Source organism: Nuphar pumila, chromosome 4 (assembly GCF_984573655.1).
Source record: "Nuphar pumila chromosome 4, dmNupPumi1.hap1.1, whole genome shotgun sequence".
Classification (NCBI taxonomy): Eukaryota; Viridiplantae; Streptophyta; class Magnoliopsida; order Nymphaeales; family Nymphaeaceae; genus Nuphar; species Nuphar pumila.
Window position 1 is genome coordinate 37,223,139 of NC_143252.1, and position 116,681 is coordinate 37,339,819.

A 116,681-nucleotide genomic window follows, 5' to 3' on the forward strand; every position below is an offset into this window, starting at 1 on the left:
TTTGGCCGTGGCAACGGGATCTGTCGGCTGGGTGCGCCCACTTCGGACCCGGCCCACCCTCCCACTCTATGCCGCACTCATCCTGCTAGAGTCCCACCCCCACTCAATACCTTTTCCACTGTTTTTAGGCCTTTTCTTGTTTATTTTTTTAATTAAACTTTAGTGTTTAGTGGGCTGCTAATCATTAATCGCCGGATTAGAAAAGATACCGCAATGGAGTTCGGCGTGAAAGCATTTTTTTTTTAATATTTTTTATTAAGGGCGTCAAGATGAACTCATCTCCCTCTCTCTCTCTCTCTCTCATGGAGAGGTGTCAAAACGAGAACAAGTGTTGGATTAATACGAAGGTTTATTCCTAGTTTGGGTATTGAACGAGAGATGGGTTGGTGTGGGGCCACGAGCGCACTAGACGAGGGCTGCCTTTTGGATTGGATATATATATATATATCCAATAAAAAACCACTCAAACCTACCTAATAAAAAATATTTATCAGTTTTTTGATATTTTTTCAAATTCTGACCTGACCTATGCACTTGTTTTTATAAGAATCAGTTCTTGGAGCATTTGATTCCTACTCATGGATATTTTTTATAAGGTTTCAAAAATCAACACCTTACAATTTCATAAATTCTATAGCCTCCAAATACCATTTTTTTTATCCAAAATGCATGATCTAAGTATTGAAATCAATCATACTTAACACATATGTAATGTCAAAATAAATAAAAAACAGCAAAAATCTGATAAATGCTTCTTATTGAATAGGTTTGAGAGGTTTTATATTGGGATCTCCCTATATATGAGTCACTAGAATACAATAAATGGAAATATGAGAACTAATGTGTGAACCGCGATTCTCATGAATGTTTTGTTTTTTTCTCTTGAATCTAACTTTACCAATGTGATCTACATGATTGATTTTATAAGAACCCACTCTTGAATCATCAATTTTGATGTATAAACAAGATTTTTTAAGGCTTTAAAGTCAATGGCTCATAATCTTCATAAATATTCTCATAATCCCCATAAATATTCAAGCATTCAAAAATCATATTTTTCATAAAAAATGCACAGTCCAATGGTTGATTCCTAGCAAATTCACCATGACATCACATCCACATGGTTGGATTTGAAAAAAAAAGTGTTGAAAATGCCCATATTTTGAGTTCTCATATTCTAGTTATCATATTTCAGTTCTTATATTCTAATGATTATATATATATATATATATATATATATAATATAAGAAACTGGAATATGCTTACCAATCAAATATGTTTGCTGGTATGAATGAAGATTTTTATAGGTTTTTTTGAAAATCTAACCTTGCATATGCATTCAACATGGTTCATTTGCTAGAAATTGATTGTTGGATCATCATAATTGGATCAAGAAATGTGTTTTTTCTATGCTTTAATATTTATGAAATTTCTGAGTCATTGATTTTCAATCTTTAAAATATCCTTCTTATACGTTTTAATTGGATGAGCTAAGAGTCTATGTCTATAAAACAAAGCCTCTAGATCACATCTGTACAGTAAAATTTTCGAAAAAAATAAAAAAGCTTATGAAAATATTGGTTCATATCAGTAAACATATCTCACTTACCCATATATCCTATATATTTAGTGTTGTATCTGTTTCTGTCTAAGAATATATATATATATATATATATATATATATATATATATATATATATATATATATATATATATATATATATATCTTTTATCGGAAAAAACAAAGGAAATGAATGAAAAGTGAGATGCAGTCACACCACCACCATTGCCTGCCTTTTTTTTTTCTTCCTGAATGCCGTGTACATCGCGGATCTCCACAACATCTTGGGCCTCCTATCATGTGATTTACGACTAGGGATGGCAGTGGGGCGGGGCAGGGAACAAGGTCTCCACCCCCGCCTCCATCCCTGGCGGGGAATGGATTTTATCCTCCATCCCCGCCTTCATCCACGTTTCATGTCCTCCATCCCCGGTTCAAACGGGGATGAGGCGGGGCGGGGCGGGGAAAAGTGCACGTCCATCCCCGCCTCCACCCCCAGACGGGGATGGATTTTAACCTTCGTCCCCGCCTCCATCCCCATTTCATACCCTTCATCCCCGGTCCAAATGGGGCGGGGCCCCACTTTCCCCTGGTCCACTGCCATCCCTATTTACGACAAGTGGTTCCTTGACACGTACGCGTGCTCTCTCTCTCTCTCTCAACAAGATCTACCTATCTGGCTACGTGAGAACATGACGTGCAATATGATTGCACAAATATTTGTGCATTAAGCATCCTCCATCTTTGGGACATGCCTGTTAGTTGTGGGGCCCAAGGCCTGATGAAGGGCAATCAGGTGCTTAATGCACAAAATTTGTGCCATGTGATTGCACCTGATCCGGATCCTCTGGCTACCCAGCTTGATCCAACAACCAAATATTGTGTACATTATAAAATCAATTCCAACCGGCTACCCTGTTTGTTCCAAGAACCAAATACTTAACATTATAAAATCAATTTCAATATGGGCAAAGAGTTAAATTAAGCAACGCATTACATTCGAGTCCGAACCTATCGTGTGCTCACGGTAACAAATCTGGGTATTCGGAATTTCTTGACAAGAAAAAGGTCTTGTGATAGATTAAATTATTTTTTGAAAAATATCCGCAGTCAAAGAATAATGAAAAGGGTTCTTTTTTTGTCGATAAGCTAATGAAAAGGTTGAGACTATAAAGAAAACCCCGATAAAATCACTTCGCATTGACACTGAAAGATGGAGATTTTTTCCATTTGGTCTATTTTGAGATTTTATCGTTATAAAATTGTGATAAATTCAAGCTATTGGTGTTTTTTGTGATCTAGATTGTATTAATTTTGATTATGATGAGCAATACCCACATCTAAATCAAATCTAAGTCGCTTAGAGCACTACAAGAAGCTGGCAGTTATCGTAGCATCCAGACCGTTCAACTGGGCATCTGCAGCATCTAGATCGACAATCAATTATCCAATTGTTTGGCTTGATCCAGCTGAAACAATGCAGGTTGGGATGGAAAAGGAAAGACTAGATGGAGTTACTTCAGTGTCCTAGGCTGGACCTCTCATTGCCCAAGTAGAGTTTGTGGCTAAAGATTGCTTGTCTAGAAGTAGAACTGTTCATCCACCTGTTTTCTTGTTCACTGGAGTTGCAAAATAAAGAACATTTTGTTAATAAAGATACCAACATTTATATATATATATATATATATATATATATATATATATATATATATATATATATATATATAGAGAGAGAGAGAGAGAGAGAGAGAGAAATGGGTAGGCAAAAAATTGATACTTGCTAAATGGGGTTTTCTGCAATTTTGGTGTTTTTTTTGCAGTTTCGACCCCATAAATGTATTGGGCATGGTTGACTTACGAGGAATCCACACCTGTATCATGTGTTTTGGATGGAAAAAATGATATTTAGAGCCTCGAAAATTTATAAAGACTTTGGACCATTGATTTTTTGAACATTATAAAAACCCACCCATGTATCAAATTCTTACACTTCAAGAGTTGATCCCTATAAAATCAAGTACATAGATCACATCTGTATGGTCAAAATTTAAAAATAAGACAAAAAAGCTCTGAAAAACTCATTTAGCACCTATCATTTCACACATACCCATTACTCTCTCTCTCTCTCTCTCTCTCTCTCTATATATATATATATATATATATATATATATATGTGTGTGTGTGTGTGTGTGTGAACCAACCAAATATGTAAACTCGTATGAATTGAGATTTTCATAAATATTCAAGCATAAAAATTCACATTTTTTTATCCGATTACGATGATCAAATAGTCGATTCCAAGCAAATGGACCACACCGAATGCATCTTCATGATTAGATTTAAAAAAAACTATAAAAGTTCCGATTCATATCAATTAAGATATTTTTTGTTGTTGTTATTGTGAAACTAACCTTGATCTACATGTTTACTTAGTGAGAACCTGCTACTTGAATGTACGATTACAACACTTTGGCAGGCTTTTATAAGGCATAAAAAATCAACAACTTACAATGTGCAATACTTTTCTAGATCATAAAATCATAATTTTTTTGTCAAAGAAACATAATCCGAAAGCTGGTTGGATTCAACATAATCGAATAAACTGGCACAGAGATTTTTCTAGTTTTTTTTATTTTATTTCACCATACAGATGCGATCTAGGAGGAGGGTTGCGGTAGGCCTGTGACAGCCAGCATAAAAACTGTCATATCCTATGAAAATGAACCAATATGAGAATTTCGTTGGGGCGTTCCCTACTGAGCGACGCGCTGTACTCTCTAGGCCCGGAGGCAGTGATAAATGTGCAAGGGTTGCTAGGTCGTCGCCCAGAAGCGACGCGTCACACCGGCGCCCGGGTGTGGTGTCAAATAGGCAAGGGTTCCCTCACTTTGTTGGACGGGTGGGGGTAAAGAAGTTAGTCCAAGACCATAAAATTAGGTTAGCCACTTGGAACATAGGGTCTTTAACTGGTAAGTTGGTAGAGTTAGTAGATGTTATGTGTAGGAGAAATATTGATATTTTATGTCTTCAAGAGACCAAATGGGTAGGTGAGAAAGCTAAAGTGATAGAACCTTGGGGATATAAGATTTGGTATACAGGAATAAATAGGAATAGAAATGGAGTAGGGATTGTTATGAGTCGTCAGTTTATAGATAATGTAGTTGAGGTCCGTAGGAAGGGTGATAGAATTTTACTTATTAAATTAGTATTAGGTACGGATATTATTAATATTATTAGTGTTTATGCACCTCAAGTAGGTTTAGACGATTCCATTAAGCATCAATTTTGGAAAGATTTAGATGGAGTAGTACAAGAGACATCTTATGGAGAAAAGCTTTTCATCGGCGGTGACCTTAATGGACATGTAGGCATTAGTAGGGATGGATTTGAGAATATCCATGGAGGCTATGGTATAGGAGAAAGAAATGAAAGTGGAGAAAGGATTTTAGATTTTTGTTTGTCCTATGATATGATCTTAGCAAACACTTGGTTTAGGAAGAGGGAGTCTCACCTAGTAACATTTAAAAGTGGGGTTAATACGAGTCAGATAGATTTTTTCCTATTTAGAAAGAGAGATAGGGGTTGTTGCATCGATTGTAAGGTTATACCAGGAGAAAGTGTAGCTACACAACATAGAGTCTTAATTTTAGATCTTAGAATTAGACAATGCCGCAAAAGGGATAGACATAGGATAGATCCTAGAATTAAGTGGTGGGCACTAAAAGGAGCTAAACAAGGAATGTTTGTAGAGCAGGTAGTTAAGGAAGTTGATTGGTGTCTCGAGGAGGATTCAGAATCAATGTGGAATAAGATAGCGGGTGGTATGAGAAAAGTAGCTAAGGAGGTATTGGGTGAGTCTAAAGGCAGTGCACCACTAGGTAAGGATACATCATGGTGGAACGAGGATGTCAAATTAGCTATTAAGGTTAAAAGAGAGTGTTATAGAAATCTAAGTAAGAGTCGTGATAATGAGAATTTGGAGAAGTATATGATAGCAAAGAAGGAAGCTAAAAAAGTTGTTCGAAACGCGAGGGCTAAGGTATATAAGGAGGTTTATGACAAGTTGGATACCAAAGAAGGCGAGAAGGATATTTATAGGCTTGCAAAGATGAGAGATAGGAAATCGAAGGTTTTGGGTATGGTTAGATGTATCAAAGATGAAACGCAAAGGGTTTTAGTCAAAGATGAGGAGATTAAGGAGAGATGGAAAGATTATTTTGATAAGCTATTTAATGATAGTCATGCTCAAGATCTTGGAGACTTCTCCATTCCTTTTCATGAGATAAATCGTGACTTCATGCGCAAGATTCAAAAGAAAGAAATTGCAGAGGCTTTGAAGAAAATGAAATCAAGAAGGGCAGTTGGCCCAGATGGTATACCTATCGAGGCTTGGAAATGCTTGGGAGAGAAAGGTTTAGAATGGTTGACAAATCTTTTTAACTTGATTTGGCGAACAAATAAGATGCCTAATGAGTGGAGGAAGAGTACTTTGGTGCCTTTATATAAGAATAAGGGTGATATACAAGATTGCACAAACTATCGTGGTATAAAACTCATGAGTCATACTATGAAACTTTGGGAGAGGGTGATTGAGTCTAGGTTGAGGAAGGTTGTCATGATATCGGAGAATCAATTTGGTTTTATGCCTGGAAGATCAACTATGGAAGCTATACATCTTCTTAGACAACTTATTGAAAGATATAGAGAGAGGAACAAAGATTTGCATATGGTTTTTATTGATTTAGAGAAGGCATACGATAGAGTACCTAGGGACGTTCTCTGGTGGACAATGATGAAGAAAGGTGTTTCTCTCAAGTACATTAGTATAATTAAAGATATGTATGAAGGAGTAGTAACCAATGTCCGCACTTGTGGAGGGGTGACAACCAATTTTCCGATAACGGTTGGGTTACATCAAGGATCTGCTTTAAGCCCTTTCCTATTTGCGATAGTGATGGATGAGCTTACGAGATCAATTCAAGAAAATGTACCGTGGTGTATGTTGTTTGCTGATGATATTGTTTTGATTGATGAGTCTAGAGCTGGGGTTAATGCTAAGTTAGAATTATGGAGACAGACATTGGAAGCTAGAGGTTTTAAGTTGAGTAAGAGTAAGACTGAATATATGGAATGTCGGTTTAGTAAGCAATGAAGTAGTGATGGGAGTGTAGTGAAGCTTGGTGAGCAAGATATACCGGTGAATGATTATTTCAAATATTTGGGATCCATCATTCAAAAGTATGGAGAAATTGATGGAGATGTAAATCATAGGATAAAGGTTGGGTGGATGAAATGGAAAAGTGCTACTGGAGTGTTGTGCGATCGTAGAATGCCATTGCGGTTGAAGGGAAAGTTTTATAGGACGACTATTAGACCCGCTTTACTATATGGTACGGAATGTTGGGCTGCCAAGAGACATCATATTCAAAATATGAGTGTAGCTGAGATGCGGATGCTTAGATGGATGTGTGGAAATACAATAAAAGATAAGATTCGGAATGAAGAGATACGTAAGAAGGTAGGTGTTGCACCCATTGAAAATAAGATGCGAGAGAATCGTTTACGGTGGTTTGGACATATTCGGCGAAGGCCTAATGATGCTCCAGTTAGAAGGTTGAAGAAATGGGAAAATATATTAGTTAAAAGAGGTCGGGGTAGGCCTAGGAAGAGTTGGATGGAGATGATAGGAAAGGATATGAATGCTTTGAACCTCACCGAGGACATGGCGTTGGATAGAAATGATTGGAGGAAAAGGATTCATGTGGAAGACCCAAAATGAATTTCTTTTTTGGTTCATATCGCTGACCCCAATTGTTTTGGGATGAAGGCGTAGTTGTTGTTGTTGTTGTATACAGATGCGATCTAGATACTTGGTTTTGTAGAAACAAACTCTTAGATCATCCGATTACAAAGTATAAGAATGATCTTTTTAGGCTTGAAAATCAATGGCTCAAAATTTTGTAAATATTCAAGCATACAAAATCATATTTTTTGATCCGTTCACAATGATCCAATAGTCGATTTCAAGCAAATGGACCACGTCGAATGCATCTGCAGGGTTAGATTTGCAGAAGACCCTATGAAAATCTTAGTTCATACTAGTCTCTCTCTCTCTCTCTCTCTCTCTCTCTCTCTCTCTCTATATATATATATATATATATATATATATATATATATATATATATACCCATTAACCCTATCTTTTTAAACTTGCTATAAGTCAGGCATGGGAACATTGAGAATAGGGCCCATTGATATGTGCGATGGGGACTTGGTGTAACTGAGTCGATTATCAGTATAATCCGATTATGCCCTCAGTTGCATGAGGTGCATGCTTCACACTAAAATATCGAGACCAATGTTTTCATAATATTATCGAATCGGTCTTTTGTTTATTCAATCTTTTGAGGTCGATTCAGGCCCCCTTACTAATTCAGCTGATTAACTGTATCAGGCTGAATTATCCCATATATATGTTTACTTTTTACTTTCTTGGTTTTTGAATTACAGATTCATTTGTTCAAATAAACCGATATAAAATGATTTGCTTTGATTATCAACCGATTCAGGCCTTTTTCTTTTTTTTATGATGAGAACCTTCACTGAGAACCGGGTCACTTAATGGGTTCGCCCCCCCCCCCCCCAAGTAAACTAGTTTTGTCAATGACACTCAAGCCCTTAAGAGGCCCCAAGTTAAAGACACCCCCACACCCAGTGAGATTCAAACTTGGCACGAAGGGTACATCACCTTCTCCTCAGGGCCTCAGGCATGAGGCCACTTGGGTCCGGTCACGGGCAGGTGTGATTCAGGCCTTTTTCCTTGAAAACCAGATTCTGACAACATTGGACAAGATTCATCTCTCTTTCTTTCTTTTTCTGGGTAAGTTGGGTGTCTCCAAACCAATGTTATCAGTATCAGTGCTTATCGGCAGAATTTGATCTATACTGCTAATATTTAATAAATATAAAAAACAAAAAATTGTTTTAATATTATTTTAAATTTATTTTAATGGTTTTAACACTTGTCACGTAATAAAAAAAAAAATTGAGCCAATACAGAACGATTCAGGGCCGATACTGATACTGACAACATTGCTCCAAACACCCACTTGTCCCAAAAAAAAAAAATTCTAGATTCCGAATGTGCAAGAAAGAAGTGCCATCAAAGAGTCAGTGCACTGAATAGATGGATTAGGACACTGACATGCTTGGATTTACGAGATTTGATTGATGACAAGCAAAAGGTACCGATTGGCCTTCAAACGCAATCGTTTTTATTGAATTTTCGAGATCATGGCCACTGATTCTAAAAATTGATGGCATGGATACATCTCAGTGAATTATGACCACAGGATTTTTATCACATAAAAGTACACTAGATAAATATCTATAGAACCCTAAACCCTAAAGTTGGCAACATAAATTTCCCCACGAACAATGATTAACATAGCACGCCTTCTTTGTCATTGCATAGCTTGAAATGGCCAACCAACACCAAATTCAGCATCAACTAATGGCTACAAGTGTTTGTGCTCAGTAATGATATATAAGCCATTCAATAAAGTTAAAACCCCCACTCACTCCAACGGATAAATTCGAACACTTCAATTTTCAAGATATATACAGTGCTGCCCCTTTTTTCATTAGGTTAGGTCACCCTTTGGACGTTCCAAAAATCATAGTTTTATATGTTTTATACTATATTTGAACCATTAATTAGATGTGTTTATTATTGTTTATTCAATAAAAAACATATTTTTAATGAAGCATCTTTATGTTCAAAGAGGTAAAAATAATCAATGGTTGATATGGAACTAAAATTTGATGATAAAATATTCACATTTTGACATCAAATCAATTAGAAACAAAGCTTATTTCTTGATAAATAAGCAATGATAAACACATCTAATGGCTCAGATCTAGCATAAAATGCCTAAAAACTATGATTTTTTAGAAGGTCCTAACAGTAACCTAACGAAAAAGGAACAGCACAATCTCTATTCCCATATATACAAGAGAACTGAACATATTAGGCCCTCTTTTCTGGTTCTGTCCTGTTAGGCCCCATAGTTTGAAGTGTTTTACGATAGATCTGAACCATTAGATGTGTTTAGCATGCTCAATTTAGTGGAAATCTACTCTTGAATAATGTTTTTCTAACAAAAAATGTTTTTTTTATGAGCCTAAAAAAATGATGTCTTCGTAACCATTGATTTTGGGTCACCAGAAAAACTTGTATACCGGTCAGATTCTGGTGATCTAAAAATCGGTTTCCACTAAGCAAAACCTATAGATCACATCTATGGCGTTAAAGGTGAGAAAAAATACCAAAAAGTACCATTTTGAAGGAGCCTAACGGGGTAGAACGAGCGCATTACTATATCGATTTTGAAGGGTCATTGACCATAGGATTGTGCACTTTTTAGTAAATATACTAAAGACTACCCCCACCATCTTCATGATAGTATCTTGACGTTGCTGTGACGATGAGGACAAGAGAAGCGTAATGGGGGCAAATGTAAACAAGAAATGAACAGGCCCTGGCACCCCACTTAATCCTATTAGCCACTGCCAGCTTTTCAGTACTCTTCCTGTCTCCCTTAATCAAGATAGACACCACCACCACCACCACCACCACCAGAAATTTTCTGTTTTACAGTCATCATTGAGCTTTAAATCGCCAAAAAATCCTTTACACAGGTTAGATCCTGGACTCAAATGCTGATGTTCACTAAATGAAGTATATAGATTAAATCTATAGGGTCAGATTTGATCAAAACAACTTGCAACAATAAGATCTCAATTGAAGGCACCTATCAAACCCCGCTGGTGCAAAGGTGTGTCTGTTGCTTTCAGAGGTGGGAGACGTAAGGCAGGGTGGTCGTGGGGCCTGCTTCAGCGAGGGTTCCTCGTCATAAAAAGAGAAAAAGATCTCAACGTGGCGTATGAAGATAAGGATGGCATAGGGGATGAGTTGAATGGAATTGCAATCTTACTCCTCGTTACCAACCAGCCTATCTCAACTTATCTCTAACCATGTTCTCAGACCCAGCACAAACTTCTAGGCTACATCAAATCCCTTATTCTTCCTCAAACCCACCAAGAGAGAGAGAGAGAAGGAAAGGGTAAGTTCAACAATTACAAGCTTACGATGACTTTAGTTAAGTTACATAAATAGTTTTTATCTCCCCAGAAACCTGATATAAGTCTTCACAGAGAGAGAGTGGCGGGGAGGAAGAGTTTTAGAAAGAGACAGAGAGAGAGAGGGAGAGGCGGGGGTAAGTTCTACAATTACAAGCTTACGATTTGAGTTGATCAAGTTGAAACACAAATAACATTGTTTTGATCTCCCCAGAAACCTCATATGAGGAGAGAGAGAGAGAGAGAGAGAGAGAGAGAGAGAGTTCTACAGGTACAAGCTTAGGATGACTTCATTTGATTAAGTTGAAAGCTAAGGACACGGACAGCATTATTTTAATCTCCCCAGAAACCTCCAGTAAGTTGACTTACCATTTCCTTTCTTTTCACATTTTCACACAGTGCTAGGGGATCCGAGCCGCAGATCCCGATATTGATACATCTCCCTTTCCGAGTCCCTCCCCCTCTCGCTTAAATTTGCCAATCAATTATGATGCCACTCGTGATTTAACCGCATAATCCTCCAATCCTATCCTTTAAAATTACCTAAGATGGTCACTCTGCCCAATCCTCTTTCAATCCAGCACATGACTCTCTGCTTACTTTAATGACACTACCACATGCATGGAGAGAGAGAGAGAGAGAGAGAGAGAGAGAGAGAGAGAGAGAGAGAGAGAAATATGGTGTAAGGAATCCATAACCTAAACCTGACTATGAATCTACAGACCTACGAGCAATTTGGTCCTTTAGTTTCAGATTTATTTTTGCACTAGTGGCAACGTGAATGGAAATGCGGACATTGTCAGTAATGTAAACATTTTGCATTTAGTTTTAGATTTGTTTTGCACTAGTGGCAATGAGAATGGAAATGTATGGGAATAGACTTTTTTCAACAATCTAAGCAATTGCAGGCAACTTTTTTTCATGGGGGGTTGATCAAGAATCATGTGGGCATGCAAAACCATGAGTAAAATAGATGATGGTGCTGTCAGATGCCTGGCTTTATGAAAACATGTCATGTGAAGATGGCGATAAGTAGTCTTTTTGTCGATTTTGAGCATGGTAGAGACAAGAATCAACAACGGGGCTGCGAATTCCGGCAACCTTTCAAGTTCTTTTGTTTGTAAGCGACATAGGTTTATGCCCCTATTAGGCCAGGTCTTTCTCATTTGGCTGCATCTCCAAGTGGTCCTAGCCCCTAAAACTCCATTGCCAACAAAGAGTATATCCCTGTCCCTATACCTAGAGGGCAGATGGTCCAAGTCCTACTATAGTTGAAGGCCTCGCAAACGACCCCAAATGATATTAGTATCCAGACACCACTGGCCAAGTTCTAGTTATTAGATAAAACTGTTGGTTGGGACTACTCATTCTATAACTGGAGACATAAAGAAGCCCTTTGGTAAAGTCCCACACTATAGGAATTCTTATGATTGGAATGGTAATGCAAAAACAAAAACAAAAACTGTATGGTAAAGACAATAGAAAGCAATCATGGAAAGTTTTAAAATATGATTAATGCATGTTTGCTTAGTGTTAAAGAAAGCATCCTGATCATAGTCGTTTGTGTGTTTACACAAGCATGTGTTTCCTCCTGCACAGGAAGATCACGTGCTGCTTGATGGTGTTTTAACCTTTTAAGACAGTGGTTTTCTGAGCACCATGAATTTAACTAAGGGGGGCAGGACATGCAGGAAAGTAAAGAAGGTGATTATAAACTATTTCTTTTTTCCAAATTTTTACATTTCCGTACTCCAAGTCCTCGATGAAGACCAGATTTCTTAAGTTGAAACTTCTGATCATGAATAGGGTAAAAAAGTCTAACGCATTCAATGTGTTCCATAGCAGAGTTATGATCCGATAATATTGATAATTTATAACCCAAAACACTGCATTTCGAACAGTTGCATTGCAGCCTTTGGTGAGAAAAGAGCTGCACTATCTAATTTGTCACCAACGTCTGTTTAATTATGTCAACAAATTAACACTCTTTTTTCACGGTATATGTTCTCTCTGCGTAACAGTAGAAAACCAATTGTTAGTGTGAGATGATCATGATGGTCAACCGTATTTATCTGTATGTGGATGTACATTAGTCAAAAATGTCATCACATCTTTCACCGTCGCTTTCACATAATTCTAGTCCCTGCATACGACACTTAACACTGAAAACCACGTCTTTCACCTTGGGTCCCAACCTAAGGCTGTGAACGGATCCAGTTTGTATATGGTATCCGAATCCGACCCCACCCAAATTCCCAGGTATGGGCATGAAAAGTGCTGACCCGAGTAATATAATCAGGTCAACCCGAACCCGAACCCGAACCCGAACCCGAACCCGAACCCGAACAGACCAATGTGCTGGCCGGATTTGAGTCATGATTTTTGCCAGGTACCAAACCCAACCCAGCTCTTTTTACCGGGTACCCATCACGACCAGAGTATTTTACATATATTTTTAATAAAATTATGTGGGTCCAGGTTTCCCATTCTATGTTGGTGACCTCACAAAACCCAAACCCGGTTATTAGTTATATGGGCGGATCCAGGTCAACCCTGACCCGACCCGTTGACAGCGCTCTCTCTCTCTTTGGCGGAGGTTCATCGGGTGGACGTGGTTGCTTACTTCTTGGTGGTTTGTTTGAATGGCGCGAAACGATGTCCATTTTCGTCAAATTTCAGTTAAAATTCTAAACCTGTGCATAAAATCTTGGTAGATGTTTATGCCATCTTGCATATGCATCTTAGTGATCTTCCGCTCCCTCCTGCTGACGCTACCTCTCATTTGCCGCATCTAGGCAAACGGCTCCGGTGTGAGCCCGTTTTATCTGTCTGATGTTCTTTTCTCTTGTGCTTTCTTTTTGTTTTGGCTTTTGCTCTTGTTCAGTTCATGAGTTCAACATTTTGTTGATCTTCATGAGTGATAATGTTGAATTACTTTCCTCTCTCTCTCTCTCTCTCTCTCTCTCTCTCTCTCTCTCTCTCTATATATATATATATATATATATATATATATATATATATATATATATATATATATATATATATATATATATATATACATGATTTGTCTTCCACCGGTCTGCTACACCCGATTAAATACAGGGCATTTTCCATCTTTTCTCACCAAAATATCGTTTTCAAGAACCAGGATGAGGCTTTAGCACTAAGGCTTTCCCCCTAGTGGGGGTTGGGAGTGGGAGGTGAGGTTTAGTCATGGGAAGGTCCCAACTCCCAACTAGAGAGAAATACATGTGGAGCAGATACCTTTTTTGTGTGGTCAAAGATGAAGCACGTAGGGGAACCACCGATGAAAGAGGTGGGCCTCTGGACCTTAGAGTAGGTGGGGGCAATCAACAATGCATGCTCACTGGCAGCAGCAGTGCCCTCCAACATGAGGGGCCTGCCCCCTCCCTGCTACTATAATGACAGGTAAAGGAGTGGGGGGGGGAAGGCTTTAATGCTGCCCTGGCTTTTTACAAATTGTGTGGAGCCTCGCATTTAGGCTGAGCTGAGCTGTGCTTGCTAGAGACAACCCTCTCGCATCGTTGTTTTCAGGGCCAACATTTTGTTTGTGAACCCCAATATGGGAAAGCAAATCTAGGTGGGTTTTCCATGGGGGAGGTGGAGACTTTAATGGGGTCTTCGGCTCGGCTGTATGGGTCTGGGGTGCCCCAAAAGTCTCGCAAGCTTTTAGGATTCCCCTGTAAGTGGCACGGCACGACACGACACGATACTAAACAAGTTATGTACTTGATTGACATTATGTTTTAGAATAATTATGGATAGTTAATATAATTCATATATAAAAAATAACAAAATACATCTTTATCAATTAAAATTTTTAAAAGAAAGTGGTGTCATCGTGTCCTGGTTTTCAGGAAAACAATTTGGGTGTTCCATGTCGTTGTTGTGTGGTGTGTGTGCATGTGTACACGTCTGTAAGTGTGGGTGTGAGCATGGGCACCCCCTCCAACTATGTCACAAGGATACGGGTATTTAAGGTTGGGAAACTAGATGAGCCACTCGTTGTTGGGGTTGGGGTTCAGGTTCGGGTTCGGGTTCGGGTTCGGGTTCTGCTTGTAAAGACCTCATTTGAACCCTTGAAATAGTCTCGTTGAGCAAAACACGAACAACGAGTATTAGGCTTGGCTCAGCTCATATAAGCTCCTTAACTAAGATGTAGGGATGCAAAGGGTTAGGTCCGGAACAGCTAAATACATAGAAAAGTCGGATCTAGTGAACCAGGTTGCAACAGCCAAAAAATCATAAAATGTCCATACTGGATCCGGTCAATTTGTATCCCTATTTAGATGGTTGAAGTGTTTGGTGTGTGATAGGGATGAAAGCAGGTCGGGTTTCAAATCCCAAAATACATTGGGGAGTCAGGTGGGTTCCGATTCGGGACAACCAAATTTTGTGAATTTCTCTTCCCGGAACCGACCCATTTGCAACCCTAGTGTGCAAGCAATAATTTTAGAGTTCAAATCTTATTATTTATGACTTTAAAATAATGTACTTAATGAGCCAATTTGAGCCAAGCTAATTAGGTTTAGAGTCTGACTTCCATTTTTTTTTGTTTTAAACAAATATTTTCTTTTGTAAACAAATTAACCAGCTCAAGCTTGGCTCGTTTAACTCGGGTTCGATGTGAGTTTGAGCTTAGCTCAGCTCGCCACGAGAACAGAGAGCTTAAGTACCCATGTTTGGTTGGTTTGTTCGGCCCATTTACCTGCCACACAGGTGTGTCCCGACCCTTGATTCGAGTACGAGCTCAATTTTTTTTTTTTTTTGGAAAATATGGCATGATGGTGTGTCCCAGCTTTTTAATTTTTCAAACTAATAAAAAACTATTTTTTGATATTTTAATATAAAAGTATATGTTTATTAAAAAATTATTAAAAACAGTTAAAAGATATTAAAATATTTTCTTATGTCTGCCGTGTCAAAGCATGCCCACCTTGTGTCGCTGAAGGCACATCACCAAAATGGCGTGTCCCTGTGATACAGTTCTTCCGGCCATAGCCGGAGACAGACATTCCGTAGGGGATATGGGCCCCCGATCACATCACGTGTGCCTTAGACAGCTGAGATACAAAAACTTTGGCAATGAGGCAGGCACGTGAGAGGCCCCACATACCACACGTATGGGGACCCTGCCTCTTTTGAGTGGAGGATCTGGTGTTCCTTTTTGAGATGATCTTCAGATATCCATTTGGGATTGTTGTAAGTTTCCTTCTCTTTGTGCTTTGGGGTTGTCAACGGACCTGGTTTCCCTGGACCAAACCTTATAGGGTCCGGGTACGCTGATAAATAAGAAGACCCCATTAATACCCGGGTCTGGACCCAAAGGTCCATTTAATACATGGGCCCGAGTATAGTTTGTGAAATTTTATACCAGACCTGAACCCGACCAGAGTTTCGATTAAGACCAGCAATTTGTCAATGTAAAAATGAGAAAAAAATATGGTTTTATTGGGTTTGGTTCGTGTAGTTCTTATGGGGTCCGAGTATGGTTGTTGCTATAGTGGACTTGATTAGACCCAGATCTGAACCCAATACCATATTAAAAAATCTGGTCCAAGTCTGGTTCCACCTGGGTACTAACCAAACCCGACCAGTTGACACCCCTAATTGTGCTGTGTGTTTTCCCATTTTCTCTATCAACTTTTTTAAAACACGTTTGGAAGCAAGAAAAAATCTCACTGAAAAAGAAAATTTTGCCTGTAAGTTTTGATATGATAACTTTTCTAAATGAAAAATTTTCACATCTTTTTGTAGCATGAGAAAAAGGAAATGGACAATATGAGAAAAGTGAGAAAGAGAGGAGAGACGATCAGCTCTTTTCAGAGAAATAGAGGATTGACCCTAGAGAAAAGGTCTATCAGCCATCTCAGATAGAAAGAGAGGTGGTTAGAGCATGAGAGAGAGAAGGTTGATTACACCGATGAGGAAGAGAAGGTCGATCAGCCCTTTCTCATATATATATATATATATATATAGAGAGAGAGAGAGAGAGAGAGAGAGAGAGATGGTTCGAGCATGAGAGAGAGACTTGAAAATGGCGGTGGGTAGAAGGAAGATGAAGATAGAGGAAGTTCTTCTTGTGACAGTCTATATATGATGAGATGTGTTGGGGATGAATTGTTGTCATAATCAAAAATAATTTTTTTATAAAAAAATTTCTCCACCCCTAAAGTGCAGGAATTTTTTCTAATAAAAATCAAACTTTTCTTTCAATAGTTTGGAATGGTTAGAAAAGTTGTCATTTTTTATTTTCTACTGGTAGAGCCACACTCTATGTGACAACCCACCGACATTTTTCTTTTTCTTTTTTTTTTGCTTTTAATTTTCTTTGCTGTAATTTCTTGAGCAATTCAAGACAGAAGCTTAGACGGGTGTGACGGTGAGTAATGACCAGCTAGAGTGTGGGGACCCACGTGCCCACCTTGACAAGAGTACGCAGACTGAGACTTTACCTCTCACGGAAGGAGAAAATATTTGCCAACGCCCACCTCAAGAAAGCTTGGCATCAGACTTGCTTTGTTCGTGGCAGATCCAGTGATCGGGCCCGAGTACTTTCCCGGGCAGCAGATAGCGATTTTCTGTGTTTTTGTGATTGACACTGCATCTTACTCAGTTTTGTTTAGAGCAGATCCAGCGACCGGGGACCGATTACTTTACTCAGACTACTAGTAGTTTTCTGTGTTTGAGTGTTTTGCACAAAAAATAATTAAACGTGTTAGCAATTTTCTGTATTTTGTGTAGCTTTAGTACTTAGTAAGGTACTTAGGTCAAGGGAAATGATCGAGTCTATTTCCCATCTACCAACTCAATATGCGAGTCATGAGATCTTAGTTCTAGGTGGATGCATCTGAGACGCTTGTGGACTGAGTTTGAGCTCAATGTCAGACAGTTCCACGCCAACTGCACCTGACAAGGCTCAATAGGGCCAAATCACAGAAAGACTTGGCTGCACTTTCCTGAGCTCTCCTTACTATTTACTTACTGATTGTGTTTTTTTTCTTCTTCATGATTGAATTTGTCATCAGAAAGGGATTGATGGAAACTAAGGAGATTTGGTCAAGTGGATAGAGTCCAATTATGTGCACAAACTAGAGTTTAAAAGGACATTGCTACTGTCTCTGTAACTTCAGCCGCAGCATTAATCTCAAACTTTGGCATTCCTACAGTAATCTCAGTTGAAGTCATCACATTGGGGTAACTGTTTGGTAGGACCTAGCTGCTACAGGACCAACTGGGCATGGACACGGGCCAAACGGCCAAGTTAATAGGTTTATTTGACTATGACTGGATCCAGTTCCTTGGGAAACATACAAAGCCAGAGTCGAGCATAATATATTTCAAGTTCTTACACTAAAATATAAAATGAAGAAACAGCAAACTGAGTGTCCCTTTTTTACAGACTTGAATAAAGATAATTCTGGCCGTCGGGTTTCTGTGAATTGAAATTACAGTAACTGAGCTTGTAGCTCCATTGAGAACACAGGGAGATCTGTAAAATATGTGGCTATTTACTTTTTTACAGACTTCAAAGGGGACACGGGCATGACTTAATGTCAGGCAGCAGAAAGAGAGACAGATAGAAAGTACTCATGATAGTTAAATAATTCAGTAAGAGGGAGAGTGTGTTTTTTTGTTTTGTCTATTTATATTACAAAGTATAAAAAGATGAAATCTTCTTTCTCCTGGATGCTACCAAGAATAGGTCGCTATTTATTAGAGATCTCTGATCAACGATAGAACAAGATCCATTTTTAATCATATCTATCGGATTCCTTGGTTCAGACCACAGAAGTAATGACACTCGATCATTATCAAACTTCATTTTGTCATCCCACCAGAGTGCTTACTAATAGGCCATGAACCAGTTCAGAATTATTATCAATGAACCTATAAGAAGTGATCCAATTGTTTTATCAGTACTAAGTGGAGACCAGAGATCTTGAGCGACGGATCCAGCAAAGCAACTCAAAAGATGTCTTGATCACAACCAACCTACTTGAAGACACGATTCAAATGCTTTAAGAGTGCATTTGTCACCCCTTCCACATTGATGGCGTCTCTCCTCCATCCCATCATTCATCTTGTTCATGTTCAAATTATTTCACCAAGGGCAGAAGTTTAACCTGTGGGCCCAAGCCAGCGTTGCAGAGGACTCAGTTTTGTGTTGGGGTCATGCTAGCGCTCGTACATCAATCGAGCCACACAAAAATCCACAATAAATTTGGTCAGGCCTGCACATTGACTTGATTAACAGTGGCACAATTAATTCAACCTAGATCGGTGGGACCTCGGTGGTTGAGTGACTTTGACATGCAGCTATCGAAAAGGATCCCATTCTTTGACATAGGACGGGCTCCTAGCTAATCCAGCTGAAGCATCTGGACAGTTAAGATCAGTTCACATTCAGATGAGAATGTGAACTAATCCTAGCTGTTGATTGGATGGCTAGGATTGAATGTAGGATGAAACCCATCCTATGTCAAATGTTGGGATCCGTACTCTGCAGTGATCAAGTAGCACCAAGTGGATAGAAGTTTACTTAATTTGCAATATATCACCAATTGGCCCAACACATAGATGCTCGGTTTCAGCCACAAGACTTTCGGTTGCTGCTTACCTTCTTGTTGGACACGAATCTTGCAATTCGAGACTTTCAGACTTTCGAATTTCGATAGATGAACCCGTCCGGACCATCATTTTCAAGTCAGATCTGAGAGTTTGAATCACTGGACACGCTGGGCAGTGTTTGTCCAGGACCTATGAGTCGCACCCATAGGTTCTACCATCCCCTGATGAAAACAAGCAGGCAGGGCATTGTTTGTCCTGTCTGGGACGGACACTGCACTGCGTATCAAACATGGGGCATCGCCGCAAAAGGAACCGGTCTGTCCTGCCATTCAAAAACACCCTAAGAGTTTTGAGTGATGACAGAACACGCTTAAAATCACATTCGTACATCACACACAGGAGTGCAAAGCTGATAGAATTCGCCTCGTTGCTCTGATTTTTTCTCATGTTGCTGAATTAACAAACCAACCTGTCACAGGACCAGTTTACGGACCAATGGTTTCTTCATGCTCGCTTTATTTCACAGCTTACAAAAACGAAACACCTTTTGTAACACAGACTTCGATGATTGAAAAGAGCCTAAAGTTCCAAGTGAAATTAGTTCATATAAAAGAGCCGAGACCAACCTCTTAGTTCTCAGTTGTTTCAGCATACCTTATTCCTGATCACCAATCTCTCTCTCTCTGAAAGAAGAGACTGGTTCATACTTCCTATTGTTCTCACTGGTCCATAAGACATCGCCCATGCATCACGACCGACCATGTAAGCAATGATCATTCGACTAATTCACCCAGAAGATAGATTGACCACCTCTTGGCTGATAAATAGAATTTAAGGATTTCTCAAGATTAATCACAAACTTCACAGACCAAACAAGTGTTTTGAATCAATCCAAATGAAATAGCACTATGAATTGGTCCAAAATGGAATGACTTTTCAAGACAACTAACTTTTTTATTTATAAAATTACTATTTAGACTGAGAACAAAGGGAAACTAAAGCTTTATTTAATTGGTAGTGGCAAGCTATAATAGAATATATCTAGAAAAAAGAAATGAGGCCATAACAATAGGGCAGTCTGGTATACAGGAAGGAGAGAAAGAAACTATAAAAGCAAAATATAAAACATCACCGTAAAAATACCAGAACGACTTCCACTTAAATTTAAGTAATGCCATAGTAATTTTCTTTTCCTTTCAATATTCACTGTCATTATAGGGCAGTCAAAATCATTTTTTTCTATAATCATATCGTAAATATCTTTTTCAATAATGCTATGGTTGAAATGTGAGTTTTATTTGCTTGTATTATGCATTATTATTTTGGCGTCCAATTCAATCATATATAAAAAATTATCAACGAATTCACCTGATCAATCTGGAATACCAATTGAACAGATTCACCAAAAAAGTTGAATCTCCAAGGTTTGGCTGATGCTCATCCCAACTGAAAACGACTGACCATGGTCCATGGATGATGGTTTCCATTGATTACTGTGGACCAGGAAGCCACCATGGGTATATCAATTATCATGATATTCCTACTTAAGAGCAACGCCAAAAAAAACTTGACCGTTATGGTCATAAACTATAGCCATTTCTCTCCAGCATAACACGGACGTGTGCATACAAGACCCAACGTTGGTTGCTATGAACCGGTGCTGCTAAGTTACCGCAGAGGACTGATCCCCAGTTCTATTCAGATCAAAATCCAAGTGCTCAATGTCCGCACCATACTCCGATTTGCAGAGAAACCTTGTTAACAAATGATGAGCTTACAAAGACAACTTTCTCTAACGTTAAATAGCTAATCATCTTTAAATAACAAAGTTTCCAGAAACCAACAAACCGCACTGTGACACCCAAATCACCATCTACTTGGAAGACGGAGATGAGGAACACGAATCACTCACCTAGCACAAAAAGCACTAGGACGCAACAAAACCAACTGGTCAGCAGCTGCAAGTTCGCAGAAATAATCCAAAGAGATGGTCAGGCTCTTACGACATAAAGCATCAAAGTTAATCTGCCATCTCAAACAGGGGCATGTGATCTCCAATTGTTGCCCAAGGAGGTAAAACAGTTGGTTGTTAAGAACACTTGATAATCCATACAGGAAACTCTACAACAACAGCAGCCTCTCTATTAGGGATCCTATAAAGGCCCTTCACCTCAACCAGAGCCTTGAGCTCGACAAATCTCTGTCAACAGCAGCTCCGTGACCAGCAAGTTTCTGAATCTGTGATGAGAATTCACCAGCCTGCAGGAAACAGGTAAATTGTTAGTAGTTAAAAGAACACTTGCATCACAAGAAATAAGCAGCAGGAAATCCGTAGACACAATAAACTCCATCCAGGACACCAAAGTAAGCACAGACTACCAGCCACTTGATGCTGATTGATCTGAGCAGTTTGAGGAGGATATGGGCAGCCTGGCATAAGATTGATTGAATAGCATGTTGCATTAAACTACCATTACAGTTACTATTCATTCATGAAACCCTGCATGAAGACTATGCAGGTTTTGCCCCATAAAGGCATCATAAACATTACTTAGAAGATGTGACGAAGACTATTTTACTTGGACACTTACATGAGTGTCGGTGTCAGATACTGGAAGAAGTGTCGGACATGGCAGGTCATAAAAATCTAGACACTTGGACACGGCTATATATATATATATATATATGAGAGAGAGAGAGAAAAGAGATTTAAAGAATTATGCCAACAAAACAATAAAATATAAAATGCACATTCTTTTCTCATTTGCAATTTGAATATCTGATCCTTGTTGATTTACACAAATGTCAATGATATAATATGAACATGTAATATTTGAAGTACAAAAAATCTGTTAAATAATGTATCAAATATATAATTTTTATTTTCTTTTTAGTATTTGTTGTATAGGTATTTTTATCTTTTTTATTTTTCATCTTTTTTGGACACTTTTGGGTGGTATTTGACTAGTCAACTGTTGACTAAGTCAAATACCAAAGAGTCATTGAGCTCCCAACGCTGTTGGGAGCCCAACGACTCTCTCATTCTCTTGCTCCTCTTGTGCATATAAATATGGGGCATTGCCCCCTCTAAAATGTATTATTTGTGTGTAATTCACAACAACAACTACGCCTTCATCCCAAAACAATCGGCAATCAATAAAAATCTTTTTGTTCTCATATTGTTGAATACCCTTTTTGGGTATTTTGTGTGTGAACCTCTTGGTTATTGTGAATGTTCTTCTTCAATATTTTGATTGGAGCTCATTTTCTTACATGGTATTAGAGCTTGGTGATCAAGCTAAGTTTGTGCTCGGTACATTGAGAAACGTGTCATTCAAAATTTGAAAAAAAAAGGTGAAGCTCTTTTGAAATTTCTAATAAAGTGTGTGTGGAATCGTGATCGTGTAAAAGCTTGAAAGAGTGCTCCTACTTGTTATCGGTGGTAGAGTATTCATTATCTTCACTTTCATTTCATCTCTTCTTCTTCATTCTTCCTTTTTCTTCTCAAACCTTGTAAAATGGGTGACAATGATAATGTCACCATTAAACCCATTAAGCTTAATGATTCTAACTATGTTAAGTGGGCTTCAATTATGAACCACCTTATATGAGAAAAAGGGTTGTGGGGATTAGTGGATGGAACCGATTCAAAACCCAAACTAATCCTTACAAAGAAAGGTGAGAAAGAGATACATCTTATGGAGGTTGAGAAAATAAAGTCATTACCACTTACGAAAAAAAAGTGGAAGGAATAGAGAATGGGACATGCCAAGATTATGTCTTGGCTTATTAGTAGTGTCGATATCAAAAAATGTTCAAGTCTTGCAAAATTTGAACATGCAAACAATGCATGAGACTATCTTAAGAGAATGTATTCTCTTCCAGATATTGCACATGTTTGCCACTTACAAGATAAAGTATAAAAATATGGTTCAAAGGAAAAAGAACATTAAAGAATACTATAATAGCTTGTCAAATTGTCCGGAAGACATAGAACTCCGTCAAAATCAAATAAATGTGGGGCATTTTTTTCAATTCATTAATGGATTGAGATCGGAGTTTGAATCAACCAGATCTATTTTTCTTCATTGAGAAAAAGTTCCTTCAATAGAAGATATGATAGAAGAATTAAGCATGGAGAAAAATAAGCTTAAAAAGAGAATTTTCAAGTGTGATGATGACTCGGTCCTATCTGTATCTAGACCGGAAAACTGTGTTCGAACCTACAAACCTTTACACTATCAGAGGGCAAATGATGAGAAACAAGGAAATGAATTTGAAAAAAGAAAAGTCATTTGTTACTATTATCGTAAACCGGGACATACATATTGTCCGAAATTGAAGAAAGCCTATGAGAAGAAGGTTGCCTCTATCGGACCTCCACAAGAATCAAGTGAACCATCCATTAGAAACATGTCCTTAACTCAATTAGTGGTGGCACTTCAACCTCTACTCAAAAGAGCATCTTCATCCACAGAAGTCGCAGTCCCTTCTTTTGGCATTTCCGATCCTGGTAAATCTCTTTTGGTTCTTGACTTAAGTGTCTCTTTTCATATGACGCCAAATATTGATATGTTATTCGAATGTTATAACTCAAATGAGTCAAATATTTTTATCATTGATGGAACATCTCTTGAGATAAAAGGAATATAAAATTTTGAAAATATTTCTCAGAACTCAAAAAGATTTTGCATTCCTCAAATTAGATATATCTCTAAACTTAACCTAAATTTTTTATCTGTTTCTCAATTACCTGACCATGGATGTAATGTTTTCTTCTCCTCTCGTTCAGTCAGGGAAGTTGATTGGAGAAGGGTATAGAGAAGAAGGCTTATACTACATGAATTTTTTGGAAATACCTAAGAATACATTTTGTTGTAATGTTCAGAAAGTATATTTGGATCTATGGCATAAAAGACTTGGCCATCCTAGTGTATCCAAAAGCCTTTTTTTCGATGGAAAAAAATTAATTTTGAAAAATTTACATGTGAAAATTGTATGCTTGGTAAAATGAAGAGATTACCCTTTAAAGAAAGAAGTTTTGTTCCTTCTCGACCACTTGAGTTGATACATTTGGATGTGTAGACCTGTACATTTTATATCAAAAGGTGCCTTTATGTATTATGTAATTTTTGTGAATGAATTTTACAAGACATACTTGGATCTATTTTCTTAAACATAAATATGAAGTTTTCTCACACTTTCAAATCTTTCACAATCTAGTCAAAAATCAATTTAAGAATGATATTTCTATCTTTCGCACTGATTCAAGAGGAGAGTTTTTATCAAAAGAATTTAAAGATTATCTAAATTTAAACGGTATCATAAATAAAAAATCATGTCTCAATACCCCTCATCAAGATGCTTTAGCTAAAAGAAAGCATAGACATATTATAGAGACAACAAGAACTTTACTTATTACAAATCAAGTGCCTAAGTTTTTTTGGTTGAAGTCAATCTAACTGCAGTTTATCTTATTAACAGAATGCCATCCTCTTCTTTAAAAAATATTTCTCTTGTTGAAAATTTTTTCAAACAAATTTAGAATTATTCTAGGTTAAGGGTTTTTTAATGCAAGTGTTTTAGTTATTTATTTTTTTGATAAAAATGATAAACTCTCTCCATGTGCTATCCCTTGTGTTTTTCTAGGATATGCAAATTATCAAAAAAGCTACATCTGTTTTGATTTTAAAACTAAAAAGTTACATGTATCAAGGAACGTATCCTTTTTGGAAAAGAAAAGTTTTTTTGAAAGTGAGAACTCTAAGGAAATAAATGAGTATTCTTTCTTATTGGATTTAGTTCAAAAGATTGATGAATGTGATATTGATGAAAGTCAAGAAGATAAAAATGACATGATAAGTACATAATCATTTTGTGATAAACAAGATTGTATTAAATACTCTAGGCAAAGTAACTTAGAACAACCATGTGCTCTCAAAAAATATACTAGTAACAAAGAACAAGAAGCAATGCAAACAAGGTCATCTAGAATGTCAAGTTCCTGAAAAATTTGTGTCCTATGAGTCCTTTTCACCTAAATATCAAGCTTAGGTTACATTAATACATTCCTACATATAACCCTCTAATCATGCGACAACAAAGGAATATTTTGAATGGGTAGAAGCAATGACAGTGAAATTAAATACCTTAGAAAAGGCGAATACCTGAACTATTCAAGATATTCCACTAAGCAAAAAGCCTATAGGTTGTCAATGGGTGTATAAAGTCAAAACCAAGAGTGACGAAACTCTTGAAAGGTATAAGGTCAGGTTAGTTGCCAAGGGCTATTTTCAAGAGTATGGAATAGACTATAAAGAGACCTTTGCTCCAGTTGCTAGAATGACCACAATTAGAACCTTAGTAACTCTTGCCTCCGTAAAAAAATGGCATATATATTAAATGAATGTCAAAAATGCATTTCTCAATGAAAGCTTAACCAAAGAAGTATATATAAAATCGCCACCTGGCATTAATATTCCTAAAAGAAAATCCCTTTGTTTAAATAAGGCTCTGTATGGCCTTAAACTAACCCCAAAAGCTTGGTATGACAAATTTAGTCAAGTTATGCTTAACTTTGGTTTTCAATCCTGTCTTATTGATATAGCTTTGTTTGTTAAGACTTCTGATGTATGTATTATTATCTTGCTTCTCTACGTAGACGACATGATCAACACTGGAAGTGATAAACAGAAAGTTGAACACATTAAAAGATTTCTCAAAATACACTTTGAAATGAATGATTTGGGTTTTTTTTTTAAATCTTGGTATAGAAGTTGCTTATTCTTCTAGAAGCTATTTACTGACTCAGTCTAAGTTTGCTCTAGATATTGTTGACATGTCTGGTATCTCCGATAACAAAAAGGTCGACACTCCCGAAGTTGTTAATGTCAAAATGAAGATTGATGATGTGAAGCCACTTGAAAATCCAACACCTTAAAGACAACTTGTCGGGGTACTATCTCATTTCTCCATTACAAGACCTGATATTGTGCATGTTGTTCACACAGAGGGTCAATTTCAGCATGCTCCTAACACTATTTATATAGGAGTTGTTCTACGTATTATTAGATATATTAAAACCTCTATTTTTTGAGGACTTTTCTTGTCTACTTCATCTTTAGATTTAATTGTTTATACTGATGCAAATTGGAGAGGAAATCCAAATAACAAACACTCAACTAATGGTTTCTATATATTTTTAGGTGAATCATTGATTTCTTGGAGATCCAAGAAGAAACAGAAAGTCTCTCTCTCATCAACTGAAGCAGAATACAGAGCAATGGCTACAACCACTATGGAAGTAGTTTGCCTAAGGAAGTTGTTGCATGACATGGATGTTCAAAGTATAGGGGCATCACAATTATATTGCGATAACAAAAGTTATATTTACATTGTCAGCATCCGGAGATTCCACGAACGAACCAAGCATATTGAGATGGATTATCACTACGTATGAGAGGAATTCCTACACGTACTATTGATCTTCCCTATATTTCTTTAGAATATCAATTCGCAAATTTCTTTACCAAACCTCTCGCAGCTCCTCAATTTCACTTTTTCTTGGACAAACTTTCGGTTAGTCAACCATAAGTTTGAGGGGGAGTGCTAAATAATGTATCAAATATATAATTTTTTTTCTTTTTAGTATTTGTTGAATAGGTATTTTTCTCTTTTTTTATTTTTCAGCTTTTTTGGACACTTTTGGGTGGTGTTTGACTAGTCAACTATTGACTAAGTCAAATACCAAAGAGTTGTTGAGCTCCCAACGACTCTATTTAGAGTCGTCGACTCTCATTCTTTTGATCCTCTTGTGTGTATAAATACGGGGCATTGCCCCATCTAAAATGTACTTTTTGTCTGTTATTCACAATCAATAAAAATCTTTTTATTCTCATATTGTTGAATACCCTTTTTGGGTATTTTGTGTGTGAACCTATCTTGGTTCTTGTGAATGTACTTCAATATTTTGATTGGAGCTCTTTTGAGGTATTCATTGTTGGAGCTCATTTTCTTACAAAGTCAACAAATCATCAAGAGTAATGGGAGCGTTGAATGCTCGATGTTGGCATGACGGATACTTCCCAGATAAGCATCTTCCAACTCTAAAATACTCAACACTTGTTTAACAAGTGTCCGCAAAGTTGTAAACTTGTCTCTATGATACCCAACACTAGATAGGGGTATGACCAGTGTTGTGAAAAGCGTTGAGGTGTAGCGAGGCGCTCCATCAAAAACCGAGGTGAGGCGTAAAGCGTAAGCCTCAAAAAAAATTAAAACTTTAAAAAAATTTATAAAAAATCTAAAAATACAAATAAATAAAAAATGCTTTATTGATGAAATAACAACCAATAAGAAATAAAAAATCTCAAATAAGTAATAAAAAATATAAGATTAACATATAAAAGTAACTAAAAATTGATTATATAACTGGAAAATATATGAGATTAACCAACAAAAATTAAAATATACTAAGAAACTGATTACATAACTGAAATAAATGGAAAATATATGAGATTAACCTACAAAAGTTAAAGTATATGAGATTATTCTAAAAAATATGTGATTAACTTATAAAAGTAACTAAAAAACCGATTACATAACTGGAAAATATATGAGATTAACCAACAAAAGTTAAAATATACTAAGAAACTGATTACATAACTGAAATAACTGGAAAATATATGAGATTAACCCACAAAAGTTAAAATATATGAGATTATTCTAAAAAATATAAGATTAACATATAAAAGTAAGTTACTTTTATATGTTACTTTAAGTAACATATAAAAATTGATTACATAAATGAAAAAATATGAGATTAACCAACAAAAGTTACAATATACTAAGAAACTGATTACATAACTGAAATAACTGGAAAATATATGAGATTAACCTACAAAAATCTTGTTGATTATGTCTTAGAAATCTTTAATAATAATAATAATATATTTGTTTTGCGCCTTGAGGCACAGAGGGCCCCGCCTCAAGGCGAGGCGTGCCTTTTGCACGTCAAGGCGCGTTTTGATAGCATTGGGTATGGCACTTGCTGGAGGCGGTGTGTCGAGACACCTTTTATGGGGTAGGACACTACTGGACAGGCGTCCAAACTTTTGGACGCACCTAATTTTAAGAATGAAGTGTTGCTGCCATGTCCAAGAGTGTCGGTGTCGGAAAGTGTCTGGCGCCAACACTTCAGCCTAGGTGAAGTGTCCATGTAACATAGGAAGAAGGTACACATAAGATAAGTACAGACAATATGCATTTTAAATTCCAAAAAAATATAAAGGAAACACAAGAAAAAGAACCAAACTGACCTTCTCATCAATCCATGTCAGTGTGCTCAATTGATTGTTCAAAATTCGCACTACTACATCTATGGGTGGTATACCATCTGTAACTTCAAGGTCACCACCCTAGAGCAAATAAACGTCAGCAACCACAGTAATATGCACCCCCAACCAAACCAAATCATATAATCTCATACCTGATTAGCATTCAAAGTCTGTATGATGGATTTAATCTTTTCTGCCATTTGTTCCATTTCCCTTTCTATGAACTCAGCCTGCTCATACCTGAAATTACAAATAGCCCATAAGTAGTGACATAAATGAATATTTAACAATAAAAAAATGTCCAAATTAGCTACTTAAAATCCACATAATAGAAAGAGAACAGCAAGGATTTTGATATACAACTAGAGTCGATTAGACTGCTGGGGATGATGAGTGTCCCACATAAGAAACGACAGATTGGATATAGCTTTAAGACAAAGACAATAAGTGCATAAGCTAACCTCAGATGCAGCTATAAATGAACTCAAAAGAATTTTCAACCTGGGATAGCATGATAGGAAAAGTAATATGAAAATATTCTGTATACGCACAAAGTGTAAGTCACATACCTGCTTCACCTGTAGACCTCCTAAAACTCACTGCAACTGATGAACTTATGGACAGTTTGATAAAAAATAATGTCTGAAAAGTATCTAAAGAATGGACAATAGTTTCAGTAAAAGTTCTCTCCTTTTTATGGTTTCCCATTATGCTTCTAATGGAACCCCTGGCTACTGCCAAGTAATATAAGCTATCTTTTAGATGATAGCATTTATAATAGTTATGTCATAATCAGGCTATCTCAAGAACTTGTAGACAAAATTGTTCATTGTTAGTTCCAAAAGGATTAGCTGCTAGTTAATACTTTTCTTTCAACTAGAAAAGGAGAGCGCTCTATTATTAGCACCTCCATATTGGATATCGCCATCTGGTTTTCTGTGAGGTATGTTGCTTAATTGGATAGATTCTGCAGTTGTAGTTGTTATAAGTTCATTTTAGATTTTCTGAACCTTGGATGTTACTGATGGAGTTAACAATTGTGGCATCTTAATGAATGGATCTTAGGCAAAAATTGACATTTGACAACAGAATAAACTTCTCAAGAATATATCATAATGATAGATATTTTCCAGTTTGTGAGTTCATTCTTGTATGGGAGCTGGGCCTGAAATCCTTTCTGCTTTTTCTAATCCTTCGGCAGAATTCCTGCCCATATGTATTTGTATACTCACATAAATGCACTTTGAAAGATTGGAAAGAAAATGTACGATGAGGTCAGCGGTAATGTATCAATCTGAAGACTGTTTAATAGTTTCTCATCAAGAAAAAGATGCACTATATGCCAAGGTACATGTACTTAAACCAGATAGTTGTTCAAACCATAAACAGCTGACCACAGAACGTTTCAACCCAAAGAAAGGTGATGTAAAAGAGAATTTCATCATGCTAGGGGGATAGCCCCTGATAAGATTTGTCCTCATACCCATAGCACAACTCTATTGATCCAGATACCACAGCCGATCCAATCAAATGCACTAAAGTTGATACACGAAAATGGATTAGCACATTGGTGAAAATACTCACATCGAGTCCCTTGTAGAAGCCACATCATCTTCGAGGAGCAAACCACGTTCATCTTGGTAAATCTGTTCAGTTTCTTCCTCCACGCTTTGCAAAGCCTTGTCAACCTATGGAACAGAAGAAGAATATAAATAAGAATCGGCACAACAACTACGGGACATTGAAGTTGCACTATCATAACAGAAGGATCTCAGGTTCGAATGCCACAGGGGCATTCCTGACTGTGCTTAGAACAACAACCAATTATGGTGGACAAACCAAAATATCAATTGGAACTGTAGATGGCAGCAACAGTTAGCAAAGTTGGTCAAGATGACAGTCGCTCTGGGTTGAATACAGTGACAACCCAAGGCACAGTTTCATTGTCTTACCAATATAGTTGACAGGCCCTCTGAAGGCCCTTGAGTAATGATAGTTCCATACCACAAAAAAAAAATCAAAATTACTAGGTGAACTGAAAAAAATGAAATTGCAATCACAGGACTGTGGATCTTGACAACCTCTCATCACACAAGTCCACAGCATAAAGACAGGATGTGATCTGATTGGGAGCATGCAGTGAATAGCAATAGAATGACCTAGATTGGTTGTTTTTACCAAATACATCTCATCTCTCTCATTGTATGCTAGCTCTCCATCTCAGGCGTGTATCTCCTCACCCTGATTTTATGCCAGCACTCCAACACATGCCCATGCACACACTCCCAAACGCACATGGATGCACGCACACATGGGCTTCTACTTTGTACAACACATAGTACCATATAATCTAGTAAGCTCCATTGATCTTTTAACAATGTAGTGCATGTTCACGATCAGACCCTATAGATGTGATCTCCATAGTTTATATTGCATAAACATGTATTAGATCAAGAAATTTTAGTGCTTAGACAAATCTTTGAAGAAACTTAAAATCAGTAGCCCATATTGCACCAAAAACTTCATCCAGAGAAAAGCTTTTTAAAATGGACTAATTTGGTCCAAAGCATGTTTCTACTAAACAAACAATCATAAACACATCTGCAGGGTGTGATTAAGTAAATAATAGTTGAAAATATGACTATTATATCGTATGCTACCATCTATAGTACCATATATGTAATGGAAAAGGGCAGATTTATTAATTCCAAACATCATGTAAGAAAGCAATCTGTTCATTGCAGTGCAAGCAGTGGCAAAGCCGAGGTTTTTTTTTACCAGAGGAAGGATAGGGCCTTGAACCATAATCAACCCCAAATATATTGGACATGGTGGGGAGTTCTGGAGCTATCCTATGAAGTCCAGATCCAGTAAAAGGGCTAAAGTACCACATTTTACAGCTTCTACATGTGAATTTGCCAGATTCAGTTCAATATAAAAGTCTAAATGTGAAAAACCCTAGACAAACCATGGTCTGGGTTCAATCAACATGAAGTCCAACCTGATTCCAACATAGATAAGAAAATATACGGAGGTAGCTTCTGTTACAAAACCTATTCCAATGTGCACCAGGAAAGCGTGTGGCAAACAAGAATTTCAATTCAGTGAAACATCTAGACATGCATGAAGTTTAGAGGTCTCCAACACAAGACAGTTAATATAGTAGTAAAAAGAGATGTTACTAAAATGAAGTTGAGAAAATGAGTTTCTACATGCAGTGTAGATGAAATTGAAATGAAAATGTGAAACCAGACACCTTCTAACCTTTTTAAGGTAATCAACACCATATAATTTCATTCCAACTCTCCATGGGGCAAGATGAAACAAAATATACACTAGAAATTTGATAATCTATTTCATATGTTAATTGGTCAAACTCCCATGTTCTCTCTGCCTATGGGCACAAGGTATTGCCAACAACCATGTTCTACCTCTATCTAATATGTAAATTTTGCAGCCCACCCAACCAAAAAACTTGCATAAAGCAAGATCAGCATACGGTCATTGGATGTTGGCTCATTCCCATTTGACCATGATAGAGATTGATAATTGCATACAACAACAAACAACAACAACTACGCCTTCATCCCAAAACAATTGGGGTCAGCGATATGAACCAAAAAAGAAATTCATTTTGGGTCTTCCACATGAATCCTTTTCCTCCAATCATTTCTATCCAACGCCATGTCCTCGGTGAGGTTCAAAGCATTCATATCCTTTCCTATCATCTCCATCCAAGTCTTCCTAGGCCTACCCCGACCTCTTTTAACTAATATATTTTCCCATTTCTCCAACCTTCTAACTGGAGCATCATTAGGCCTTCGCCGAATATGTCCAAACCACCGTAAACGATTCTCTCGCATCTTATTTTCAATGGGTGCAACACCTACCTTCTTACGTATCTCTTCGTTCCGAATCTTATCTTTTATTGTATTTCCACACATCCATCTAAGCATCCGCATCTCAGCTACACTCATTTTTTGAATATGATGTCTCTTGGCAGCCCAACATTCCGTACCATATAGTAAAGCGGGTCTAATAGTCGTCCTATAAAACTTTCCCTTCAACCGCAATGGCATTCTACGATCGCACAGCACTCCAGTAGCACTTTTCCATTTCATTCACCCAACCTTTATCCTATGATTTACATCTCCATCAATTTCTCCATACTTTTGAATGATGGATCCCAAATATTTGAAATAATCATTCACCGGTATATCTTGCTCACCAAGCTTCACTACACTCCCATCACTACTTCGTTGCTTACTAAACCGACATTCCATATATTCAGTCTTACTCTTACTCAACTTAAAACCTCTAGATTGATAATTGCATGACACTAATAAATCAAAAGCTCTCTTACCCATGACGTTCTCCAAAACAATGAAGTGGCCTTCAATGCTAGTAGCCACCAGAAAGCAAACTTTGGTAATTTACTCAAGCTCGCCAAAAGAACCAATCGGTCTTCAATGTCAGCAGCCAGCCAAAAGATAGTTTGGGTAATTTTATTTTAGTTCGCAATATAATGAACAACATGACAAGTGGCTTTTGTTACCTCTTTTGACCTCGTCAAGGCACCAGGAGGTACTTTAAAGGAAAATAACAATGTAAATTTAAAAATTCTCAACATGTCATTGCTCCTAACAAGTTGCTGATATGAAGATGACAGAATGAAAAAATACAAAACGAAATATGTTTGAACATGAAATTGTAAACCTCATGTTGATGTGTTTCAATTAACTCTAGTTGGTTCTCCAAGTAGTGCTGAGTTTCCACAACTTTAGCCACCTCCGCCTGAGAAGAAAACAAATTACCAGAAAAGTAAATTATCAACAATCTCAAGTAGAAAAGATCTTTAGCCTGTAGTATTTTGAAACAAAAATGACAAACACGAAGGATGTCAGAAGCATTACACAAGAAAAAAGTCCACTGCAGGGCAGTACAATTCAAGGATCAAAAAAGCAGGCAAACATATGTATCAGAATTTTAAACTTATTCAACTTGCAATTAAAAATAAAATTACTAATAGATACTTGCACTGCATCCAGGGTACAACATCACCACCATACAAACCATGATCTTTTCCAAGAAGTTTCTGCAGGCCATTTTTGCCCAAGTTATGTACTGGTCCAATAACCATCAACTAACTAACTCAAAGTTTTGATCATACCGAAAATTGAGATTCTAAGGTATCCTGACCAGATCATAGACAATATATGAAATACACATATGTAGACGCATTCTTGGACAACCATTTCTCTTGCTTAATAGCTGCATTCGCTTTATTAGTCATTCTTTTTTATTGTAGTTACTAACCTACTCTGATCTGTGTCCACTAAGAACTGGACCAACAGATAGTCACAATATATAAGATAGCCATAAATATCTTGAAATGAAGTTAATGGAACGGTAACATTTGTTACTAGATTTACTTTCACAGCTTGAAAGCAAGAAATACTTAAACTGAGATAAAAAGTTCTGAAGTAGGCAGCTATCTGGTTTGGAATGGTATCATGTGTATCTTTTCATGAATGAATGAGTCTCAGACAATGTTGTCAGTATCGTATCATATGATGCAATATATCGTATTAGCGGAAGGGGGACAATACAATTTAGGGGCCATATCATATTTGGTATGAATATTGTACTGATATGACATGTACTGTGCGATACACAGGTGTATCATACCGTATCGTACGATACACCCCGTATTGTACAAGTCGATCCCTCCACCCTTTTTTACTTTTCCAGCACCGGAAAAGTGGCGACCGGCCACTTATGGGGGCCATTTTATAACCTCCAAAGGTCATTTTCACACTGTTTTTCCATGTTCTCTCTCCAAACCCCTTTTCTAAGTCTACCCACCCCTATGTCACACAGACACTCCATTTTGCCCTCTGTACCCGTGTCAACAAGCGTCGACACCTGGACAAGCTATTTTACCCTCCATACATACAAGTTTGTATTTAATTTATAATTTTATTTTTCGTATATAATATATAATTTAGATATAGCATATATATTTAGATTATATTCAGTTTATTTTGTATTTATGTTATATTTAATATATATATATATGCCCCTGTACCAACATTATTTGGAATGGTCATGTTGTACCCTCCATACCCGTACCCACACCCGCACTAAGGTGACATAGACCCACCCTATTTTGAGATCAAATTCACCCTAAAAATTGGAACTTTTGCTAGATTGAAGCCCTAGAAGTGTGGTTTACCTCAAATCTCATCCATTTCCATCATATACAACCTTTTTTTGTCCTTCTAACCCTCAAAACCGAACCTTAGAGCCCCTCTTTTACCCTAAAACTCTTCATTTCCATCCTATATACTCGTTTTTGGCTTCTAACCATCAAAACCGAGTCATTGTGGTGTGATTTACCCTAAATTCACCAATTTCCATCATACATGCATTTTTTTAACTTCTAACCCTCAAAATAGAGCCCTAAGAGTTTGACTTGTGTAACAATGAAGCTGGAAGAGGGCTCCAACCATCAAAACCAAGGGATAGTCCTTTTGGAGTCCTAAATGTGCTGTTGATCTTAGTTTTTTAATCTTAAATAACATCTTTTTTTTGTATTCTTAAATATCAAAATCATGCCCGAAAAGTAGTAGATGGATTGTGGAGGATGTAGCTCAAATGATCCAGTATGAAATGTTGTAAACCGATGAATGTAAGGATACCTTTAAAAGGAATAGTAAAGTATAACTTTTGTGGTTTTATAATGCATAGTGGATTGTATAGATTTAAATGTCACATCATAGGGCATCACAACTCCACTTTACGGCTATGTACTCATCGTATTCCTTCTGATGTTCGTATCAAGATTCTTAGGAGTATCATAGAAGATGATAAACAAAATGCACGAGTAGATGCAGCATTCATTGGAGAAAAATTGCCAAAAGTTATACTTGACTCAGAAGATAGAGAAAAACCATCAACATCTCCAGCTAGGGAACGCTTACACTGCAGAAAGCGAAGAAAATCATTGAGTTGATATATATATATATATATATATATATATATATATATATATATATATATTGTATCTTTATTTTGTAGCCTTGTATAACCTTTCTTGATATTATCTGTTATGTAAAGTTGTAAACCTTTTGACTTTGGTATGCAGTAATATTTCATTTTAAGTTTTAATTATTTGCATTCTTGATAAATTGATAATTAGATTTAGCAATGGCTAGATGTGGATCCGGTGTTGCTGTTTTATGAGATTGCCGACAATTTCAGGATGTGTAATCTATTGAGATGCAGATTTTGTTGTCGTGCATTAATTAATGGAGGTACACATCGCATGAAACAATACATTGTTTGAGAAACTGGTGCTCCAGTGCGACCATGCATGGGAGCTCCAAATGATGCACGTGGTATAATATTTGTCAATCTTGGTGAGATATATAGAAGCAAGACTACAAGACTGCGCAAGGCCTTCACGCACTGGCACAACACAATGAATAACTTGATTCAGATGAAGAGCAACAGGAGGCACAAGCCTCACAAGCGTCAGCTGCCCCACAACAAGATGTAATTTAGAATCATGAATAAGGAATGTTTGATAACGAAGATGACTGATGAGTCTTGTAGTGCATTAAGCAGTTGTAGTAAACTTTTCAGTCTTTTCACTTTTTTAGTCATGTAGTCAACTATGTAGTTGTAGTGAACTTCTATGTTATTGACTTTATGAGTTTATGTAGTAACTTTTGAGCATTTTGACTTTTGTAGTCATGTAGAAAACTATGTTTTTATGTTGTATCAAGTATCACTATCATCAATGTTATTGACTTTATCTAATGAATTATTGAACACTTTCATGTGAATGGCATGTCAATAGTTTACTATGTTTATTTTTATATACTTATTTGTTTTTAAATTTTGTACTCATTCTTGTTTATTTGTTTTTTCTTGTGTTATATATTTTACATTTTTTCACAAATTTTTCTGATTTTTTGTGCATAATGCATTAATTATGGAAGAAGAAAAGACACCAAAGGAGGCGAATACAAAAACTATTCTAGTCACTGTAACACAGAAGCATTAAAAAGTTCAAATAAAACCAAAGGTGAAAACACAAAAACGTGACCAACTTCAATAAAAATCTTATGCTAAAATGCACACAAACAAAGAGGACAAACATAGAGACAAACACCACCCCAAAAAGAAGAAAAGAAACAGATGATGCAAAATAGGGTGGATAAATTGTCCTATTGGTTCATGTGGCTGGATAACAAAATTTATTGGAGTTCACTAGACTATAGAAACAAAAGCAACAACAGACTTCATTGATAAAGATAGTCAGAGAACAAATAGAAACAAAAGACAATTCTTTTTTTCTTAGGATAGAAAATTTCATGTGGCACAGTTCCCTGCACCAGCTCTATGTTACTGCGACACGGCACTTAGGGTGCCGTATCCGTGTCAGCATGAGTACTTGTACCTGGACACGACATTTGCTGTGTCCTATATTATATTATATTTTCAGTATATATTTTAGATATATATTTAGCCCCGTCCCCGTACCCACATTTTTTGGAATTGCCGTACCATACCCTGCATACTCGTACTCGTACCCAGGTGACATAGCACCAGCTGAATCCAAGCCATGACAACGTCTTAGTCCCTATTCGGAAAGAAGTAGCCCAAACTGCATAGAGGGCAACTGAAAATCTTGTCGGAATCCGGTAGTATATGGTACTCTGTTGCCTAGAAAGTATGTCAAATGAGGCTTCTTGCTTGTCAGATCAGCAAGGTCACCCCAGAGAAGACCAGATCATATGACATTAAGGCGTTTGGGTGTTTAAGAAGAAACAGAGAGGTAGGTAGTGCATGATCAAATTCTCTCAAGGGTGCTTTTGCAATGCCCTCTGAATCTTGAATTTTCACAGCTTCCTGTGTCACAGCACTTTCCGAAGTTATATGAAACATGAGAAAGTGCAAATCGTAATTGTGATTCTCACTTGAGAACTTCAAGCTTGAATCCTCTAAAAGTTAGTCATATGACTGACCTTGTGATGAACAATCACAGCTTTCTGATTCTCAGCTGTAATTGCTCATCCCACCTGTGACCAAAGCAAACACATCCCTAGTTGGCTAACATTCGAAATATCAATATTTGATGGATATGTGACATTATCAATCTCATATCTCAATCTAGCTCTATTTTGTTCTGCATAGTGTATGATTCTTTGATTATGTAGCTTATCAAATATCAATATAGAACATCAGAGACCGCCTGTACAACACAGAGCTGTCAACAAGTCGGATTTGTATCGGATCAGGGTTGGACCAAACCTATGTCACCTGGGTACGGATGCAGGTACAGAGGGTATGGCATGACACTTCCAAAAAATGTGGATACCACGAGACAGTTATATATATATATATATATATATATATACAAAATAAATTCAAAATAAACAGAATATAATCTAAATATATATAATATATCTAAAATATATATTATATACTGAAAATATAAAGTTATAAACTGAAAATATAATTATAAATTATAAATTAAATACAAATTTGTATGTAGGGAGGGTAGAATGGTGTGTCCAGGTGTTGACACGAGGACACACATGTCGACACGGGTACGGAGGGCAAAATGGAGTGTCCAGGTATCATAGGCACAAACTCACCAAAATAACAATCAGCCAGGTTCAGGTACCTGAACAGAATTATATCGGGTCACGAAAATGAATCCCAAACCTGACTCACATAATTCAAAACGTGATTAAAATGTATATTTGCACTAAAAACTATACATAAAATACTCAGTAACCTGGCCCATTGAACAACACATGATCTAAACAAAGGTTGATATTCTATGTCACATGGGTGCGGGTGCGGGTGCGGGTGCGGGCGCGGGTGCGGGTGCGGGTGCGGGTGCGGGGATTCGGCACTTCCAAAAAACCCGGGTGCGGGGGTGCGGCAGGGGCAAAAATGTAATAAGTAATATATATATATATATATATATATATATATAAAGGGGGTTGGGGAATAGGCGGGGTTTTTTTTTAAAAAGGGGGTTGGGGAATAGGCGGGGTTTTTTTTTTAAACTTTGCAGCTGACAGACAGCTGCTGCAGCTGTGCTGACAGCACAGCTGACAGCTGCTGTCAGCAGCTGTGCTGACAGCTGCTGTCAGCAGCTGTGCGTGAAAACTGAAAAACTTACTTTATGCTAGGCAGCTGACAGACTAGCATAAAGTTTTTTAAAAAAAAATTCGAAGCCCATTTGGGCAATTTTTTTTTTAAAAATGGACATTAATGAGCCTGGGTGCGGTCAACGCACCCAGGATCGAGTTGACCGCACCTGGTGCGGCACCCGCACCCGCGTCGAGTCGCGTCGACGCGGGTGCGGCACCCTCCTAGCCGAATCCCTGTGACATAGTTGATATTTTATTAGCTCATTTTAATCCCAAACTCCTCAACATAAGCAGGTCTAAGATGTAATCCATTAAATATGCATAAATCAAGTGTATGCAGAATGCTGTTGTTCAATTCCAAATAGCGACAGATCAGTCCTCAACTTCATGGGAATAAGTTGTGGAGGCTAAAGTTGTTTATCAACTGAGGAAATTTATGTATCTACAAATTTTGCAACGTTAAAGAAAGACATGGCAGAACTGAAGAATTTTCTTTACAGCTTCTCGTCATATTCGTGAAACATAATACAACTCAACCATAAAGGATGACTTCTTGAGAATGATAAACTTAAAGAGCTTGTGCACAAAGATTAATGAAGGTAAAATCTAAAATCTACCAACAAAATTTCTAAGATTACCTTCCAATTTCTGCAGATGAAAATTACTCATTCACAAATCTGATCCGTCAGACTACTAATATTTTCAAGTGACTCCTATTTTTGCATGATGAAATTAGAGATCCAGAATAAGACATCCTAAATGATGCCAATGGTCCACAGTCGGAAATTATGCATGGTTGCCAGAAAAATAATGAGCTCATGACATAGATTATAGAACACAGAGAGATGACCAAATAATATGCATGATATATCCATAGTGAATTGACAAACATCCATGCAATGATAATTTTGGAATCCATGGATTGGGCTTTTTTAGAACTTTAAAAGAAGAAAAAATCCATGCGTTTAACAATATAGGGCAATTAACAGATACTAGGCAAATAGTGCATAGAAGGTAAAGAAAGTACAAGACTCCTAGGAGTAAAAGCATTCATATACAGAGCCTTTAGCACATGCAAACTTCTTAAATTTTCAAAACACCCACAAATAAAAGAAAAAAAGATGAAAGTAATCAAGAAAAAAAGTTGAAGATACACACCTCAAGCCTAATAAGAACATTCCTATTCTGTAAAATCCGCCTGTCCCACTCAGCTATAGCAGCAGCTTGCTTCCTAAACTTGTTAGTGCGCTCCTGTAGCTCTGAGTTCCAATCTTTCACAATCTGCAAGTGTTACCATCACCACAAAACTTAAGTGATGTGGTAGATGTGGAAAGGAACATTTTTTTCTGTGAAGTTTTAAGCAAAGTTGATGTTGGAGACACTGTACCAACATAATGACATTTATCCACAAGCATGATATGACCAAATAAGACAATAGTGCCTTATATATCATACTAGGAGAAGAACATGGCAATCTGAAAAAATATCCATATTCAATGATCCAGCAAGGACACAGATTGGCTTAACAGGCCAATATAGGGAAGCTAAAACTCGATTTAGCTACACTAAACCAATGATAGAGCTGGGCTCGAGCTTGACACTGCTCAACCAAATATGCTCATGCACCATGTAGGACCTTGTCTCTGGTTGCCTTTTTCCCCAAACGCTTACAGAAAGAATGGCAACCACAGTGATAAGAGAAAACGATGGACGAGATCAATTGAATTCCATCCCATTCAGTAATACCGAACAGGCTAATAAAAACAACAATCAGTAATAAATAATAATAGTAACAACAAAAACAAGGCAGAGCCCAGAATTTCTTGTTTAAGCAACCAATGTGACCAGATCTAGATTATTAAGTTAAATCCCAGATTCAAGTAAGCCTGTATGCTAAGCTTCAGTTGTTTACAAGTAGTTCCGTTCTTTTATCAGCCCTACCCTCACATTCCCAATTCAATTCAGATGTGCACGATGAAGTCATTCAGCGAGCTATTTTGTTTTTTGTTTTTTTTTGAAAAATTACCACACTAGAATTTGCATCACTCATGAATCAATGTATACTAACTTGGGAACTTGACTTGCACTGTTGTTGAAACAATAAAATAAATGGTAAAGTATGGAATCACTCCTTGGGAATAATGACATGTAAATAGAAGTTTACCTCTTCAACAGTTTTCCCAGTGATTTCCGATGGTAATTTAGGAGTTGCACTGACTGTAGAAGATGAAATTCTATAGTCCCAAAAGAAGAAAAGAAACTCAGCAAAGTCACAATCTTAACATCCTTGATAGAACAACCAAGTAAAAACTGATGCAACCGGATATGAAACAGTTCAAGCTGCTAAAGACAAACCCGCTGCTGCTGCTAGCACTGGAAGCAGATGTTTGAGCTGGAGCCGATACACCACTAAAACTGAATTTTGTTGCAGCATCAGACGATGTCCTTGCAGGTGTTGATCCAGGAACTCCTGGAGGAAATAGTTGAATGGAGTCACACAAACCAATGACCACAAACCAACCAGATTCCATCTTAACAATATCCGTATCAATGTTAACAATCAAACTCAGATACATCTTTCAAGAACATGACTCGTCTAAACCATTCCTAGAAGCATAATGGACTTTGTAGGCATATCAAAGTGAGGCTAAGCAAATTCCGTGCAAGTCAACTATCTCAAAAAGTATGAACTAGAAAATGCACGCTGTAAGATGCTCAAAAATTATTTTTATGGTAGAGAAGCCATCAATAGCCTGGTAAACTTAATACCATTAGTTAATCAACTGTTTAGTTCCATGACCACATAAGCATTCCAAGCTTGTAAGGGTAAACAAGATTTCAATCAAATAAGAGCAACCAACAGGCTGGAAAAAACAAGACAGAGAAAATAAATAGTAATAACAAACTCACAGATTTTTTTCCTGGATGATAAGCGTTAACAAAACAGTCATGACGTGAACCCGACTTACCAAATGTGGGAGCAGATGTCGTTGATGGAGTGGATGATGTTGGTGTTTTGCCAGTAAGAGAGAAGCTGGGGAATGCACTTGTTGTAGCAGATGAATCAGCAGTCTGTGAGAATCCAGGAAAGGCACTCGTCGTAGTGGTAGAAGCAGCAGTGGCTACTGAAAAGCTGGGGAACGCACTAGTAGTAGCGCTAGTAGTTGCAGAGACAGATGGTCTAGCAGTAGCAGCAGTCGTTGTGGTGGTGGTGGCGGCAGCGGGGATTGCAGCAGCGGTGGTAGCAGGGGTTGAAGAAGGGGTGGACAGACTGAAAGATGTTGCAGAAGACGAAACAGCTAAAGTGGAAGCAGAAAATGCACCGAGTGGAGAAGACAATGCAGAGGAGGAGGACGGTGCGGCAGTTGATGAAGTGAGAAGTGTAGCAGCTGGTGCAGAAGTTGTTAGCGGGAACGACTGGGATGGAGTACTAAAATCAAAAATAGGCTTCGACGCCGCAAACCCCACTGTCGCAGAAGCAGCCGATGAGCTCAAACCGCCTAATCCAAACGATGGTTGAGAAGACGAAGATGAGGATGGTGTCCCAAAGGCAAAGCCGCTTGAAACGGATGATGATGATGACGACGACGATGATCCTGAAGAAGCAGACTGAGAAAAGATAGAGGAAGAAGAAGAGGAGCTCGTCAAAGATAAGGAGAATGCAGGTGAGGAAGAAGCTGAAGCAGAGGCAGAAGTTCCAAATGCCTTGGAAGAGAACAGCGGCGAGTTCCCAAAGGAGAACGATGATGAAGACGACGAAGAACTAAGAGAAAAAGGAGAGGGTTGAGAATAAGCAGACGAAGCAGAAGAAGCGAAGGGCGAAGAGAAAGCAGACGATGAAGGGACTCCGAAAGACGGAGCAGAGGTCGCAGACGAAGAAGGGACTCCGAACGAAGGAGCAGAGGTCACAGACGATGAAGCGGCTGTGGTCGGGAATTCGAAGGAGAAAGATGAAGCCGAGGCGGAAGACCCCAAGCTCAATGCCGTTGCCCCAAAAGCAGGGCTAGGGATAGAAGAAGGCGCAGACGAGGACGCGAACGAAAACGAAAACGGCTTCGGTGCCGCAGACGATTGGGCGGCAGAGAATGGAGAAGACGACGTCGCGGTCGACGACGAAGATCCGAAGGGGAAATTAGGGTTTGATCCGAAAGATAAAGGCGAAGGGGATGATGAGGAAGCGGGCGGAGTTAAGGAAAAGGGGGAAGGAGAGGAGGAGGCAGGGATTCCGAAGGAGGGTAATACCGAAGGGGAAGGAGATGAAGAGGAAGTGCCGAAAGAGAAGCCCTGCGGTTGAGAAGAGGGCGCGGCGGAGGACGACGAGAAGGAGAAACTGAAAGGGGAAGAAGAAGACGCCATCGAGTGAAGGAAGAGCGAAAGAGAGAGGGAGGGCGCGGGTTTCTGGGGGTTTAGGAAATTAGGATTCGAAACGCCGCTCGCGGTACTCCTTCGTATAAATCTGATGAATTCGGGGCTCCATATCGGGTTAGCACGATGCAAAATCCCAGATTATCCGATTTTTCTGGATAAATAAGGCTTCAAAAATGTGTTTGGTCAAGTGCTGGGGAACGAGACGAGCGGCTCGGCTCAGTTCGTGAGAAGCTTGGTTTGATTCAAGCCGACCTATGAGCCAACTCGTTTAGGTAAATGAGCCGAGCACCGATATGTCAAGAACGGCTTGGTTATATATGTATTATATATATATATATATATATTTACATATATTAGATGTTACATACATAATATGTATATTATATGTGTTTTGTATATATTTTATATATTAGCAAGCTTAGAAAACAATTAAATAAATTAATCAACTCGTGATCGGCTTGTAATCATCTCATGGTCATCTCGGCTCATGATGAGCTCACAAGTGGAGCCCAAACAACCCAAGACCGGCTCATTTACCAGCCCCGTTTGGGCCGCACCCATCGGCATGGAGCTGACAAGTTTGTGCATTCTATTGTGCAGCACAATCTAAGACCCCGACTTACCCAAAGTTATCTGGATAAATGGGTACATCCAAATCCTAAACAAGTTCTAAAAGTGTGGGTTGATTCGGAGGATTCATAAAATTAAATTGGATTTTGGTTTCTCTATTTGGATTCAACTGCGAAATTGGAATCCAACTATGGGTGGTGTTTGAGAGGTACAGATGTGAGGATTTTGAGGTCCTTGGTTTTTTAGTCTGACCGCCACTCCATGAGATGTTGTGGTGCCCAGCCATCATAATTTATGTTTACTTGATTTAAGCATATCCAAATCCAATAAGCAAAAATTAACCTTTTGGATCATGTTTAACATGTTCTCCATTTACTATTTTTATGTCTTAAAGTTGGCTCCAACATCATGTTCTTAGCCATTTCAAATCATCTTTGTCTTTGCAATTTGTAAATCAATAATTTTTTACCATATTAAAAATTGAATTTTATAGTATATTGAATAGATAAACTTACTAACACGTTAAATAAATTATGTTGTATTTAACATTCGGTGCCAAAATCCATGCAAACAAGAATGTGTAGTGCATTACAATACCGTAGTTTCAAACCACCGTATATTTTCTTTATAGAATATATACAATATGAGTAAGAAAGATTGTATATATATATATATATATATATATATATATATATATATATGTGTGTGTGTGTGTGTTTTTTTAATCTAACCTTACAGATATGATGTACATAATTTGTTTACTGAAAAAACATGATTTAGTTTATGTAGTTGTACCAAATAATCAAGTTTTGCATGTAATTAAATATTAGTGATTCACAATATACTAAAATTTTACAGTTGAGCCTACAAGCTCTCCACCTTCTTGGTTAGGGGCCACCATGGCTTGTTGCTTTGACATGGGATGACCACAGATCGAAACACAGGGAAAGCATCAATTGCCGCGAGGTTGAAGCTGGGCATACTCTCTGGTTGGAGGGAATGGCGGTTCCCATTTACCACAAAGAAAAAATATCCAGATATTTTTATGTCAAAAGGGCCGATTCCTACTATTCTGATCATGATGAACACGAGCAAATGCCTAGATGTTTAGAGAATATTCTATCATTTTATTTTAAGGTGAAAAATATTATGGTTGAAGTGGTTGATTGATCATCTTGCAAATCTTTATGAATGTTGAAAGTGAAACTTCATTCAGTCACCCAAAAAGACATGCAAAGAAGAGGCTGACAGGACATCACCTTGATTAATTTCATTTTATTAGCATTTCATGTGAAATATTTCCAAATCCCAACCGGGCACCTGCTTGGTTCAGTATGTTGACCAAGAAAAAAACCATTTGCTAACAAAGTAACAAAAGTGTGCCATCTCGATCGAGTCAACTTCATAGGTAAAATATTCATACCCGTTTAACCTGAATGTCACTAATCTTGTGACAATCAAACTCAACCATGACAACTTTTTGTTGTGTCAAACTTTATTTTTTGGTATTGTTGAAAGCCAAGATATGGCAGGCTTCCTTGATGGGGAATAGCCCACACTACCTCAATATATGCATACTGGAATGGGTATTGCTATGAATCCTGAATACATGGCATGGAGAAAATCAATTTGTTTATTGCGATGATGTATCACTAGTACTCTTGCATAAGAAGTCCTTGAAATTGTTGTTAGAAACCTCTCGAGAGGTATGGAATGCTCTAATAACCTCCTTTGCCCATGTATCTAAATAATGATATTTTTTGTTGGTTCAAAAGTTGCAACTGCATCGAAATAATGAAATGCCTATAGTCGATTATATAAATAGCTTTCAAAATATATGTGATGAGCTTGCGGCCATAGGCAAGCCTATTGGTGTTGACACAAAGGTGTTTTTTTATTGAATGGGCTTGGAGCTGGTTATGAATCATTTGTTACAATCATGCTAAAGCCACCAACTCCATCATATGAACAAATCGACGGGTTGTTGCAAAGTCATCAAACCATATGTGATCTTTATGAATAAGTGAACAATCACTCAACATCTTTTAGTGAACAAATTGTAAATAAAAAATATTGAAAATTCCACCGAGTTTCACTTTAAAACGTTGAAAAGAAATTTGCGATATATTCATGGCACCATTGATATGAAACTCGGTTATTGGCTAATACTTCAATTTAGTTATATGATTTCTCTAATGCATATTGGGCCAGTTGTCCTCTTACCATAAGGTCCACTATAAGTTTTTGCACCTTCCTTGGTGTCAATTTCATATATTGGAGTGCTAAGAAACAACACACAGTGGCTCATTCTAACACTGAAGTTGAATACAAGGCAATGACGTCGACTGCAGTAAAACTTATATGGTTATCATTTATTCTTTGAGACATTGGGATATATTTCTCTGAACTGCATAATCTATTTTGTGACAATATTTAAAATATTCACGTGACCATTAAACTCACATTTCATTCTCGTATGAAGCATGTTGATATTGTTTTTCACTTTGTTCAGGAAAAGGTAGCTCGTGGCAGTCTTATCACTAAATTTATTCCTTTGTCACAACAAGTATCTGACATTTTGACCAAGGCTCTCCCTTGGATTATCTTTAATGACTTCGTAGCAAACTTGGGCTGTGAATTCACCCCAACTTGAGTTTGAGGGGGAATGATAATCATATGAAGATGCTAAGGCAAATGGAGTCTCATAACCGAATATGTGATAAGGAGGATCACAATGAGGTGGCTAAGAGGCTAAGGGAAATGAAGGTTATCAATAATGAGTCTCTTGATAACCAAATGAAGGTTATCAATAATGAGTCTCTTGATAACCAAATGAAGGTTATCAATAATAACCAACTCCCAAGAGGAGCTCACGTTAAACATAGAGAGAGAGTCCAAATATTACGAGAGGAGTTAACGATATTGATAGAAAGAGAAAGAGAGTTACTTGTAAAAACTATATAAAGACTCTCAATAATGCAACCTACTCAAGTCATCAAATTGAGTAGGGTATTTGGCACATGGATGTAAGTGATCATAAACACTGAACCATGTAAATCGTGTGTAGTAAGTTGCACTTTCTATTTGTTCTCGTTTGTTTTTAGTCATATGTATTTTATAAAGTCATGGTGTTTGAGGTTGCTAATTAAGAATGATGAGTAAAACAAATAACATACTGATGAAACAGGAGTTATAAAAAGAGAATTTAAGCATACAATGAATCTTAAGCAGATAATATATACATCACAAGTCAGGGATCCTCTAGTACTTGTCTGCTAAGTTGATAAAATGAGATGGAGATGTCTTTGCAAATCTTCCTCTCATCAATTAATTTGTTGCTTCTGAATAAGTATATCCGTGTTTCTCAATGTGCTAGAGAAGGTAACATACCGTTGGTAGTTCTTCAAATATATATTTTTTCCTTTAAATCTGTCATTTTTTTTCCTGATTAAATAGCAGAATTGTAATCGAACTAGGCTACTAGGTAGAGTTCCAAAACGTTTTGTCATAATTCCTCATTTTTTGGGCTATCTTGCTTGCTTACTTTATGTCTGCCTGTATCAATATTAATGATATCTTCCATTCTCTCATTATGTCTTTAAAATTCTAAGTTTTTTCTGCTGAACTTTTATAAAGGATTCTCCTTTATTGACAGACGAATAAGATTATCAATAGGCCACTTGCTGGGACTGCTAGAACAGGCAAGACAGAGAAGGAAGATGAAATTTTAGAATATCAACTACTAAATGATGAAAAGCAATGTGCTGAGCACATTATGCTGGTTGATCTGGGAAGGAATGAAGTTGGAAAGGTAACTGATATCACTTTGGGCATATTCCACATATTTTGTTCCGCATGTGCCACACATTCACATTTGTATGGTTGCCAGTATTTGTATATGTAATATCTTTGAAGAATCTAGAAAAGCATTTGGTGATTTTGAGAAAAGCACGAAAACAGAACTAAATGTGTTGATGTTTTTTTTACGTAATAAGAAAGAATATATCTTAGTAGGAGGCATTTTATTTGAAGGTGAAATATTTTAACACAAAACTGTCACTATAGTTTTGTAAGAATGTCTCACTATTTTGAAATTTTCTGAAATTAAAAAAAAAATCATGATAAATATTTCCATTATATTTTGTGAAAAATTCATGATAATGTTTCAATTTTGAACTCATTGGAGATACATGCATGTACTTTTCATTATTAGCCGCTTTGCTTAGTAGTGGCTGTTAAATCTCCTGAAGCGATGTGAGCTCCGATTCTTTCATGAAAGGAACTTGATTTTAGAATTACACAATGATGGACTCATTATATGAAATGTTCTTCCGATACAAAAAAGTATCATGTTTCTTGTCAAATCAAGCAAATATTTTTGAATAGCTTATGGTGGTAATATTCAATTTATCTGAAATAAATTTTACTTTTATTGCTGACGTTATTAATTAAAGACATACTGTATTTAGTTACACAACATGATTCAATAGCAGTTATGGATATTATTGGAAAACATCTGTATCCTTCTTTTCATGCTTCATGTGTTTTATATCATTCATATCCTACCAGGCTACAAGTTTATTGCACCACCAATCTGTTTAGTAATTTATATCTGTTACCTAATTCCTCGGACAGAAATTATGCTCATCTCTATGGTCAATTACTTTGATTTGGTCGTGAATGAAGTTGAATCGTCAGATAATATCTTTTCTATTCTTTGTTCATTAGCTCTTTTTCAAAATGAATGTTCAATTTAGCTATAGACACACATATCTGAAAAGGCTGAGTTGCACAATAATTTTATGAAAACTCATCCTGGACATGCTGCATATCGGAGTTGGCAAACTCGCCCTGGAATGACTGACTTCGGAAAGGACGTGTTTACGACCAAATATTAGTGTCAATTCATGAAGTTTACCACTTTACCCTACGGAATGACTTCCAAGTGCTTCAAAGCAACCTTGTGATTGGTTCACCCATTGGCCAACATTCCGGAATTGGTCAGTGAATCCGTTTATGGTATCTTGTTCCTGCACCACTTGTTTCTCAAGCATCAGAGAAGAAGATATGTGGTATACCTTATCATCTACTAGAATATATGGGCTACTTAAAAAGTAAAAAACTGAATAACTTGGTGTTGGAGTTGGAAGTTCAATAACCATAGATTAAAAACTTGCCAGGTCAACCTAGTGACTCGGCCTGGATTGCCTAGTCACTGGGTCAAATATGAGTACGTTCGAACTCGTTTTGAACAAATCTGGGCTGAGTCACCAAGTTGACTCAGTCGAGTCAAGGGCGAGTTTATATATATATATATATATATATATATATATATATATATATATATATATATATATATATATATATATATAGAGAGAGAGAGAGAGAGAGACGAACTATAACCATCAACATTACGAAACGAAAACAGGTTCAACCAACATTGAACCTACCGAGAAACCAAACACGGGCCCAAGACATGCCAAGGAGCCCCAAAAAAGGGAAAAAAAGAAAAGGAGAGATGCAAGGAGAAAAGGAAGAAAGAAACAAGAAGCAAATACAGTTAGGCGACGAGCATCACCCAGGATCATGAATGGTCCCTGGAGGCAGATGGTGTTGCAGATCAGGGATGTTGATGCGGAGAATGGCGTATACGTCCGCCAAAATAAGGTTCACCATTTTGTTGAACACTGCCGGAATATGCCGAAAAATAGCATTGTTGCGAGTCATCCATATGGCCCACCATGACGAGAGAAGCCAAGTTCGCCAAATAATACGCCATTTGTTGCAATGACGAACTGGTTGAGGACCCCACAACAAATCATTGGCGAACGATTCCTGACGCACGCTGACCCCCGGCTTATTCCAAGTCACCTTAAAGATGTTTTGAAAAACAGAGCACTCCCAAAAAAGGTGAAAGGTAGATTCTTCAGCCGCCTCACACAACAAACATTTACTCGACAGATGAAAACCGATGGATTTGAGGAAGTTGTCAGTCTGCACCCGATTGTGTAAGATTAGCCACGCCAGGAAACATGATCTCGGAGTGGGACCCTTGCCCTAGATCAGGTTCGTCGGAAACCGGTCCACCCCCGACGGAAGGAGAGCGAGGTAGCCTTCTTTAGAGCGGAAAGATCCGTTCGGAGCAAGGTTACGACCAAAGAACAGAGACTGCGATTCAACATTGCCATTATGAGATAGAACTGCAGACCATGCTTGGATCCATGATCGTCGAAGCTTTGACATAGATCGCTGACGCACGCTTGTGACCCCCACCAATGATTCCACACCACCGTATTTAGCTAGAAGCACGCTTGCACACGGAGACCCAGGTTGGTGTGCAAGCCAGCTCTGCTTCACGACAAGAATCATACTTTTCAGCCGGGGGTCCTTGATTCCCAAACCCCCCCTATTTTGGGGTAGTCGAAGAGTGTCCCACCCTATTAGGTGGCGCTTGTTTTTGTGACCACGCCCAGACCACAGGAAGTGCGTCACTACCTGAGCTATCTTCTTACTAACCCCCATGGGCATCAGGAACATAGACATAAAAAATTCTGGCATAGCAGAAAGAACGTGCTTGATGAGAGTTAGTCTACCTGCGATAGAAAGGTAGGACGCTTGCCAGCCCAAAATTTTTTTCTGAACCCTTTGGATAGTGGTGCTCCAGGCTGTCGTTGATACACGACTGATTTGTAGCGGCAGACCCAGATAAGAGAAAGAGTTATCCGAAACCGAGCATCCGAATATCCGCTGGCCCAAGTCCAACATTGAAGCAGGGGCGTTGACCATGGAAAGACAACACTTCTCGTAGTTCAAGGATAGACCTGACATCGATTGGAAAAAAAGAAGGACAAGCTTGAATCTTAACATTTGTTGGATGGAGGCCCTTCCAAAGATAATTATGTCATCAGCGTATGTCAGGATCTGACTACGACACTCTTGAATACCGAGAGATTCAATTAGATCACCCTCCACTGCCCTCTTAACCAAGACCACCAGGCCTTCAGAGACGACATTAAAGAGTAACGGATACAGAGGACATCCTTGTCGAAGACCACGACCAAGTTTGAATTGTTTTCCCTTGACCCCATTGATCTAAAACTGAGATTGGGCATTGGTTACCAGCTCATGCACCCAGCTAGAGAAACGCCTACCGAAGCCCAAGTTTGCCAACATGTTGAAGAGGAACGGCCAATGAACCGAGTCGTAGGCTTTATGAAAGTCAAGCTTCAGAGTGAAAAAGGCCCCCCCGCTGATCTTGAGAGAGTGCAACACTTCTGTGGCCAAAATGAAGGAATGTTGAAGTCTTCTGTTAGGAATGAAGGCAAACTGAGCCTCTGAGAAAATCCTAGGAGCAATTGAACGCATCCTGTTAGCTAAGACCTTGGCGATAATGCGATATAAACTGCCTAACACTGATATAGGTCTAAACCGCGAGATATTCGATGCGGCTTCCTCCTTAGGAATAAGCGACACAATTGCTAGGTGAGAATGAACCGGCAATCGGCCATTTCGATGAAATTCGGCGAAGACACTAAGAATGTCACTCTTAACGCATTGCCAGAATATGCGAAAGAAATCCACAAGATAGCCATCAAATCCTAGAGCTTTCTACCCAGACGACTCTCGCACCGCCGAGACGATTTCTTCTTCGGTGAACAACCCCTGAATCGAGTTGGCTAGCGCTCGATCCATGGTCAAAAATAAAGTTGAACCCATATTGCCACCTGCAGGAATACAGGTTATAAAAATAGTTGGAGACAGCATTGAGTACCTGATCGCCCGAAAAGGAGACACCATTGATATACAAAGTGTGAATCACATGTCTTCGATGTCTGTGAGATGCTAACGAATGAAAGAACCTTATATTCTCGTCACCCGCTTTAAGCCAATTCACCATTGACCGCTGCTTCCAACGAATTTCATCCTTTAGACGCCACGATTGCACTAGAAGAGTCAGCTCGGCCGATCTAGCATTAAGACATTCAATATCTGATGCATTCATATAGGACATATCCAAGAGAGATTGATTGATAGAAGCCAGCGCTCGCTCCCAATCCCCCAGATTTTAGAATTTACTTATTCTATTGGAGATAAGCCAAGATTTGATATCGCGGGATAGACGAAAAAGCTTAACCATGCATCTTGTAGCCGCCCGGACAACAAAACAAGGTCTACTCCAAGATTGATGGACTAACGACTCGAAGCCCGCCTCCTTAAGCCACCATTGCTCAAATCTAAAGGATCTATTGCCAGTGAAGCCTTGACCCCATCGGATAACAATCTGACTATGGTCTGAGACAGATGGTGGCAGAAGACAACAAGAGATGTCATTAATAGAACTCAGCAGCTCTGACGAAACGAGCACCCTGTCTAGCAGACGGAAGCACGAAGTAGATCGTCGATTGGACCACGAGAAAGCTTCACCAACATGGGAAACGTGGTACAACCGGTTCATCTGAATAAAATTTTGGAAGCCCCTCATTGAAGCCGAGAAATTAACCGGAAAGCTAGAATCGATAGGAGACATAAGGCAGTTGAAATCTCCCATGATAATATGATGATCCCCGAATGAAGCAATTACCCTATTTAAGTCCAACCAAAACTCCTCCCGACGGCTTTGACGGTGGGGACCATACACCATAGTGACCACAACTGAAATAGTCTGAGTAGGTAAGGGAAGAGTGATGGATATGGAAAATGTACCTTCGTCCACCTGTTGAAAGGCTAGAGAATGCTTCCCGAGGATGAGGATGCCTCCCGCATATTGAGTCGCAGGCTTGAAGAAGGAATCTGCACCACGCCAGATTTCGGAGACGACGGAGCTCGAGATATCTGCCATCTTCGTTTCACAAAGAGCAATAAGATCGAGCTTTTCTTGACGAATCCAACTCGCCAGGAAAAGACGTTTGGTGGGGCAATTTAGTCCCCGAATATTCCAACACAAGATCTTCATAACTGAAAGTCTGAAAATACCCGAGGAGTGCGGATCCTCACAGACCGCCTAGGAGAGACCCCAGACTCGCCGGATGGAGATAGCGAAGGTCGACGACGTCTCCTAATAGGGAGACCACCCCACCCAGGAGGAGATAACCCCTCGACCGAAGGAGAAGTGGTGTTGATGAACGAGATACGCCCAGCATCCGCGACCATGGACGGTAAACGGTCTGCGATCGCGGCCAAGGACTCACGCATAACAGAATCGACGTTGAGGAGCTGGGCTTGGGAAAGCGCAAGCTTGAGCCGCCGAGCTGCATCGTCCACAGACAGACCCAAAAAGGATGAGAGTTGACCACTCAAAGATGACGAACCCGCAATTGACGGATAGACCAAGTTTGGGGAGCCCTCCAGGCCTGCGAAGTCGCCCTCCCGGATGAAAGAGGAGGAGTTCAATGCCAACAGAGTCCTGCAAAACACGGCTAACAGAGGGGCACTTACCAAGCTGATGGAGACCAGGCGAATCGGACATACAATGCACTTTGTTGAGAAAGACGAAACCAAGACTGAAAGGCCATCAACCAGCTTGAAGAAGAAACACTGTCGGATCAGGACTCCGATAATAGGCGACCTGTGGGCTCGAGCAAGGAGAGAGTCCTCCGAGAGATGAGATCTGTTACGCGAGAAAGACCCAAACTCATATGCTCCATAGGTCGAAGCAAACGAAATATAGGATGTTGCAGCTGCCGAGTGGCAGAGAGAATCCTTAGACGCCAAGGCGACACCTGACGGTACCCGATCCCCATCAAGCTCGAAGAAAGGATCCACCAAAATGTTCCGCAACAACATAGCCCAAGACTCAGACCACCCGGGAAGCCACGACAGCCAACATCTTCTTGACCGAGGCCAAGATGCGTCGTCACACCCGCCATACCACCTGAAAGCCCGCCCCGCTTCTAACAACGAGCACAAAAAGGAAAATACTACAGATGATGATGATGCGAGCAGATTCGCACCCCGAGGCTGCAAAACGCCCCCTGCCGACACAGAGACACAAACACCGCCAGGGAGCCGCGGTAGCCCAAACGCCAACGCCCCCGAAGGAGAGCAAGATGACGACAACGGACAAAGAGAATCCCTGCTCACCCAAGAAGACCTCGCCACTTCGCTAACGGGACCCACTGTATCCACCGATCTTCGTACGGCTTGAAAATCGAGTGGCCAACACGACCACCAAGACAAGGAGAGGCGAGATCTCGATAATTGAATCGGGGAGAGCCTGCTTGCCTCACCTCTGGCCATAACAACTCCTCGCACATCAAAAGGAGCGAAAGAAGAGAAAAAGTACCTTCGTCGACCAGAAAAAGGAGAATAAATCGAAGGCACCCCCGAGCACGCGACCTGCATCCTCGATCTACGCCGAGGAGAAAAGGACGGATAAAACGCAGGCATCCTCGAGCAAGCCACCTGCACCCCCGAGCATGTCGCAAGCACTCCCTGGCTGCAGAAGTCACCAGACGCGGAACCCTCAGAGACAGAGGCAGCACAAAGGACAGGCGGGCCCGACACAGCAGAGCAGAAACTATCCCGACCCAAGATGGCAGGCGAGCCACAGGTACGGTCATGACAAAGATGGTTAAGATTGAAACGCTTCCCTGTGAAAGACATCGGAGCAGCCGTAGACGGTCGCATCGGCACCCAAACAGAGCCGATCTTGAATCCCAAAAATGACGATGAAGGATCTTCCAAGATACCGATCTGGACCCAAGGCGCGAAAAAGGCTTTGCGAGGGCGGTGCATACCTCGCGAAGAGGCTCGTCCGAGGGAGGGAAGAGGGACTACCGCCCACGAGTGCTTCAGCACTGGGTGCCGCCGAGACCTGAACAACGAGGCACAATGGAGGCAAGCACGACGCCTGCAAAAGTTGAGTGAAAGGCAACCCGCGCACCACCAGTCACCCGGCTTCGCCTGTGAAAGACGAGAGCGAAAAAGCTTTTTGGAGAAAGACCGCTGCCAGGTAGCTTTCACCTCCTGACAGCCCCGACCGTCGATCGAGCTGGGCGGCCTACGAAAGAAAAACGGAGCCCGAAGAGTGGCGCCAACAGAGCATGCCTGAAGGGATTCCACCCTGACAGCTCTAAGAAATCGCCCGACATCACGGGCCAGCAGTGAACCGGCGGCGAGACAGGACGCGAAGGCCTCCGATAGAGAGAAAAACACACGAAAAGATAAGCGGAAAGGGAGAGCAACAAAAGCACCTTGGCGGCGAAGGGCGAAAGCGAGTCCCCAATCGTTCAAAGCCTCTAGGATAGAGGATAGAGCATGTTGGTTGGTCTGCAGGGAGTTGGAGGCTCCTAAGCCCCAAAAGAAGAGGGATGAGGGAGGCATGTGTCCCACCGTAGGATTGACGATGGAGGTTGGAATCCTTGACGCTGATGGTCGAAACCCCTTACACTCGGGAGACTTGGAGCTTGGTGGAGGACTACTTCTAGATGCCGAGGACAAAGGAGTCGGTGCCGTGGACGCCCACCGCCGTGATTCCCTATCGGACGGCCTCCAGCACGAACTCCACCTCCCGTCGTGCATCGCTGAGAGAAAGAGACCGAGTAACCTCCCTCAATCGCTCCTTCACGCTGCTTTGAGACAGCTGTAAACCCAATCACCGATGCAGAGGAGGAAGGGGGCTGGACCACCCAAAAATGGTGGCAGAGGGGTCGTAAGACGCGAAGGGTCGGAAGAGGATGGACAACAAGATAGAGGTCAGTGAGAGTCACTGTTGCTGGAAACTCAAATGCTGATGCGGAGGCCGAAAGGGGATGGACCACTGAAAAATGGTGGCAGAGGAGTCGTGAGATGCTGAGGGCCCTATCGACGGGCGCACACAACAGAGGGCATTAAAGAGCATCCGACGGAGGGCATCCGACAGTGACTGCACTGACTGGAAATGAAAAGAAGAAGGGATTTGGGGTTTTGAGGATTTGGGGTTTGAGAGAGAGAGAGAGGACCGTATGCTCTGAGACGGTGGTGGCTCTGCAATGGGAGAGAGTGAGAGAGGTGAGAGTGCTGTGATAGTGGTGGCTCTGAGACAGTGGAAAATCGCCGACGGTGGTGGCTCATAGAGAGAGAGCGATTGTGAGAGAGAGGAAAGAGGAAAGGACTGCCATCTGGTGGGAAGGCGGGGCTGCCATCTTGTGGGGGCGGCAATGGTGGTGGTGGAAGAAGAAGGAAAGGTCGGTGGAGGTGGAACAGAGAGAGAGAGAGAGAGTCACGGGTATAAGGTATTAAAGGGGGTGTCTTTTGTCAAAGCTGGGTCAAAAGGCATGGTGGGGAGCAGAGGACGCCGAAGCTAAGGATGGTGGGGAAGAGACAGTGTAATACCCCGGTGGGAGCAGAGGACGCTGGAGCTAAGGATGGTGGGGAAGGGGAAAAGCCATCGGGATGGGGTGGAGGTGTCAGGGTAATACCCCAGTGGGAGCAAAGGACGCCGGAGCTAATACAGCACGAGACCATTGAGGTGGTATTCCATCAGAGAGAGAGAGAGACAGAGATGAAGATCCATCAGAGAGAGAGAGAGAGAGAGAGAGAGAGATGACAGTGGACTGGGAGGAAGTGAGGCTCTGCCTCACGCTGTTTGGACTGCGGATGGAGGACATGAAATGGGGATGAAGGTTAAAATCAAAACCCATGCAGGGATGGAGGCGAGGATGAACTTATGCTTTCTTGCCCCGGCCCGCCCTGCCTTGCCCCATTTGGACTGGGGATGGAGGTCATGACACAGGGATGGAGGTTAAAATCAAAACCCGTGCGGGATGAAAGGTAGAATTTTGAGACGGGGCAGGAGAGGAGACCTTGTCCTTGCCCCCACCCTGGTCCACTGCTATGTCTATATAAAAATATGATTATACATACATTAATAAAATGATACATTAAATATATTATAAAAAATATCATATATTGTATATTATATATAATATATTGATAAAATATTTAAAAAAAATAAATATATATATATATATATATTTATATATTTTATATAAAATATAAAGTTAGCATGACCCGACCGGGTCATTGAAGGACGAGTCAACCAGTTTTAAAACCATGCATAAAACAATATACTTTCCACTGCTAAGGGTGTCCAGGGATGAAAACATATTTGCATCTTTGAACTGTATTTGCTAAAACTGAGGTTATTGAAATGCCAACTTCTTGGGTGCATACTCGGCGTTAGCTAAGGCTCCATTCATTTGCATTTGGGAAGGTTTTAGCTTAGGCTAAATTGAGGAAATTTTATAATAGGCTATTTTATTTATGTTATTTTAAATGTTTAAACTGGTATTTGAATGTTTTTGTTTTTAAATTCTAATCTTTGCAACTTATTACTAACATGAATAGAAAGAGCCCAATTTCTAAAAAATAGGTGGGGCTTTTTCCTTTTGCTTCTTTTAATTTTCTATCTGGCTCCTGAAACAACAAAATGGATGCGTTTACCATCTCCATTGACCTCTCCACCATTGATGACCCCTTCCCAGTAGCTTCAGTGGCAGTCTCACTCGGTAGTTCCCGGGAAGTCCTACCCTGCAGTCTCACTCAGTATGCAGGGATCGGGATGGGTATGGGGTGGGGCGGGGCGGGGCGGGGGAAAGCGTAAGTCCATCCCTGCACTGCTATGGATTTTAACCTTCATCCCCGCATCCATCCCCATTTCATGTTCTTCATCCCCGGTCCAAACGGAGCGAGGCGGGGCGGGGGAAAGCGTAAGTCCATCCATGCACTGCTATGGATTTTAACCTTCATCCCTGCATCCATCCCCATTTCATGTTCCATCCCTATTTAAATTGAATTGTGGGTGGAGTTTGCATTTTTTTTTTTTTTGAAACAAGATGAAGTTGGCAACTTAACACAACATTTCAACAGTGTTCACTTAATGATATTTTTGACAACTCCATTTCCAATACCATGTTGTGCCAACGCATGGAAAATAATGTTTCCGTTCCGATTCAAGTCTCAAAATTTTGAAAAAATGTCAACGATTAGGATAACCGATTAGGTGATCCATCAAATCACATCATCTTCACCGTCCATTGCTTCATCCCACAAAGACTCCACGGTCTTTATGCAATTTGTGGACGGTGAAGATGCCAAATCACATTCCCTAAAGTGATTTGTCTTGTTACCTGATCTGCTCTCACGGGCTAGGGCTGTCAAAGGGTCAGGTTTGCGTAGGATCCAGATTTTCCCGAACTGCCCAAATGACCAGTCAGGTTTGGGTTATGTCAGTCATGAAAATGAATCAATATTTGCACCAAAAAATACGTATAAATACCAGGGTCAGTGGGTTGGGTTGGATATCCAAGCGAACTTATATTACAAACTTGACTCCATGCTGCACGGGTCAGGTTAAGGTCGACCTGAACAAGATTCAGGTCAGGGTTGGGTTTGGGTCGACTTGGATAACATTCGGGTCAAAAGTTAATTTTCAACCCCGTACTCGGGTGTTCAGGTTGAGCTACACCCGATACGTCTCAACACGACCGACTCGTAGTTGTAACTGAACCATCATCACCGCAAGAGAACTGGCGGGAAGATAAAGATCTGCTCTCCGGAAACACTTGTCACATTATGATTGGTTTGTCCCCTGCCGCTTCGGTGGGATATTCGCCGTTACGAGCCGCGGATAATTCCCGCCATGTCCCTTTAAATTCTCCCCCCACCCCAAGCCCTCCGGTGACCGCAGACGGTGAGCCAGCCGGAATATCACCCGAGGGCGATTCTGCCGACGCCATGAGAGCAAGAAGCTCGGACGCTTAGGGAAACTTTCCGGCGATTGGAGATGAAACCTTATACTGCTTTTGGAGAGAAGCTTCCGACCTTCGTTCGCTCCACCGCTTGCTATGGCTGCTGTATCTCTCCGATCCCTCCTCCTTCCGTCGTTGCTTTCTGTGGTTATTCGAGAAGGAAACCGCCTCAAGTGAGGGTTAGGGTTTCTGATCCGCGAAGGAAGGCCGATACGAGGTCAGTTTTATTCTTTTCGGGCGAATTGATCGGAATGATACTCGTATTCTCTCTTGCGAGTCGATTCAGCCGTCGGAATCCTTTTAGGTTGATTTGTTTGGGATTTTGATTCTAGGCCAGTCTATTTGGGAAGGCGGATTTTGATTTCTCGTGCGACGTCGCCGGACACGGAGACGGAACCGGAAAGCAATGACGAAAAGGCAAGCATTTGGGCCTTTTCTTCTCCCTGTATTTCTTTCCCTTTCCTTTGAGTGTGTTTATTCTGTTGTTAGGGTTTCATGTTTTCTGTGTTTTGTGTTTGCATCCGTGTAATCTCGTGGTTTGTTTCAATTAATACCGATGGAGTTTCGTTTATCCGAATGAACTTTCGAAGAATTTGTTGCGTGGAATTGGCACTGCAATTCTGGTCTCCCTCTGTAAGAAAAGTTTCCTGTTCCTTTTGTTCACAAAGTTGAGTACTAAACCTCTCATCAAATGCCACTCATGAGGTAAGAGCAGCTCTGGGGCTGTTGTGCTGTTGTTTATGCACCGTTTATGAGAAGTCTGTTCGAACAATTAAAAAATTTAGCCAGATAAAACATGAAGATGGAACCCATGTTGTTTGTTATTTCCCTAAGAATGCAAAACTCTTGCAAGCCCATAAAACACAGAACATGTTTGTTGACCTAGTGAAGACCATCCTTATGTTTTTCTCTCATAAACACAGAGAATGCAGAATCTATTGGTTGACCTAGCGAAGCCTATCTCTACATTTTTCGCACAATTGGGTTCTATAGCTGTTAGTCATACTTGTCAAGAAACGTAGTGCTCCAGTGTTTTATTTGCAAGGGGTTGAACATATGTATGGGTAAGAAATGCAGAATTCATTGTACTCCACTCCTAGGACTGCAAAGAAACCAAGCCTAGTCTCTTTGAGCTTGGTTCAGTATGGTGTACAAGCTGCCACTTATTTTATTTTTTTATGTACAGGCTCAAGCTCAGCTCAAGCTCAAGCTCAAGCTCAAGCTCTAGCAGCTTAAAAGCATACATTGAAGCTTAGCTTGGTTGAACTTGGCTGAGCATGATCTTATCTTAGCTGTTCCAGAATGCTGGAATCTGTCCTTTCCAAAGTTGTAGTCTCCCTCTCTAGCTCACTTTCAGTTCCATGTTTGCATCTTCTGCTAGTATATATCTTCTCTCTTTGATCCCACCTTTCTCCATTAGTTCTTATTTCGGCCCTATAGTCTATTTCTCATTCTCAAATGTCAAAACCACTTGCCGATTAATCCCTTTTAAGAGCTGACATTTTTTAATTCCTTGGTCTCACCTATTTGCTTTCTTTATTTTATTCTCGATGGCCAAGGTGGGAGATAACATTTGATGAAATCTGAACCTAATATTCCGTTTGTTAGAGTTTCAGCTCCTTTTCATCCCCCATTTACTGGTTTAATAATGGTAACAGGATGTAAGCATGACCCCTTTTTCAGTCACAACCACACTATTATAAGCAGCATGACCCTTATCCATAGGATCAGTGTGATTCCTCCATAATAAATTCTCTCTCTATTTTTTTATTCCGCGCAGAATAGCAACCACACTAGTATAAGCAACATGACCTTTATCCATAGGATCAATGTGATTCCTCCATAATAAATTCTCTCTGATCTATTTTTTATTCTGTGCAGAACATCAACCACACTAATATACGCAACATGACCCTTATCCATAGGATCAGTGTGATTCCTCCAGCAAGTGTACTGGTCATGGAAGACCTACAATTGAAGTGTGTCTCCACTACTCCATGATGTGACATTCTAGTACAATGTCCTCTTTGGGGGGCTTCAGCCTGAGTGATAGAAAGGTTTTCTACTCGCATGACCAGTGTCCAAGGACTTTGTACAGATTGCGTTGTTGCACATGCTAAGTTGTGATGAAATTACCACATGCTTGCAATTTTAAAAAAATACTAATAAAACACTTGCCATACACACAAACACACACATATGCAAAGACGATACCGATCCCTAGAAGAGAAAGGATCACATGAAAGTCTTGAGCAAAAGGGTGTGAGATTCATCTGATCTGTGAAATTGATTCCTGTTGTATATGTTGATGGAGACAAGATTCATCAGATCTGTGAATTTGATTCCCATTGTATATGTTGATTTATTTTTCTCAATTTACATTGGTCATGTATCTATAGTTTTGAAGTCTAAAGCTGCATTTGCACTTCTTAATGGCCATTCAAATTGTTTTTGCTTTTATAATTATCTTTTATTTAGCTGTGGGTCTGATTTCAGGACAAAGAACCACTCATTGTTGGACGATCACCTTCTTCACCTGACCCCATTCGACAAACTGATGATCAATCATCCACCAATCAGGTAATCCCTGACCACTGATTCTATTTAGAAAATGGAAATCTGTAACTTAAGTTTTAAATCCACCTGGTTTGGGACTTGAAATTGTTCTGATCTGGACCAGATTGATCTTTGGTGTCTTTTTCCTGTTTCATATCATTGCATGAGGCCAGTTAGCATTGTCACCGTTTAACCTGTCATTCACTCAGATGCTTTGCTTAGGTCGGTAGGTAGATAACTGATGGAGGTGTCATGAGTCAAGTCATCTGAATCTTTGTCTAAGTTATTTGAGTCAGATCCAGTCAAATACCCAAGTTACAATGTGGGTCACTGAATCTCTAATCACTTATTTAAAGCATGTTCTGCATCATCCTCTACATTTAATTATGCTGTTTGTACTTTCACCCTGCAGATGATTGAAACTTTTGTGCATCTACCACAGAACAATGATCAATCTGAAGAGAAGGAAACACTCAATATGAGTGACACATATGACAAGAACACTGGGGATTCCAATGCTCAAGCAGGAAATCAAGTAAATTTTGGTAGATAGTGCACACATGTGTGTGTGTGCACATTTTATGTATATTATCCAGTAACATAGAGCATTTATTTATCCTCCTCTATGCTAAAACACCATTTTTTATGATCACTCTCCCTTAGGGTAAAGATGATGCTGTTGAAATAGCAAGTGGATCCCCCTTGCCAGGGGTGAAGGTAACTCTATTTGCAAGTCTTTGTTTTGAACTCTGTGCCTTTCGTTAAAGCTGGGAAATCTTTAAATTTAGTGCAATCATGTGGCTCTTTTACAATCTTTTCTTTTATGTCACTTTTGTATTGCATGTGTTATGGTTCTCCCAAAACCTTCACTCCAGCAAGTTGGTGAATTAATCAGAATTCCAAAGGCATCCATAGATATTCTCAGAGATCAAGTGTTTGGCTTTGATACTTTCTTTGTCACAAACCAGGAGCCATATGAGGTGAGCACTTAGTGTGATTGTTTCATGTGCTACTAGGTCATTTTTGCATGTACCAACCGTGAAATGACATCTATTCATGATTGTCACTATGCATATACTTCCCGAGTCTATCTGCAATACCTCGTCGATGGAAACTATTTTAAGTTTCTTTTAAATGTTGCGTCTGCTTCATTAGATAGGAGCTTGTTTCCATCTATAGACTTGGCTTTCTGTCTACAGTTGGCACTGTTTAAATGGATTCATTGTGCACACGCAAACTCATGCATCTGTGCCTTACGTGCAGAAGAATTTACTTATGCTGGTTTCCTTTTCTTGATGAATAGCTTAATGCAAAGTGTCTGTTCCACAATGTTTTTCCCAGGGTGGAGTACTTTTCAAGGGGAACTTGCGAGGGCAGGCATCTAAAAGCTATGAGAAGCTAACAAAAAGGATTCAGGTGCTTTCTTTATGTCTGACCATGCTGAAAAACTCAAGTTGTAAGGCAATTTAATCTAAATTTTTTCACATCTTATAATTACAGGATAGATTTGGGGATCAATATAAACTCTTCTTGCTCACCAATCCAGAGGATGATAAACCTGTAGCAGTAGTAGTTCCTAGACAATCTTTACAACCAGAAGCCACTGGTACTGACATCCTAATGAATCTTTCAGTTCTTTTTTTTAAGTATAAATTTCAATATTTGCTAATAATATATGTCATCCCTACAGATCTTTCTGTTTGGAAGTAAATTGTGTCAGCATATTAGTGAATATTCGGCGAGTGTAGTTAGATGGCATGAATGGTATTGCTCAATAATAAAGCTGTATGTTCTTTTGCATAACCATGGTCAGGATGATTTTCTCGCTGCAGCTGTTCCTGAATGGTTTGCGGCTGGTGCATTTGGATTGGTGACCATTTTCACTTTGCTTCTTCGAAATGTACCTGCACTCCAGGAAAATTTGCTGTACGCATACTTCTATTGTCTTTCCCATTTCCTCCAAAAGTTAATTTAAAGTATAAGATGCATCATTTATTGTGATTTGTCAATGGTTTGAATACATTGGATCTGTGTCGTAATTTTGGGCTGATGATCCTTTGTCTATAAAAAAATGAGCACTGTAGAGAAGTTTAACTGGATTGATGAAAAAGAGATATTCTTGCTGGAAAATTGAGTCTTTTCTTAAGGAGAAGATTGAATCCATTGCAACACAACATGGTTATGGATAGGGGTCGGAAACGGGCCGGGCTGGCCCGCTAATGGATTGGGCCGACCGGGTCAGATTGGTCAAAGCCCGGCCCATCAATTGACTGGCCGGCCTTCTGGGAAAACCCCGTCCCATGGCCTGAAGCCCTAATGGAACCGGGCTGAGCCTATTATATTATATATAATATACATATTATATTATATATAAAAAATATATTTTATGTTATATATATACACACACACACGGCCGGAGCCAGGCCAAAATCTCGGTTCGGGCCGAGCTTGGGCTTACTTTATAAGCACAAGCCCGGGTGACCCATTGCCCACCTCATGGAAAAAAAGAAGACAAATAGTAAGGTCAATATCAAGGTGTCATTGATCTCAAATTTGGTTCAGATTGATGCATAAATAATATAAAGAAAGTATGTAATTTTGGAATATTGATCAAATCATTAGGAAAAGAGTTGTTCTTGCTACTGAAATTTATGCTATTAACCATTCTGCTTGTTTTTGTACTTAAGTCAATAGAAGACTAATAGTTTGTCATATTATCCAGTGACGGTTCACTCAATACATGAAAATGATTTGGTGGCCTTTTGGGAATTGGAGAGAGGTCTGGGTTCTACAGCTCTCTCATTCTCTTGTTTGGCTGGGGGACACATTAATGAGGAAAAATTTGGCAGTGGAAAGGGTGGGGCTTGTGTTTCCTTTCTTTCTCTATTAAAAGGAGGAGCCTGCAAATCTGTGCTAGAGAGGAGATATTTGTCCATTGGGCTTCTTTTGCTGTCTCCAGTACTCAGTATCCAAGTCTCCTTATGGCCTTCCCTAAACAGAGCCAAAAAAAGAAAAAGCACCTACTTCTTGATAAATGGACACAATTGAGTTGGTGAATTGGTTTAATACAAGTAGTGATGGTGGTGGTTGTGTTTTTTTCCAGGCATAGTTTGAATTATGCAGTCATGACCACTGGTTTTTGGTGCACCTATCCGATTGAAGTTTGGTTATTCTTTCATTCTGTACAACTAGGACATGTCTTTTTAATTATGGTATGCTTGATAACATGGAGAGTCAGCACACTTTTGAGAAAGCTTCTCTTTGTCAAATTCTCCCAGCTGCCAGCTTCATATTTTTATAAAGCCATTTGAAGAACTACTTGACTTGAAAATAAGGGTTCTCCTTAGTCCCTCCCTGTTACTGCTTTACAATGAAGAATGTCCTGGGCAGAAGGCTGCCACTGTGATGAATAAATCCCCCAATTGGATCTCAATTTTTTTTTACTTTTGCCAAAAAAAACCTCTTTTGCTTTTTTCTTGTATATTTATTTTAAAAAATGCTGTGATTTTCCAGAGATTTATAGGAAATTTCCTTCTTGAGATGTATCTAGGGATGTCAATTTCTCAGATATGTGTTAGGTATCTGTGTAATATCGCATATTTTTCGCACTTAGTCATTTTGAGATTTTCGTCGAAGGCCTAATGATGCTCCTGTTGGAAGGATGGAGAAATGGGAAAATATATTAGTTAAAAGAGGTTGGGGTAGGCCTAGGAAGACTTGGATGGAGATGATAGGAAAGGATATGAATGCTTTGAACCTCATCGAGGACATGGCATTCGATAGAAATGATTGGAGGAGAAGGATTCATGTGGAAGACCCAAAAAAATGATTTTCTTTTTTGGTTCATATCGCCGACCACAATTGTTTTGGGATGAAGGCGTAGTTGTTGTTGTAGTCATTTTGAGATTTTTTGAAAAATTGGCTAAGTATAGAAGAAAAATCAGTAGATTCTCAATTTTAGGTCGATGCTTTTGAGTATGGGCTTGGCTCATGTCTCATTGTCAAGGCCTAAACGAGCCATCTAAAACGTGAGAAAGAGTTTTATTTTCAACCTTTGAATTCAAGCAAATTTGAGCAAAGTTCGGGTTATTTTTGGATGAATTTTAGAGGCAAAATTCAAGTTATATATCGTTGGATGCGTCTCGAAATTTTGAGCGTAACGATATTTTACTTTTTCAGATTCAGGATACGGTTGACCCAAAATTCACGTTTTTTTTAAAAAGGACCGCCTCAATGGCTGGGGTCCGGATTTGGATCAGACTGGATCCAATGAATTTGATCCAAATTAATATGGATCTGGACTCTATCCAAGACCCATATTAATCTAGATTTGATCCAGCCCTAGACCCATTTGGATTTTGGAGATGGATTTAGATCTTAGATCCAGATCCAGATCCAAATTCATGCCCAATGAAATTCCAACTTTAAATTCATTAGATACCTTTAAATTGAAATTAATTAGTGTTAAGAAGTCTCCCAAATTGATACAATAACTTTTATTGAGAATGAAGTGTACGGGTCTGGTTCTAGATCCAAATGTTTTCTTTGTATGATATTTACAGGTTGATGTTATCGGATCTGGGTCGACAAACCCGATCCAGTTTGTACCTTATATAACTCTAAATATAGGGCACGATATCTCATAAGAGAATCGTGCCAGTCATTGAGGTCTCTCTCGTAAATCTCTTTCCCCTCTTAAACTCATGAAAGTCTCGTTGGAGATGCGTGACGAAACAAAGGTGCGTGGCTTCTAATATGGTATCAGAGCAGGTCGAGAGGTAAGTACCAGGTTGATATTCCCTTCTTCCTCTTCTTGGTCTTCTTGGTCTTCCTCTTCTTCGTAATCGTCTATTCTGAAATCGACCAGGTCAATATTCCCTTCTTCCTCTTCTTGGTCTTCTTTGTAATCGTCTATTCTGAAATCAATTTCATCGTATTAGGCTAATTTTTTTCTTTCTTTCTTAAATCCTTAGGCATCTTCCTTCCTTCTCACGACTCAGTCTCTCAACATTGATTCTGGTCATGCCAAACAGTCTGGCCACGCCAAACAGTCTAGCCACATCAAACTAGATCTGTTTTTTTTAAACCTAAAACTCGGTTCTTAGTTTCTTCCCTAATGTTGGATCAGATCATTCCATATCTAGTGCTTTCGTTTCAAGCCTGATTAAATTAAATTAGGTCGTGACAAATTGATTTCTCTCTTCAGCATTGTTAAATCGAATATGATCGTATTAGATCAGATTTGTGTTTCCTTCTAAATCTAAAATTTCTTGTCTTTCAAATCAATTCTTGTTCTTCAATTTTTTTATTTTATTATTCCTTTTTGTTCAGATCTGAATAAGATTTCAACCGCTTAAGCTGAAATCTGACCTAATCTGTTTATTTGTCCTAACGTGAAATTTCGTTTCTCATCTTCATGTTTGATACTTTAAAAAAAAAGAAACTAATCAAAGTTTCGATTCAACGAAAATTTCATATCATTATCCTGTCTTGTTCTACTGATTACTTCTGACTATTTGTAGCAATATAATTTTTTGCAGCAAAAAAAAAGAGCGAAACAAATTTATATTGCTGGAAAATCAAACTGCTAGTCAGAGTGTTCTCTTCCTATCGTTCCACATGGATTCTCCTTCCCTTCTTTTCAGTTTCCTTGGACAACTCATATATGAAAAATTAAACAATTCAAAATACTTGACCTGGAAGTGACAAATTTTGCCTTTTAAAGAGTTTGGATCTCTCTGGATATCTTGATGGAACAATTCATGCACCACCAGAATTCGTCTTGCAGGAAGAGCGAGATGATAAAAGGGGAGGTTTCAAATAAATTGGTTTGTAATTCAAAGTTTCCAACATGGAGAAGAAAAGATCAGGCGATTGTGGCTTACATTACCTTTACGCTTTCCCAAGAGGTATTAGTGGCCATCCCAGATGAGTGTTCAACCAGAGAGTTGTGGCAGATATTGGCTCAGACTTATTCACAGATTTCAGAAGCAAAGATTTTGCATTTAAAGAGAGAATTTCAGCTCGTCAAGAAAGAGAGTTTATCAATTACAGAGTACATGAACAAAATCAAGAGTATCACAGATCAACTAGCTATGGTGGGTTACGTAATTCCTGACAAAGAAAAGGTTCAGCAGACACTGAATGGTGTGGGATCTGACTACCACATGTTAGTCACCTCTCTTCTATGCCTTTCTTTATTACCCAGTTTTGAAGACCTACGGGCTAAACTACTGCAATATGAAGTTACCATTAGAGGTGAGGAGATGGCCCTGAATTCCAACAATCATGAAATACTTGTCATAGGAATAGCGCTAGGGCGAGGACGTGTGAGTTTTCAAGGCGGGCGTGGACACAAAAGAGGTAACCAAGGAGGCCGTTGGTTACTTCCCACACCCAACATGTCACCTAACTCGTATCCAGGGAACCAATATTCTAGAAATATACCGACACGTTTTCAGTGTAATAAAAAGGGGCACATTAAAGCAAATTGCTGGCATAATCCGCAAAACAAAGGAAAATTTAGTGGTGCTGGGCCTTCTACTAGAGGATAAGCAGGGGACGACCCTAAAGGTGATGAAAAGAAAAATGTGAAGAATCTCCTGATTTCTGTTCTTTCAGAGTTGAGCTTAAAACAAACTGAGCAGGAGACTTGGTATATTGATTGCGGGGCTACTGCACATGTGACAAGTGATGTTGGTAAGATTTCGAAACCTATCCCTTATCGTGGTAAATTTAGTATTAAAACTGGAGATGGTGCCCTTCATCCTATCTCTCATGTTGGAAATATTTTCCTTCCTCTCCTCGACTCCTCATTACCTTTATCTGATGTTTATCATTCTCCTAGCATTGTTAAAAACATTGTTTCTGTTTCTAAACTTGTCGATGATACTAATTCTTCTGTCAAATTTACTCCTTCTGTATGTGTCAAGGATCTTCTTACGAAGAAGACACTCGTTGAAGGAGAACGACATAAAAACATGTATGTCTTCAAGGAGTCTCTTATAGTTCGTGATGCATCACTTAATTCACAGCCAGTTCGTCTAGTGTCATTCAAAAATTGTTTTAGTCTATCTTAATGTAATAAGCCAAAGATTTGGCATCCTCGTCTTGGTCATTGTAATCATTCATTTATTGAGAAGCTTGTGTCCAGAGGTCTTGTTCCGAAGTCTAGTTTGAATGTTGAGGCTGATTTTCATCTTTGTTCTAGTTGTCAATTATCTAAGAATCACGTTCTTCCATTTTATTCAATAAATCAAAGAGCTTCTGTGCCTTTTGAAATTGTTTATTCTGATGTTTGGGGACCTGCCCCGCAACCTTTTTTATCGGGCAGTCGTTATTATGTTATCTTCGTTGACAGTTACTCCAAGTACACTTGGATTTATTTTATGAAACATAAATCTGAAGTTTTCAAACTTTTTTGCTCGTTCTGTGCTTTAGTTGGTAATCAATTTTCAACTAAAATTCAATATTTTCATTGTGACGGTGGAGGAGAGTACTAATCGAAGGAATTTACTGAATTTCTTCAAGATAATGGAATAGGTCGTCGAATATCTTGTCCACACACACCACAACAAAATGGTGTGGCGGAAAGAAAATATTAACACATTGTAGAAAGTGCGCTGAGTATGTTACATGACACTCATATTCCTTTAAATTTGTGAACGAAAGCTTTTCATTCAGCTGTTTATGTCATAAATTGATTGCCAATGAAATTGCTAGCAGACCAATCCCCTTATTTTACAATCTTTGGGATTCATCTTGACTATAATGAGTTGCGTGTGTTTGGCTGTATATGCTATGTTCACATTGACAGTTCTCAACGTCATAAGTTTGAGAACAAGGCATGCAAGTGCAAGTTTGTTGGATATGCTGATCAATATAGAGGATATCAGTGCTATGACCCTACTACCAGTCGCATCAGAGTTTCACGGAATGTCGTGTTTGACGAGACTCATACTGTTGATTCAGGAAGTACAAAGGGGCACAATAAGGATGTTGAAAGTTATCAGCCATAGCTTGTTGCTGAGGTGTTTGATCAAATGATGACACATGACGTACCCTCATGTCACACTCTATCTGCAGAACGTCATAGTATAAATGTATACCCAGAAAAGGAAAGGCCGATAAACACACAAGATATTACTATGCCTGGCAGATGTTATAAAATTTCAAAGGATTACTTATGTGCGGCGCAACAAAGACAATGTTCAACGATCGATTGTGCAACCCAGGAGGCCAGAGAGGATTTACCATCCTATTGAAAGATGGGTAAGTTATAATAACTTCTCTACAGACTTACAACTGTTCATTTCCCAGATTGAAAAGCATGATGAACCTATTAGTTTCTCACAAGCATCCATGTCAATCAAATGGGTTGAGGCCATGAATGAGGAAATGAAAACTTTACATGAGTTTGAAACTTGGGAGATTGTTCCTAGACTATCAAACAATAATGTTGTAGGATCTAAATGGGCCTATAAAATCAAGTATAAACCTGATGGATCCATTGAACACTATAAGGCAAGGCTAGTAGCAAAAGGGTTCATTCAAGAATACAGGCAAGATTATGATGAAACTTTCGGTCCTATGATTAAGATGGGAACCATTTGATTAGTTCTGTCCTTATCAGTTCAGTATGGATGGACTTTAAGCCAACTTGATGTCAAAAATGCATTTTTGCATGGCAGTCTCAAAGAAGAGGTGTATATGGAGCAACCCTCTGGTTATACAGAACATAGCCCCAACACACATGTTTTCAAGCTACGAAGAGCCATTTATGGGCTAAAACAGGCCTCCCACTCATGGTTTGATAGTTTCTCTGTTGAAGTTCAGAGACATGGGTTCGTTCGATCTCATCTTGATCATTCGCTTTTTAATTTTCGAGATCGTCAGGTACACACCTTGATTCTTATATATGTAGACGATATTATTCTTACTGGAAACTCTGATACACACATAGAAGCTACCAAGATTTTGCTAAGTCACCAGTTTAAAATGAAAGATTTGGGGGTTTTGCGTTATTTCTTGCGGGTTGAGGTGGATAGACAGGATTAAGCACTGTCACTAACCCAACACAAATATACTTTAGACTTATTGGACAAGGCAGACAAGAAAGATTGTAAACCACTATCCACTCCTAGTATCCTTAATCATAAACTCGATTCCCAGGATGGGGAAGTATATGAAGATTCCAAGTAATATCAGAGTCTTGTGGGTATGCTTCAATATCTCTCCTTTATTAGACCTGACATTGTATATGCAGTGAATCAAGTCTTTCAATTCATGCATGACCCATGAACAAAGCATATGAATGCTCTCAAGAGAATCCTTCGATATTTATTAGGAACTCTTCGAGATGCTCTAGTTTATCATCAGTCCAAGTCCAAAGGGGAATATCGACTGGATGTATATACAGATGCAGATTGGGCTGGAGATCCAGATGACAGGCGATCGGTTTATGGATATTGTGCCTTTCTTGATGGGAACTTGATAGCGTGGAGCTAAGTCACACAGACTCGGCTATAAGGTCGATGCACCCGCGTCGACACGCCTCGACACGGGTGTGGCTTTAGACACGGTCAATGCACTGGGACCGAGTCCGTTCATATTTTAGACTTGGTTAACTTTGATCGAGTCTATTTTTGTCCATTTTTAGGGCAAAAGACGTATAAAAACAAAAAAAAATCGATCTTTGTTATATATATTTTAAAAAAAATATAGTTGAGTCTTATTATTGTTATATATATATATATATATATATATATATATATATATATATATATAGCTGTGTCCCCTAATGGACACAACTTTGACCAAGTCCAAAATTTTTGAAATTGCTTTGCACTCGTGTCGCACCCGTACCTGCACCCATGTGACATAGGCATGGAGTAGCAAGAAACAATGTGCAATTGCACGATCTAGTACTGAAGATGAGTATCGATCTATGACAGCTGCTACAGCAAAGGCCACATGGCTGAGACATCTTTTGACTAAAGTCGGAGAATCTATTCTACCCACCACTCTCTTGTGTGATAATCAGAGTGCCATACAGATTGCCTTTAATCCTATTCACCATAGCCGCACAAAACATATAGCGATTGATCAACACTTGATTCGACAAAAGATAGAAGATAGAGAAGTTGATCCTTCTTATGTTCCTACGGCTGATCAAGTGGCAGATTTGTTCACTAAGGGTCTTACCAGTATGCGTTTTTGGTTCTTGAAGAACAAGTTGTCCATGGTACAAAAACATGCACAACTTGAGGGAGAGTATTGAGAATGAAGTGTACGGGTCTGGTTCTAGACCCAAATGTTTTCTTTGTATGATATTTACAGGTTGATGTTATCGGATCTGGGTCGACAGACCCAATCCAGCTTGTACCTTATATAACTCTAAATATAGGGCACGATATCTCATAAGAGAATCGTGCCCGTCATTGAGGTCTCTCTCTCTCGTAAATCTCTTTCCCCTTTGCAGCTTATGAAAGTCTCGTTGGAGATGCGTGACGAAACAAAGGTGCATGGCTTCTAATAACTTTTGGAAGCTTCTGAAAAATTATTTATTATTTATTATTTAATAATTAATTAATTTTATTTAATTCCAAAATTTTATTTTGGCATTTGTTTAAGACTTTTAGTAGAGTCCTTAAACACATGTAGAAGAACTTAAGAATGTTTGAGAGACTTAGAGTCCAAAGGAATTAAAAATTTGAAAAAAGTCAACTTAAGAGTCCAAAAATTTTTGGAACTCTAAAGAGAGAAAAGAGTCCAACCCATCTAGAAAGGGCTGGAGAAGGGGGGGGGGGCGTCACCCTCCTCTTTGCCTATATAAACATCAAAAAAAAGAGAAAGATAAGGAAAAAGGGAGAAAGAAAGGAAAAGAGAGTAAGAGGAAGAAGAAGGGAGCTTCTTCTCCAACCATCCGACGTTTTCCACCATTGTTTTCTTGTTTTTTTTTATCTACGATCAAGGTACGGGTCTTTCTCTTGTTTCAAACGAGAAAAAGAGCATGAATTTGATTTCCATGCAAGATTTTAGTAGAAATCCATGTGAAAAGAGTAAATCTGAATATTTACTCTAATATGGGTTTTATGTTCCTCTTTTTCGGGGTTTGTTTTGGGGAAAATACACATATTAATGCTTATTGTATATGCATCTCATTATGTGTCGTGAATCCCTAAATCGAGACAGATTTGCTATGCTTGAAACATGTGCAAATCTGACCCAGTTTTAGTGCATGAAAAATCTTGAAAACAGGATGTAAAAATAAGCATATGCATGTATTCTTGTAAATGAATTGGTTGTACCTGCATACCCAATTGAAGCATAAGCATCCTTATTGTTTTTTGAGTATATGCAAATCTGAACATGCTTATATTATTGGTGTGAATATGCATATGAATGCATACTTGAAATATGAAACTGTACATGCATGTATAACTGAATGAAAATATGCATGTTCGTGCATACGTGAATTGATATGTTTTTGCATGGGTTCATGTTAAATTAGTAGGTTTAGTTGTATGTTCTATGACCATTATTTCTATACAGAATTCATGTGAAAACTGAATGAAAAACTCAGCATGTGCATGTATATATTGCAAGCGAATTTGTCTATATATGCATATCAGGATGTGATTATGCATAAGTGTGCTCACTTGTTAGTGAATCTGGATATACAGGTATATCTGAATGGAAAATTTCATGTACATACATGCTAGATTTTAAATATGCACATATATGCATACCTGTGTGATAAACTTGCACACACATGCATACTAGAAAGCATATATATATAGTTTTTTTATGCTGTTGGCAGGCCCAACAATCCAAGCAGTCGGCTAGCTGGTGCAGACCTGACAGCCCCTGCCAGGCTTACTAGGCCTAGCCCAGTGGGGCTCGGCTGGGCAGGTCCTGAAAAAAAAAACGTATAAAATGCATTTTGAAAAGAAGTTTTGAAAAAAAGGGGCGGTTGGCTGTCAGATCAGCCAGGCCCTCGGGCCCAGCCGAGCAGTCGGTTGGGCCGATACTTAAAAAAAAACTTCAGTGTTTTCTGTGTGCTTAATGGAAACTGGAATGCAAGTTCATGTAGTCACATAAATGTTGGGTCTTGTTTATGAGATTAGACATAGTTGTGTTCATGCAAAAGAATGAAATATTCATATGCTTACACTTAGTATCTAATGCTTAATTAAAATATTATTGCATAGCTGTTTTCATGTGCATATGCATACATGAAATGGATATGTTTTGCAGATAAATGATTGGATGAGTGTTCACATGTTTAATAATTATGAGTCATAATGAAACATGTATTTGACATGAATATGTGAACTGAATGAAAGCATGCATTTGGCATGAATGTGCGAACTCATGCACATGCATATGAATATTGTTGGTTCATGCACCCCTTTACATGGTTGTGCGTTGAAAAGCATGTGAAGTGTATGCATTGTTAGCATGTTCCTTCTGATTTTTTGCATATGAATGCATAAATGATCAAAATGGATCATCGTGAGCCGTGTGAGCCTTGAGCATGTGTTGTTTTTTGTTTTAATTGTTCTATGCATTGTAAAAATTAAATTTGATATTATTGTTCTAATTGCATTGTTCTATGTTGCCACAGGCTGTGGTCTCGTGAATAGCTTCACATATTGATTTGCGAGCCTATGTTATTAAATTTTCATGTTGAATCGCAAATTAAAGAAGAATTAATAACAAGATAAAAGAAATTCAAAAGAATAGTGTAATCTACGCTTCCTTGATGTCCCTTCTATAGTATGAGAATCTTAGAACATTGCGGTTTTGGGAAGTCATGAAGATACTAAAACTCCGTGTGTGTTGTGTTCTTGAACTCGATATTGAGGTTCCTCTTCTGGCTATGATTTTAGAGATAATCCGCCACTTTGCCTGGGGGTGGTGTGTAGATATAACTGTTGTTTTGATATACCAAGAAAGTGACATTATGGTTGTTGATTTCCATAGTGTCCCGACATTAGATGTTGATTTTTAATATTTCGATGGATGATGTTGATTCCTGATATTGGTTGAGGGTTGAGTGTGGAACCCAGTAATAAAATACAAATTGTGTGCTAAGTTACAACTGAGAACCTAACTTGACCTTGAGAAACTTTACCCGTTTGGAGTATCTGTGGACAACAATAATAAAAAGATGAACTTAAATTGTGTGCATTTAATAGGGACATGCATATGAAAAAAAACTCTGATAAAAAATAATAATTTATTCATGCATGTGCACTAAAATCATGCATATTTCTGTTATGCATTAGATCATGCATATTTACTTGTTCCCTTGTGATATATTGATGATTGCATGATATGTGCTTTCTATTGCATGCTAACTATCTTTATTGCATAGTTGATGTTCCTTATTGATAATAATTGTTCCTTGATTCCTATTGCTTAAATGATTATTTGAATTATGTATTTGTCATAAATGCATCCTTTTAAAATATTGTATGAACCTTATTTGTATTCTTTTTACTTATTTGTTTTATTAGAGAAATTCATACATAAAATTCTTTGGATTCTGACGCATACTTTTGTGTTTTTAGTCTCTGAAGCCCAGTGAAGGGATTTGCTTTACGAGGAACTATGAGGGCTATGCAACTACTTGACAGACTTTTCTTGGGACAACATGACTCTTCTTTATGCTTTATTTATATTTTATTTGCTTATATCTCAGACCCTATGAACTTTAATAAATAAAGTTGGTGGTTGGTTTGGATGATGGGTATAAGATCTCTTATGGTTGTGGTTAAACTGTGAAGGCCCCGAGTTTCTGGGAATGTTTATGCAATTGTTTTAAAAAAAAATTGCACTTTTTCACGAGTATGAATTGAAGTTGTTATAATCTGTCCTGTTCTAACCTAAATTTCTGGCACAGGCATAAAATGCCAACCCGAGTATTATTTAGGCTGTCCTCAGCCCACCCAAAAAGCTGTCATGTTTGAGCTATGTTTTTTGTTAGATTCTGGCCTGCATTTTTAGTAAACATATATACATGTATATATATACTTATTGTTTGCTTGTATATATATATATATATATATAATGTAATAAGTGAAACCCATTAGAGGTATTTTGGTCATTACACATTATGTAATTAGTAGTGTTCTTAGAGGGCATTTTAGTGTTTTTCTTTTTAATGTATTTTAGTCTTTTCCTCAAGGGCAATATAGTACTTATAATGCCCTTGGAATAGAGTTGTTGGGAGTGCTCCCAACAACTATATTTCTAGTTGTTGGGAGTGCTACTAGCTGTTGGGAGCACTTTCCAATGACTCTTCTTTGCTTTCTTTTGTGTATAAATAAGGGGTGTAACCCCTCTTGTATGTAAACTTATTCAGAAGCATTCTCTTAATGATATTCTTATATTTATTACTTATGTTTTAGCCCCTAAGTGGCTTGTGTGGTTTTGCTCTTGTGGTCTTGATTGTGTATGTATGCCTATAAGAGGCACCCACTTGTACTCTTTTTGTATTTTCATTACATGGTATCAAATCATTGGTTCTCTTGGGTTGTATCTCATACATGAGATCAAGAAGAATATTGTGAAGAGTGGTGAAGCTTTGGTTCGTTGGTTTGTTGCCTTGGGAAGTGTGCCATCAAACTTCTTAAATACATTTCTTGCCTTTCTCTTTTCTTCTTTTCTATCTTTTATCTTCCTCTACTCTTTCTTTTAGTAGTTGATAAACTCATTTTTTAGTGACATTATATATAGACAAGATATGTTTATTCACACTTTTGTGTGTTTGTTTAGCCCATAAATGACATTGAGATTATACTCTTGTTCTAGTAGCTGGTACGCTCATTTTGAGTGTCATTATATGTAAACAAGAGATGTTTATTCACACTTTTGTGTGTTTATTTTGCCCATAAGTGACATTGAGATTATACTCTTATTCTAGTCATTGATGCACTTGTTTTAAGTATCATTTTATGTAGACAAGAGATATTTTTTTAATGTAGTGAGTTATGTGCACCCATTGTACTCTTGATCTAGTCGTTGATACACTTGTTTTAAGTGTCATTATATATAGACAAGAGATGTTGATTATTCATACTTTTTGTGTGTGTTTTAGCCCATTAGCGACATTGCGGTTATGCTCTTGTTGTAGTAGCTGATATGCTTGATTTTTTAGGTTTGGAGGTTTAGTGAGATGATTGCTTGTGGTGGTTAAACTATTACTAGGATTTGCTAATATTATTCATTGTATTATATGAGATTTTTATATCTCTTTGTAATTTTTCTAAACTCATTTTTTCTTATAAAAAATTGTTATTAAAGTATTTTCATTCATTTTGCATTAAATGTGCTTTAGTTGCATGATCAAGGAATATTTTAAATGTCCCATGATTGATTATCTTACGTGTTTTGCATAAGTTTAATTAATGCTTTCTAAGCATTTGTTAATGAAGGATATATTATTTTTACCTTGTGAGTTGTTGGTGTGTATTTTCATTATGGATTTTCCCTTGGTCCATAAGTGACCACTATCGTATTAATATCTCCTTATAGTCTTTATGGCATTTCTTTGAGATATCATTTGTTTCATTAGTTAGTTTTCTGAGCATGTGTTCTTGAAAGATTTTCATTGTTATCTCTTGAAAGGATTTATTAAAATTAATGAATAAGTAAATTTTTTGTTGATTCTAAACTATTGCATGATTCATTCATATATGCATTAGTTGTGTAGTTAATATTGCTTCTAAAATGCAATCACTTTTCTTAAATATTTATTGAGTGATTGAAATCATTTCTTATCTTTCGCTTTGTAAAAATGATTTGTTATTTATATTTATTTGTGTGTTATTTATTTGTGGTATTGATAATGTTGAAAATACATACATATTATGCATTAATGTGCTTTTTGTGATAGATATATGTGTGCATGATTTTCATGAATGATTAAAATGATTAATGACTATCATGTTTGAAATTAATGATTTTTCAAATTTAATTTTTTTAAATAATTTTGCAAAATGTTAAATTGACTTATTAAATTTTTTTTTATATATTGTATGTTTGTGCTTGGCTATCCTCTCTCCATAATATATAACTAATCTAGGTAGCCTTTGAAATCTTCTTATGATATATATAGTTGGATTGTTTTGTTAGATCTATTTACAAGTTTTCAAGAATGGATGATATTGAAGGTCTTCTTTGTAATGGAGCATATGATTGAGCACCCTCTAAAGAAGCATTAAATGGAAGAACATGATGAAGTCTATGGGGACATTTTACACTGTAAGTTTGAGGGGGGTGTTAAATGTTAAAGTGTATATATATATATATATACCCATTAGGAGTATTTTGGTCATTATACACTGTAATTAGAGGTGTTCCTAGAGAGTAGTTTAGGGTTTTTGTTTTTGATGTATTTTAGTATTTTCCTTAAGGGCATTATAGTTCTTATTAATGCTCTTGGAATAGAGCTGTAGGGAGTGCTCCCAACAACTATATTTTTAGCTGTGGGAGCACTTCCCAATGACTCTTCTTTGCTTTCTTTTGTGTATAAATCCAGGGTATAACACCTCTTGTATGTTAAGCTTATTCACAAGCATTCTCTTGATAATATTCCTATATTTTTTACTTGTGTTTTACCCCCTAAGTGGCTTGTGTGGTTGTGCTCTTGTATTGACTCATAAGTGGTCTTGATTGTGTATGTTGTGTTCTTGTATGCCCATAAGAGACACCCACTTGTACTCTTTTTGTATTTTCATTACAAGACATGCATATATAAAGACTCTAAATTATAGAGATCAGATTTGGACCTTGATTTTGTCAACCGAAGATAGCCCAAACCCATGTTATTTCAGTGGGTTTGGGTGCACCCTGATGGTTTGATACCCAACCTATTGACAACTGTCACAGGGACTCGGGAAACTGTGTGCCGCACCCACGTTGATGGTGTAATGAAATGGTGGTCTTCAACAAATGCACGAATAACTCACAAACAAGTGTCTATTGGAGACACTACAAGCATGACCCTTGAAAGGGTATAAAAGGAAGAACACTTGAAAAATAAATAATACTTTATTCATGAACAAAATGCTTAAGAAGCATAATAGTTTACATTGAAGGGGTTCACCCCTATATATACAAAAAAAGTGGAAGAGAGAGGAGACCTCATTTTGAGCTCTCCAAAAGAGACGTTGGAAGTCCAACGTCTCTTAATATAGCTGTTGGACTACAGTCCAACAACATTTATTATTATAGCTGTTGGACTATAGTCCAACAACATTTATTATAGCTGTTGGACTACAGTCCAACAACTATTTGCACAGTCAAGTTCCAACAAGAACTTGACTCGATCAAATATCTAGTTTCTATTGAACTAGATGCTAAAAAAGAAAATAAAGAAAAATAGAAAAAGAAAATAATAAAAGAAAATATAATAATATTAAATAATATATATATATATATATATATATATATATATATATATATATATTACAATTTACATTTTAACACTCCCCCTCAAACTTACGGTACAATGAGCGAAAGTTTGTCTAAGAAGAAGTGAAATCTGGGAGCAGCGAGAGGCTTGGTGAAGAAGTCTGCTAATTGATATTCTGATGTAACATATGGCAGATCAATGGTTCCATGTAAGTATTCCTCTCTCACATAGTGACAGTCCATCTCAATGTGTTTAGTGCGCTCATGGAATGTCCGGTTGCTTGCAATGTAGATCACACTTTTGTTGTCACAGTACATCTTTGAAGCTTGCGTTGCTTTAGCTCCCATATCCGCTAGCAATCGTCTGAGCCAAACAACCTCGATAGTGGTGGTTGCCATGGCTCTGTATTCAGCTTCTGTGGAGGAAAGAGAGACTTTCTGTTGCTTCTTGCACCTCCACGAAATTAAGGTTTCACCTAGGAACACACAAAAACCAGTAGTTGAGTGTCTATTATTGGGATCACCTCCCCAGTCAGCATCAGTATATGCAATTAAATTTAATGAAGATGAAGCAGACAAGAAGAGTCCTCGTGAAAGAGAGGATTTTAAGTATCTAATAATACGCAAAATTGTTCCCATGTGCACGGAGGTGGGAGCATGCTGAAACTGACTGGCTGTATGAACCGCATGAGTTATATCTAGCCTAGTAATGGAAAGATAAGAAAGAGCTCCAACAAGCTGTCTATAAGGAGTAGGATCATCAAGAAGTTCTCCATCATCAATTTTCATTTTAACGTTGACAACTTCTGGAGTGTCTACTTTCTTATCATCTGTAATTCCAGACCTGGAAACGATATCAAGAACAAATTTAGATTGAGATATCAAATACCCCCGAGGGGAATATGCAACTTCAATGCCTAAAAAATATCTTAATAAACCTAAGTCAGTCATTTCAAAGTGAGTTTTAAGAAGAGATTTGATATTTGCAACTCCCTGTTTGTCGCCTCCGGTGATGATCATATCGTCCACATAGAGAAGAAGAATAATGATGCCTGCATCAGATTTTTTAACAAACAAAGCAGTGTCAGTTAAACAAGGTTGAAAACCAATATCAAGCATAACATGACTAAATCGGTCATACCAGGCTTTTGGAGCCTGTTTAAGACCATAAAGAGCTTTTTCTAGACGAAGAGCTTTACCCTTAGGGATACTAATACGAGGTGGGGCTTCTATGTATACTTCTTCAACGAGATTCCCATTCAGGAAAGCATTTTTGACATCTAATTGAAAGATAGGCCATGTTCTAATGGAGGCCAAGGCTATTAAAGTTCTAACAGTGGTCATACGGGCCACAGGAGCAAATGTTTCTTTATAATCGATGCCATACTCTTGGGCATATCCTTTTGCTACTAAACAGACCTTATATCTTTCCAGGGTCCCATCACTTTTGGTTTTGACTTTGTATACCCACCTACAACCTATAGGTTTTTTACCCGGAGGGATATCTTGTATCGTCCAAGTATTGGCCTTTTCTAGTGCATCCAATTCTATTTTCATGGCTTCTATCCATTCTATATGATTTTTGGCTTGAGAATAGGATGATGGTTCAACATATGATTGTATTAATGTAATGGCGGCCCTATACGTGGGTGAAAAAGATTCATTAGACACAAATTTTTCTGGAGGTTTAGAGATTCTAGACGTTCTTCTAGGTGAGACTTCAGAATATTTTTGTAATGCACATGGAAAATTTTGCTCTCTACATCTTGAATATTGTAGACTAACATCCCTATGGATTTGCTCTTCATTATCATCATTTTCTACAACAATAGGACTTTGATCATTGTCAAGGTCACATCCAACATCACATTCATTGGATTTTGAAGTTGGATCAATTAAAAACGAGTATTCTGGATTTTTCAAATTCAAAGAAGCTTTCTTTTTCCAAAAAAGATACATTTCTTGACACATATAATTTGTCATTTTAAAAACCGAAACACCTGTAGCCTTTTTGATTATCAGCATATCCTAAAAAGGCACATGGGATTGCACGAGGAGAGAGTTTGTCATTTCTGTTGGTGAAAACAAAACATTTGCATCCAAAGACTCTTAATCTAGAATAATCTGGAGTTAAATTAACAAGCTTTTCTATTGGAGTTGTATTCTTTAATGAGGAAGATGGCATCCTATTAATGATGTAGGTGGTAGTTAGGACCGCTTCAGCCCAAAAACTTTTTGGAACTTGATTTACAATTAGCAATGTCCTAGTAGTTTCCATAATGTGCCGATGTTTGCGTTCGGCTAAGCCATTCTGTTGTGGAGTGTGTGGACATGATCTTTGATGTGTAATTCCATGTAAATTAAGATAGTCTTTGAATTCGTTGGACATAAATTCTCTCCCCGAATCAGTGCGAAAAACAGAAATATCATTTTGAAACTTATTTTTAACCATTTTATGAAATATTTGGAAGTTAGCAAAGACATCAGATTTATGTTTAAGAAAATAAATCCAAGTATGTCTAGAAAAGTAATCAACAAAAATGACATAATATGTATAACCACCTTTGGAAATAACTGGTGCGGGGCCCCAAACATCCGAATGTATTAACTCAAGTGGTCGTGAGGAAACAAAAGTTCTACTAAGAAATTGTAACCTTTTCATTTTGCCAAGAATGCAGTCTTTACAAGAAAAATTTTCAGAATTACAAAATTTTTCCAAACTTGAAAAATATTGAATTTTAGACATATGAGGATGGCCAAGCCTTTTGTGCCATAAATCCAATTCTAATTTCTGAATATTATAACAAAATGCATTCTTGGGTAATTCCAAAAAGTCCATGTAATAAAGTCCTCCTTCTTTATGACCTTCCCCAATCAGCTTCCTTAATTGGCGATCCTGTACCCAACAACCATGAGAAGAGAAGGAGATATTACATCCATAATCAGATATTTGCGAGACAGATAAGAGATTCAAATTAAGTTTAGGGATATATCTAACTTCTGGGATAAAAAATCTTTTGGATTTTTGAAGATTTTCCAAACATCCTATTCCTTTTACTTCAAGAGATGTGCCATCGGCTGTAAAAACCTTTGACACACTTGAGTTATTTTTAAGACATTCAGATAGACTATTAACATTTGGGGTCATATGAAAAGAAGCACCAGAATCTAAAAGCCAAGGAAAGTTACCTGGACCGGAGAAAGATGCAACTGCCGCTCCAGTTGAGGCTTCGGTTGAGGAGGATACCCCTTTGAGAAGAGGTTGAAGGATTTCCATCAGTTGAGCCATAGACACAGGTGCATCTTGATCTTTTGACTCAGATTCAACAGATGGAACTCTTTTTTCTTCTCTTCTTTTTAACTTTGGACATTGAGGCCTATAGTGCCCCGATTCATGACAATAATGACAAATAACTTTTCTTTTATCAAAGTCGCCGTTTTGCCTTCCAAAATGAGGCGACTTGTAAGTACGAGTATGATTCCTCGATCTAGATACAGCTAAAACAGAGTCATCATCAACTTTTGGAGTACTTTTTCTAAGTCTATTTTCCTCCACAGTGAGCTCTTCTATAGTATCAACAATAGAAGGAATTTTTCCACGATGTAAAAGGGCCGATTTGGTGGATTCAAACTCCGGCCTTAGACCATTCACAAATTGATAGAAATGTTCCATATCGTGTTGCTTTCGGCGAAGCTCGATATCTTCGGCACAATGCCATTTGGGCTCAAGAAGAGCCAACTCTTCCCACAGTTCGGACAACTCATTATAATATTCTCGAATAGTTTTATCTTTTTGAGTCATTGTCCGAACTTTATCTTGTAAATTGCATACATGTGCAATATCTTTAAGGGAATACATGTTTTTGAGGTATTCTCAAGCCTTATCGGCATGCTCAAACTTAGCTAGACTAGAGCATTTTTTAATGTCTATGCTATTGATGAGCCATGACATAATTTTTGCATGCTTTATCCTCCATTCTTTCTATTTCTTTTCATAAGTGGCTAACGCCTTACTCTTCTCTTCTTCCGTTAGAGGAACCTCTTTATCACCCTCTTTCTTGGTAAGAGATAGTTTAGGTTCCAAATCGGAACCATCCACTATACCCCATAAACCTTTTCCCCAAATGTGGTGCTTCATAATCGAAGCCCACATTACATAGTTAGTATCATTTAGCTTCATAGGAATGATGGTGATCTTATCATTGTCATCCATCTTTTACAAGGGTAAGAGAGGAATAAATAGGAGGAGAGAGAGAGAAAAATAAAAAGAAAAGAAAAAGAGTAGACAAAGAAATAAGAGAGGATACAAAACCAAAAATTTTTGTAGCACAAGTTCGCCTTTCTTCAAACAAATCTTCTTGAGCCAAGAACAAGGTGATGAAACACCTTTTTTAAATGTGGCACGAAAATCGAGACGGAAGCACTTCAAGATCTAAGGATTTCGTAGCTCTGATACCATGTAATGAAATGGTGGTCTTCAACAAATGCACGAATAACTCACAAACAAGTGTCTATTGGAGACACTACAAGCATGACCCTTGAAAGGGTATAAAAGGAAGAACACTTAAAAAATAAATAATACTTTATTCATGAACAAAATGCTTAAGAAGCATAGTAGTTTACATTGAAGGGGTTCACCCCTATATATACAAAAAAGTGGAAGAGAGAGGAGAGCTCATTTTGAGCTCTCCAAAAGAGACGTTGGAATTTATTATTATAGCTGTTGGACTATAGTCCAACAACATTTATTATAGCTGTTGGACTGCAGTCCAACAGTTATTTGCACAGTCAAGTTCCAACAGGAACTTGACTGGATCAAATATCTAGTTTCTATTGAACTAGATGCTAAAAAAGAAAATAAAGAAAAATAGAAAAAGAAAATATAATAATATTAAATAATATATATATATATATATTACATTTTACATTTTAACAAATGGGACGCGACGATCAACGGGACCCTGGGTGCGGTCAACATACCCAGGGTCATTTGTGTCCCGACTTTTCTTTTGGCAAACGCAGAGAGAGAGAGAGAGAGAGAGAGAGAGAGAGAGAGAGAGAGAGAGAGGAACGATGCGACAGGGGGCCGCCGGCCTTCCGGCGAATGCAGAGAGAAAGGGGGAGGGCACGATACGGAGCCGTCAGCCTCCTACCGGCCCTTCGACAAACAGAAGAAGGAGACAAAGAAGAAAAGAAGGAGATGTGTACCTGAGAGAGAGAGAGAGCCGGCGTCGTCGTTGACGACGCCGGGGTTCGGTCACATGCCAGGAGCGAGAGAGAGTGCACAATCGATAGGGAGAGGAGGAGGAGCGCAGGGGTGAGTGCTTTCCCCTCACCCTTCCATGATTTAAAGGGCACGGGAGGACGCAAATCGGGAAACCTTAAAGGGGTTTCCCTTATCAGCAGAGAAAGAAAAAAGACCAATAGGGTTTTCCCTTATTAGCGCATGCGTTAAAATTTTTTTTTAAGAGGTTTTCCCTGGACTCGATTCCGGTTTCAGGTCCATTTTTTTTTGGAAAATCATGGGTTTTACACCTACCCTGTAGCGACCCCAAATCATAACCCTTTAAAATGCGGATTTTTTTTAAACCATTGCGGAAATCTTTCCAGAAACCTGTGGCCTTTACAGTTCCACTCCCAACTGGATAAAACACACAACCACAATAGAACTTACAATTATCATCCATACCAAACCAAAGTTTTATTGAATAATATGTGATAAGTCTCGAGACAATTGCATAAATGAAATTCAGAATGCAATAACAACTAAATGGAACGAAAAGAAAATGAAAGAAGACTGAGCCACACTGTCCATCTGTGATCTGTCTAGCAAGTGCGTGACACCCGTAACTTCCCCAGAAGCCAGTCACTTCACTGATTACCTGCAGCTACATAAAACCACAGAAAGAAGGGGTCAGAAATCCGAAGAATTCTGCGCACGAATCCCTCTAATGAAATAAATAAGCATAAAGAGCACAAATAAGATTTCATACAATAATTTAGAGGAATGTAATTATGACAATTACATAATTCAATTAAGCATTCATGCAACAGAGAACATTTATTAAGCATGAATATAAGCAATAGCAGAAATCACTATTTAAGCAATACAACCATATGACATGTATTAGAGAACAATAATATGAATTCATCAACATTTAACAATTAAGGAAACAAGCAAAATATGCATGTTCTAATGCATAGCAGGCTTATGCATGATTTATGTACAATGCATGAACACTTTATTATCTTTTCTTAAAGTTTTCTTTTCCATATGCATGCCCTATTAAATGCATATAATTTAAGTTTCTCTTTTTAATTACTGTTGTCCGAAGATACACCAAGCGGGTACAATTTGCCCGAGGTCAAGTTAGGTTCCCAGGATAGCTTAACACAAATTTGTATTTTATTACTGGGTTCCAAACTTAACCCTCGACAGAATCATCTTCGGAACATTAGACCTCCACATCTAATGTCAGAGACACTAGGGACACCCTACGCTCACAAGTGCCACTTTTTTGGTATATCAAAACAACAACTGTGTCGAACACACCACCCTCAGGTAAAGTGACAGACTCTCCCTAAAACCGTGGCTAGGAGAAAGAACCTCAATATCGGGTTCAGGGGTCAAAATAAAGCACACAGAGTTTTTGTATCCTCGTGGTTCCCTAAAACCGAATCTCTAATATTCCCATTCTTTCGATGGGAGATCCCAGAACATATATTACACTGTTCTTATTCATTGTCTTTTTTTTTTATAAAAAAAGCCAATTATTGAGTTTTGCAATTCAACATGCAAAAGCAAAGGAAAAAGCTCGCATCTACTCCTGCGAGAACCATCACCGGACTCCTGCTCGTGAAAACACATCAAACAGTGCAATATAGAGTAATAAAAATAAAATATGATTTTTGCAATGTATTTAAAATCCATAAAGGGAGAGCAAACCAAAGCTCGAGGCCCACCAGTCCCATGCTGATTCATTTCGAACATCGATGCATCGTATGCAAAAATCATAACAATATGCAATTTATGCAATGATACCAACATGATTCCAAATGCACATTCATTCATACCAATTTAACAATGTGAATCTATTGCGACCCTGCCAGCGTCTGACAGTCAGCCGAATGTCACTCGACTGGCTGCCAGTCGGCCAACAAAAAAGAAAATAGTTATATATTTTATTTTATTTTTTGAAAACGTAGCCTTGAATCAAATCCCAACAGGGGGAGCAGATCATATCATGCCCCATAAGAAGGGATTGAACTGTACAAACATGTGAATCTACTCGTTCTCCCTGGATTTTCATCTAAATCAAGCATGAAAACCCACCCATACTCGATTTCTCACCTAGAACAAATGAAGACCCGTACCTCTAAACCAACGCTTTGGAGGGGAAACCCAGGGATGATGACGGCGAGGAACGACTCAAGCGAGGGTCGGCGGCGTTGATCGGAACAAGAGGGAGGAGACACCGACGATTTTCCCCTGAGCTGCGTCGGCGATGCAACAGAGAGGGGGGATGAGAGAGCACCGTCGAGAGGGAGAGGAGGTAAGAGGCACATGTGCCCTCTCTCTCCCCTTCGCACGACCTCTTAAAGGGCCCGGGTGAGGCATGAGTCGGGGAACCCCACTGGGTTTTTCGTTTCCAAGAAGGGAGAGAAGGGACAATGGGGCGGCTACGGGGGAGGAAAGAAAAGGGCGAGGGTTTAAAACCCTCGCAACAAGTGTTTATAACCCCTAACGGGTTACGGGTTCGGGTCGGATCCGACTCGGGTCCGAAAGTAAGCATGTGTTTTCTCTATGGGATATAATCCGAAAGTAAGCACGGGTAAAAATAGAATGGACAGAAAAATCATGTTCTCTATAGGATATAATCCGATGGAAGGACTGCAAATGCTCAACTTACAAGATGACTCATGCATTGCTCCACTCCGCTGGGTGTCTATCTGACCTACATCCCTATGAATATGGCTTGGAATGGGATTGCTGGGACAGGAAGGGATGATGGCTCTATTGTGCTGCCAATAGCTTTCTTTCCTGTGGGAAAGATCAGCTAGCTCTACCCTTTGAACTGGAATTAGATGGAGATGAATTGTCATGGACTTGTATGCCTTTCGGCAGCTAGAACATGCTTAATACCAGTTACAGCTGTGCGGGAGTGATGCCTCTTAAGTAGTCTCATGATTAAAACCATGAGAAAAACTGTAAAGCGAAGAGCTGAATCTGATGTTTACTAAGAAGGAAATTATGGAGGAGCCTGTGACAGAATGTCCATATCCTAATAAAGGGCATGAAAAGAGCTGTGTAAACCTAAACTCTCAATGCATATTTTCTCTCTTTTATGAACTATTTAATCACGCGAAATGAAAGAACTGTTCAGATTGTATTTCTTGTGGATATATAGCACCTTTTTTTTGTGAGAACTAATTTACTGCCTTTGAGAGTCAGTCACTGGACAAAAAATCCATTTCTTGTTCTTTTTGTTGACAAGTGTTTCTAACTTTCTGATGCGTGCATTACATTTTTAGATCTTAGACAATTGAATATGCTTTAAGAATTTGCTAATGTTAGATTATTTCACTTATAAGGTTCAGATGCTTGAAACTGCAGATCTACATTTGATAATCTTGAATTGTTGAAGGGCGGTCTTCCTGGAGCACTCGTAACCATAGGAGTGCTAGCAGTACATGAAGTTAGCCATATTTTAACTGCAAAATCTATGGGGGCTAAGCTTGGTGTGCCATATTTTGTTCCTAGTTGGCAGGTGAAATGTTCTTTCTTTCCTTGTTTTCAGTGTTAGCATGCTTTGTACACTTTCTTCAGCTTTGACTGTCATTCCTAAGTAAATTATACATTTCCAGGCATGCATGTGCATGATATGTGGTTTTTTTGGTAGGGTGGGGTGGTGGGAATGAATGGGTTGTGGGAGATCACTGTCTTTTATTAGGGGTAGCATGCTTTCTGTTGGATTAGTTACTTAAACTATTACATTGTGGGAAATTTGAATGAGCTTGCATACTCCGCCTGTGTATAACTGTTTAGTTATACACTGCCGGTCCCAAGCCCGGATAAAGGAGGAGGGTTGCGGTAGGCCAGTGACAGCCAGCATAAAAACTTAGTCATATCCTATGAATATGAACCAATATGAGAATTTCGTTGGGGCGTTCCCTATTGAGCAACACGCTGTACTCTATAGGCTCGGAGGCGGTGATAAATGGGCAAGGGTTGCTAGGTTGTCGCCCAGAAGCGACGCGTCACACCGGCGCCCGGGTGTGGTGTCAAATAGGCAAGGGTTCCTTCACTTTGTTGGACGGGTGGGGGTAAAGAAGTTAGTCCAAGACCATAAAATTAGGTTAGCCACTTGGAACATAGGGTCTTTAACTGGTAAGTTGGAGAGTTAGTAGATGTTATGTATAGGAGAAATATTGATATTTTATGTTTACAAGAGACCAAATGGGTAGGTGAAAAAGCAAAAGTGATAGAACCTTGGGGATATAAGATTTGATATACAAGAATAAATAGGAATAGGAATAGGAATAGGAATAGAGATTGTTATGAGTCGTGAGTTTATAGATAATGTAGTTGAGGTCCGTAGGAAGGGTGATAGGATTTTACTTATTAAATTAGTATTAGGTACGAATATTATTAATATTATTAGTATTTATGCACCTCAAGTAGGTTTAGATGATTCCATTAAGTGTCAATTTTGGGAAGATTTAGATGGAGTAGTACAAGAGATATCTTATGGCGAAAAGCTTTTCATCGGCGGTGACCTTAATGGACATGTAGGCATTAGTAGGGATGGATTTGAGAGTATCCATGGAGGCTATGGTATAGGAGAAAGAAACGAAAGTGGAGAAAGGATTTTAGATTTTGGTTTGTCCTATGATATGATCTTAGCAAACACTTGGTTTAGGAAGAGGGAGTCTCACCTAGTAACATTTAAAAGTGGGGTTAATACGAGTCAGATAGATTTTTTCCTACTTAGAAAGAGAGATAGGGGTTGTTGCATCGATTGTAAGGTTATACTGGGAGAAAGTGTAGCTACACAACATAGAGTCTTAATTTTAAATCTTAGAATTAGACAATGCCGCAAAATGGATAGACATAGGATAGATCCTAGAATTAAGTGGTGGGCACTGAAAGGAGCTAAACAAGGAATGTTTGTAGAGCAGGTAGTTAAGGAAACTAATTGGTGTCTCGAGGAGGATTCAGAATCAATATGGAATAAGATAGCGGGTGACATGAGAAAAGTGGCTAAGGAGGTATTAGGTGAGTCTAAAGGCGGTGCACCGCTAGGTAAGGATACATCATGGTGGAACGAGGATGTCAAATTAGCTATTAAGGTTAAAATAGAGTGTTATAGAAATCTAAGTAAGAGTCGTGATAATGAGAATTTAGAAAAGTATATGATAGCAAAGAAGGAAGCTAAAAAAGTAGTTCGAAACGCGAGAGATAAGATATATAAGGAGGTATATGACAAGTTGGATACCAAAGAGGGCGAGAAGGATATTTATAGGCTTGCAAAGATGAGAGATAGAAAATCGAGGGATCTGGGTATGGTTAGATGTATCAAAGATGAAACACAAAGGGTTTTAGTCAAAGATGAGGAGATTAAGGAGAGATGAAAAGATTATTTTGATAAGCTTTTTAATGGAAGTCATGCTCAGGATCTTGGAGACTTCTCCATTCCTTTTCATGAGATGAATCGTGACTTCATGCGCAAGATTCAAAAGAAAGAAATTGCAGAGGCTTTGAAGAAAATGAAATCAAGAAGGGCAGTTGGTTCAGATGGTATACCTATCGAGGCTTGGAAATGCTTGGTAGAAAAAAGTTTAGAATGGTTGCCAAATCTTTTTAACAAGATTTGGCGGACAAATAAGATGCCTAATGAGTGAATGAAGAGTGCTTTGGTGCCTCTATATAAGAATAAGGGTGATATACAAGATTGCACAAACTATCGTGGTATAAAACTCATGAGTCATACTATGAAACTTTGGGAGAGGGTGATTGAGTCTACGTTGAGGAAGATTATCATGATATCGGAGAATCAATTTGGTTTTATGCCTGGAAGATCAACTATGGAAGCTATACATCTTCTTAGACAACTTATTGAGAGAAATAGAGAGAGGAACAAATATTTGCATATGGTTTTTATTGATCTGGAGAAGGCATACGATAGAGTACCTAGGGACGTTCTCTGGTGGACAATGATGAAGAAAGGTGTTTCTCTCAAGTACATTAGTATAATTAAAGATATGTATGAAGGAGTAGTAACCAATGTCTATGTCTGCACTTGTGGAGGGGTGACAACCAATTTTCCTATAACGATTGTGTTATATCAAGGATCTGCTTTAAGCCCTTTCTTATTTGCTATAGTGATGGATGAACTTACGAGATCAATTCAAGAAAATGTGCCGTGGTGTATGTTGTTTGCTGATGATATTGTTTTGATTGACGAGTCTAGAGCTGAGGTTAATGCTAAGTTAGAATTACGGAGACAAACATTAGAAGCAAGAGGTTTTAAGTTGAATAAGAGTAAGACAAAATATATGGAATGTCGGTTTAGTAAGCAACGAAGTAGTGATGGGAGTGTAGTGAAGCTTGGTGAGCAAGAAATACCGGTGGATGATTGTTTCAAATATTTGGGATCTATCATTTAGAAGTATGGAGATGTAAATCATAGGATAAAGGTTGGGTGGATGAAATGGAAAAGTGCAGCTGGAGTGTTGTGCGATCGTAGAATGCCATTGCGGTTGAAGGGAAAGTTTTATAGGACGACTATTAGGCCTGCTTTACTATATGGTACAGAATGTTGGGCTGCCAAGAGACATAAAAAATGAGTGTAGCTGAGATGCGTATGCTTAGATGGATGTTTGAAAATACAATAAAAGATAAGATTCAGAACAAGGAGATACGTAAGAAGGTAGGCGTTGCACCCATTGAAAATAAGATGAGAGAGAATCGTTTACGGTGGTTTGGACATATTCGGCGAAGGCCTAATGATGCTCCAGTTAGAAGGATGGAGAAATGGGAAAATATATTAGTTAAAAGAGGTCGGGGTAGGCCTAGGAAGGCTTGGATGAAGATGATAGGAAAGGATATGAATGCTTTGAACCTCACTGAGGACATGGCATTGGATATAAATGATTGGAGGAGAAGGATTCATGTGGAAGACCCAGAATGATTTTCTTTTTTGGTTCATATCGCCGACCCCAATTGTTTTGGGATGAAGGCGTAGTTGTTGTTGTTGTTGTTACATACTGGCATGCACCATGATTACAACCAATGTGTCTTGTTCTTCTTGATTTGCTTCAAGTACTGAATACCCAAGATAAACAAGGGTTGTGAATCATCACTGTTATTCTCCGTTCAATTTCTTTTGAATCTCTTTAAATCTAATGCCCTCTTTCTCTAAAACTTATCATGTGACTTGATTACAGATTGGCAGTTTTGGTGTCATAACAAGAATCTTAAGCATCCTACGCAATCGGGAAGACCTTTTGAAACTAGCTGCTGCTGGTCCTTTGGCTGGGTTCTCTTTGGGGTTCTTTTTTCTCCTTCTGGGTTTTATTTTGCCACCTATTGATGGGCTTGGAGTTGTAGTTGATCCATCTGTTTTCCATGAATCGCTCCTTGTTGGTGGTATTGGTGAGTATAAGTTCATCATCATCATCATTGATATTATTATTACTTAGTATTAAGTACATTTGAGAACAATGCCTTCCTATGATATATGTCATCTTTCTTATTTCTTGTCACGCAAAAGTGATGCTGAGTTGACTTTTAGGCCTTCTTTTTAAGCATCAACTGTGGCATGAATTATCTTTTCTTTTAAAGAATTATGTCATAGTTTCTGCAACTCAGTGAAAACAGTGATTTTGTTGCTATTATCGCTGACCTCATTTACAGTAGGACTTTTTTTTTCATATTGTTCTCATGTTCTGTTTTTCACTTGAAATTCTTCCAAGATGTAGGTCTAACACAGTCAATATTTTTATACTTCATGCATACCTCAGAACTATCGGAGGATTGTAATGTATGGGCATCCAGCTAATGTTTATGGCTTCAATTTAACACACACACATACATATATGTATGTAAATATGTACATATGTTTGCTGTTAGTATCCCTGATGTTTTGGTGTACAATAAGTTCAACAAAAGATATACCATGGTTTAAAACAATTACTCACTAAGGTACAGAGACACTTCTGTGGATTGTTCTTCAGGAATGTAAAAATTCTTTTATACCCTTTCAATTGATTTACTTAACTGATTTGTATAATGCTGATTAATGTTCACATCCATCATGGTATTTCAAACTTTGTTTTTTAAAGAAAAGGCAAATTTATTAACACTTCTTGGAAACAGTAGTACAAAGGATATGAAAGTGATGAGGCATCACTTCCAACCTGTAAATAAAAGATCTTGACAGCCCAAAGGTGCACATATTGAAACTTCAAGGGCCTTATTGCTAGTCATGTGCCAACAATTTTCTGGGCAAAAGTTGTATTAACCTCTGTTTTTATAGACAGAATGCCATCCTCTTCTTTACAAAATATTTCTCTTATTGAAAAACTTGTTAAACTCTCTCTTGACTATGCCAAATTACGAGTCTTTGGTTGCAAATGTTTTGTATTAACCAACAAAAATGATAAATTTTTTCCTAGAGCTATTCTGTGTGCCTTTTTTGGTTATGTTGATAACCAAAAAAGATAGCTGTGTTATAATCGTAAGAATGAAAAATTGTATATTTCTAGAAATATAACTTTTTTTGAAAAAAAAAATCTTTGATAAAGAACAAGCTAATTATTATGTCACTTTCATTGATAATTATTCTCGGTATACTTGGATATACTTTATGAAACACAAAATGAAGTTTTTAAAATCTTTAAAAACTTTTGTGCTTTGATTCGAAATCAATTTTTCTTACTCATTCTTAATTTCCAGTGTGATGGTGGGGGCGAATACTCTTCAAATGACTTTATTGAATAATCTTAAAGAAAATAAAATCAATAGGAGAGTGTCTTGTACCCGGACACCCCAGCAAAATGTACTTGCTAAGAGAAAACACGGGCACATAGTAGAGAGTGCAGTCTTGCCATGATGCATGAAAGACAAGTTCCATTGTTTCTCTGCACATAAACATTTCATACAACAATCCATATAATTAATATGCTGCCAATGAAAGTTCTCCAAGATAAATCACCATACTATGAGCTGTTTGAACAACATCCTGATTATGATTACCTAAAAGCATATGACTGCACTTGTTATGGTCATATTAATGCATTTTTGAGGACTAAGTTTGATAAGAAAGCATACACCTGTAAATTTGTTGGATATGCTGACAATTATAAAGGGGATAGATGCTATGATGTTGAGAACATGTGTATTCGTATTCCAAGGAATGCTTTTTTTAACGAACTGAATTTTAATTCCAAAGACAGCAAGTTTCAGAATGTGCAATCTCAATTAAGTCAGCTATATCAACCATGGATGAGTGACAATCTATTTCCCATGAAGTTGGTTACAAAACACAATGAAGCTAATGGCGAGCTTGCCGATTCAGAAGATAGAATAGAAGAACAGTTCATTGCAGGGCAGCAAATCAACATATTAGATTCAGTGGATGGCAAGTTCAAAGGTATTGTATACAGCCGCAGGGACAGAAGTAGCTTCAAAAATGATTTGGAGCAAAGAACCATTGCATTTCAGGATGATCAAAATGTCCAAACGATAAGAAGATCCGAAAGAGTCTGACACCCTATTGATCGGTGGGTGAGCTATGAAAGCTTCAGTACTAAACATCAAGCATTTTTTATTGCTATTTCAAAACAAGAGGAACCTCGTTTTTATAGCTAAGTTTCAAAATCCGACAAATGTATTGAGGCCATGAATGAAGAGATGCAAGCATTATATTAATGCAAAACTTTGAATATAGTTAAAAATGCCTCCAAATAAGAACATTGTTGGATCAAAATGGGTGTTCAAGATTAAATACAAACCAGATGGCAACATAGAGAGGTGTAATAAAGAAAGCCTGGTTGCAAAGGGGTTTACTCAAGAACAGGGACTGGACTATGAAGATACCTTCAGTCTGGTGTTTAATATGGGGACTATTCGAGTCATTCTCTCTCTAGCAGTTGATCACAATTGGTTCTCGAGTCAGATAGATGTTAAAAATGTATTTTTTCATAAAGATCTCAAAGAAAAGAGTATATAGAGCCATATAAGGGTTTAATGAAAAGGATTCCACTAGTTATGTGTGTAAGCTGAACAGGGCCATATATGGCCTCAAACAAGCATCTAGATCGTGGCTTGAAAGTTTTCACTCGAGATTAAACAACATGGCTTCTGTAGATCCCATCTAGATCACTTTCTTTTTATTTATAAAGGTCAGAGCTAGATAATTCTGTTACTAATTTATGTGGATGATATCATAGTTGCAGAAAACTCTGAAGAACATATTAATGAGATCAAAGAGGTGTTGAGTTGAAGGTTTAAAATGAAGGATCTGGGAGTTCTCAAATATTTCTTGGGTGTGGAGGTTAATAGGAGAAAATATACCTTAATATTGACTCAACACAAGTATATGATTGATTGACTCCAAGTGTATTAAAGCAGAAGTTTGGACGTTATGAAGGGGAAATTGATGATGATCCTACAAGATATAGAATCATTGTGGGTTTGCTCCAATATTTAACTTTTACTCATCCTGATGTTGTATATCCAATGAATCAAGTTTCACAATTCATGCATTGTTCAGAAACTAGTCACGTTGAAGCAGTTAAGAGGATCCTTAGATATCTGAAGGGCACTCTTGGAGATGGATTCCGTTATAAGAAAAGTGCTAGTGGTGAGGGCACGATAACAATGACAACTTTTTCATATGCGGACTCTGCAAAGGACGCAGATGAAAAAGACCAGTATTTGGATATTGTGTTTTTATTGGAAAAAATCTAGTTTCGTGGAGCAACAAGATACAAAAGGTGGTGACCCGTTCCAGTACTGAGGCCGAGTATCGGTCGATAGCAGTAGCTTTATCAGAGGTAACATGAATTAGGTATTTATTGTTTGATCTAAATATGTAGACACCAAGTTTCATATAGTTCTGTGATAATCAAAGCGCTATTAATATCTCACTTAATCCAATTCAGCATGGAAGAACCAAACATATTGAAATAGATCAACATTTTATCAGAAGTAAAATAGAAAGTGGGGAAATTACAACCCAGTTTGTTGGGACTCAAGATCAAGTGGCTGATTTGTTCACAAAGGAGCTAAGCAATCAGAGGTTTTGGTACTTGAAGAGCAAGTTGTTCATGGTTCTCACCATGCACACCTTGAGGGAGGCTATTGAGACGTGACACTTTGGGTCCGGATCCAGATATGGACCCGGACTGACATCATTAATGATCCCTAATGTAACACCCCTTTAATGTATTCATCTGTTTCCTGTTTTGCCCCTCTAATGTAAGTTATATTGTATATTAGTCCTAAGGGCATTTTTGTACATGTAATATTGTTTATTAAAAGGTACCCACGACCCACGTTGAGCATGAGGAGTATTGTTGCAGCCCTCTTCTTCTCCTATCTCTCTTCTTCCTCCTCTCTCTCAATCTCTGGTGACCCGTCCCTGATTTTCACAAACTCCACACCTTGACCATTCAAATAGCCCTGAAGCTTCTTCAAGAACATGAGGTTCATGTCCCTGGAGTTCCCTACACATAAGCCCCAAAACTTCCTATGCCTTGGCCTCTCCCATTCATAGCTTCTCGTCCTCCTCGCCCCTCGTTCCATCGCCTTGACTCCATTGGTCACAGCATGAGCGCGCCGACCCTTTGCTTGTCCTCTTTCTTTCAAAAAATTTGTTAACAGCAAGACTTTGGTGAACTTGTTAAAGTTCACCAGGAATCACGAGTATCATGTATCTATTTATGTATGTAGTTTAGTACGAGTGTGTGTGCATATTCTTTTTCCCTTTGAATTGCTTAGTTCTGCTGCTGGTGTGTCTAATTTGCATGTTTGAGTTTGAGCACGTGATTTTCATGATTTGCCTTTGCAGCCAAGCTTCTTCTTGGAGATGTTCTTAAAGAGGGAACTCCTTTATCTATCAATCCTCTTGTTTTATGGGCATGGTCTGGACTTCTAATAAATGCTATAAATAGCATTCCTGCAGGGGAGCTTGATGGAGGCCGTATTTCATTTGCATTGTGGGGAAGAAAGGTATTAGTCTCAGCCACATTAGGTTTCTCTGATCTATATATAGTCGCCATTTATCAGAGGCTAACAACATGATAGTTTGAGTTTGCTTTTGTTACCTTGTGCATTCCCTGCTTTGATTGCCACAAAATCCCAGAAAAATCACAAATAGATTATTTGCATGTCTGTTAGGCCTGGCCTCGTATTACAGGTGCCTCCATTGCACTGCTTGGGGTCTCTTCATTATTCAATGATGTTGCATTTTATTGGGTTGCATTGATATTCTTTCTGCAAAGAGGACCAATTTCCCCTCTTTCTGAGGAGATAAGCGATCCAGACAACAAATATGTTGCTCTTGGGCTTACTGTTCTCTTCTTGGGACTTCTTATATGTCTACCATATCCATTTCCTTTTACACCGCAAGACATCATCTAAGGGAAATTTAGGCCATTGCTGTCTTAAGACTGGAGATGCTCTTGTAGCATAGTGATATCCTCCAACAAAGCAGTATCAGTGTGACCTGTGAAGGCTCCTTTCTTATGCTTGGTGAGTGCACCTTTGTTTTTTCAAGTCATAATCATTTATATCTTCAAGAAAAGTCATAATCATTTAACTTTTATAGATTAAAATTCTTTTAGCAATTGAGATTTGCATATGGATATTTTTTGAATCTTTTTTCTCTTGTCAACATCTCACTTACAACATCTTTACTGTAGCTTAGCTGGCTAGAAATGGCCATCTGCGTTCAATTTCATCTGAATAAGAATTATGCTTGGTGGGTGCACCTTTTTTTTTCAAGTCATAATCATTTATATCTTCAAGAAAAGTCATAATCATTTAACTTTTATAGATTAAAATTCTTTTAGAAATTGAGATTTGCATATGGATATTTTTGGAATCTTTTTTCTCGTCAAAATCTCACTTACAACATCTTTATTGTAGCTCAGCTGGCTAGAAATGGCCATCTGCGTTCAATTTCATTTGAATAAGAATTAAGCTCATTTTATTGAACCACTTTCCCCATTGAAGGGAAAAAGTAGAGTAGCAGAGGTATTTGCAGTTTCGGTCACTTTGATTGACTTCAAGAAAAGTTTCCTGCTGCAGATAGGGACTTGGCCAATGGTTTTTCATCCTGGGGGTTTTCAGGTTTGGCTCAGAAATATACAATTTTGACTCACGTGCAGATTCTGTGGCTAAAGTACTAAAAGAGATGCACCATGTTACTATGTTAGGATATGTGCGCGTTATTGTTCCTTCTAGACCTTTGCAGGATGGCAGTAGTTTACTTTGTCATGGTGGTGATGCTGGTTAAACTGTATAAAAATGATCTATGTGATTTACTTGATTAGTTCTCATGTGTTTGATTGAAGTATCAATCTTCTGCTATTGCAAGGTGAACCATTGCAAAGAGAAGTTGGAGTTAATGTGCACTATTAAAACACAAATGCTCTCTGCAGCCACTGCACATACCAAAGGAGAAAAATAAACCTCTATGTAAAACAGGCTCGAAGCAGTTAAAAATTGTTTCATATTGGTTTTTATTTTTTTCTATTTATTAATAAAGATCTAAGAGAACACACACACACACACACAAGACTACTGATGACCTTTGTAACCATGGTCTGCCAACAGTTGAGCAATTTGGATGGTATCCATCCAATCACAGTATGGCAGAATAGTTGTGTGCATGTACCAAGATTGGGAACATCGAAGCCACAAGCTTTAGCTGTGATATGCACTTTAAAGTAAATATCTTATAGAGTGCAAAAAATAGTAGCATTCTTCAGTCGGTGCACTTGCAAAGGCAACACAATAAGCCCTCTTCTTGTGGAGTAGGGAGCGTGTGAGTTTTGAGGAGTAACTACTTGGGGTTGGGGTCTCAAAATATAAACATGCTAGGCTACAAGGCTTCTGTGCCTTTTTTTTAGTAAGAGGGTTTATCTCTATGCTGGAGTGCTTTTTAGGTAGAATTGGACTCAACATCCATTGGAGGAAAAAATAGAGAAGAGTGATGTTGATAGGCTGGACCAGATTTGGTCGAGTCTAATACATTCGTGCCATGTGGTACGGGCCAATCTATGGTTGGTTGATGCTAACCAATAGTGTAAGACTGGACTCTTAAGTGTCAAAGGAGGCTTTGAATGAGATAGTTGGACGGTTAGGTTACACTATTATAATTGAGGATCTTGGGTTTGAATGCCATAAGGATTATCCCTAACTTGACTGAAAAAAGGTCAAAAGCGTCAATCGGAACATGTGGAGATTTCCCAAGAATTAAATAAAAGGTAATGTGATGAAAAGTTTTGTATTATTTGCTTAATATTTGAAGATGAGAAGGTTTGATAATCCTTTAAATACTTTGGAAAAGCTATGGTTCCTGGTTCTTACGTAGGCCAATGTGCTTATTACTTGGGCCGGGTCAAGTCGAACCTCTTTTCTGGCCTTCTAAGTTGAAAATTGAAAGTTGTTATAATTTGACTTATGACTTTAACGTGAGTTATAATAAAGGTAGGCCTTTGTTTGGCAGTTTCCAGGAAAACAGAGATTAGTATCAGGAAATTAAAAAGTGTGAGACCTAATTTGGTAATTAAGAGCAAAAGGTTGTGCCTAAATGGAATTTTCTTAAAAAAAATTCAAACATATTTCCTTCTTCAATAGGGGGAAGGCCTGTGCTTTGCATCTTCCGCGATTATTGCTCTTGGTAGTAGGGGTATCAACGGGTCGGGTTTATCCATTCGACCCATACCAAATCTTATAGGGTCTGGGTATGGTGATTGGTGATAAATAGGACATGATTAAGACCCGGGTCCTGACCTGAAGGTCCAATTAATACATGTATCCAAGTATAGTTTGTGAAATTTTATACCAGGCCCGGGCCTGACCCACAATTTTTCAATGTAAAAATGATAAAAAATATTAGTTTAGCGGGTTGACGGGGTGGTATGAGTTTTATGAAAATAATTTTTAAAATAATATTTTTAATAAAAACAAGTGTGAGAGCCAGACACCAAATAATAAAAACTGGTTCTTACTAATGGTAGAGACTGGGTTGAACTCAGACTCAAATAAACAACTAAACTACTCTTTATTACCAAAATGAAAAGTACGAGAAAAATTAAGCTACTTAGCTATTAAATGAATGAATACCCTACAAAGAGGGAGTAAAAAGACTTTATTACGAGCCAACAATTGAATTAAATTTCTAATTCTAGAAGAAAGGTAAAAGAGTCTTCTGCGCTTGTGTCACATGTTGAATGTGCGTCACCATGTATCTCGCTTGCTTGCCTTTACTCTGCGCTTTCTTGCGAAACACAAGCAGCGAAAGGCGACAAACTAACACTACGCTAAAAGAAATGTAAAACACATAAAAATATGCAAAATGAAAAGAGATGCCAAAAGTAAAAATCAAAAAGACCAAAAATGGCTAAAATGCAATGCCAAAAATAAAAAAAATATCTAAAATGCAATGTGAAGTGTTGCCGTGAAATTCAAAATGAAGCAGCCATGAAAATCAATGTTAAAAACCAAACAGTCGTAAAAATTCCTTTTCACGGCTGAACAATTGAAACCCGACCACTTTCACAGAGGTTGCCGGAGTGTTGTGAAGTGGAGTTCAGATGCCGGATAATTCAAAAATCGTGTTCCAAGCTGCTGTGAAAAATGCTTTCACGGTTATTGCAGAATTTTAACTTTTCTGTGAACAACGATTTCAGACAAATACTTCACAGTAGATCGACCATCCGATTCAGTGAAAAATAGGCATTTACAGTTACAATTCTGGCAGATCTGAAGATCATGGATGAGAGGAATAGGCAATCTTGACAGAATAGAGGATTACAGCAACTGCAAGTTAATTCTGGCACAGACAAAGCACAACCGACAAATCTGAAGTAGATTCCGGCAAAAGATGGTAATCCAACAGAGAAAGATAGCAAGTCCGGTGGAGCAAGATGCCGACAGAGTTGATCGGATTTAGATTTGATCTTCACATTCCGGCTAATCCAGTTTGCTGGACTGAGGTGTCGATATTGGGCTTGTTGGAATTCCCAGCAAATGCTACTCCTGACGGATAAAATCTTATTTTCACGGCTGTTGGATAAACATGGACTGTATTTTGGCAGCAAACAGGAAATGTATTATGGCAAAATTTGATTTCACGTTTCCACGTTGTGATTCATGGCAAAATTAGGATTCACTGCTTACACTGGTCTCACAGTGAACGAAAAGAGGTTTTCACAGTGAACCAGAGTTTCACCATGAAAATCAACTCTGATCTACCAGATTTTTACTGTGAATTTTAATTCAACTCATCGACATATGTAAATCAGCTTTTCATGACAGATCTAGTGAGATCTGCTAATGATTTCACTGTGAACATGCTATGATGATGCCGGATGTTGCTAAATGATGGATGCAGATTACTTTCATGGCAAATGGAAATGAGGTAATGCACAGATGCAAAACAAAATGTTAATCAGAATAATGAAAAGCAGATGCAATGGTAAAAAAAAAAAAAACAATATGAATGTAAAATCAACACATTATTACACTACGTGAGATCAAAAGAGAGAAAGAATGAGAGACAAAGAAGAGAAGAGGGAAGAAGGAAAGAAGGAAAGAAGAGAGGACTTACAGTTTTGGTTGAGAAGAGATGTTGAAATCCTCCTTCTTGCGCCGTCGCCGGATTGCACTTTATCGGAAAGAGAAAAGAAGAGAAAAAGAGGGAGGAGAAGAAGAAGCAAGTAAGAGGTGGAGAGGAAGGGGAAGAAGAGAGGGGCTTTGCAAGGGAGCTCTCAAACACTACATTATATTTATAAATTTTGAACATTTTTCATAAGTCCTTCCCTTTTCTGAAAATTCTGTTTTGAAACATCTCCTAAAGAAAACTTATTTGCAAAATACCTCAAATTCACTATATTTTATAAAAACCTATTATAAACCTATTCTAACTCTAATTTTTTAAATTATTTTAAGAATTAGACCTTTTGTATTAATGAAAACCACTAATATATACACTAAATTGCAAAATAAAACTATTTTTCAAGTATTTTCTATTTTTTTATCATTTTAGCATATTTACTCGAAACTAACATAAAATTAGATTTTTAACACTTTTCTCATGAAGTCATGCATATTTTAATATAAAATAAACCCTAAATATATGCATGATCACGGGGTCTGATTCATGTAGTTCTTATCCGGTCCAGGTGTGATTTATCTTTTGGTAGGACCGATTAAACCCGGATCCAGACCTGATACCATACCCAAAAACGGGAGCCAGGTTTGGTTCCACGTGGGTCCGATCCAAACACGACTAGTTGACACTCCTGGATTCTAAATATTAAGCCAATATTTGTATGGTGCCATGCACGCAATCTATGGGGTTAATGAAAATGAGGCTTTGTCACATGGACATTGACTTGGATTCGATACAGATGCGAGACATGAACACACAATTTGAAAACGTATTTTTCATATTAAAATATGGAAAATCTATTATTATTAAGAATATTGTTAAAATAAATACAAACATCAAAACGATGTTGGATGCGTCATAACATGTCATGTGGTGTCACCTAAACACCAGACCCTATATCCCATGACTATGTGTCTGAGAAAACATTTTCTCCAGAAAATTTTCCACACCCTACGCGTTGCAGCCAAAAAAAAAAGAAGAGTGGAAATGTTTCACTAACTTATACTAGAGTTATCTTATGCAATCGTTTTTCCCATATGAGTTGCCTTGCATGAGAAACATTGAAAATTAATGAAAAAAAGGACTTTATTGGAATCCTCGAGTAGATCCAACCAAGACATCAGGCCCTTCTTTCAAAAACAAAACAAAACAAGCCATCAAGCTCGTCCAGAAACCACTAGGAGCTAGCAGTTTGGATATATGGCTCCTTTAAGTTGGGCATTTAAGTTTTTGTGAGCCACTTCGGCTGTCCCAAGAGGCCAATCTAGGGTTAGTTGCATGACACCCATATTCTTTAAAGAGAATATCAAATACAAAACCTTGTGCCAATTGTTAGCCACTACTAGTTTATCATTAATTATCAAGAGTGCAAGTGGCCCGTTTTTCATATTTTTGCTCACTAAATATACAAAGCATTAATAAATGTCTCATCCACAAAGAACGCTGCATTGGGTTTCAATCTAGCAAAATCTAGAGAATAATATACATGAGATTTTTTTTGATATTTACATGAGAAACAGCCCCCTAGATCAGAGACCTGCCGTACCTATGGTAGCTGTTACATCATGGCGTTAAATGCCACCGACTTTGGTTGCTGAACTCACTCCATCTTTAAGATGGATGGCTAATTATTGGTGTATATTCGTTGGAAAAGGCCAAGGAATCACGCTCTTTGAAAAATTTTCCACTTGGATAACACCGACATTTAAAAGGTACAACAGTTTAAGGCCTAGTTTAAAATTTGTTGAGGCAGTACAAATTTTACAAAATAGTTCTGAGGGCATGAGTTTAACTGAAAAAGGCCTGGGGTGCCTCTCTCTCAACAGACAAGCCGGAGGATAACTATAACGACCTGATCCGGGGCCTCTCGAGCCCAGGTTCGTGGACGTTAGTTCTCATAAGAAAATTACTCAATAATCTCAAAAATAACTTAAAATCATGTCAGATTTTTTTTTATTCTTTTATTCAATACTTGAAGGTCCATACATCCATTTATAATATCATAACTATTCAAAGACAAAAGCAAAATAAAAAGTAAAGGAAAACCATACTTCTGATGTGGCTGATGTGGCAGAGTCGTACTAAGTCCTCTGAGTGATGGCAGCAGTCTCTGAACCTACAGTTGCAACCAAAAGAAGGGGGGTGAGTCTACAACCCAGTAAGATTCCATTTACAAATAGACACGACTGTTGCAACTGTAGTGAGCTCTAAGCTCCTAGTCTTAGTTTAGTTTGCTACTTATGCACACATGTTAGTTATGAGTTTTACCACCTTTACCACATCTCTATTATCATTTTCAAACACCTCTTCTACTCTAATCGGCTATTCTGGACATAGCCTCCTCGAGCGTAGCAACCCATGTAGACAACTCAGAGTCTACAATATTGGCCAGACTTATGAACCACTCACAAACAACGTAGTCTAAACCGGCCCAGACTACGGACACAGGTGCTGCAACAACTCGCCGGTTGCAAGCCGGGAGCGAATGGACTCAAATGGTAGCTAGCCAAAGAGCCAGGGTGACTATACCTGCCCTCAAGGTGTCTCAAGGAGCTATACCTGCCCCCAAGGTTTTGTGGTTCATGCTACGTCCTACATGTGTCTAGTGAGCAATGTTTTAATCCCTAAGGGTCACCTAGAAACGTTTGAGATATTCTCTGGTTACTCATGAGGTACACACCTCAATATTACCCTAGACCATGCCTCCTAGTAGAGTTCCCATCACACATCGGGTGGTCATCCTATAGATAACTTTTACTCATCATTCACATATTGAATTTAGTGCGTTATACAATCCTCAATGTATATCCACTAATTACTTTTTAACACATGTTTACATGTCTGAACTGTTAAGGATGGCAACCCACCACAGATTAATTCACGACACTTACAATGCCCCTCCCAAGGCATAAGCGTGACATTTCTCAAGGTAATACCTACCCTGAGACTCTGGAACTCTACCCTCAATTTTCACATAACACATCAATCTCATACATGCAATCATGTCATGCCACTTTTATTTCATAACTCAGAAATTATGCATGATCAGATTTAAGCATCACACTTGAACTTTATAGATTCCTAGGCATGCAAAACAGTGTCTCTTTACAATAAACAAAACTAGCATACTTGAAGCACATGAAATCATATATAAAGATGCCTAAACTAATTAGCATGTGTTTTAATCAACTAAGGAGGAATTTGCAAATGTCAACTTACCTGGAACGCTTAAATTCCAATTGCAACCCTTGATCTAAAAACAACGAATACCTCGTATCATCAAAATTACTAAAATACCCTTAAACTTAATTGTCAAACTCTGACTCCATTTTGTTCACACATCCCCTACTAATAGATTCTACCCAAGCAATATAATCCATGGATTCAAGAATCACATGGATCTGACTTCAGGCACTTAGCTATGCCTTGTATATTTTGTAGGCATATCAAGAGCAAAATGGTCTTTTTGCTCTTTGAATGACCTATATGTCATCTTTACTTCATGTTACTTTAAGATCCACACACATAATAATATTTGACCACTCAGGTCCTCAAGTCAACTATGATTTGGATCATGGATTCGATATTCTTGATCCAAAGCTGCTTGAAAAGGGTTTGTCTGGATCTAAATCAGGTTGTCTAATTGAATCCATTTGAGTTTTGGGTCCAAACTGAGATCCAAACCTGAATCCAATTTGTAATAGAAAAATCGAGTCTTTGCTACTTCGATTTTTCCACCGCACTCTATAAATCAATCGCACACGCATCTGATTTGTTTTGGTCTAGACTTAGTCGGTCTGACCCATATTGGGTCCACCTTTGGTCTGGGCCGAAACGGTCCACCATTACAAACCCGACTCGATCTGCTAATTACTTCGGACCCGACTCGGTCCGTATAGACTAATACAGTCTGCTGTCACAACACACCTATCCACTTCATCATTTTTTTTCTCTGCAACAGTTTCGACAACAACATTGTTGTCGAACTGTTGCAACCTCTGCCGATGGGCTGGTGCCTGCGGTGATGAGGGTAGCGGCCAGACCTCCTGCCTCCTTGCGACAGGCGGTCCTCCCTTCCCCGTTTTCGTCATCAGTGAGTGACAACAACAGAGGGAAAATCCCTCAATCACTCTCCTTCTTCTATTGAAATGCAGGGACAAGGTTCTCTCTGTCCCCGTTTTGCTGCAACTCGCTGACAACTGTGAGGTTGCCGACGACCCCCGTGTTTAGACAACCAACGAGAGGCAACAATATAGGGGAAACCCCTCCGTCGTTCTCCTACTATTGCAAGGCAGGGACAAGGTTCTCCTTGTCCCTATTTTGTTGCAACTCACCGGCAACTGTGAGGTTGCCGACGACCCCCATGTTTAGCCAACCAACGAGAGGGAGAGGCTTACTTGACGACGACCGGCGACGGATGCAACACTCCTCCTGATTCTCCCTTCACGCTCCCTCTCTGCTCCTCTGGTGATCGAACAGGGAAATGAGAGGAGCCCCCCCCCCCCCCCCCCTCATGGCTTTTATAGCCATGGGGGGTTGGTCGGTTACCCCCTCCCTCCTTCTGCATTAATTGGGGGCAGCCCGCTTCCTCTCCCACGATCTGCTTCGTGGGAGAGGAAGGGGCGTCATCCCCCTCTCCTTCCGCAACCCCCCACGATGGGGGGAGCATTACAGTATCACCCTCTTTACAAAAAGATTTGTCCCGAATCTTTCTCGAAAATAATTGGGGAAATTGTGCTTGCATGTCTGCCTCATTCTCCCATGTAGCTTCATCTTTACTGTGATGCTTCCATCTCACTAGGACCATTGGGACAACTTTGTTTCTTAGCTTGTGCTTCTTAAATTCAATTACCTCAATTGGTTCTTCCCGAATGCTTAAATCTTCTTGGATGTCTAACATTGACTCCACTATATCTAGTATATGTAAAGGATCTGGCACGTACTTTCTTAACATGGATACATGAAATACGTTATGTATTCTAGAAAGCGATGAGGGTAATGCCAACTGATAGGCTGTAGAAACTATTCTTTTCAAAATCTCGAATGGGCCGATATATCTTGGGCTTAGTTTGCCCTTCTTTCCAAAACGCATTACCCCTTTAAACAGTGATATCTTTAAGAAGACATGATCACCTAACTCAAACTTCAACTCATGCCGCCTCTTATCTGCATAACTTTTCTGACGACTTTAGGCTGTTTGGAGTCTTTCACGAATGAATCTGATTTGCTCCTCCATTTGCTGAACCAATTCAGGTCCTAAGGTTTTTCTTTCACCAACTTGGTCCCAGCATAGCAGCGTCCTACAACGTTTCTCATATAAGGCTTCATAGGGAGTCATCCCAATACTAGCTTGGAAGCTGTTATTATAGGCAAATTCAATTAGCGGCAGAATATTATGCCATGAGTTACGATACTCTAGTGTACATGCTCTCAACATATCCTCCAGCGTTTGGATGGTTCTTTCTGACTGCCCATCCGTCGGCGAGTGAAAAACTGTGCTCATTTTCAACTGAGTTCCCATTGCTTCTTGAAAGTTTTGCCAAAACTTAGAAGTAAATTTCGAATCTCTATCAGAAACAATGGAGTCTGGCACTCAGTGCAATCTCACTATCTCTTTTATGAAAAGACGAGCTAATTGTTCAAAGGAACATGTTGTCTTGCACGCGAGAAAATGTGCAGACTTGGTCAGTCTATCAACAATTACCCAAATTGCATTCATTCCCTCTCTTGTCTTAGGAAATCCTATAACAAAATCCATCGTTATATCTGTCCACTTCCATACAGGAATAGGTAGTGGTTGCAATATTCCTTCCGGCCTCTGATGTTCAATCTTTACTTGCTGGCATATTAGACACTTGCTGACATACTCAGCAACATCCTTCTTCATTCCATTCCACCAAAAATTATTCTTCAAATCCCTGTACATCTTTGTACTTCCAGTGTGGATGGAATACTTAGAATGATGTGCCTCAGCAAACAATTGTTTCTTAAGTTCCTCATCCTTAGGAATACATATCCGATCCTGAAATCTCAGCATACCTTGGTCGTCTATTTTGAAATTTGGATCTTCACCATCGTTTGTTGTTGACCTGATTCTTTCTAACTCTTGATCTAAGAGTTGTTTTTCTTTGATTTTGTCCCAAATTTCTGACCCTAAGGTTGTCCGGACAAACATCAGTCGACCCGGAAGACATTGTACTTCTGCTTTTTGTTCTACAATGCTCACCAGCAGACTTGATATGGATAGTCTTATGACTGATTATATTTTTCAACTGAGTGCGCCGGCTACTACATTAGCTTTCCCTGGGTGATACTTCAGCTCAAAATCGTAATGTTTTAATAATTTCAGCCATCGTCTCTGTCTCATATTCAATTCCTTTTAAGAGAACAAATATTTTAAACTTTGATGATCAGTGAATACCTCAAATTGTTCTCCATATAAGTAATGTCGTCATATTTTGAGTGCGAATACTACTGCAACCAATTCTAGGTCATGAGTTGGATAATTTATCTCATGCACCTTTAGTTGTCTTGAGGTATATGCAATAACCCTGTCATGTTGCATTAGAACACAACCCAATCCTTTATGTGATGCATCGCTATAAACGGTTAAACCTCTAGTGCCAGAAGGCAAAACTAACACTGGTGCAGTGGTCAATCGCTTCTTGATTTCTTGAAAGCCTTTCTCGCACTTCTCATTCCACTCGAACTTCATTTCTTTCTTTGTCAGCTTAGTCATGGGAGCTGCCAATATAGAAAATCCTTCTACAAAGCATATGTAGTAACCAGCTAACCCAAGAAAACTTCAAATTTCTGTGGCATTCTTGGGTGTAGGCCAGTTGGTTACCGCTTCAACTTTTGCTGGGTCCACCATCACTCCCTCTTTACTGATAATGTGTCCCAAAAATGACACCTGATCAAGCCAGAACGCACACTTAGAGAACTTAGCATATAGCTTCTGATCTCTAAGTATTTGCAAAATAATTCTCAAATGTTCTGCGTGTTGTTCCTTACTGGTCAAATATATGAGGATGTCATCCACGAACACCACCACGAACTTATCCAAGAATGGTTTGAATACTTTGTTTATTAAATCCATGAATGCAGCTGGTGCATTCGTCAACCCAAAAGGCATGACTAGGAATTCATAATGACCATATCTTGAACGAAACACTGTCTTGGCAACATATTCTTCCCGAATCTTTAGCTGATGATATCCAGAACCTAGATCCAACTTAGAAAAACAGGTTGCACCTTGAAGTTGATCAAATAGATCATCTATCCTTGGCAGAGGATACTTGTTCTTTATTGTCACCGCATTTAATTTTCTGTAGTCGATACACATACACAATGACCCATCTTTCTTTTTCACGAACAAGATCGGTGCGCCCCAAGGTGATACCGATGGTCGGAAAAATCCGATATCCAAAAATTCCTGCAGTTGATCATTGAGTTCTTTGAGTTCGGCAGGTCCCATCCTATATGGAGGAATAGAAATGGGTGTTGTACCTGGAGCTAGATCTATCTGGAATTCGACTTCCCTATCCGGTGGAAGTCCTGGAAGTTCTTCCAGAAAAACATCCACGAATTCCTGTACAATCTCTACCTCTGTGACTGAAAGTTTATCGTCATCCTCAGTCTTCATATAAGCCAAGTATCCAATCCAGCCCTTCTGTAGATACCGGTTGGCTTGAAGACATGAGATGATTGTCGGTTTTGCAAGTTTTCTAACGCCTTGAAAAGTGATAGTTGAGGTTTCAGGGTGTTGAAAACTGACACTTTTTCCTCGACAATTAATAGTTGCATAATGGTTAGATAACCAATCTATGCACAAGATAACGTCCACTCCCTTAAAGTCCAGTATTAGAAGGTCTACCGACAATAGACATTCTTTTACTTGTACCATACATCCTTGGATGACTTCATCTATATACACCGATTTTCCTACTGGTGTCTCTACTTGATACTTTATTTTTAGAGGTACCGGTGAAACAGGTAATAGTGCAGCAAAAATAGGGGTGATGAAACTATGTGTAGCACCTGAATCAAATAGAACATGTGCACTAACACCATAAATTTGGAGTGTACCTTCCACCACGTCAGGGCTAGTCAAAACTTCTTGTAGAGTCGCTGTATAAACTCATCTTGGAGCAACTGGTTTCTCCCTTGGTTTTGCTCCTTCTCCCTGTATTGGCTGGGGACATTTCCTTGCAATGTGTCCCATTTGACCACAATTGTAGCATTTAATATTCTTTTTATAGCAACGACCTTCATGCTTGAAGCCGCAAGTCCTACAGTTGTTGCCCTTGGAGGGCGCTCCTCGGTATCGAGGTTTCTTAGCTTCTGGTTGTTCAGGCTTCTTCCCCTGCTGCTTATTGTTGTTTTCTGCACTGCTTCCCTCATGTGGCTTCGAAGATCTGTCGTTGCCTTGCCTCTTCTTGAAGAACCTTCGGGACGACAAACTAGTTTCTCCTTGTTGTACTTGCTTAGGTTTCTCTTGTATCTCTGATTTTTTTGTTCGAGCATCCCAAAACTCATACCGAGATGCCATCTCCACCAACCTGTCGAACCTCCGAATTTGCAGAGGTCCCACCATCCTCAAAATTTCAGGTTTTAATCCGCGCTCATATAACTTGCATTTTTGCTTCTCAGTAGATACTAAAGCCTTCACAAATCTCGATAATGAATTGAACTTTGCGGTGTAGGCTGCTACACTCATACTTCCCTGTTTGAGCTTTCTAAATTCTTCTTCTTTCTCCATCCTCTCGATTCTGGGAAAGAATTGTCTGTAGAACTTGTTCCTAAAGGTAATCCAGGAAACAAACTCTCCACTTCTCAGGACATCTTTGATGGATCGCCACCAGTACTCAGCATCCCCAATTAAGTTTGATGCCGCGACTCATGCTTTCTGGTCCTCTGGACACTATCGCATCCAGTGCTTTCTCCACTTGCATCATCCATTTCTATGCTGCTACTCCTCCAGGAGTTTCGTCGAATGTGGGTACTCTCATATTCTTCAACTTCTCAGCCCAAGAATTGCTTCCTGACGCTACTTGGTTTTGACTTTGATGCAACGAATTTTGTAATATCTCATACAAAATTCTTTCTGTGGTATAGCCGGGAGGCACGCCACTACCAACTGTAGCACGTTCGTGTCGAGGTGAAACTGGTGAAGCACCTCCACCTTCTGCCCCCATGCTCCTTGGAGGTAGACTATCTGATACATCTGGAGACACAGGACCAATGGGGCTTGCAACACTTCTCCTTGCAGAGCCTTCACGCACATGCCTTGCTTGAGAAGGGCCTGCTTGTCTCTTGCTTACTTGAGAACCTCTTGACTGGTACGATGTTCTCTGACGAGTTCTCATACTGCAATATGAATAAAGTGATTACTGAAGTTTACGTTTGCTTCCACTAAGGTTTGCACATTTGTCGTAAGAACTTACTATTTATTAATAAAAACAATGTTTTTACAACTTTTCACGAGTTCTTCCATAATACAACCCGTTACTTACTGCTATCACTAGCCAACCATAGGCCTTTATTACATGATTTAAACACTAAGGTGTCGGGGTACGAGGGGTGTAAGTAGGTTCTTCTTCTTCCTCGGAGTCTGAAGGAACCCTAACTGGTGCTGGCACTGCCATGTTGTTAAGAGCGCGTAAGTATGTGTGCCTATTCATATGTCCCCTGCCTCTCCTCAGTAAGACCATTCCTCGAAGAGGTTGCACTGCTTCTCTTATTTGTTCATTCTCTATGACATTAGTGTCCCTACCTTGTTGCACCATCGACCCTTGAACACCCTCATGACCGGATGCACCGGGTTGCTCCTGACTTTTCCCGTTACTGGTAGCATTGCTCAGTCCTGCCCTATATTGACCGAAACGAGACCTGCCGCAACCCGAACAACATGTTATAGCTCCCCTACCACCTCGATTTGCCAGTGAACCTCTTCGGACGTGCCTATATGGAGGACATCCTCGTGACCCTGGCGATTCTCCAACGGATGGTTGGGGTGGTGCTACCTCTTCCTCTCGATCATTGCACCCCCAGTTGTTGATTATGACTGGAACTGGAGTTGAAGAAAGAACGGGAGATGTCATACTCCCCATTGCCCTGGTGACGTCCATCATGGCTGTCACAAAGAGTGAAAGAACGACAACCATCTGATCCGTTTCGATCACTTCAGGATGCCTCTGCCTCCGAGAGTTCCTACCGCCTCTACGGTCGCTCTCATTGCCACTATCGTTGTTAGTATCCATTCTTGCTAACAAGAGGCACTCATAAGTTCAGGACCTTCCTATGACTCTTTTGCCACATATTCTTTTGGATGGTTGTAATTATCGTTCGTTTAGGACCTTCAACTTATTTCAAATTCAAACAAAATTCTTCCTCTACAATCCAATTTTTCTTATTGAAACCTGGTTCTGATACCACTTGTAACGACCCGATCCGGGGCCTCTCGAGCCCAGGTTCGTGGACGTTAGTTCCCATAAGAAAATTACTCAATAATCTCAAAAATAACTTAAAATCATGTCAGATTTTTTTTATTCTTTTATTCAATACTTGAAGGTCCATACATCCATTTATAATATCATAACTATTCAAAGACAAAAGCAGAATAAAAAGTAAAGGAAAACCATACTTCTGATGTGGCTGATGTGGCAGAGTCGTACTAAGTCCTCTGAGTGATGGCAGCAGTCCCTGAACCTACAGTTGCAACCAAAAGAAGGGGGGTGAGTCTACAACCCAGTAAGATTCCATTTACAAATAGACACGACTGTTGCAACTGTAGTGAGCTCTAAGCTCCTAGTCTTAGTTTAGTTTGCTACTTATGCACACATGTTAGTTATGAGTTTTACCACCTTTACCACATCTCTATTATCATTTTCAAACACCTCTTCTACTCTAATCGGCTATTCTGGACATAGCCTCCTCGAGCGTAGCAACCCATGTAGACAACTCAGAGTCTACAATATTGGCCAGACTTATGAACCACTCACAAACAACGTAGTCTAAACCGGCCCAGACTACGGACACAGGTGCTGCAACAACTCGCCGGTTGCAAGCCGGGAGCGAATGGACTCAAATGGTAGCTAGCCAAAGAGCCAGGGTGACTATACCTGCCCTCAAGGTGTCTCAAGGAGCTATACCTGCCCCCAAGGTTTTGTGGTTCATGCTACGTCCTACATGTGTCTAGTGAGCAATGTTTTAATCCCTAAGGGTCACCTAGAAACGTCTGAGATATTCTCTGGTTACTCATGAGGTACACACCTCAATATTACCCTAGACCATGCCTCCTAGTAGAGTTCCCATCACACATCGGGTGGTCATCCTATAGATAACTTTTACTCATCATTCACATATTGAATTTAGTGCGTTATACAATCCTCAATGTATATCCACTAATTACTTTTTAACACATGTTTACATGTCTGAACTGTTAAGGATGGCAACCCACCACAGATTAATTCACGACACTTACAATGCCCCTCCCAAGGCATAAGCGTGACATTTCTCAAGGTAATACCTACCCTGAGACTCTGGAACTCTACCCTCAATTTTCACATAACACATCAATCTCATACATGCAATCATGTCATGCCACTTTTATTTCATAACTCAGAAATTATGCATGATCAGATTTAAGCATCACACTTGAACTTTATAGATTCCTAGGCATGCAAAACAGTGTCTCTTTACAATAAACAAAACTAGCATACTTGAAGCACATGAAATCATATATAAAGATGCCTAAACTAATTAGCATGTGTTTTAATCAACTAAGGAGGAATTTGCAAATGTCAACTTACCTGGAACGCTTAAATTCCAATTGCAACCCTTGATCTAAAAACAACGAATACCTCGTATCATCAAAATTACTAAAATACCCTTAAACTTAATTGTCAAACTCTGACTCCATTTTGTTCACACATCCCCTACTAATAGATTCTACCCAAGCAATATAATCCATGGATTCAAGAATCACATGGATCTGACTTCAGGCACTTAGCTATGCCTTGTATATTTTATAGGCATATCAAGAGCAAAATGGTCTTTTTGCTCTTTGAATGACCTATATGTCATCTTTACTTCATGTTACTTTAAGATTCACACACATAATAACATTTGACCACTCAGGTCCTCAAGTCAACTATGATTTGGATCATGGATTCGATATTCTTGATCCAAAGCTGCTTGAAAAGGGTTTGTCTGGATCTAAATCAGGTCGTCTAATCGAATCCATTTGAGTTTTGGGTCCAAACTAAGATCCAAACCCGAATCCAATTTGTAATAGAAAAATTGAGTCTTTGCTACTTCGATTTTTCCACCGCACTCTATAAATCAATCGCACACGCATCTGATTTGTTTTGGTCTAGACTTAGTCGGTCTGACCCATATTGGGTCCACCTTTGGTCTGGGCCGAAACGGTCCACCATTACAAACCCAATTCGGTCTGCTAATTACTTCGGACCCGACTCGGTCCGTATAGACTAATACGGTCAACTGTCACAATGCACCTATCCACTTCATCATTTTTTTTCTCTGCAACAGTTCCGACAACATCATTGTTGTCGAACTGTTGCAACTTCTGCCGATGGGCCGGTGCCTGTGGTGATGAGGGCAGCGGCCAGACCTCCTGCCTCCTTGCGGCAGGCGGTCCTTCCTTCCCCGTTTTCGTCATCAGTGGGTGATAACAGCAGAGGGAAAATCCCTCAATCACTCTCCTTCTTCTATTGAAATGCAGGGACAGGGTTCTCCCTGTCCCTGTTTTGCTGCAACTCGCCGGCAACTGTGAGGTTGCCGGCGACCCCCGTGTTTAGACAACCAACGAGAGGCAACAACAAAGGGGAAACACCTTTGTTTGTTCTCCTTCTATTGCAAGGCAGGGACAGATTTCTTCCTGTCCCTATTTTGTTGCAACTCACCGGCAACTGTGAGGTTGCCGGCGACCCCCATGTTTAGCCAACCAACGAGAGGGAGAGGCTTACCTGACGGCGACCGACGACGGCTGCAACACTCCTCCCGATTCTCCCTTCACGCTCCTTCTCTGCTCCTCTGGTGATCGAAGAAGGAAATGAGAGGAGCCCCCCCCCCCCATGGCTTTTATAGCCATGCGGGGTTGGTCGGTTACCCCCTCCCTCCTTCTGCATTAACTGGGGGCAGCCCGCTTCCTCTCTCACAATCTGCTTCATGGGAGAGGTAGGGGCGTCGTCCCTCTCTCCTTCCGTACCCCCCCCCATGATGGGGGGAGCGTTACAATAACCCTCTTAGGATTTGAACCCGACTCTTCTGTTATGACAATGTGAGTTCCTTCGCAAATTCATCTCTTGGTGATGGAACTGAGATGTGGCAGACTCGCCTTCGGCATCCAAAGTTTGATGGCAACGGCCTCCTGTGCGATGCGCAGGACACACCATCAAACAAGCCCTTATTATGCCACTGTTGTGTGTCTCGTAGCAATGAATCGATCCATTTCTCACATGCATGTGTAGGTAAGAGCATTTAGGTGCAAGGGCACTTGAGACACAATGTAATGCTTTGATGGTGCACTTTGTAGTTCGCATTCTTAGTACCCTTTAACCTTTGAGTACTTGAAAAACTTGGCTACGTTAACCATATGACCAAGTATCTTTTACTACATTGACTAATGGTCAAAATTATGTGTGAAGCAGACTTAAGGCTTCTAATGAGTGTTTGTTCCCATCTTCATCAAAATGAAAATGTTGAACAAGTGGTCTTTAAAGCTCATTTACATCCCTAAAACGCCCACAGCCTTCCTTGTACCATACACATGATCTTGATCTGTTAGGTATCAGGCTTCCTCTTTTCTCTCATCTTTTCAATTTTGTTTGACCATCTCATAGTCTTAGTCCTTTTTGTCAGTATAGTTCTAGAACGGGCGAGCTCTTCCGGCATTGCAAAATAGAGAGGCTTTGAGAGTGAATTGAGATTGCACACTTTAAGTGTGCTGCTGCACCTGATCACACATCATCTGCTGTTGGGCCCCACAGCTGACAGGCTGTATCACAAAGATGGTGGGTGATCAGGCGCAGCAGCACACTAAAAGAGTGCAATGACATTGCACCTGATCCTCCCTCTTTGAGAGTTGGTGCCTTGTTGTATCACAGCTGACAAGCTGTATCACAAAGATGGTGGGTGATCAGGTGCAGCAGCACACTAAAAGTGTGCAATCACATTGCACCTGATCCCCCTCTCTTTGAGAGTTGCTGCCTTGTTGTATCTTGTCTAATATGCATATTCAGAAACTCTGTAAGTGGTGCAATTGAAATTTTAGAGTGCTCTTAATAACAGTGCTTGATCTCAAACTTACACGTTTTAGATCATTTTGTTCCAACATATTTGGTGACCTCTCGTAAGATTCATGATCTTATACAAACGAGAGAATGAATATCATTTGCACAAACTAACCAAACAACACAAAAATGAAAACGAGACACAGAATGTGATTTGAAATCACATTTGGAGTGAATCTCATGTGATTTCAAATCACAAGGTGGAATATGCTATTTGAAATCACATGAGATGCAATAATCTCAAACTTATTTTAGATCACTTTGTTCCAACATATGCATATTCTAGACATATCATTTTTGACTTTTATCTGAGCTCTAAGCATATTCCACCACGTCCTCATTACAATTGTAAACATATGAAATCATGATAGTGGGTCCAAGGGAGTACCGTATGTAGTTATATTCAAATTTGATCATAAAAACATCATATATGGTATGTTTTTAGTATAGATGTGCACATAAAATTTGATGGCAGTGAGTGAAAACCTCATGACAGTAAACTAATCTGGACTACATAGGCGGGCTTACAATGATTTATTCATCATGAAACTTGAAAAACATTCCAAGCAGCTCGGGGTATGTGATTTTTAAGCCATACTTACTTGTGCTAGGGTTGAAGAATGCTTTTATGACGGATCTCCTGCCATATGGAGTTATGAGAAATCACCATCGAAGGATTATGCATGCAGAGAATGAGTAATAGAGAGATCTCGTCTAAATGACAATCAGGAGGGATCACTTGGTGTAGAATTGGGAAGCACAAACTTCCACCACATAGAGATGTATCCAGTGAAAGATGAGACCAAACTGACCATGAGATAACTCAAATTCAAGCTGTTCTGAACGCCACGGGTTTCTCTAAAATTTAATCAACTTACTGTTACCGAATTTCCACTTAAGCTTAGTGGCTGCCCAAACAAATACCTTTTCACGACTATAAACCTCTTGAAATATGACCTTGGGCAGATATGCTGCGAATATTGAGATATTTCTCATGCATATTATAGTGTAATAAGCTCCAAACACAAAAGAAAATAGTGGGACCCAACTGAGTTTTCAATTGCGAGAAATCTGGACTCAAAGAGTTTTTTTCTTATGAAGAATGGAGAAACCACTAGGGGTGGCAAAACCTGACACGACCCCCCAACCCGACTCTTAGGCGGGTTTGAAAAAAAAGAACCCATTTAATAAACAGGTCGACCCACCTAACCCGTTTATTAAACGGGTCGGGTTCTTGTTAGGGGTATGCCAACCTGCCTAACCCGTTTATTAAACGGGTCGGGTTCGTGTTAGGGGTATGCCAACCCGCCTGACCCGTTTAATAAACGGGTTAGGAGGGTGGGTCAACCCTCCAACCCGACCCGCCAACCTGACCCGCCAACCTGAGAACCCGCCAACCCGACCTAACCCATTTATTAAATGGGTTGGCGGGTCGTGTCGGGTTACCCGTTTATTAAACGGGCCGGGTTCGTGTTTGACACAGCCGACCCGTTTAATAAACGGGTCGGGTTCGGGTTGAGGTGTGCTGACCCGCCAACCAGACACGATTGCCACCCCTAGAAACCCCCCCCCCCCCTTATGACATCCAGGATGCCATGGATGAATCTATATTTTGCAAACTCTAGATGTTCATCCAAGTCATCAACCATTCTGAATAAAATGTGGGACCTGTCCATCCATGAGCTCCAAACGGTAATCCATCAAAGCTCACCACTCTAGCCTGATATCAGGCACTGCTGACTGCTGGCTCAGGAGCAGATGGTGGGTGATCAGGTGCAGCAGCACACTTAAAGCATGCGATCTCATTGCACCTGATCCCGCATTCACAGGCGAAGCCCCAAAACACCCACCAACACCACCAAACATTTCCCTCACCCTCTTAAAATTAGGGGTGGCAATTTCCGACACAACCCGCCAACCCGCCTCTTAGGCGGGTTCGGGTTGGGCTTAAGCCAACCCGTTTAATAAACGGGTCGACCCGCGTAACTCGTTTATTAAACAGGT

At 38.9% G+C, this 116,681-nt stretch overlaps 2 protein-coding genes across 10 annotated transcripts; one reads left to right on the plus strand and one right to left on the minus strand.

Annotated features, from left to right (window-relative positions):
- Positions 1-21,037: 21,037 nt before the first annotated feature.
- Positions 21,038-43,204, minus strand: EMB2766 (structural constituent of nuclear pore). Its single transcript, XM_090004317.1, has 9 exons — positions 41,774-43,204; positions 41,160-41,274; positions 40,969-41,038; positions 39,963-40,085; positions 33,346-33,423; positions 30,214-30,317; positions 28,782-28,869; positions 28,612-28,710; positions 21,038-21,553 (listed from the first exon to the last, which is right to left on the minus strand). The coding sequence occupies exons 1-9, from the start codon at positions 43,158-43,160 to the stop codon at positions 21,461-21,463; spliced, it is 2,157 nt and encodes a 718-aa protein (XP_089860443.1). The 5' UTR covers positions 43,161-43,204; the 3' UTR covers positions 21,038-21,460.
- A 15,027-nt stretch (positions 43,205-58,231) lies between these two features.
- EGY2 (ethylene-dependent gravitropism-deficient and yellow-green-like 2) lies at positions 58,232-97,204 on the plus strand. Of its 9 annotated transcripts, none has more exons than XM_090002980.1 (14): positions 58,232-58,688; positions 58,804-58,888; positions 60,968-61,051; positions 61,440-61,562; positions 61,691-61,744; positions 61,903-62,007; positions 62,369-62,443; positions 62,528-62,633; positions 62,860-62,953; positions 87,066-87,219; positions 90,899-91,106; positions 95,527-95,687; positions 95,856-96,209; positions 96,768-97,204. In XM_090002980.1, the coding sequence occupies exons 1-13, from the start codon at positions 58,507-58,509 to the stop codon at positions 96,096-96,098; spliced, it is 1,674 nt and encodes a 557-aa protein (XP_089859106.1). In that variant the 5' UTR covers positions 58,232-58,506; the 3' UTR covers positions 96,099-96,209; positions 96,768-97,204. The 9 variants fall into 9 exon arrangements, with proteins under 9 accessions (XP_089859106.1, XP_089859109.1, XP_089859107.1 ...); XM_090002983.1 differs by having other exon boundaries at positions 58,234-58,688; positions 96,755-97,204; XM_090002981.1 differs by having other exon boundaries at positions 58,234-58,688; positions 97,057-97,204.
- The last annotated feature ends 19,477 nt before the right edge of the window (positions 97,205-116,681 follow it).

Bases quoted from the DNA above. Each gene is read 5' to 3' on its own strand.
- EMB2766 (XM_090004317.1), bottom strand. From the start codon at position 43,160: ATGGCGTCTTCTTCTTCCCCTTTCAGTTTCTCCTTCTCGTCGTCCTCC. The intron at 40,086-40,968 runs GTAAACTTCTAT...TAACACTTGCAG, and splicing joins CTGGGAAAACTGTTGAAGAG to ATTGTGAAAGATTGGAACTC. The intron at 21,554-28,611 runs GTCAGTTTGGTT...TGTTTCCTGCAG, and splicing joins TGACATGGATTGATGAGAAG to GCTGGTGAATTCTCATCACA.
- EGY2 (XM_090002980.1), top strand. From the start codon at position 58,507: ATGAAACCTTATACTGCTTTTGGAGAGAAGCTTCCGACCTTCGTTCGC. The intron at 61,052-61,439 runs GTAATCCCTGAC...TTCACCCTGCAG, and splicing joins ATCAATCATCCACCAATCAG to ATGATTGAAACTTTTGTGCA. The intron at 61,745-61,902 runs GTAACTCTATTT...CCTTCACTCCAG, and splicing joins CCCCCTTGCCAGGGGTGAAG to CAAGTTGGTGAATTAATCAG.